The sequence below is a fragment of the Rattus norvegicus genome, chromosome 17 (genome assembly GCF_021556685.1).
Source record: "Rattus norvegicus strain SHRSP/BbbUtx chromosome 17, alternate assembly SHRSP_T2T, whole genome shotgun sequence".
Classification (NCBI taxonomy): Eukaryota; Metazoa; Chordata; class Mammalia; order Rodentia; family Muridae; genus Rattus; species Rattus norvegicus.
The window spans coordinates 60,793,719-60,937,897 of NC_141550.1; the positions used below are offsets into that span (position 1 = coordinate 60,793,719).

The 144,179-nt window shown below is 42.6% G+C and overlaps 1 protein-coding gene across 5 annotated transcripts; it reads right to left on the reverse strand.

Annotated features, from left to right (window-relative positions):
• Positions 1-18,887: 18,887 nt before the first annotated feature.
• On the reverse strand, positions 18,888-110,890 carry Epc1 (enhancer of polycomb 1). 5 transcript variants are annotated; one of them, XM_087589628.1, is made up of 15 exons: positions 82,707-83,136; positions 48,699-48,858; positions 38,817-38,962; positions 37,799-38,005; positions 37,134-37,282; positions 35,939-36,098; positions 34,096-34,269; positions 33,926-34,015; positions 33,701-33,849; positions 32,515-32,867; positions 25,777-25,895; positions 25,628-25,696; positions 23,420-23,561; positions 22,955-23,318; positions 18,888-20,224 (listed from the first exon to the last, which is right to left on the reverse strand). In XM_087589628.1, exons 1-15 carry the CDS (start codon positions 82,857-82,859, stop codon positions 20,152-20,154), a joined length of 2,508 nt encoding a protein of 835 aa, XP_087445754.1. In that variant the 5' UTR covers positions 82,860-83,136; the 3' UTR covers positions 18,888-20,151.
• Between the last annotated feature and the right edge of the window lie 33,289 nt (positions 110,891-144,179).

A 144,179-nucleotide genomic window follows, 5' to 3' on the forward strand; every position in this document is an offset into this window, starting at 1 on the left:
TTCATAAAAAGCTAACTACTAGGATTATAGACATAGAAGAAATCCAACTCACTAATAATAGATTTTAATGCCCCACTTTCTCTAATTGGTCATCTGGAAAAAATAAAGAAACTTAATGACTAAATGGCATCATACATCACACACACACACATATGTGATATATATATAATGTATGTATATAGCATATCTAGAGAATATTTTACCTTAATACCAAGAATATATATTACTCAGAAGCCCCTCTAAAACAGACTATATTCTGGTAAATAAAATCTTGACTAATACAGAAAAAATAAAATTACTACCTATATCTTACTGGGATCACAAAGCTATAAAGCTTAGAATAAACAAGTGAATAACTAGTCATACAAAAATGCAGGACAATTTTGTACTGGCACACACCTTTAATCGCAGCCTCACAAGGTAGAGGCAGGTGAATCTCTTTGAGTTCGAGGCCAGCCTGGTCTACAAAGTGAGGTGCAGGACAGCCAGGGTGGTCACACAGAGCCTGTCTCAGGAAACACACAAACAATGCATTACTGAGTGATGAACAAACAAAAGAAGAAATTAAGACAATTTTTTAAGTTTCTAGAATCAAATGAAACCGAAATGCAACAATAGACCTGGAACCCATAAAAAGCAGTCCTAAAAGAGACATTTACAGCTCTGTACTTGTACATTAAAAAGCCTGAAACATCACGAATAAATGATTCAAGATTGCAATGCAAGAGGGGTGTGATGTCAAACAGAACAAACTTATATACAGAATATAGTGAGGAAAAATAAAAATTAGAGTGGAAATTGATAGAAATAAAACAATAAAAGAAATAATGAATATAAGATCTGGTTCTTTGACAAGATAAACAATATCAAAAGATTCTTGGCTCAACTCACCAGAGATGACCCAGATTATCAGAATTAGAGTTCACATCAAGCACCAAACAAATTCATACTATAAAGGAATCCTTTTAAATGTGTACTTCTTTCAGATAGAAAATCTGTAAGGAGTGAATGAATTTCTGGATTCATTCACGCTACCTAAGTTAAACCAAAAGATGAAAACCTAAACAGACCATAATAAATAAGAAAATTAAACCAATAAATCTCTAGTATAAAAAGAGCCCTGTTGGGCTAGAGAGATGGCTCAATGGTTAAGAGCAGTTATTGCTCTTCCAGAGGTCCTGAGATCAATCCCAGCAACCACATGGTGGCTCACAACCATTTGTAATGGGATCCAATGCCCTCTTCTGGTGTGTCTGAAGACATCTACAGTGTATTCATATACATAAAATAAATTTTTAGAAAAGAGCCCTGTATAGAAAGAATCTGTTACAATCATCACCTGTCAATAAAAATGCCTTTGCCAATGAGCTGAGACAGGACCTAGAAGATGAGACAATGGCAGGAAGAGAGAGAAATCTGGGAATTAGGAGACATATAAAGGAGAGATTCAAGCTAGATGCTGCAAAGCTAGATGCTGAGGAAGAAGTGGCCAGGACTAAAGGAAAGGTAAACTAACCATGTAGAATAGTTTAAATGGATTAAGTAAGTCAAAACTTTGACAGGGATGAGGCAAAGCTTATGTGTGGAAAGCCGTAATAGCTTCCACCGTTACAAGATGGCGCTGGCTTCCGTTGCAGCAGCCCGGCTCCTCCCTGTAAACAAACTGTGTGCGCATGCGCAGGGGTGTGTTCGCGCCAAGTCTTTGCCCACCCCGGGGCGTGCCAGTGAGATCATGGGTAAGCGACCAATCAGGCGTGGACGAGCCATGCTAGGGTTTTATAAGCAGCGCCTTTCTGGGCCCCAGGTGTCTCCTCTTCAAGATGCAATAAACGCTTTGCTGCAGAAGGATCCTGGTGTCCGCGTGCGTTCTTGCTGGCGAGACGATAGCGTGGGATATTTGGTGCCGAAACCCGGAACAAACGCCTCACCATCGCCGGCGCCGAGGAGACCCTCCACTCGAAGTTTGACTGTCATTTCCTACATATGAACGCACGATGGTGTGGTCTCCAATACCTCAACAAAGAGACATTGTCCTAAATTCTTTTAGAAGCCTGGTTTCTAGGATAAGAGTTCCATAGGGGCTGGGGATTTAGCTCAGTGGTAGAGCGCTTACCTAGGAAGCGCAAGGCCCTGGGTTCGGTCCCCAGCTCCAAAAAAAAGAACCAAAAAAAAAAAAAAAAAAGAGTTCCATAAAAATATTGTCTCAATTTAGACCTGTTTCCCTAGGTTGGCTCATGCCACATGTTGTCTAGAATGACTTCATACAAATTACCAGCTTTATGTCAACTTTCTGTTACCAATATTATACTTTTTTAACCATATCCAATAACTTAAAAGCCAATAGTCCATAACCAAGGCATGTAGAGCATATTTATACATTTAAAACCAATGAGAAACAAAATTGAAGTGGCTATACATATCTTTAATATTTAGATCAAGCACCATTTTTACTTTTCTAGCTATGATTTTAAGAGAAGCACCTTGTCACCTGCTAAGTCTAATAATAAGTCAGGGATTTTTCTAAGAGAAACAGCCATCAGCTCCTGTACCAAAGAAGCTGAGGAGCTGCTGGCACCTTTAAGATCAGCTCGTGCAGATGCTCAGCCCCCCGGGCAGCTTCTCCAGCTGACCTAGACTCCTGGCTACAGGTACAGGGCTCCAAGGACTGATTGAAACTGCTTTTTATTCATTTGTTCCTTTTTTGAAACGAGTTAAAACCAAATCAAGGTGTGAACGACTGGCAGATAATGTTTTTACCATTTTTTTCTTTTGAACATGAAACATAAAACATTCAAGCAACAAGAAACAAAAACCACAGACATAAACTAACAGACATGGACAGCTTGGTGCACCAAGGACAGACAATAGACATAGAGGGAAAAAACTAGATGGTGTCCCACCGAAGGGACCCAGATTCCAATAGGAGTCAGCAGAGAGGTAGGATTTCCCCTTTCCCACCACTTCCACGGTGACCATCCACTCGAGTGGAGTTGATATGGACGATGGATTGTCTCAATTCCTGGACTAGTCCATCAACGTGTTGAAACCAAATTCCTGTAAGATACTGAGATATATTACGGGATATCTGAGCAGCACGACTGATATTCACAAATGGTATGGAAGTGAAACACAGTCCTGAATATTTCCACTCACAACCCAATTACATTAACTCCATCAAGCTGTACATGGGCATTGAGATGTCCTTGGGGGTAGGGGGTAGGAAAAATGAAACTAATGCTGTAGCTGATGTGTTCTGACTGGTCCCAGCTAAAAGTCCTTGAGACCAGGAATCCAAGTAGGCACACTCTGTAAAATATGACTCTGAAGACAAAAGTTTAGAATTGAGATATCGTTTTGTTTGATTCTCCTGAATAAATGTTTCAGGCGGTCTACCTCTATCAAATCTGATCAGTATGACTCTGTGAAGTTTTCAGAGCCTAATCACACCTTTTACAAGCACAAAGACAACATTTTTTCTTTCAAAATACTGTGTTCCTTTTATCTCCTCCTTGTTTCTCTCCCAGGGCGTCCTTTCCCTGATCTCTCGCTTCCTCGGATCCAAGGTCCTTGGAAGGGCCTCTTTTCTTAGGTGCACCTTTCCTTCTTAAAGCTTCTAATCTTTCACCTCGCTGTTTCTGACAGGCTTTTATAGTAAGATCTGATGATTTTTTGAATTTCCTCTGATTCTGTAGTTATGTCTCCCTTTTCATTTCTGATTTTGTTAATTTGGAAACACTCTCTGTGTCCTCTCGTTAGTCTGGCTAAGGGTTTATCTATCTTGTTGATTTTCTCAAAGAACCAACTTTTGGTTCTGTTGATTCTTTCTATGGTCCTTTTTGTTTCTACTTGGCTGATTTCAGCTCTGAGTTTGATTATTTCCTGCCTTCTACTCCTCCTGGGTGTATTTGCTTCTTTTCCTTCTAGAGCTTTTAGGTGTGTTGTCAAGCTGCTGACATATGTTCTCTCCTGTTTCTTTCTGCAGGCACTAAGAGCTATGAATTTTCCTCTTAGCACAGCTTTCATTGTGTCCCATAAGTTTGGGTATGTTGTACCTTCATTTTCATTAAATTCTAAGAAATCTTTAATTTTTTCTTTATTTCTTCCTTGACCAGGTTATCGCTGAGTAGAGCATTGTTCAACTTCCACGTATATGTGGGCATTCTTCCCTTATTGTTATTGAAGACCAGCTTTAGGCCATGGTGGTCTGATAGCACGCATGGGATTATTTCTATCTTTCTGTACCTGTTGAGGCCCGTTTTTTTTTTTTTTCCTTTTCTTTTTTTCGGAGCTGGGGACCGAACCCAGGGCCTTGCGCTTGCTAGGCAAGCGCTCTACCACTGAGCTAAATCCCCAACCCCGAGGCCCGTTTTTTGACCAATTATATGGTCAATTTTGGAGAAAGTACCATGAGGAGCTGAGAAGAATGTATATCCTTTTGCTTTAGGATAGAATGTTCTGTAAATATCTGTTAAGTCCATTTGGTTCATGACTTCTCTTAGTCTGTCTACATCTCTGTTTAATTTCTGTTTCCATGATCTGTCCATTGATGAGAGTGGGGTGTTGAAATCTCCTACTATTATTGTGTGAGGTGCAATGTGTGTTTTGAGCTTTAGTAAGGTTTCTTTTACGGATGTAGGTGCCCTTGTATTTGGGGCATAGATATTTAGGATTGAGAGTTCATCTTGGTGGATTTTTCCTTTGATGAATATGAAATGTCCTTCCTTATCTTTTTTCATGACTTTTAGTTGAAAATTGATTTTATTTGATATTAGAATGGTTACTCCAGCTTGTTTCTTCCGACCATTTGCTTGGAAAGTTGTTTTCCAGCCTTTTACTCTGAGGTAGTGTCTGTCTTTGTCTCTGAGGTGTGTTTCCTGTAGGCAGCAGAATGCAGGGTCCTCATTGCGTATCCAGTTTGTTAATCTATGTCTTTTTATTGGGGAGTTGAGGCCATTGATGTTGAGAGATATTAAGGAATAGTGATTATTGCTTCCTGTTATATTCATATTTGGATGTGAGGTTATGTTTGTGTGCTTTTCTTCTCTTTGTTTTGTTGCCAAGACGATTAGTTTCTTGCTTTTTCTAGAGTGTAGCTTGCCTCCTTATGTTGGGCTTTACCATTTATTATCCTTTGTAGTGCTGTATTTGTAGAAAGATATTGTGTAAATTTGGTTTTGTCATGGAATATCTTGGTTTCTGCATCTATGTTAATTGAGAGTTTTGCAGGATACAGTAACCTGGGCTGGCATTTGTGTGCTCTTAGGGTCTGTATGACATCTGTCCAGGATCTTCTGGCTTTCATAGTCTCTGGCGAAAAGTCTGGTGTGATTCTGATAGGTCTGCCTTTATATGTTACTTGACCTTTTTCCCTTACTGCTTTTAATATTCTTTTTTATTTTGTGCATTTGGTGTTTTGACTATTATGTGACAGGAGGAGTTTCTTTTCTGGTCCAATCTATTTGGAGTTCTGTAGGCTTCTTGTATGCTTATGGGTATCTCTTTCTTTAGTTTAGGGAAGTTTTCTTCTATGATTTTGTTGAAGATATTTACTGGTCCTTTGAGCTGGGAGTCTTCACTCTCTTCTATACCTATTATCCTTAGGTTTGATCTCCTCATTGAGTCCTGGATTTCCTGTATGTTTTGGACCAGTAACTTTTTCCTCTTTACATTATCTTTGACACTTGAGTTGATGATTTCTATGGAATCTTCTGCTCCAGAGATTCTCTCTTCTATCTCTTGTATTCTGTTGGTGAACCTTGTATCTTCGGCTCCTTGTCTCTTCTTTTGGTTTTCTATATCCAGGGTTGTTTCCATGTGTTCTTTCTTGATTGCTTCTATTTCCATTTTTAATTCCTTCAACTGTTTGATTGTGTTTTCCTGGAATTCTTTCAGGGATTTTTGTGATTCCTCTCTGTAGGCTTCTACTTGCTTATTTATGTTTTCCTGTGTTTCTCTAAGGGAGTTCGTCATGTCTTTCTTGAAGTCCTCCAGCATCATGATCAAATATGATTTTGAAACTAGATCTTGCTTTTCTTGTGTGTTTGGATATTCAGTGTTTGCTTTGGTGGGAGAATTGGGCTCCGATGATGCCACGTAGTCTTGGTTTCTGTTGCTTGGATTCCTGCGTTTGCCTCTTGCCATCTGATTATCTCTAGTGTTACTAGAGGACAGTGGCTAGACTGTCCTGTAAGCCTGTGTGTCAGGGGTGCTGTAGACCTGTTTACCTGCTTTATTTCAGCCAGTTATGGGAACAGAGTGTTCTGCTTTCGGGCGTGTAGTTTTTCCTATCTACAGGTCTTCAGCTGTAACACAGTTCCTGTGGGCCTGTGTCCTGAGTTCACTAGGCAGGTCGCTTGGAATAGGAAGGTTTGTCTTACCTGTGGTCCCGAGGCTCAAGTTTGCTCGTGGGGTGTTGCTTACGAGCTCTCCGCGGCGGCAGCAACCAGGAAGATCTGCGCTGCCCTTTCCGGGAGCTTCCGTGCACCAGGGTTCCAGATGGCATTTGCTGTTTTCCTCTGGAGTCAGAGATGTGGGCAGAGTGCAGTCTCTTCTGGTTTCCCAGGCGTGTCTGCCTCTCTGAAGGTTTAGCTCTCCCTCCCACGGGATTTGGGTGCATAGAACTGTTTATCCGGTCGGTCCCTTCAGGTTCAGGCGGTGTCTCAGACGCAGCGGACCTGCTGCTCCTGGGCCCTCCTCTATGGGAACCCAGAGGCCGTATACCGTCCTCATTTTTAATAGCTGAGTAGTATTCCATTGTGTAAATGAACCACATTTTCTGTATCCATTCTTCTGTTGTGGGACATCTGTGTTGTTTCCAGCTTCTGGTTATCATAAATAAGGCCGCTATGAACATTGTGGAACATATGATCCTGTGGCATCTTTGTGGGAATCTTTAGTGTATATTCCCAAGAGTGGTATTTCTGGATCTTTAGGTAGGTCTATTTCCAATTTCCTGTTGTACCAGTTACCACCAGCAATGGAGGAGTGTTCCTCTTTCTCCACATCCTTGCCAACATGTGTTGTCACCTGAGGTTTTGATCTTAGCCATTCTGACTGGTGTAAGGTGGATCTCAGGGTCGTTTTGATTTGCATTTCTCTGATCCATAAGGAGTGTGAACATTTCTTTAGGTGCTTCTCAGCCATTCCAGATTCCTCTATTGTGAATTCTTGGTTTAGTTCTATATCCTATTTCTTGATTTTTTTTTTGTTTTGTTTTTTTGTTTTTTGTTTTTGTTTTGTTTTTTGGTGGTAAGCTTCTTGAGTTCTTTATATATTTTGGATATTAGTCATCTATCAGATGTGGGGTTAGTGAGGGTTTTTCCAAATCTATAGGATGCTGATTTGTCTTATTGGCTATCTCCTTTTCCTATATCCTTTGCCAATTCTTGATCTTAGAGCCTGAGCCATTGGAGTTCTGTTTAGGAAATTTCTGCCTGTGACAATGAGTTCAAGGATCTTTCCCACTTTCTCTTACTAAGAAATAGTTTTAAAGTGTTTAAAATTCTTAGCAATTAGGGGAGTGAAAATTGAAACTACTTTAAGATTTTATCCTACTCAGGTCAGAATATCAAAAATGAATAAAACAACTATTGGGGCTGGAGAGATGGTGTAGTGCTTAAGATTAATAGCTGCTCTTCCAGATGGTCTCTGCTTGATTCCCAGCTACCATATGCTGGTCCACAATGGAGCAACTCTAGTTCCAGGGCATTGGAGAATGTCTTACGGCCTGCTCTGGCTATCATACAGGGATGTGGCATCTGGACCTATATGTAGGCTGAAAACCCTTACACACAAAGTAACAAACAACATTGTAAAGTAATAAGCACCTCTTTCTTTTCTGGCTACCATGATAAAATGATTATATTAGAAAAATAGTATCTTCTTGAGTTTGTTTCAGGGCAATTACTTCCCAAAATATTAAATAAAATACTTACAATATCAGTATTAAAGTGTTAGATTTGACACTGTGTACCACTCCGAGCTTTTGAAAAATTTAACTGCACAAACTAAGGTTGAAAATTTACACTTATTTTATCTTTAAAAATCCAAAAGTCAGCCTTCTGCTGGGGCAGATCACCAGCTTGTCTGCTTCCCCAAGGACACCACAGCCTGAAGGCATCCCAGGAGTTCTGCTGCATGCGGGGTAACTGAACGACTGACACTACAGTCTGAAGACCTCCTACACAAGCAAGGTAACTGACCCAAAAGTTTGAAAGCCTCCCTGGAGTTCTGATGCACACAGGTCAACAGACCCCACAGTCCACAGGCTTCCCAAGAGAATAGCTACACAGAGGACAACAGCTGGACTGCTCCTCTGATGGTTAAATAGTCTGAAGGCCTCCCAAGAGGTCTGCAGCTAGGGTAAGATATCAGCAATTATTCTGCCCCTCTGAAGGCCACACAGTTTGAAAGCCTTTCAGAAAGTCTCCCAGAAGAAACACTGAGGCCAGGGCAACAGGTCACCAGTGTACATGCCCCTCTGAAGACCCCACAATCTGGTGGCCCTACACAAAGTCTGATACTTCCAGGGCCACAGGCCTACTAGAAGACCTGACGCAACCCAAAGTCATAAGAGGCAAGCTCTAGACAGAGATACCCAGAGCAGAAAACACAGGGATAAGCAGATGGCAAGAGGCAAGCACAAGACCATAGGAAACAGAAGCCAATATACTTCGACATCATTAGAACCCCGTTCTTCAACCACAGCAAGCCCTGGATACACCAACACACCTGAAAATCAGGAAGATGACCTAAACTCTTATCTCACGAAGATAATAGAGTCCTTCAAAGAGGATATAAGTAACTCAGTGAGATAAATACAGGAAAACATATGTAAACAGGTAGAAGCTCTTAAAGAGGATACAAATAAATCCCTTAAAGAAATAAAGGAAATTGCAGACAGGTGAAGGAATTGAACCAAGCAGTCTAAGACCTAAAATTGGAAGTACACCTAATACAGAAAACAAAAATGGAGGCAACCGTTGAAATAGAAAACCTAGGAAAGAGGGCAGGAATTACAGATGTAAGCATCACCAACAGAATACAAGAGATAGAAGATGTTCTCTCTTTTTACTCTCCAGCTTATTGTTTTGAAACAAGGTCTGTCACTGAACAGGAAGCTGGCAAGCCAACAACCTCTTGAAATCCATTCACCTCTCCCCTCTGATGCTGGGTTTAGATGAAGCCATGCTCAGCCTTTTGCATGGTACTGAGAATTCATACTCAGTCCTTCATGTTTACAGAGCAAGAGTTCTTACCAAGTCACCTCCCAGCTATGAGGTTTTCCTAATAAAAGAAAGAAATGACGTTAGTCCACAAGAGTCTGACCAGTGGCTAGGTAAGACCCTCAGCCTGAGTAAGCTATGCTTCCTGATACTGGAAGAGATTGTAAAATACGCTCACTCTGAGAGGAGTAAAGAGCAGTAGCTATGGAAACCGAGTATTGGAAGGTCAGTTTGTAGCATGCCACTAAGGAGGTTGTTTAATACATAACCTGGAGCTGTTCCACATCCGGAAAGTGACCCTAAACATTTCTCTTCTAAACATTTCTTCTCTAAATATTGTCATGGCTGGATGTTTACACTCAGCCCTCCGGTTTCAAGAATGTGTCCACCAGTCGGGGAGCACCTGGGCCTCCAAAGAAAGTCCCCCTAGATATCAGATTCTCCTAACCCCTCCTAAGAACTTTGGACAGACGATTTCTGTTTCTGACGTTTTGAATAAAGTTCTTGCCGACAGACCTGGATTCCGATGACACTCTGTGTATTTTTAATTAGCATAGGACACGTGGAAACAGAAACTAGATAATAGTTTTTGTTGTTGTTGTCGCTGTCGCTGTTGTTGTTGTTGTTTTGCTTTGGTGTTTTTGGGTTTGTTGTTTGTTTTTTAAGTCAGCACAGAGGGCAATGTGTTGAGAAAATTCTAGGATGCTAGGAGCATGGTACCAATAGAGGGCGCTCGTTCCAGAAGGACTGGATTGACACTGGCAATGAACCCTCCCACCTCCAATAGCCCTGGTGAGCAATTAGTTCAAATTTCATTCTCTGCAGGGGGCCCAGAGGCCAGAAAACCCCCGGGCAAAGCCGGGACTGTAGGCCTCAGCTTACTAATGTGGGGCTCATCCATTTTGGAAGGTCGGAGTGATGCAGAGCCCACCGCCAAACGTGAATGGTCACAGCAGGGCTGTTTATGCAGCTGGAGCCCAGGCCAGCTTGAGTGCTGCAGTGTGGCGGAGTTGCCTGTGGGCAGATGCCGTCTTTGAAAGGCAGAGGATAGCCTGGAACACTCTTTCTGCTCCTTCATTCTCCATCCGTTTCCCACTTTAAAGGCCTTGCTTGCGGCAGCACTCTCAAACAGTCTCTTGTTGGACGTGGTGCTGGTGCAACCCTTTGCTTGAGGTATTTCCTGTTTACCTGAGTCCCGCTTTCCCCGAGAAACCAGCAATAGCTAGGAAATTAATTTCTATCTGGTTAGCTGTATATATGGCTTTTGTGTAATTTTTTTACTGACAATTCTTACATTCACCGGACCTAGAGACACCTGTGTAGTGTTTTTTACAGAGGTTCTACTGAGTAGATATGGACATTAAGTCATTGGCCATTGGTGACTGACACCAGTCTCCTCCCTTAAGGTCTGGAGCTGGACTGGAAATTCCACTGCTTAACCACACGGTTAGTAACTAGTCTTGTTTGTGTTTGCTGCTACAGTGAATTTGTTAAAACTTCTTGCTGGTGCACAGACACACAAGAGCTGATATTTATGGCCCCACTGTTCTGTCATTTCTTTTTCTTTTTTGTTTGTTTGCTTTCTTGTTTGTTTGAGACAACATCTCTGTATTGTATAGCCCTGGATATCCTGGAACTCATTAACTAGAGCAGGCTGACCTCTAACTCAGACATCCAGCTCTCTCTGCCTCCTGAGTGTTGATTAAAGGCATGAGCGCCACATCCAATGGTTTCTTTTCTTCTCTTTGTTTCTTTTCATATTGTTTTGCTTGGTTCAGCATCTTGAGATGTTGTCCAGATTGGCTTTGAACTCAGCATCCTTTTGCCTCCTGCCCTCAAGTACTGGGATTATGAGTATACAACACCGCCTAGGTAACCCTTCCTTCCTTCTTTCCCGCCTTCCTTTCTTTCTTTTGTGTGGGTGACCAGGAGACATGTGGAGGTCCAAGGACAGCCTTGGGTGTCTGTCCCCTTCTACCACCTTGTCTGAGGCAGGGGCTCTTGTCTGGCCAGTGCACGTGCCCAGCTAGATGCTCCCAAAGCTTGCTGAGATTCTCCTGTCTGGAATGTGGAAGTGTTACCATATCATGTGGGGACTGAGGATCTGAACTCAGGGTTTCAAACTCTTGTGCCAAGCACTTTATCCACACAGCCATCTCCCTAGTTTGCACCTAGCACTTAAAAAAAAAAAATCTTGTTACTTCAGCAAAGAATTGATTTCTTCTGGAAATAGTTCTGTCAATTTGTGTCTTTGAAGGAATCTTGTCATTTAAACTGTGTGATTTATTAGGGAAAGTTTTTAATATTTTTCTTGTCACTTAAATTTCAGTGACATTTGTCCTCTAATTCCCCCAATGCTGCTAAATTGTGTTTTCCTTTTCAGTCTGGCTATAGCTTTATCAAACTTCTGATCTACTTAAAGAAGTAACTTTTAGTCTCTGTTTCTCATGGTTTCTGTATCAGGCTCTGCTTCCAGGCTCCTGCCTTTTCTTGCTCCGACTTCAGTGATGGGCTATAAACTGTAAGGTGAAATAACCCCCTTCCTCTCCCATGTTTTTATCATGATTTTTTTTTAAAGATTTATTTTATTTATTATATATAAGTACACTGTAGCTGTCTCCAGATACACCAGAAGGGGGCATCAGATCTCTTTACAGATGGTTGTGAGCCACCATGTGGCTGCTGGGAATTGAACTCATGACCTCTGGAAGAGCAGTCGGGTGCTCTTAACCGCTGAGCCATCTCTCCAGCCCTTTATCATGATTTTTATCCCAGCAACAGAAGATAAACTGGAACAGTCCTCATGATGAGTCCATATGTGCTGGCTAGTTTCGTGTCAACTTGACACAAGCTAGACTCATGCCAGAGGAGGGAACCATGCCTCTGTAAGATCTGGCTGGAGTCAAGTCTGTGGGACATTTTCTTAGTGAATGATGGTGTAGGGCCCAGCCCACTATAGGTGGTGCCATCCCTGGGCTGGAAGTCCTGGGTTCTAAGAAAGCAGTTGTTTTCAACATCAAAAACAAACCAGTAGGCAGTGCCCTCCATGACCTCTGCATCAGCTCCTGCGCTAAGGCCCTGCCCTGCTTGAGCTCCTGTCCTGACTTCCTTCAATGATGGAGAGGGGTGTGGAAGTGTAAGCCAGATCAACCCTTTCCAAGCTAATTTGATTTTTGGTCCTGGTGTTTTATCACAGGAATAGATCCCCTGACTAAGACAAGTTGGTAGCAGGATAGTGAGATACTGCTGTTTGGGGAGGATTGTAGGACTTTGAAACTTTGGGTTAGAAAAGCTATTGAGTGTTCAGAGCTCAGTGGGCTGCTCTGTAGCAGCTTGGAAGACGAAGACGTTGAGAGCAGTGCAGATGATGGAGTTCTGACTTGTGAAGTTTTAGACTCTACCGGGTTCTTGTGTGAAGAATCTGTGGCCAGCTGGAGCTGAAGAATCAGCTGTGATTAACAAGAGGCCAGCACTTCTAAACTAAAACCTTCACTTTGGTGGGACAATGGGTGCTGGTTAGCTGGGGCTGAGGAAACAGCTGTGACTAAGAAGAGACTCCTGTTGTTGAGGTGAAATCTTCTGGACAGTGTCTCCTCGGGGTCAGCATAGAGAAGCAGTGTTGCAAGGTTGTACCTCACGCATGCAGCAAAGATGCTCGAGTCTCACAGGTGGTGGCTTTGAAGGCACAGAGGGTCACGGAGAGTAGCTGAGGTTTGGCATCATGAATGGAGCCCAGGACAGGCTATGGATGAAAGTACAGCCCAGTCGCAGCAGAAGACCCTAGCATGTCAGGGGTGCCAGCACCATGGGCTAACCACCTACAACAGCAGCAGCTGTGGAAGAGTTAGTGGAGCCCTCTTCAGCCTAGAAATCACAGTGTGTGCTGCAGAGCGCAGAGCCAGAGGAGTGACCCAAGGCCCTTGGAGGAACTCAGATAATAAGTGGACTTGAGAAATTGGACATTGCATTTTGTACACTGCTGGAGTGCTTATGCCTTGATCTGCGACTGTGCCCCAAGTCAGTCAGTCAGTCAGTCAGTCAGTCAGTCTGTCTGTCTGTCTGTCTGTCTGTCTGTCTATCTATCTACCTACCTACCTACCTACTTACTTTCGGATTTTTGGTTACATAGGGTTTCTCTATGTAGCCCTGGCTGTCTGGAACTTGCTCTGTAGACCAGCCTGACTTTGAACTCAAAGATCCACCTGCCTCTGCCTTCTGAGTGCTGGGCCCTGCTACTTGATATTCTAAAGGGACTGAAGTTGAAATGTATTTTAATTTGTAAAGTCTGTGGGTACTTTTAAAGTTATTGTGTTTTTAATGTGAGGTCTTGGGGATGAATGAGAAGAAAGGATGTGACTTAATGGTGATGTGTTTGTAGGTCAGGCTGACAAGGGGTCAATTGTACTGGTTAATTATACGTCTGTCAACTTGACACAAGGTAAGTCATCTGAGAGGAGGAAACCTCAATTAAGGAAAAGTCTCCGTAAGATCAGACTTCAAGCTCCAGAAATGCAAAAGCAAATTTTCTATAAAAATTGCCCAGTCTCAGGTATTTTTGGAATAGGAGCACTAAATGGACCAGGACAGCCATCTCCATGCTGAGACATCAGGCTGGCACAGGGGCAGTTGTGCTGACGAGTTTCATGTCAACTTGACACAAGCTAAAGTCAACAAGTCTGGAATACAGGAAGCATTAGTATTAGACAAAGTAAGGAACATTGCTTGGGAGAGAGAACAGTTCATAGCAGCAAAAGATGGTTTCATCGTGGAGATCGTCTTAGTTCGCTTTCTATTGCTATAAACTGTGGAGAAAATTTCTTGTGAACTATATGGAAGCGTCTTCTGTCAAAGCTTATGGCTAATGGGCTGAGGCAGAAACCAGGAGGTAGGAGCTCCAGGAGAAGGGGGCGGGGAGGGGGAGACAGAGACAGAGGCGGGGGGAGGAGGGAAGAGAGAAGAGAATGGGGAGAGAGAGAAAAGAGAGGAGAAGAGATGGAGGGAGGGAGGGAGAGAGGAGAGAGGAGAGAGAAGGGGGAAAAGAGAGAGGAAGAAAGAGGAGGAGGAGGATGAAGAGGAGGAGGAGGAAGAGGAAGAAGAAGAAGCAGAAGAAGAAGAAGAAGAAGAAGAAGAAGAAGAAGAAGGAGAAAGAGAGAGAGAGAGAGAGAGAGAGAGAGAGAGAGAGAGAGAGAGAGAGAGAGAGAGAGAGATATCTGGGAAAATCAGGTATGGGAGATTTGCCCTGAAGTATGGAGGAGACCGTTGCATAAACTTGAGAGGTAACTAGCTGTGTGGAAGAGATAAAATAGAATAAATGGGTTAAATAGGTTCCTAGTTAGTTGAGGAACAAGGCCAAGTTCATGGCCTAAGCATTTATTCAGACATAATTAAATCTCAGAGTCGTTATTTCTGGGAACAAAGAGGCTGGGTGGAAGAGCTCATGGTGACAATAAACACAGGACAAAAACAAGTTTAGCAGAGGAAGGGTTTATTCAGCTTACACGCCACATTGCAGTCCATCACTGAAAGAAGGCAGGACAGAAACTCAAACAGGGCAGGAATCTGGAAGCAGGAGCTGATGATACAGAGGCCATGGAGGGGTTCTGTTTACTGGTTTTCTCCTCATGGCTTGCTTGTGCATGTGTGTGGTGCGGGGTGAATGTGGGATGTGTGTGTGAGGACAGGATCTGTTGAAGTCCAATCCCCTGGAGGTAGAGTTACAGGTGGTTGTGAGACACCTGACATGGCTGCTGGGAACTGAGCAGGGTTCGCTTGTAAGAGCAGCCAACAGTCTTAACCACTGAGCCATCTCTCGAGCCCCTAATTGAATCTGATCTTTTACATCATAAACGTATAATTTTACGAGTAGGAAAGCACTAACATGAAGTAGATTTACCTCCAATATTGGAGTCCTAGATATAAATGCTCTCAATAAATTTTTATCATGTTGGGCCTGTGAGCCAGCTCAGCAGGCACAGTGCCTGCTGCCAAGGTTGCTGGCCTAAGTCACCCACCTCGTAGACACTTGTCTTCTGACTTCCACACCCATGCTGTAGTTTGCAAGTCACATAAGCACAAATACAAATTTGTATTGTTTTACTGTTAAAAAGTTTGAAAATAACAGGGATGAACAAACAGCATATGCAGCATTACTAGGTCATTAGTATTGTGCTACGTTTTCCGTGTGTGCCACTCATGTAGGGGTGAGCAGCCTATCACTGTAGGCAGAGTCTTGATCATGAGAATTTTGAGAGACGTCATGCAGATCATTGACTATGCTTTCCAGGTGCTCAGTAAACAGCATTTGACAGGGCTGGGGTTGAGAAGTAGGAGTGGTTGGTGGGGTAGGGGTGTGTGTGTGTGTGTGTGTGTGTGTGTGTGCGTGCGTGCATGCGCGCGCACACACACATGTGCATGTGTTTTATAGGAGAAACTAGGCAGTGGGAGCTTTGAGACTAGAGAAGGCGATCAATGGAAAGACAGAGAATGCCAGCCAGCCAGTGGCATCTGAAAAAGAAATGAGACAGTCTGTCCTTAGCTCCCAAAGCCTGGATTTCAACTCAGTGAAATAAGTGTATTCTAAATTCAGGACTTCTCCTGGGAGAGAGAAACATGTTTGCCTGGTATGCCCAACCTTTGACATCCTGACATAAAGTTGCCATTCACAAAGCTCATACACATGGTGCAACCAAGTTACCAAAACTTTTTTTTACTGTTTTGTGTTGTGTTGTATTCATAGCTGTCCTTGGATGTGGTGGGCTGGACAATCCTGGAGCTATCAAACATGTAATATTATTGTGATTGGGAACTAATAAATCATATGTGGTAAAAAATAAAGTCAGTAGCTAGATGGTCCAGTCTGTAAAGTGCCGGTCACGAAAACATGAGTTTGACTCCCCAGCACTTGCATAAAATCCGGTGTGGTGGCGTAAGATGTCTAATGCCAGAGGGGCAGAGACAGGATCCTGGAGTTCACCAGCCTAGCCAATCCATTAATTTTTGGTTCAATGAGAAATCCTGTCTGCAAGTTGTTCTCTGATCTTCACACATGCTATGGTACACACACTCAAACATAGTAAATGATAAAATGATGATACTGGACAGATTAAATCCTGGCCTCCACATACATGTGCTCATTGCTACATACCTAACCTCACACACTGGCACACCATACCCACCCCACACAAATGCACACACACCCACATATACACTCCCATACACATACCTACGGTCATGTACACCCAGCATGTAAACCCACACACAAAAGCAAGGAAACAAGCCTTCTGTAACACCAAAGTTCTGTGATGCTAGTGTTCCTACTCTTTTACAGAATTATCAATGTAGACCATTCTCCACTCTTTAGACTTTTGTATGTATTCAGAATATTCTGGAATTATCTGTTTTATTCAGTTGCGTAGTCTGTAATTTCAAAGGCTAGTGTTTAATTTACTTGAAGAATATTAAGTTAATGTCTTATTCTGATTTCAGGCTAGTAGCTTTAGTATGATTGTGCACTACTTAGCCTCACCTAGTCCGTCTGTCTTTCAATGCAGAGCCTATGAGGAGGTAAGCAGCAGAGGCTGGGCTCTGCTTGCTCGACCACCATCTACTGTAGCACATTTCTTAGTCTAATGGGCTGCTTGTCTATTCCTGCAATGCTGTCATTTTCAAGCTAAAATCCAAAACCAAAACCCAACCAACCAACCATACACCAAATCCACAATCCTTATAATTTAGAGTTCAAAAGAGAACTTTTTTTTTTTTTAAATCTGGGTAAAAAGATAGTGTTTGTAGGGTACCTGGGGGTTTTGTTCATGAATTGTACCAAAGCTTAGAGCTATAGTGACCTCTAAGGTTACCCTGGGAACCATGAGGATGGTTACCAAGGAAACTGTGTGCACTGGTCTAACCACACACAGTTGTAGACAAACACTGCCATCTTTGGAGTCTGGCAGGTGTGACTTTAAGGCTGTCACACCTGTGCCCTTTCTTCACTTTCCCCAGGCCTTCTTGTTTAAGCTGTTTGTATCGTGTCCTTTATTTCATGGTACTGCAGCACAGTAGCAAGAGCATGGGAGACACAGTTTAGGAGTCCTCCAAACTACAGTACCCCTTTAAAAAATATGTATATTCCTTTGCACATCTCCTGAATCCCTGTTGTGAGGCACCCAAAAAGATGCTGCAAGGATCACGACCAGCACAGCTACCTCCCAACCTCAGCCGGGGTCACTTCCTATTTATGGATCTGCCTGCGGACAGAGCAAGCTTCGGAGGACACCGGCCCCATCCCGCCTGCAGTGTGCCCTTCGGAAGCGCTGACCCTGATCTGCGGTTTAAGTTTTCAGTCCTACTGACTACACACTGGGATGGGAAGACAAACCTCGTGCTCTCCCCTTGCAATGTGAGTGGGAATTAGTTCTTCACATTAGCTGTCTACTTCTTTGAGACAGATAAAACTAACTCAAGCTCACCTTGCTGTCAGCGCTGCATTACTCTCCTATCCCTTGCTTTGTAACCTCCTATCGCCAACCGCCCCCCAATTCCCACATGCTTGCTTCTATTCTATCCCCTTCATCTTGACATGGGTATTTAATGAGTGATCTTAAACCACCCCAATTCCCCACACCCACTTCTCCCACAGTGCTTTCAACTGTCTGTGGTCGGCTGAATCTGCTCAGGTAAGACATTTTGAATTAAGTTTTGTCTGTACATGTGGAGGTCAGAGAGCACCATCATGGTGTCCCTTAGAAGGGGCCCACCTTGGCTTTTCAGTCTCTCATTGCTTGCAGTGTTCAGAGCAGGCTAGTCTGGCTGACCAGTGAGCCCAGGGTCCACACTACCATCTACCTTTCCGTCAGTCCTGCGATGACAAGCATGTCGCCACTTGGCTTTTACTGAGTTCTGGGAATTGAACTCTGGTCCTCACTGCTCCTTTGGAGCTTTCTTAACCCTTTCTTCTCATGTGCCTTACTAAACAGATGCATTAACTTCTTTCTTTTTTAGAAACAGGGTTTCTGTACATATCCTGGGCTGTCCTAGAACTCACTGTAGACCAGGCTGGCCTTCAACTCAGAGATCCACCTGCCTCTGCTGGGATTACTGCCACCAGGCCTGGCCTGTAAGCAACTTCTAATGGCTTCTAAACAGAGACAGAGCCAAATACTTCACACTACCCTGGGGTCACTGGGGTCATCTACTACTGGGAGTTGCCCCTGAAGACTAGTCTGGATACTGAGGCAGAGTGGGACTCTTCTGCTCCAAGTTCCGTTCTGTACAGAAAGTCAGAGTCCTCTGTGCCATACTCTGCTGTCGTCCCTATATTCTACTCCCTGGTCCCTGCGTCAATGCTCCTCTCTGCCTGACTGCTTCTGCTGCTCAAGTCTCTGACCCAGTCTGACTGGGAACATCCTTGGCTCTCTACACTCGTTCACCGAGCCTGACTTTCCCTTCCCATTAGTCACACTACATTTTACATCTCATTTACTCTCACCTCCATGAGATTATTAATCAAGCGAGGGATTTCTTTCACTGCTGAAGACAGACACATCAAAATAATCACTGAAAACATGAAGTTCTCCCTTCCCATTTCTAACCAAGCCCCTTACTCAAACAACAAAGTCACACAAAGTTCTGGGGTTGAAAACAAAAGGCAGAGACCACTGCACGTTAGTTTGTCAACATGTAATGCCCTGGGTTTATTTTGTGAGAATTCTATCACAATGTTTCCAGGTGGGATTAAAAACCTTAAGGATAACATATGTCTGCCATTGGACTGGGCATTCAGACTTCGGTACTAACAAAGCAGTAGTAGTCTGGTAAGTACCATTCTCTTCACAGAAGAGAGGTCAAATATTTCCAAAGGAAGGCACCCGATATTTGTGGTTCTGGCCTCGCAGCCTTCTGGAGAATCTTAAAAGGAAAAAGCTGGCTGGCTGTTTTACAAACTGGAATGACGATACACGGACAGCATTCTTCTCCCCTATATCCTTTCTGTAAGAACAAGTAAAGAATGAAGTCTTTAAACAATTCCACAATATAAAAGTACATCTTTTTGTGCTAAAAAAAGGGCAAGACAACATAAACTCCAGTTGTAAGGACTCCGTTTGTGTACTTGATTTAACACTTTTTGGTGTGGAAGGAAATGGGACGACTGGGCTGTTTGTAGGGCAGCAACATAACATTAGTGCTTTAAGTACCAGGGCTGCCCAAGCTTGCAGGCAGGCGGGGATGGGAGAATTCAAGAGACTTCATTTTTAGCTTGTTGCGCATCCTAATGCTAGTAGACCAGGAAGATCCCCATTGAACAGTACATTCCCCGTTTTAAAAAACTGATGCCTTTTTTTTTTTGTAAAATTCTGTATGTATGTCACCATTTTTTTTTTCACATGATACACAGAAAACTCAAGGACCCAGAGGGAACCAAGTTATGTTATACCATTTACAAAATACCAAGGAGTCCACAGCTACCTAACACATTTACTACAGCACAGGAACCAATGAGGGTACAGTGTACAAAACCTGTAAACACGGCACAATAAATAGAGACAGCAGGTTCCGCACCATGCACATGATGTGATGACACCAGCTACACAATCTCACAGCTCACACTCTTGTTGCAGTTACCCCCCACCCCCCGCCCCCAAGTGCAAAGCATCACAAATGAACAGTTCTGTATTCAAGTAACATATATACAAGGGTATTACAAATATGCAGTACTGTACAGATAATTGCTGTATTCTTAATTTACAGATGTTGATTTTTTTCCTATTAACAATAAGAAAAGAAAGGTTGAAGCACGAGAGGTGCGCAGTGCTGCCGAGTCCCCACAGCTGCCACGGAACCGCCTACGCACTCCATCCTCCCTGCGTTCCAACGCTCTGATGCATAGCACCTGACCATGTCCCCAGGATGCAGTCCTGCTCCCAGGAAGCTACGTCACCTCCATTGCTACTGTGTTGTCTGCTATGTTGTTCAGTGCTGGCTTTTCTGATTCATGATTTTCCCTGTTGGGATAAAAGTTCCGTTAGTCAATGGTCATGTACGAGCTGAGCCAGTGAAGGCCGTCCTTCCTTTAAAAGCCTTAGTTATCTTTAACAGCAGGAAGAAAGGTCACTTATGGGGCAAGGGGACGAAGGATTAGGAATTTTCGTAATTATGAAAAACAGGCAAGTAGAAATCAAGTATATCAGGGGTCAACAGTCAACTCTATGCCAAAACACTGTCCAAGAACTCAAGTGACCCAAAGATACAGACACACTCAACACCGAAACGTCTCAAGCTCTGACAGTTACAGCAGCTCCCTTCCACAGCCGACTTCCCTTCTTACGCTTATCTACTTACTTAGTACATATGTGCATACACACATGTGCTCACTCGAGTATCTCAGCTCAACTTTTGGGAGTCAGTTCTTTTCTTCCACCACATAGGTTCTGGGATCAAGCGTAGCTTGATGGGTTTGATGGCAAGGGCCTTTACCCATGGAGCCATCATGTTAGCCCCAAACCTTTATCATCGTTTTGGGATGTGTGTGAGTGTGTACACACATGTGCGTGCACATGGAGGCCACAAGTGGATGGCGAGTGTCACTTCTATCCGTCTTCACCTTAATTTCTGAGAGAAGCTGAAGTTCATGGAGTTGATCCCTTCCTTTCCTGTAACCCCCACAATGTAGGGTCATGCACTCAACACGTGAAGCTTCTTTAAAAATGTGGATTATGAACTCAGCTGCTCCTGCGTGTACTGGCAAGCACTGAGTAGTTCTCTTTGGCCCTGAACTCTTTTTCGGCCTTTACACAATTACGTTGTGTAGTCAGAGGCAAGCTGCAGGACTGCTTCTCTTCTTCCACCACACGATACAACGGACCAACGCGGGCTGTCAGGCTTGACGGCAAGCGCCTCTGCCCACGGAGGAGCTCCTCCTCCCAACCCAAAGCTTTTCTTAACAATCATCCAGCACAGACACAAATATCTCCACAATTCTTAACAATCCAGCACAGACACAAATATGTCCAAAATTCTTAACAATCATCCAGCACAGACACAAATATCTCCAAAATTCTTAACAATCATCCAGCACAGACACAAATATGTCCAAAATTCTTAACAATCATCCAGCACAGACACAAATATCTCCAAAATTCTTAACAATCATCCAGCACAGACACAAATATGTCCAAAATTCTTAACAATCATCCAGCACAGACACAAATATCTCCAAAATTCTTAACAATCATCCAGCACAGACACAAATATCTCCAAAATTCTTAACAATCATCCAGCACAGACACAAATATCTCCAAAATTCTTAACAATCATCCAGCACAGACACAAATATCTCCAAAATTCTTAACAATCATCCAGCACAGACACAAATATCTCCAAAATTCTTAACAATCATCCAGCACAGACACAAATATCTCCAAAATTCTTAACAATCATCCAGCACAGACATAAATATGTCCAAAATTCTTAACAACCCAGCACAGACACAAATATGTCCAAAATTCACGATGGGACTTTAAATCTAGGTCTCAATCAACATCACTAAGTGAGACAGACACAGGACTGGAACACTGGGTAAAGACAGGGATATGAGAAGTCCCATCTACTGTAAATGTCCCCATATTTGTCATGTTCTACAGCAATGAAAGTCATGATTGGTGATGTGGAAGAGGAGAACTAGTCCACTGATCAGCCATGATCAGACCAACAATGCGTTCCTGGTACTGAACAGATAAATGTAGACAGGGCCTATGGGTGTGCAAAGTGAGCTCCTGCACAGCTGCTCTCCCGAACGCTCTCTGCTGAAGTCTCAGTGTTGGTCTAAGCATAGCACTGGCCTTCTAGGCAGCAATGTTAACCGCTAAGCACCATCTTCTCCAATTTTTATTTCTGCTTTGCCCACTCAAACTTATGATACACATTCTCTTCACCCAATCAAGTGGGGTCTGATATTTCATAGAACACACAATTCGGTTTTAAAACAAGAGCAACTGTCAATACAATGAACTGGGCAACACACGCTGATCTGAGACAAACCTAGAAGGGCTTCTGTCTATTACCTGCACTGTTTTAACACCCACATTCATGTTTTAAGCTTATTTCTTGCTAATCTGAATAATGCAGGTCTTTGTTTCTTTTCTCCTAGTACTTTGTAGCAATAGGATTTTAATTAGTTAATACAGAGTTAAATTAATAGTTATAGTTAAAATGGAACCTTGACAAAAACCTTAAACTCCTGAAATCAAGAAGGTCAGTGAGCAGAGAAAGCCACGGCTTATTAGATGTCAGCAGGCCTGCCAGCATTTCCACAATGAGTAGCGAGCAGACTGGCGAAGGAGGCTTTACCAAGTCTACCCCACAGTAAGCCACCGATGAGATCTATCAACAGCATGACAGCACCTAAAGAGGCCTCCCTCCACCAAAGCCACACAAGAGTGACGACACTCGAGGCTACTGCTCAATTAGGGGAGGTCCGGGCCCCAGAAGCAACACTGACTGTCCCAGTGAGTGGACTGGCCTGGTCTTAAGACTGAATTCAACCAACACTGAATTATTACATCCGCTTGCTTAGTTCTTGAGTAAGCGAAGGTTCATTCATGTATTCATATATATATATCCATATATATTCAATACACAAAAGGAAAAGAAGAGAAGACTTAGGTGGATAGCCACTTCAGGAGGCAAGTTAGGTGTTTACATTTCAGACATTTAATCTTCAAAGAACTACTCACCTTGGAACTGAATCTACAGAGGATGAGGAGGGGACCTTGGAAACTTGACAGTTTGCTGCAGCAGCCAGCTTTAAGGCAGATGGCGGAACAGCACTTAAAGTCCTAGGTATATGCCGTGCGTTTATTGGGGCGATAGAGTTGACAGTGGGGACAGATGAGGGGACAGTTAATCGGATGTTGTTCCCAAACAGAACCTGAGTTGTTGCAGAGTTGGCAGCAGTTACTTGGTGACTCAGTGCGCTGTGGGAACCCGAAGTCTGTGTAATATTTGAAGGCTGTAACAAGGTTGAACCTGCGGTCGAAGGACTCGTATGTACAAGCGCCGTTGGTGTAGTGCTGCTGAGGTGCAAGCCCTTGTATACTCCTAGGGAGAGGAAGAAAGCATGTAAACACTGCACTCTGCGGCTAAATCACAATGTGTACAAACATGTATGCATGTGAATATAACTGGGTCTTTCTCCTCACCTGAGGCGGGAAGGACGCCATTCACCCCAATCCCAAGCACCACATCATCCTTCATCTTGAATCCCATCAGCTGTTCTGACGTCATTAAAGCAGAAGCAGCGAACTGTGCACTGGCAGAATCCAACGTCTTAGAAACAAAACCCTGAAAGGAAAACACAAAAGTCATCAGTGTAATTGTCTTGAAGTATCAGTCAGTACCACAGGTGATCAAAGTCGGTCGGCCTCACTACACAGGTCACCAGAGTCAGTCAGCGTCACTACACAGGTCACCAGAGTCAGTCAGCGTCACTACACACAGGTCACCAGAGTCAGTCAGCGTCACTACACAGGTCACCGGAGTCAGTCAGTGTCACTACACAGGTCACCAGAGTCAGTCAGTGTCACTACACAGGTCACCAGAGTCAGTCAGCCTCACTACACAGGTCACCAGAGTCGGTCAGCATCACTGCACAGAGTCACTAGTCAGTCAGTGTCACTACACAGGTCACCAGAGTCAGTCAGCGTCACTACACAGGTCACCAGTCAGTCAGCCTCACTACACAGGTCACCAGAGTCGGTCAGCATCACTGCACAGAGTCACTAGTCAGTCAGTGTCACTACACAGCTCACCAGAGTCAGTCAATGTCACTACACAGGTCACCAGAGTCAGTCAGCATCACTACACAGGTCACCAGAGTCAGTCAGCGTCACTACACAGGTCACCAGAGTCAGTCAGTGTCACTACACAGGTCACCAGAGTCAGTCAATGTCACTACCCACGTCACCAGAGTCAGTCAGCGTCACTACACAGGTCACCAGAGTCGGTCAGCATCACTATACAGGTCACCAGAGTCAGTCAGCCTCACTACACAGGTCACCAGAGTCAGTCAGCCTCACTACACAGGTCACCAGAGTCAGTCAGCCTCACTACACAGGTCACCAGAGTCAGTCAGCGTCACTACACAGGTCACCAGAGTCAGTCAGCGTCACTACACAGGTCACCAGAGTCAGTCAGTGTCACTACACAGGTCACCGGAGTCAGTCAGTGTCACTACACAGGTCACCAGAGTCAGTCAGTGTCACTACACAGGTCACCAGAGTCAGTCAGCCTCACTACACAGGTCACCAGAGTCGGTCAGCATCACTGCACAGAGTCACTAGTCAGTCAGTGTCACTACACAGGTCACCAGAGTCAGTCAGTGTCACTACACAGGTCACCAGAGTCAGTCAGTGTCACTACACAGGTCACCAGAGTCAGTCAGCGTCACTACACAGGTCACCAGAGTCAGTCAGTGTCACTACACAGGTCACCAGAGTCAGTCAGCGTCACTACACAGGTCACCAGAGTCAGTCAGCCTCACTACACAGGTCACCAGAGTCGGTCAGCATCACTGCACAGAGTCACTAGTCAGTCAGTGTCACTACACAGGTCACCAGAGTCAGTCAGCGTCACTACACAGGTCACCAGAGTCAGTCAATGTCACTACACAGGTCACCAGAGTCAGTCAGTGTCACTACACAGGTCACCAGAGTCAGTCAGTGTCACTACACAGGTCACCGGAATCAGCTTCACAGCTCTAAAAGCAGCAAACCAATGAAATCTACTTCATTTTCATAGCTATAGTTAATTGTCTAACTTAAAGGTTTACACATTTTGATCTTCCTATGATAATACAGAATATATACAAAGCAATTACAAAAATAAGCCTATTAGTGCAGAATACAACAGCAGCAGAAAGTTTCAATTTTCTCAGGTAGTTCAGTCCTGGACAAATCCATTAAGGCAAATACGTAACTTCTTTCATTTAATCTCCAAACACCATTCTTCCTACCCACCCTCAGTGCTAATATCCACCCACTGTCCACCCAGAAGCACCTTTCAATAGTAAGACAACCATCCCTTAATTAAAAAAAGATCTGACATCATAATTTAAAAATGAAAAGGCCTCTCGCATCTTCAAAAATGAAATTTCCTTTAAATGCTTGGAAGGACTCAATTCTCAGCCGTTCAGCCCCAAGTTTATTTATACAGCAAGTATCTTTCCATACTTAAGAGCAGAACAGATGGTTTTGGGTTAACTCTGGAACTGGAACATCAGCTGCATGGGGCTTTGCGATGAGGACAGTACATTACAGACCCGTCAGAATGAAGCTACTTTACAACTTAGAGAGCTACGTTCTTAAGTTACTCTGTATAACAGCAGCAGAGGGAACGGCTTCCATACTCACCTGGAGTGTTCTTTCTAAACCCTGTACATTCAGGCCAGAGCCACGTGTCTGCTGGTTAGATGCAAGGTTCTATGACAACCCTTGGTAATGAGAGATGAACTCTGGTGGGAAACAATGAGGGATAATCATAAGACACACAAGCCCCTCACCTGTGGAGCGGCGGTGGAGGAACTGCTATTTGCTTGCTGCTGCTGAGTTTGTGCAAGCTGCTGCTGCTGCATGAGTGCCAGTTGCTGCTGGTGCTGCTGGTACTGCTCGGCTGTAAATGCTGAACATAAAACAAGGAGGCGGTTCACAAAGATGCAGATGCCACAGACACCTTACAACACTACAAAAGTCCAGCATAAGAAAAAGGTGTTTTTGTGCAAAGTGGAGGCATTTGGATAGAAATGATGCTGCTAGAGATCATTCCAGACAGAAACCAGCATCTTCTGCCACATCTAACCAAAGTGGCTTCAACTTCAAGAAAAACCACTGCTTTTCTCAGCTGTGTGTGACACTGTGCTGGACAGCACAGAAAGTGCTCTTGGGCTCTCAGTCCACGAGCTTGGAGATGCCCTTTGCACTGCACATGAGGTGAAACCTGGTAACCAGCATTCCGCTTCTATTTTGTCCAGATCGCCATGCCAAGGCTCAGGCCGTCCCAACAGCTGTGTACAAACACTAAAGTCTACATAGCTTCTTATTCCAGTCATTATAAAACTTTCCTCTACATAAAAAGTAAATCCAATAGTTTAATACTTAAACAGGAAAACTCATCTTTCAAGTTTAACAGGAAGAAAAGAAGTCCCAGGGTTAAGGTTAATGAACTTTCCCCACCCAGTTAACCCACCTGGACAAAATCCAGTCAATAAGAACGGAGTAATGCTGATTACTGTACAGAGTGAAGCCTGAGGACAGACACTGTGTTATGCTACTTATGTGTGTCTATGGAGAGCTCAGTTCTAAAAAAGACAAACAAAAAAATGTTCATTTATTACCCCCAAAAGTGTGTGCAACTTTAAAAAGGAAACCTGTTTCTTTATTCTTTTCCTTTGTCAATTTGAAAAGAAAGTGGGGAAGGGGAAGAAAAAAGAAAGCAATATCACAGCCACCTGACAGTGAAGGCTTCTTAAAGAGACCTTTCCTGTCTGAGTAAAAGTTACTTAAAAAGCAAGCAAGCAAACAAACGAAAAAACCAAAACCCCCAAACAAACAAAACCAAAAAACCACAACTCAAACAAACAAACAAAAAAACCCAACCCCCCCAAGCCCCAAACAAAAAAACCACCCCCCCCCCAAAAAAACCCCACAACTCAAAGCAACAACAGAGTTTAGCCGTACCCGGTACCAGAGCACCTATTACCAACACTCCTTGTGCTTCAGCCCGCCGTTCTCAAACATGCCCACCTGACTGCCTAGAAGTGCTCTGCTAGTTGAAATGTCATCACCCCATCAAGTCTTCTGAATTTCACTTGTAACTTGGGAGGGGCTTTACTAACCTCCAGGGTCCCACTTCTGCCTGGTACCACTCACTAGACAGCAGCACTTCTACCACACACTGTATGTGCCCAGAAGACCGTTAGGCTATCGGCACCTTCACACGTTCTTGAACTGAACTAAGTTCATGGCCCACATGGGCAAAAAAGTACTTCTCCCTGAAAAAATACTCCTACCGATTCTCTTACTTTTTGTGTTACAGCTCCATTTAATTGGTATCTAACTTGTAAGTCTTTCCTACCATTTGTAATCTAAAGATCTAATTCTGTGGGGAGACTTATTGGTATTAGGCAGGCAATATTTGGTAATTAATTTTTTTTTTCTGGAAGGGTCAGGGCATTTCATACCTAGGAAAATGATGACTCAGCCATTGCTGATGACCTCTCATGAGTGAAGGTAAACAGATGCTCATAGATAGCAATGTTATTTCCCTGCAAAATTTCTTTTGTAAGTATTTGATGTATGTGCACTTCAGTTAAACATTTAGTGGTAAGTAAACTGGGACTCAACTGTGAATAGACTTTCAAATACTTCTGCCCTAGTTAAACTTTCCCCCAGTTTCTGCCAATCCCCCTTTTTAAAAAATAGATTTACTTATTTTATGGTTATGAGTACACTGTAGCTATCTTTAGACACACCAGAAGAGGGCATCAGATCCCATTACAGATGGTTGTGAGACACCAGGTGGTTGCTGGGAATTGAACTCAGGGCCTCTGGAAGAGCAGTCAGTGCTCTTAACCACTGAGCCATGTCTTTGGCTCAGCCAACCTACTTTTTATCATCTGTCTCTTGCCAGTGCAGGTGCAGAGATAAACAACACTTAACCCCCGAGCCAGTCAGCTCAGCATCTCATCACTGCGTTTTAGATGCTGCTGCTCTATCTAGAGTCTACTTGTAACATCTGGCCTGGATGTTTCTGGTAAATGATCTGTATTTAAAACAGCAACAGAGCTGGCAGTGAGAAATAAAAGCACAGCACAACAGCGTCCTCAGAAGAGCGTGCCACCTGCTGTGGTTCAGCATCTCCATGCCAATGTGACAGGACTCAATTTAGGTGGCTGCCAAGTCCTCTCAGCTCCTTCTCAGAAATAAAACTGCAATCTGTATGAAGGTACATGTGGATAATGAAATGGGAGCTGGATCTTATATTCCTATTTTGTCATAGAGACTGCAGAAGCATTCAAGGTCCCTGATCCAGTCTAACTCTAAGGTCCAACCAAATGTTCCATGAGATAAATGAAAGCGACACTTTCTCAAATGTCTACTAACAACTGGGGCATCAAGGCAGGAGTCTTCAGCTATACATCTGCTTCAGATAAAATGGAAGTCAAATTTAACTCAGAAACAGTGGGGAGAACCAACTAAAGCAAATCTAGGATCACAACTGCTTTGCGGAACCAAAAGAGCAGCGGTGGTCAACGAGACCATCACACCTGATGCTGTCCTGTAACCTCACACTGGACATGAGGCTGAGGGCCTGGGGAAAAACACGGAAGGTGAACAAGCACCACCAGTAGTGAGACTTCACAGTTAGAACAGAAAGGCAAGAGCATTGAACTGGGGAAGAAAACGAGGCTATCTCTGGTGAACAGTTTGACTCGATCCCACGAGAAAACAACTGAGCTGCAGGAGGCTGCTTGTGGTAGTGTATAGATAAGCTCTCTGAGCAAGCTCCTTCAATGCAGAATAATTTGATCAATTCCATTTCCTCCCATCAGAAATAGATTATGATGAAACTACCAGGTTTTTAGGAGTCTCTAACTAACTCTGGGGTAAGACTCTGTAAAGCAAACCAACTCCAAGAATGGGGAAATGCTGTCTTCCAGTACCTGGAATTGTCTAAGGCCCTATAGGCACACCCCTGACACTGCAGCAAGCTACCTAAGTGGGAAGGGAGACACGAATCAGCAAGAAATGAACCATTTATATTTCATTAAAAACAAACAAAACCCACAAACTTGTTTTAAAACAACTCCGAATCAGTAGTTTCTAATTCTAAGAGGCTGACCCAAAAGGTAATGAAAACAAGAGCTGGGGATATGGCTCAGTGGTACAGCACTTACCTAGCGTGCAGGAGACCCTAGCTAGATCCAATCCTCAGCCACTCAAAACCAAATAAAAAGCCCAAACAAAATAACTACGATGTGAAATGGTCTGGTTACTAAAGTAGGATCTCTGCAGTAGAGAACTGAAATCAAAAAGCTTCCCAGTCTCTATCAACCAACAAAAACCCAACTTGAAAACCAAGGTGTGTTGTAATTCAACTGACAGCAAGCCGTGTCACAGCTGAGTGTGCCTTGCTAAGACTTCAATGTGACATTTCACTATCGCAGTGCTACTCTGGACGTGACGCTCCTGCAACATTTACATCCACCTGCTGAACTCACAGTGCACCACACACAAGGTGCCGTGTGTGTGTGTATGTGTGTGTGTGTGTGTGGGGGGGGGAACCACCTTGAGGTAAGCTTAGGGTCCCATAGACTGACACAAGTAACAAGAACCACTGCACAAGACTGCAGGCCTGCCTTTCCATGCAAGATCAAGCCAAACACACGGATTCTGCCGGTAGAGCTTCTGTTGCTTACAAACACAAAGCAGGCTGGAGCAGACAGAGTTTAGAAAAACAACTTACAATGATGCTGATTTCAATTTCACTGGACGCTAAGAGGCTTTTACTGTTGTAGGAGTTTTAGTCTTTCTGAATCATCTACACACTCATACATATATCCTTTCCCCTGTCTGTCTGTCTGTCTGTCTGTCTCTGTGTGTGTGTCTCTCTTGCTCTCTGAGAGAGACAGAGTGAGTGTGCATCAGGAGGACAAAGAACAACTTATGGGAATGGAGTCTTTCCTTCCACCTGAGGGTTCTGGGGACAGAACTGGGGCAGCAGGCTTGATGGTTCATAGCCTTCACCTACTGAGTCACTGCTAGACCCTTGTCTAGCAATTTGATATCACTCCAATTTCAAATGCACAAAATAGACGGATGCTCAACCACTGACCAAATAGTAAGAAGGTGCTAGTACAGCTTGATAAAAGCCTAGAAAAGTATTGAAAACAGTCCAAATCATGCATTAACTGATGATCACTAAAAACAATGTATCCTATCCCGAAGCAGACCTAGCCCTAGAAATTCTAAACCCCTATCACCAAGTCTTCCCAAGAGCTCCCTCTGATACACAGCATTCATGGCACGTCCTCGGAGGCTACCCAACACCCTATTCAGGACATGCTCCATGGGTGCACAGCTGTGAAATGGCCAATGAACAGCAAGCTGAAGGGACCCTGAGCTGTACAACTGCGTACTCTTCAAAGAAATGAGTACACTCCTGGTATACACTTCAGTTGGAATTCTCTATTCAAAATGTGGATATAGCTCACTAAGAGCTACTTAGAAAAGAGCCTGGTGGGGCAGTGTATCACTTGTATCAATTTCAATATCTGAGTCAGTAATTGAATAATCAGAAGTGGTTAAATTTGAGGCCCTATATTTGGCCTACACTATGGGCCAAACTGACACCTATCCATCTGATGGGATGGCTGAATCAGCACGGCTAAGGTCTAGCCTGCAGATGCTTGCGGAGAGGACGTGGCTGACACTCATGAGACCCTCAGCAGACCTAGAATAATTGGATTGTCTTTTCTGTCTTCAGGGGCTGTTAGCAGAACTCACTTAGGTTAAATTCACACATGACATAATTTAGAGAGCCTCATGACCTCATGAATATTCCCAAGCATGAAAACAGCATAACTCTACTGTTAGCTCTTATTTTCTAAGTATATGTGAAAATAAAGACAGCATTTAAAAAGGTCTGATTGTCAAAAAAAATGATTAAGAAGAAAAGTTACATAATTATGAAAGGCTTTTTTCAGCTAACTTTTGCTAATGTCTACCTTTTAATGATGTTGGAGAAACAAAACAGCAAAGTTTGCAACTGGCACCGACATGCCTCTGTAAGTCACGCCAGCACACCATGTTACGTAAACTGAAATGAAATCTGGAGGTCTGTCCTGGTCTATAGTGTTTCCACTTTAGGAGTGACAGGATGTGGTTGATAGAACATGGCTACTTTCTCCATAAAAATCTCAAAAAACCCTCATATATCTCCAAAAATATTTGGGGGGAACCGATTAGGAGTCTCCACTTTTGAATTCCCCACACCCGTGCATAGCTAACTAAGGCTCCAATCAGCCAGCTTGTCAGCCTGGCTTTCAGGACAGAAAAAAGGTTAGTAAAACTAGTGGAATTACAATCACTAAAGTCCCAGAAACTACAGATTTTTTTGACAACTGATTGTCAAGTTTGGTCAGATCACAGAACTACTTTTATTTGTAACTAACAAGTAAATTAGTTTATGGAGCATTTCCTCTGAAGATGTCAGCAAATTCTTATGTGTAGAAAACACTTTAATTGTAACTTAAGGTAATTAGGGAAACAATCCTCTTCTTAATCTGTATTAAAATCATCCTAAAAGAACTTTAATGAAATGATTTAAAAACATTTCAAGCATAAGCCAGACATGGTGGTACATGTATGTCTTTAGTCTCTGCACTCGGGAGGTCGAGCAGGCAGATCTCCACGAGTACAAGGCCAGCCTGGCCTACAAATTGGCCAGGACAGCCAGAACTACAGTGAAACCCTGTTTCAGAATAATCACCAAAACAACTACCACCAACAAAAAAATCTCAAAAATATCTCTTCACTTATTGTATGTATTGACTGTGTACATGCACACAGGCCACAGCACACGCACTGAGGCCAGAAACAGACTGAAGGAGTGGGATCCTTCCCTTCTACTGTGTGGGTCTGGGGACTGAGCTCAGGCTGTGAGGCTGAGCCATGTTGACAGTGAGCTTTTATAATTTATACAACTCAGATAATGTGGACTACCTAAGTGTTCTAAAAAAGAAAGTCACGGGACATTGCATTGTTCCCAGTGTTTTATTCACACTATACAACAAAGTAGGGATTATCTTTAAAATATCTACAAACTATTAGAAGTCAGCTTCTCTGGTATTTATTCTGAACGACTGCCAATGTAAGTTTATGTCTAACTACTGACTAGTGGCCTCTAAATTTAAACAGATCACAGTAGATGATGTTCAAGTACATACCAATAACAACTTGGGGTCCCTTTTATTTTATTACTTGAAAATTAATGAATCTTGTGGTTCATGGGCTACCTCAAGATAACAAGTTAAACATTAAATATATAGTGACAAACATACCACCTCTCTTTGGCTGTGGTTAAGGAAAGATGCACGTACACACAAACCCACACAGCAACAGCACTACTGAGCAGAACTCAAAGAAGTACGTGAGGACCTCACTACGGGAATAATATACCACATCCTCAACGAGATGGGAGACCCCACCCTTATAGCAATGGGTACCACAAAAGGACATACCACAGTGTGTCGAGCCACTGCTACTTCTGCTCTGTGTGGAGGCGCTGCACGTGTGGGCCCCAGGCTGCGCTGGTCCTGCTCGACTTATACTTCTGTGTAACTTTCTACTGGAGAGCTCACCACTGTCACTGTCAGGAAGGGATGGTGTCCGGGGCCTAAAGTGCCGCCATCTACATGATTTGATATCGACTAGTATCTGACTGAGGTCTTTAGAGGAAGGTCTGTCCGAGGTATTGGTTTCTGAGGTATTGGCAAACTGATTGACTGGAGAAGGTTGTGGTGAGGAAAGCATGTCCAGATCCAGGTGGTGAAACATACTGTCATAGTCTGAATGCGCTCTGTCCAGCAAGACCCTGCACAAGGAGCAGACACCAGAGATTACATCACAGACTTTCCTTTCTCTCCCGAACGCTTTCCCCCAAGCTGAGCAACAGTACACTGGACATTTAAAGTGAGCAAGTTCATCACTGCAGCGTTTGACTCTCACACTGTATGCGCACAGCACACGGAGCAGAGCACGGCGTGCACGCAGCAGCCACAGGACAATTCCCAAGAGTTGCTTCTCTCCTTCCACCAGGTGAGTCCTGGGGACAGAACTCAGGCTGTCACCTTGGTGGCAACCGCTTCTTCCCACTGAGTCATCTTGTTGGCTCTGGTTCTTTTAGCCTCAAAGCTCAATGTTGGACAAAGTTCTTTTTTTCAAATTGTCTTTCAACCAAAACTTTTCTGTGCTTTGCAGTTCCTTCTCTCCTCCACTCCATGTATGAAATATTCTATTTCAGACCCCAGAACCACATCCTGACAAACTGAGGCCATGAGCAGCAAAGTTAAGTGGTCACTGCAGTAGTTAACGTAAGGTTTTCCCCAGAACTCAGCGACTTTGGTTGTAGTCTCCTGAACCAATCCTGAGTGTGTACACACAAGTATACTTGTCCTTTCTTGGGATTCTACTCTGTGATAACTCAGGTGCTAAGAAGCTTGGGGAGATAAGAACCCACACGGGCCTGTAGGGACTACGCAGTGTAGTGTGTGAGGACGTTGGGAGTGCAAAGGGAACATGTAGACAGCTCTGCTAAGCATAGCAAGCTGGAGCTTCTAGACTCTGTTCACAAGAAGGGCCTCAGTTTAAACTCTGACTCCAATGTCTAAAAAGCATGCTGGTGCAAGGAAAGCAGAAGCGCGTTACCTTCCACCGCGCCCGACCCGTCTTCGTGCAAATCCAAGACACCTCTGGGGTATGGTGAGAGTAGTTAAGCAATATCTATATCGCACATCCCCCAGGCCTCCATCTTTAGGGCTAGTCCAGGGCCAGTTGCCAGTTTGGTCTAAATGAGGCTAAAAAAAAAATCCAAATTATTGTATTTTGTCAGTCTGTCTGCTGTTTGTTGTTTACAGAAAGTCTGACACTTACAGCATAGTACTGACAGCCTGCTTTCCTACGGAAAGCGAAAGGGCCATCAGGGTCATTCTCTTCCTCAGCTTCTGAAGAGCCAGACAAAACCTTGAAATAAAGCAACAAGAGGTCAAACATGCGGGTTCTATGTTCCTCTTCTGTGTGCAGAGAGCTGGTCTTCTGTTTACCTGTGACAGAGGCTCTTCATCTGAGCTGGGGAAGTCGTACTGGTTTAAGTCTTTAGCACTGAAGCCTGGCAGTGCAGCAGGACTTGGCTGCTGGGGTGCGGCAGCAGACGACGGTAAGACTTTGGGCTTCTTTTCATATTTGCGCTTCGGCCGAATAAGATCAGCCTTATCTTGCTGCAACACAGACACGAGTCGGTCACACAGCGAAAGCACACCCCACAACTGCAACCTCTTAACAGCTTGAGTTAATTATTACTTGGGGAGCCAAGTGCTTGAACTATTAAAAGAGGCTCAGGCAACCCTCTGGTGGCCCCCCTACCCTCAGAGGGTCAGTCTCAGTTTCCCCTAATAATCTACATTTGCTCTGTTCAAAACAAACATTTGCTTAAAAGACTTAAAAGTGTATGTGTATGTGCAGGTGTCTTCAAAAGCCAGAGACTGTCAGACCCCCTGGAACTGGAATTACAGAACTGTATGCCATCTCACGTAGGTGCTGGCAACTCAACTGCACCCAGGTCCTCTGCAGGAACAATGGGCACTCCTAACTGCTCACCCAGCTCTCCAGCCAGACAACAAAACAGTTTGAATGAAAATTTAAATAAGAAAATGTTCAAAACAGCAGGCCTATTCCACTAATGACTCTGTCTTGACTTAGAAGGATTTAAGGTAAACCAGAACCACATGCATGGCTCATGTCTCTGGAACATACAGACGAACAATGAATGTTGTACAATTAGAATCCGAGTTAAATCCCAAAATATAAAAATCAAAGTAACACCTTTGAAGTGATTTGTAAGGCCATATATTTCAGACAGGTGGACAATAGACTTCAATATAAAAACAAGGAAAACAGTACTATGCAGGACTGGAAATTATGAGCACACAAGTATTTGGAACATGGCCTTTAGCATTTTTTTTTTTTTTTTTTTGGCAGAGGTAATTGGATAGAGGTGTTTCACTGAGTAGCCTTGGCTAGCCTGAAACTCACTATGTAGACCAGGCTGTGTCTCAACCTCAAGAGATCTGCCAGGCACAGCTTCTGCTGGGATTAATAGCCACCATTTGTGATTACCAAAGAGAATACTTCTATTTATCTGTTCAACAGTTCAATACTTCAAAACCAACATGTTTGAAATAGTCTTGGTCAGTGCTCTGATAGGGAAAAAGTCTATGCTGCAGAAACCACCATTCCAAATGGTACGGTAAATTATACACCAAATTATTAAAAAAAAAAAAATCACAGACACAAAATATTAAACAGAACAGGTTAGATAATAAATGATTAGCAGATCACATTATTTCCTCAATTGAAATGGAATGCTAAGTCTGAGTTAAATGATACATGTTAGGTCACAAGTATATGAAAACCTTCCCTGCTAAGGTGCATTTATCAGAAAGGCACACTGCCGGCTCTCTCTTATTCCCCTGGTTTTCTCCTTACTAATTTTATTTCCCCCTCACCAATTTTACTCTTCACAAATTAGGACATATCAACTTGTCAAAGTATTTCCACTTCTGCCCACGTTACCAGCCGTTGACAAGACCCGCCTGACACTGACACACAGATGTGGCCCAGAACGTTACACTGGGTGGAAGGCTTCATGCTCTCTCCAGGCCTCCATACCACTAACCACACCAACATCTCATACCCCCTCTCAGCAAACCCCTCTTTTTATCAGACAGAGAGCAAAGCCTTCCCTTGTAAGGAAGCAAGGGAAATTAAATTGTCGTGAAAAGCTCCCCATTTTTAGTGTCCCTTATTTTCAGTGTTCAGAAATCCCTTGCGGTAGGAATTCATGGTTTTCCCTGTTTACTGGATCTACTGTTACAAAGCTCTAATAACCTTGTTAACTTTGAACTCCTTCGCATCCGTGACGTCCTGGTGTTTGAACTGGCTGCTGTTAGTAATCGGGATGATGGGGATGGCATAGGTAGGCTTCACTGGCTGTCTCTGTGCCATGACCTCAGACATGATCTCTCCACTGTAGTCACCTAAATTATACCTGAAATTACAAAGGGAACTTTAAGCTATACACAGAGTACAATGAGATGCTTCCATACACACTGTGAAATGATCTACAGTCCAACTAACTAACTCACTCACTCACTCAACAGCCACCTCCTCGGGTACCGTGTGTGCCTGCTGTAGGTGGGGTAACATACGACTTTCAACGCACGTGCTACTCAACAGTGGCCCTAAATGCATATGGGTACGTTGCCGACTTGTATGTCTGTGCACCATGTGTGTGCCATGCCCATGTGGCCAGAGAGGATACTGGACCCCTGGACCTAAGCTTAACAGAAAGTCGTTAGATGTCACAGGGTACTGAGCATCAAACCAGGTTCTTTGCAAGAGAACCTCTGAAGCACCTCCTGCAGGCACGAGCCACCATGCCTGGCTCACCTGGCTCAAACCCAGAGCTGCATGCTTGACAGGCGCACTCTACTGATGGGGCTAACGCCTGAGCCGTCCAGTCTTAGCTCGGCTCAGGGCTGAAATGCCTCAAGCAGTGCCAAAAACACCTTGCCAATTAGGACTGTCTGTGCTACAAAAGTACTTTCTTTTTTATGAAAGAATCATAAGAAATTTAAGTGTGTTTTTTTTTGGGGGGGGGGGGAGGAGCTGAGAAGCAGGGCCTTGAGAACGAGCTTTTATGTACATGTCATGTGCATGGCACTAAGTGGTCATCTGAGTATCATGGTGCTGAGGGAGCTCAGGGAAATGTTTGCCTGGGTTGTGCAGGGCCCTGGGTTTTGTCTCTAGTACTAAAAATCCCCCACAAACCCACAAAACACTACAAATAAACTACTAGCAGTCACACACACTCTCATACAGCCACACAACTCAAAAATAATAAAATATCTCTCAATAGAAACACCTGATGTGCTGTTAGTGAGCCCAATCACCTTGCAAGAAAATTAAGACAGAATTGTGTATAAAATTTCACAGTTTAACCCACAGTCTCTATTAAAGAAAATGTTTCTGAAACTTCGGATTAGGAAAACATGATGGTCCTGGCACTGAGAACTTGCTTCACCTCTTCTCCATAATCTCCAGTGTCAGGTGCAGCAGCTCCCGTTTACTTTTCTCACGTCTCTTGATCATCTCCAGGATGGTGACAGCCCGGCTGAGATCCCGGCGCAGCTTAAGCATTTTCTCATAGGAGGCTTCATCGTTTTTGCGATTCTGGAAATATAAAGCTACTTGCTTAACATCAGGAAGCACTTCTCATTCTTGGCACATAAAAGTGTATGGATCTGTAGGGCTACAGCTTAAAGACACCGGAGAGGAACACAGACCACCAAGATACCAATTCCAGACCTGGTTTTTAAGTGAATCAGTATTAATATATATTAAGACCTCCATTAAAAACTCTAAAGGTCAACTACTTTTACTAATTTCTCGTGTAATTAAAAAAGTTAGTGTGTGTGTGTGTGTGTGTGTGTGTGTGTGTGTGTACAAGTGCCCCCAGGTCCAAAGTGGGGCACTAGAATCTTTGGAGCAGGAGGAGTCACGAGTGCTTATGAGCTGCCTGATATGGGTACAGGAATTGCAATACTGTCCTCTGATAGAGAAACAAAAGCTCAGAACCACTGAGCAACCCCTCTAGTATAATTTTAAGGAATATTATGTAAAAGCACAGAATTAAGTCACAAAATTAAGGTATTAATAATTTTTCATAAAATTAAAAAATTTACTTACTTTTCGAGTTTGCATTTTCTCAGTTCGTCTTCTAAAAGCCACATAAGGATCATTTGTGCTAGAACCATCTCGTTTTTCCTGTTTTACCGACGGGATAAGTGATGGCCCCCGGCAGGTTTTCCTCTTTTTAATCCAGTATTCATAAACTTCTCTAATTAACTCATCATCTTCTTTTAGAAGTAGTTTGGCTTCCTGCAGACTGACTGGCTAAATGTAAAACCATTTCGTCACTTTCATAAAACACATACGCGAGAACTCAACACCATTCATCACTGCTTCATTTTCTGAGAACAATCAGGCCAACAGCAGTATTGACAGTTCATTTTCTTAAACAGGGTCTCCCGCATCCCGGGTGAGTCTGGAACTTGCTGCACAGCTGAGGATGAGCTTGAACGTCTGACCATCCTGTCTTAAATACCAGGACCCGGGCAGGTGTAACTACCACACCCGCCTTTGCTGGGTGTTGGGGAGCATGTGCAACACGCGTGCTATGCAGGCACTGTGACTAAGCAACACCTCCAGCCCGTCTGTGCTCAGTCTTTACAATAATCTCACACCAACTCCTAGGTCACACAGCTTGCTGTGTTTCATGACTTTAGGACTTGGTATTAGTCACTTTCTATTGGTCACCAAATACATAAATGCCAGGTAAAGAGAGTTTTTTTGCTTTGACATAGGGTCTTACTATGTAGCCTTGGCTGGCCTGGAACTTACAATGTAGAGGAGGCTGGTCTTTAACTCACAGAGATCCATCCATCTGCCTCTGCCTTCCAAGTTCTGGGATTAAAGGTGTGTGACACCATATCCTTCCAGTTTATTATTTTTATCTCTATATACAGCTAGGATAAGTGAGGCACAAAAAATTTAAACATAATGCTCAAAATTATACAGGTGATGACTAGGCAGATGTGAGTCTACGCTTTAACTGCAGAGTGCTACCTCAGCCCTCCTCCATACTACTGTACTGTTCACATAACACAGCAGTCCAGAGAACACGCAAACATACATGAAGTTGTACCTGCTGACCGCTGCCTTTTTCTAACCGGTCAATCATCTCCTCAAACTGCACTGGGCAGATGTCCATTTTCTTCTTCAGTTTATTCACAAAGACTTCATCCTCAGAATCCAGGTCGTAATCAGGCTGCTCAGCGTCCAAGCTGAAAGCTGATGGAGGAACCACAAGCAATCATTTACCATGACTCCACCAGCAGAGGCCGCACAGAAGGCAGCGTACAGCAAGCCAGCCGGGGCTTCGTAAAGAATGAAGGCACCACCAGAGTCACACAGACTCCAGCTTAGTGCTGGGTCTTCCACACAGAACGGAAAGTAGATAAAAGCTATACAAACAACGACAGGACTCCCCACCCACTCTTCAGGTAAGTTATTTGTCTAGATTATTTAAGTTCTATTTTATAAATCATTTAGCTATTTTTCCAAAAGATTAAGGAAGCCATTATCAGTAACCGTAACAGTTCCAATGGTTCAAGTCAAGAGACTCTTGTGTCACTGTGTCAGACATGTGTAGCTTGGTACTTGCACACGTAGGTGAGAAGTCCAGTCTACAGCATCAAAACTCATTCAGTGGTTTACAAAAACCACTGAAGGGAGCAGATATTAAAGAAAATTAAATATTCTGATAGCAAAACCCTTCTATTTCTTTCCTTTGGGTTATTAGTTTCTAACTCTGGAAAACGAATGTCTAGAATGGCAAGGCCTTTTTAATTCATCTTTCTGACCCAGTCTCCCTAAGGCCAGAAGCATATCAAGTCTATTATCATATGGCATGCTGTAGTTTATGACTTCAGGCCTTTCTTTGTATTACGTACATTTTGTCTAAGCAGGTACATTCCAATTTAATCTTTTCAAACTCTAGATGATGTCGCTCCTTCAAAGTCCTCTGCCTATCAGTCACCCAAGTAAGTGGTTCCTAAGCTCTTCAGCCTCAGAAACTAAGTCCTCAACAGAAAAATGGGCTGAGAAGATATACAACATTCTGCATAAATTAGAGGCATTTCAAGCAATCACAAAATCGCAAGGTACATAGCTTAAAAACAAAAACCCTATCCCAATCATTCTCTCCTCTCTTCCCACTGCTGTTTCTGTGTTGTTTGACACTTTAGTTATTAACCCTCTAGTGAGATGAGATTGATCCTCAAGGGAGGCTTATGTCTTGTCTTTGTATCTCTAAGTGTTTTGAGAAAGAGGAACCTGTCCCTTCTGTGCCACCCCTGTCTGAAGCAGTCAACTGAGAAGTATTTTAGCATTATGTAAATCTACTTAAGCCAGAGGGAAAGAACCACACAACTAGTCATTTGTGACATATGGGGACACTCAGTGGGTGGCCAGTAACTGTTACCCTTGCTATAGAGGACGCCTTAAGTACCTGCAGAATTAAATGTATTACTCTGCTGTCTATCTTCTTCATTGACTTATTTAATTAAAAGTGTGCTGAGAGTGCTAACTGGATGTCTAGACTTGAGTGACTATAGAGTGACTATAGAGGTCTCTCAACCCAGACTTTGCAGCAATCTGTTCTTCCCTTGAGAATCCACTTCCCATCACCGTTACAGAAGCAAGACTTTGAGAAAGTCTTATATGGTGGAACAGAGGCAGAGAACACTGGATTCTGCTTCTAACCAAATTAATCCAGATCTATGTTTGTTCCCTAGCTATTTTGATTAAATTTATACTAAGCAAGCAAAATTTAAAATTCAGTCTCTGCCACATTAGCTGCATTCCAAGTGCTAACAACTGACATGTGCCTGATGGTAAGCGCTATCTAGAAAAGTACCAATTAGAAAACACATCTATTGCTCTAGATGGTTCCATTAAACACGGCTGACTCAAATCACCCAGAAAGCCATACTGACAGGGACCAGACTGATGTTCTACCTTCTGAGGTTTTTTAATGCATTTTTAGGATCTTATCTGTACAACACTTCCCAGAAAGCTCTACTGTGAACTGTGGCTTTTCTTTAGAGCAAACCCCAAGGGAAATCATCATCATCACAATGCTTAATCATTCCTAAGAACCAAACCAGGTTGCCCCACATCACCTTTCTATCAATGCTCTCCACATGCTGCTGGTACATACTCAAATCATCTTTAAGCCTCCAGGGAACTACGGAGGGACTAGACAGGAAGACTGTCTTCATTTCACCAGAGAGAACAGTACCATTCCCAGCCCCCTACCCAAGGGTCCTTTTGATAGTGCCAACACAGGTCCCACTGAACAGTTAGTTCAGCTGCCCTAGAACCTGTGGCTCCTACTTTTCACCTCCAGAGTGTTAGTTGGGATTACAGGTGTGTCATGGCTTCTCTAATGGATTCCATCAGCCACACAAGCTTGGTGGCACATACCTGTGATCCCAGGATCCCAATACCCAGGAGGCCAAACCAGTGTGCTCCAAGTTTGAGGTCAGCTTGATCTATACAGTAAGCACTAGCAGCAGCAACAACAACAATAACAACGTTCTGTCAATTAGAATGAGATCCAGCTGTCAACTGCTCCTAAATAACTACCACACTGGATTTAATTCCTTTAAAAAGGTCAACCAGACACGTGCACAATCAAGGCCATTCACAACTTAATTCTGGGAGATCGACAATCTCCTTTTGGCCTCTGTGGGCACCAGCAATGCATACTACGCACCATACATATATACATGCAGATGAAACACTCGTACATGTAAAACCAAGTAAACAAATCTTTCAAAAAACAAAACAACGCACACCATCACCATGCTGTGGGCATAGTTCAGTGGTCCAATCTTTGCCTTACATGTGTAAAGAAAGACATGGGTTTGATCTTTAAAACCGCAAAAACTAAACCAGAAAGATCAACCCTTAGTATTGTATGTTACATACAGGAATACTGCTACAACATGAATCCAAGTGCATGGAGCACAATCCCACATAAAAGCTGACTTTACTTTAAAAGAGAAATAGAAAGTAATATGAGACAGTAGTTTCCTCCCGTTTACTGGGGCTCGGTCTCCAGAGGGTGCGAAGCCACAGTTTGCAGCCTGATTATTTAGTGTCATCTCCACTCATCCTCACACACCATTCTTACTACACTTCCGCACCTTAAAACTCAAAGACTGGTATCTAGAATGTCCCACATAATCCTTCAGAGCTCAGCTGATCACAGACGAGTGAGAACAAGATAAGGACAATTTCTGTACTTACTGCAGAGATGAAATACATATAAATGCTTACAGTAACAAAGTTAATAATTAACAAAATTATTGTGCTCAAACTAACTGGGCACAAGCAGGCTTGCCGGCAACAGTGCTGTGTGACATAAGGAGAAAAGCACACTTTCGGGGTCAAGGAGACATTTCTCACTCTGGTTCTAATATAAGCACTAACTTTCAATAAATTATCTCCTAAAACAACTCTGAGTGAGTGTCAAGGAAAATGTGTTGTGCTATTCGCTGTGGGCAGTGGGATTAGCAACTCTTGCCTTAGGTCTCGGGCAACGCCGTCACTGGATGCTTCAGCCTCCTCACGGTGAAGACCTTGGTTCTTAGAGTCACTTTCAAATGTACTCAAGTAGCGCAGACAGAGAATCCTACATCTGAAATCGCGTACAGCTCTGAGGTTGATGCTATGGGCTTTATCTGTCACAAAGCGGAGCCCTGGACCATGTCTTGGGTAGACATGGAGACAAAGAAATGCTATGCTGTGCATTCTTTCAGTAACTGGGCACAAAGGCAGAGCACTGGCTCCGGGAAGCAATGACACAAAGTCTGATTGTGTTTTAGGGTCTACTGGGGGAAACACAACCTTTTATATTTACTTCTTGTGTTTGTGCACTGAGGTCAGAGGAACTTTTGGGGTACAGTGTTCTTTCACCATGTGAGTCCTCGGGGTCAAACACAGGTTGTGAGGTTAGAGACAGGTGTCTTAATTCAGTAGGCCATCTTGCTAGCCCACCACCTACCTTCTTATTTTTAAAGACAGGATTTCATTCTGTAACGCAGTATGCAGCCCAGGCTGACAATCTTCCTGCCTTAACCTCCCAAATGCTAAGACAAGGGGTATGAGCTATCATGCCCATGAAAACTCGAATCCCACCCCCACCCAGACCAAAACCCTTTTTCCTTTGAAAGTCAAAACTACTGCAAATTGCAAAATAAGAACACCTACAGGATACCCGAGTGCCTCTATCGCCTGCAGCAGGCAAGCTACTGCCACACATTTGTTTCTTTACTTTCTACGTCACCACAGACAGTAAGTGACAATAATGGCTCTGGCCACACTCCTGGCTGGACTGGGGATGCAGCTCAGTGGCAGAAGCACTTGCTTCAGTGTGGAAGGGGCTGGGTTCAAACCCTGCTGTAATAAAACGGAACACAACAAACTACATTCTTCACTTTTTAAACACTGCTTGGCTCCTCTGTCATAATTTGACTGTATGTGTTCTTGACTAGAATAAGATAGGACTATTTCAGTCTTCAGAATATCATACCTGGAAGCACACAATACTTACCTGTTCCTCATAACAGGGATTTTATTACACACACACACACCATACTCACACCGCTCATAACACACACACACACACACACACACACACACACACACACACACACACACACACACACACACGAATGCAGGCGCAGTACACATATGGAGGTCAGAGAACAACTTTCAGGAGTTAATTCTCTCTTTTCACAACTTGGGCCTAGGGAATGAACTCAGCATGGTGGCAGGTGACTTTCCCAGCTGAGCTGCCTCTTGGGCTCCGTCTGGTAATTTTGACTTAGGAAGTCAAGATACTGTCCAATGACTCTAGTCTAATGCTGATTTCTTTCCCCTTTGGATACAATAAGCAGTATAGGGAAGAGGTTAAATTTCTCACATATCCTGTTTCTCATCAAACTCTCTCACATTCAGTAGATACTGGTGAGCTCTATGCTGTCACCTTGATCATGGTAACTGTCCACAAGGTGTCACACAGTTCTGACACTCGCTGAGGGAACACAAGATGCCCTCATCAGCATGCTGAGTCCCCAACAGTTTACTATTCATTACTACGCTCAAGATGTTTCTGGGTCACCATGTCCCTCTCGTATTTACACCTGGGATCAGCCATTTCCTGATGACACAGGTCCTTGGTGTACTCACTGCTCTGAGAATTATCATTGCTTTTTGAATCCCTTGGATCAGGAGAAATTGAACAATGCTAAGTGAAATAGTTTAGACACATCAGAGAATGGAGCTGGAGATAGTAATGGCTTTAATGTTTCTTTTTGCAGAATTCTGACATGACTAAAGAGAAAATACTGACTTTGTTCCTAAGCCAAGACCAAAACCAATAGAGGTGGAATTTCCCATTTGATGAGATGAAATAATATTCAGTGATAAATTTACGAAAAGACTGCAATACACAGTAGTAGCATTCACTACCATTTAGGGGGCAGGGAGAGGCATACATTCTCAAACACATTTGATCACAGCTTTAAGGGCACATTAATTTTATCCTAAAAAACACCAAATAGTCAAAGCACCAGCACCCCTTGCCACAGCGAATGGAGGACTGAGGCACGGGCACGCAAACAGACCTATAGATCAATGCCATAGAACTGAGCATACACAACTAAAGCCATGTGTGAGAACAGGACTTTAAAAGACTCCTCAGGGGCTGGGGATTTAGCTCAGTGGTAGAGCGCTTACCTAGGAAGCGCAAGGCCCTGGGTTCGGTCCCCAGCTCCGAAAAAAAAAGAAAAAAAAAAAAAAAAAGACTCCTCAGTTACACACTGATGGAAAGACATTCACCATGTAAAAACATATTCCAAAGGATTTAAAGGCCTTAAATAGGCCCGATACTCTGAAACTGCTAGAGGAAAACACCCCACAGTACAGCACAAAGATTCTCTCAACAGGACTCTAGCTGTAGTGGTCATTCTTAGTTGCCAACTTGACTACATCTGGAATTAGCTAAAACTCAAAAGGCTGTGAACATCAATGAGGGATTTTTTCCCCTCAATTAAGTTCCATGAAGTGGGAAGAGTGGATCTTTGAAGTGGGAAAATCTTTAGTCATGTTTAATCTGAGCTACACCTCCTGCTGGCAGCCTACATGAAGGACTCTGAAGAAGGAAACTCTGTCCTTGCCCGATTGCTCGCAAATGCAAGTCCCCTCACTGTCATTAGAGCCTGTACTGCACACCAGTGTTTACTCACAACAGCCAAACTAGGCATCCAGCAGCAGAGGGATAGACACAGTGGGACCTTACAGGCATAAAGTACAACAAAGCTAGGGGTTTTGTGGTAAAATGGACTCCACTGCAGATGATGGCATGAAGCAAACTCAGCCAGTTGAGAATGGTGAATGCTCTTCTTTTCTCATTCATGGGCGCTAGCCTTTAGACATATAAAATTATGTATTTACAGATGGCATCACAGCAAAAGCAAGATGGCTAGGGAAAAAGGGAACAAGAAGAAGGGTAAGAAAAGGGAGGGAACAGGATGGGGAGGGTAATATGCTTAAAACACATTTTATTCACATGAAAATGTCTTCATAAAATGTCCTCATATAACCCTGCATAATAAAACTAAAAGAGAAATTCCAGAGAAAAATTAGTGTAATTTAGGAGCTTTAAAATTATCTTATCACTGTATATTTGTATGATGTGTGCACAAGTATGGGTTATTATGTCACTTACCAGAGTTAGGAGTTCACTTTTCACTTGAAAACTATTATACTGCGTGTTATGGCTACTCTCAGTTGCCAGCTTGACTACACGTGGAATTATCTAAAACTCAAGCAGCTCAGTACTCCTGTGAGGGTTTCTTTTAAATAAGATCATTTGAAGTAGGAAGACCCACCTTTAATCTGGGCCACACCTTCTGCTGGCAGGCTACATAAAGGGCATGGAGGAAGGAAGCTCAGTTTTTCCCCCACTTGCCCTCAACTCTTGCTGGCAAGTTCATCCCTTCACTGGCCTATTCCTCAGGATTTTGGTGCACACCGTAGACCAGCTGAGACACCCAGCCTCAGGGACTGAACAACTATTTGAATCTTAAACTTTCCATTGGTAGACAACTATTGTTGGACTTGCTAGACTATAGCCTATAAGCCACTCTAAGAAATTACACACATTCATTCTCATTCATATTCTCTCTCTCTCTCCTCTCTCCTCCCCCCCCCCCCTCTCTCAGATCAGTCTATCAGTTCTGTTCCTTTAGAGAACCTTAGAGAACCCTGACAAACGTGTGTGTGTGTGTGTGTGTGTGTGTGTGTGTGTGTGTGTGTGTGTAAAACAATTAGGTCTTCTTCATTTATACTAAAATTCTTTAAGAATTATTATCAATGTTATTCAATCTCTTCCACAAAGCAGAAAAAGTTGGAACATTCCCTAACATGCTTTACCACACCAATACTAATGATGTGTAAATCAGGGAAGACAGATGACTTACTAATGCCACTCATGAACCTAGAAGCCAAAGTCCTTCATAAATTCTTAGAGCAAACATCTCCATCTCACCTAACAATGTGCTGAAAGGCACACTACACCATAGTCAAGTGAGGTATAAGGCTGTAAGGCTAGTAGTATCTGAAAGTCCGCCAGAATAACCAACCATTATCAGCAGGCTATATTGGTTAGATGTTTTTCTGGTTGGATCTGGGAAGAAGAATCAATTGAAAAAATACTTTTATCATACTGGCGAGATGGCAGATTTGTTGGCTATTTTTTGATTAATGATTGATGTGGGAGGGTTCAGACAACTGTGTGTGGTGTCACTCCTGAACAGGCAGGATTGGGTGCTGTAAGAAAGCAGGCCCCTATTGGCTTGATCACCAAAGTTTGCTAAGCCTGTTTTCTTTTCATCCAAGACTTATTCCCAGACATTAAGGGTTATATTTAGCTACAATATGCAAGACAGTGGTGTTCTACTGAAATAAATACAAAGATCAAGGGACAGAATTGAGAATCCAAGAACAGACCCAGCAGGTCAAGGTGGTACATGCCCTGTAATCCCAGCACACACAAGACCAATGTAGGAGAGGGCCAAGTCCGAGGCCACTCTGATACAGAGACTGCCACAAACAAAGCAGCACCCACAAAATGTGTTCAATTAGTTTTGACCATGAAGCAAAAGGTAACCTAGTGGGAGGGAGCTCCTGTAATAATGGCAGCAGAGTGACCGGGGCTACAAAGGGAAAATCAACGACTATGATTCTCATAAAAACTAACTCAAAATGGATCACAGAATTACATATCAAACTGCTAAATTTCCACAACACAATAAAGAATGATCTGGAAGCCAAGGGTGACAACTCATGTCACTCAAGGCTACAAAATAATAAGGCCCTGTCTCAGAACATCAGCCGTGTAAGAGGAATATCAATAACTTGGATCTAATCCATATTAAGAACTTCTACTGTGGGAAATGAAGAGACATATGACAAAAGTGAAAGAAAATATTGCATCATGCACCTAATACAGTCTTAAGCCTAGAATGTCTTTATTACCTCTCAGAGTCAACAATAAACAATCCATTAGAAAAATGGGTAAAAGACATATGACCAGTCCCTTAAAACAACACAAAGAGAAGGCAAATAAAGCCACGGAATGATTCCTTATTTAGTCTCTCCAGGAAGCACACAATAGAAGATGAGCTCATGCTATACACAATACACACAATAACTACAATACGAAGCAGTGACCCTGGCCAGATGCTGCAGAGCACAAACCCAGACTGCATATGCATCAACAGTGACCTGGGAAGCAGCCTGGCAACTGTCATCCAAACTAAAACTGGATGGCTCACGCCAGTCAACCTGAATACTGAACCTAGAGAGATTAAAAATAGAGTTCATACAACAACATGCACATGGATGTTCTAGTGGACCTATTTATACTAGTCTTAAGCTACAAGCTTCCCACATGTCCTCCAATGGGTTAACGAAGACAGCATGTGGTACATAGGCACTGTGGTTGGCTTTACTTTCAGAGGCTTTCCTAAGGGACTATCTATAGACTTTTGTCAGCGTAGTATAAACCTGTCTGACTCTTTCATGATCTTGTACAAAACTGAGAAACTGGCTGTAACCAACCCCTAACTCACTACCTGGTTTCTGGCTTACTTAATTTTTCCAACTATTTGTTTTTAAGCTGCCAACCACCTGAGGCCAGGGAAGCAGACTTTAGTAACAAGACACACACCATCTTACGTCTGTTAGTCATTCTGAGCAATCATTTCTCGTTTACCATCCAGTGGAATAACTTTCAAATGAGAACATTGACATTTAAAATACCAGTGTCAGAGACTGACAAACCACACCCCACAAAACAACTCTGGCTTGCTATGTGATATCATCATTAAAATGTAGCTGCCTTTATACTACACAACACCAAAGACGAGTATTTGTAACAGAGAATGACTTACAAACTTAAAACCTTTCCCAGGAAAAGCTGACTTTCTTACATTAAGTTCTTTGAGGCTGGTAATATTATTAATTCCAAAAAATAAAAAATGAAAACTGCTTTTCTTTTGAGGCACATTAAGATTTTGCTTATCTGAAGCAGCATACAATGGAACTATAAGACTATACAGACAGATGCCATCTTTTTATAAGACAGGTATCTTAAACACCATTTTCTGTGCGACAGAATCCATGATGACCTGAAACTCACAATATAGCTGAGTACAATCTGAGTTGCTATCCCTTCAATGTGCACCACTGTGACCGGTTCATGCAATGTATGGCTTTGTGGCACACAAGGTACTTCATCAGATGACATACATCCCTGGACCCTCAAACACTGTGTTAAAAGTGGAAAACAGGCCCTACTAACTTAGGCCATGGTGCTCAAGGACACAGATTTTTCCAAGTTACATAGGAAGACAGACTCGGAGAAAGAAACAACAATCACAAGAGCACTCACGCTGTATGTGAATGAGCTGCTTTGGCATCTTGAACTCCCCAGGGTATATGGACTCATAGTAAGCGATGTTACTTTCTGCTTCAGGAACTGGAATAACCATGTTATCCCGCTTCTCGCCGTACACCTGCTGTGCAGAGATAGCCCGCTGAAGATGGTGTTCCTAAAAACAAGGAAAATGCCAAGTGTAAGCTTTAAGATGTACTTATCAGTATGTACAGTAGAATATATATAGCAATATGCATACAGAAGTTTCTGCCCATTTGTTTTCGAATGAAGGAACTCTGGTAGACCCAACAGACCAGCTAGCCTAAGGGCTTTTTTGACATAGGTGCTCATTATATAGACCAGGCTGGCCTCAAACTCCCAAATATCCATCTGCCTATGTGCTGGGATCGAAGGCGCACATGTAAGAATACTTCTAGGTACAGATACTAACTACTTCCTCGAAAGGTAGTATCTGTCAAATGTCAGAATCTGACTATCAGAATCAAAATTTCATTTACAGATGAAGAGTTATTTTTTAAAATTTAACTCTATTTGTTCACATTTAAGGATAATATGGAGAACGGATCAACTAGGAAGAACACCAGCATAAAAATGTTAATGGCATTTTGTTTATAGGGAAAAATCAGAAAATGAATGAGTAGGGAATCATTCTAGGTCCACCTCAGAGTAGCCAAGTCACACAATTTCAGCACTCAGATTATCTAATTAAGCACTACCCACTAATCTAAAGCGAAAAGACAACCCAAAGCTTCTGTTTGGTGTAAGAACCGAGAGGTGACTTGTTTCACAGTAACTTTGCAATTCTCTTTCATGTGGTGACTGAAATTCCTGAATGCAACTAACCAGCCATATTTTACTAATACACCCCTCTGGCTGAACTAGGGACAAAACTTTAACACAGACCTGATGCTTAGGATTTGGGAATGACAGCAGTTAAGGGTGGTTTGGCTTTTATTCTAGGTGCTTTATTCTAGATGTTGAAGCATATGAAGTGAAGGCAGTTACACTTTAGTGAGAATCACGACAGTCTTTTGCAACCTACATGTACAGCATAATGTGTACATGAATGACACTGTTGGCTGAGGCACTTTACACAGTCACATAAGTAAACAACACAGGCAGTTATCCTATAGACGTACCACACAAAAGCTTTGTGGAGCTAAGAGAATGGCCAGCAATGTGTTTCATCTGGGAGAAAGGTGACTGGCTCTCACCCACAGCTAAGCCCACACCAGCTGTCCTAATTACATGCCAACAGCACCAAAACAAATGTTTCTAGGAAAGCCAGTACATCTTTTGAAAACTGTCACTCACATCTGTAAAACCAGAAGAAGACTACAACTATTAGGAAAGCTGCAGACAACAGACTGTAGGAGCGCCAGTCCTGAAAGAGAAAAGGTCTCTAGGTATGCTCCCCTAACTCTGTGAAAGAATCACATGGGTAACAGAAATGCTGAGGAACCCTGGAGGGTTCACCCACACTGCACTACGAACGGAACCTAAGTCTCTGGTTAGAAGTGACCCCTCGGCTTTTCATGTTGGGCACCATCTTTTTAATGACATGAAAAAAGTAGGCAGGGCTGCGATGGCAACAACGGTCCCCGATGTTGATTGCATCTTCAATCTGACAGGCAGGGCTGCAATGGCAACAACAGTCCCCAATGCTGATTGCATCTTCAATCTGACGAACTTCAAGGGTTCTGTCTGACTTCATAGGTGTTACGCTCAGAGAAGCCCATCTCTGGCAGCAGAGTTTCCTCTCACTGTTGATGTTATTTTCCTAAAACCAACCGCCAGTCTGTGCACCTCTAGTATGGATCTACGCCAAAGCCCTGAACAAAGTTTTCACCATGGATTTGCAGCACTTGCTTCCCAGATCTCAGACTAACCAGTAAGGTCCAGTTCTTCCATCCTGAAGGACAAAGGACTCCAGGAATCCATTGCTAATTTACTGTTCTATGAATCCTGTGACAGATGATACACCATGCAAGAAGCTCTTGCTACTAAGCCCTGAGCAGGTGCTCCAAAGACAATAGGCATACCTGCACGGTTTCTTCATTTAAAGTCAATTCCTTAAACTAAATGGAGAGAAACTTGAAGTAATCCCACTAAAATCAGGGACTAGACAAGGTTGTCCAATCTCTCCCTGCTTATTCAATACAATTCAAAGTCCTAGCCAGAGCAATCAGACGGCGAAAGGAGGTCAAAGGGAAACAAGTTGGAAAGGAAGAAGTCAAAATATCACTATTTGCAGATGATATGATAGTATATTTAAGGGACCCCAAAAGTTCCACCAGAGAACTAGTAAGCCTGATAAACAATTTCACCAAAGTGGCTGGGTATAAAATTAACTCAAACAAATCATTAGTTTTTCTCTATTCAAAGGATTAACAGGCTGATAAAGAAATTAGAGAAATGACACCCTTCCCAATAGTCCCAAATAATATAAAATACCTTGGTGTGACTTTAACCAAACAAGAGAAAGATCTGTATGGCAAGAACTTCAAGTCTCTGAAGAAAGAAATTGAGGAAGATCTCAGAAGATGGAGAGATCTCCCATGCTCATGGATTGGCAGGATTAATATAGTAAAAATGGCCATTTTGCCAAAAGCAATCTACAGATTCAATGCAATCCCCATCAAAATTCCAACTCAATTCTTCATAGAGTTAGACAGAACAATTTGCAAGTTCATTTGGAATAACAAAAAACTCAGGATAGCGAAAAGTATACTCAACAATAAAAGAACTTCTGGGGAATCACCATCCCTGACCTCAAGCACTATTACAGAGCAATAGTGATAAAAACTGTATGGTATTGGTACAGAGACAGGCAGATAGACCAGTAGAATAGAACTGAAGACCCAGAAATGAACCCACATATCTATGGTCATTTGATTTTTGACAAAGGAGCTAAAACCATTCAATGGAAAAAAGATACAATTTTCAACAAATGGTGCTGGTTCAACGGGAGGTCAGCATGTAGAAGAATTCAAATCGATCCATTGTTATCACCCTGTACAAAGCTTAAGTCCAAATGGATCAAGGGACTCCGCATAAAATCAGATATACTCAAACTAATAGAAGAAAAAGTGGGGAAGATCCTTGAATACATGGGCTCCTGAACAAAACACCAATGGCTTATGCTCTAAGATCAAGAATCAACAAATGGGACCTCATAAAACTGCAAAGCTTCTGTAAGGCAAAGGACTCTATCATTAGGACAAAATGGCAACCAACATCCTGGGAAAAGATCTTTACCAATTCTACAACTGATAGAGGGCTAATATCCAAAATATACAAAGAACTCAAGAAGTTAGATTCCAGAGAGCCAAATAACCCTATCAAAAAATGGGGTACAGAGCTAAACAAAGAATTCTCAGCTGAGGAATATCGAATGGCTAAGAAGTACCTAAAGAAATGCTCAACATTCTTAGTCATCAGGAAAATGCAAATCAAAAGAACCCTGAGATTCTACCTCATACCAGTCAGAATGGCTAGGTCAAAAACTCAGTTGACAATCATTGTTGGTGGGATTGCAAGCTGGTACAACCATTCTGGAAATCAGTCTGGAGGTTCTTCAGAAAACTGGGCATTGCACTACCTAAGGACCCAGCTATACCTCTCCTGGCATATACCCAAAAAATGCTCCAACATACAACAAAGACACATGCTCCACTCTGTTCCTAGCAGCCTTATTTATAATAGCCACCTATTATAGTTGGTGGAACCCAGATGCCCTTCAACAGAGGAACGGATTCAGAAAATGTACATCTACACAATGTACTCAGCTATCAAAAACAAGGACTTCATGAAATTCATAGGCAAATGGATGGAACTAGAAAATATCATCCAGAGTGAGTTAACCCAATCACAGAAAAACACATATGATATGCACTCACTGATAAGTGAATATTAGCCCAAAAGCTCAGATTACCCAAGATACAATCCACAGACCACATGAAGCTCAAGAAGAAGGATGACCAAAGTGCAGATGCTTCACTCCTTCTTAAAAGGGGGAACAGGGGCTGGGGATTTAGCTCAGTGGTAGAGCGCTTACCTAGGAAGCGCAAGACCCTGGGTTCGGTCCCCAGCTCCGAAAAAACAGAACCAAAAAAAAAAAAAAAAGGGGGGGGGGAACAAAACTATTCAAAGGAGGAGAAATGGAGGCAAAGTTTGGAGCAGTGACTGAAGGAATGGGCCATTCAGAGCCTGGCCCACAATGTAGCCTATACATATATATATATACAGCCACCAAAACTAGGTAAGATTGATGAAGCTAAGAAGTGCATGCTGACAGGAGCCTGATACAGCTGTCTCCTGAGAGGCACAGCCAGAGTCTGCCAAATACAGAGACGAATGCTGGTACCAAACCATTGAACTGAGAAGAGGATTCCCATTGGAGGAATTAGAGAAAGGATTGAAAGAGCTGAAGGGGTTTGCAACCTCATAAGAACAATACCAACCAACCAGAGCTCCCAGGGACTAAACTACTACCCAAAGACTATACACTATACATGGACTGACCCATGGCTCCAACTCCATATGTAACAAAGGATGGCCTTGCTGGGCACCAATGGAAGGAGAAGCCCTTGGTCCTACAAAGGCTGGAACCCCCACTGTAGTGGAATGCTATGGGGTTGGGTGTTGGGGGAGGGTATAGAAGAAGGGGAGGGGAATGGGATAGGGGGCTTATGTCCGGGAAACCGGGAAAGGGAATAACATTTGAAATATAAATAAAAATATATCCAGTAAAAGAAGAAAAAAATAAAGTCACTTCCACATATTGAGGGAGAGCTGCAGACATAGTTTAGAACAGATATTTCTATCTAGAACAACTGGAGCAGAAGCTTCTGTCAAAACTGCTTGGCAGAAGACAGTGTGAGCCTAAATTACTTTATCTACCTCAAATCTTCAAGTGATGGATAGAGAGATGTCATTGCAGGTGTTTTCTGAACTACAGGACTACACACTATTTCCACCTGCTACTGGTATGACTTCAGAGACCCAGGATGGAATCAGGGCTCCACCTACCATATATGAAGACAGCAGACTATGTAAAAAAAAAATTTTATGATTTAAATATCCTGTTCAAATCATTTTATGAACTTAAAAGGCTTTCATGAAAACCAACTAGAGGATCATTTCACAGAAAAGCAGGAATTAACTTCTTCATAATGAACATATACTAAAAAGCCCAACCCTTGGTCTCAAGTAATAACTTTTCTCCTGAATTTCCAAAGCTCTTTCTGGACGCACAGTACAAACAGGGCTGGAAGCATGTGCCCTGGACTCAGGCTATCTGGATTACAGCCAACTCCAACAAGACAGTTTGTGATTCCTGGCAAGTCTTCCAGTTGGCTGGGGGAGGTGTAGGGGAACACCAAGAGCGCCTTTACAAGACTGGTTAGAATTTAAGATAAACATGAGGCTGAAAGGTTTGGTATAACAGGCATGCAAAAGAAGCTGTGGTTTAGTTATTACCCAGAAGGCTTTTACCAGTCTAAGAGAATACCAGCCGCTATACAAGTATTGCAAATGCGTGTGTGAGCATGTACACACACACTCCCCGCCCCCCTCCACAAGTGGACAGCACTCTACTTGTATGAAAAGCTCATTAGGAATGTATATTCTCTCAAATACTTTTCTGTACATATAAATACAGCCAGGAATATAATATAAAGTAAGAAACAGAGAGCTTTATTGTACAACAGAGTTCTATTACGTGCTTTGGGTCACTTGATATATGAAAAGCTTTCTACACTGAGACTTTACTCTTCAATACTCTAGGCTTTGTTGTATACGCTCCACAACACACACTGACAGTGGAGAACAAATAGACCATGTAGTAATAACCTAAACGCAGACACAAGTCGTCTCCTTAACCGATTCAAACCAAGTCATCGCCTTGTACTATGTAGAAGATATATTTTTGGACACAGGAAAGGATCTGCAGACAATAACAATATGTTCAAACACTCTTAACATCTATTCCAACATCCCCTGGAATAATAGCATTCAGTCACCACAGCCCTTTTCAATTTTTTTTTGTTTTTGTTTTTGTTTTTGTTTTTTGAGACAGCATCTCACTATGTAGCCCAAACTGACCTTGAGCTCACAATGAAACCCAGGAGATCTCAAACTCAAAGGACTGCTCCTGCCTCAGACTTCCAAGTACTACACACTCACACGGGGTTGGGGATTTGGCTCAGAGGTAGAGCGCTTGCCTAGCAACCGCAAGGCCCTGGGTTCGGTCCCCAGCTCCGAAACAAAACAAAACACACTCACACGAGCACACACACTTGCGCTCTCCTCCCCACCTCATTTTTATTATTTTTCTCACAAGGTACCAGTAGGTTCCCTAGCTGTTGCTTTTCTTTGCCCAGCTCAGAAAGGACCAGTTTCCCTTTTTTACATTAAAGGAATGTGTCTCCTGGAATAATCTTACAAACTTTTGCTATCTAGACTTTTCTATGTATAGAAAGTACTTACAGGCCACTTTACAGGTCACCCTTGATCCCAGAGAAGTTGCATAGTTAAAAACTATGGTGTAAAAACAAATGCTTTGTTTATAAAGTTTGTGTTAAAATTTTCGGACTCCTACTAGGTTAAGAGAGGTGGTAGAAACTGTCTGAAGGGTGGGAAGGAGGTGAGGAGGTGCTGAGCCCTAGCCCGTCTGTCCTCTTCCCTGAGCCCAGAGACAGACTGCTTTGGGGAGCCACTCAGCTGGGAAGGCAGGCGCATGCACACACCCCTGCTCTCAGATACCCTCAATGTCAGGATGGGCGAACCAGGGGTACTATCCTCAGTTTGCACTCTTATTCGGTGCTTAGATGCACTGTGAGGTGTAGTTTATCCTCCTATAAATCCATCCTGCACAGAGTCACATTTGAAATGCAGTGTTGTGAGCACAGCTGTGATTCCAGTGTCCCTACAGTGAGACTGGGGGTGGTGGGAGACCCCAGAAGCCCCACCAGCTTGTATACACAGCAGGACACGATGAGATCGTGTCTCACACAGCTGTAAGGGGAGGAAGGATTGACATCCACAACTGTTCTGACTCCCACACTCTGCTGTGTCTGCGACTAAGCTCGGCCTCCTGACTCAAGTAAGAGCTGCCTGAGAGCACCGTACCTACCCCCAAAGGCTCTAAACAGAGCACACCAATACCAGTAATTTTTGAGAAGTCAGAAAATACCTCTAAAAAGGCTTTGTCAACGTCATGAGCTCACATCCTGAGCTCACATCATGGGGTGCAGCTTTTGCTCCACTTACTCTAGACCTTCATCCACCAGGACACCCTACTTGTTCTGCACATTCCTCCTCATGTAAGCAAAACTGTCCCCTCGAGCATGGGCCTACAGAAGCACGTCTTACACTTAGGAGAGATAGCAGGTCGTAATTATGTACATACATTCCTCAAGTTTAAGTTCTTTCAGAGTAGGTGTCTAAATTACCTTTTAAACTTTTTCTTGATAAGATGTATTCTCACATGGTGTATGAGGATTAGACATTGTAGCCTTGAGGACTAGAGGAGACTGTCTTTGCAAGTACCGAGATTCTGGCTTGGCAATCTGGCTTACTGTGTAGTGTTGTATAAGCTGTCACTGAGGCAAGCTGGAAAGGGCAACCTTAAGGAAGCATGAGGAAACATTTCTTCTGGCTTTATAACAGACGGGGATAAACGCCACAAACCAAACAGACAGATATGCTTACCTTTTTGTAGTCTATTCTAACTGAATTAGAGGCAGTTTGTTCTAAGGAGCAACGATATATAAAATTCCTTTCTGGGCAAATAAGTGATGGCTGATTTTGTTAAAAGCCCCCTAAAGGTTAATTCAGCTTATTACACCAGAGTCCTTGCTGTTGGTCAAACTTCCAGTAACACTCCTTCCACATCTTCACATTCTGTTCTGATCCTTTTAGCCAGATCATTGCTCATGGGCTCCTCTACTATATTTTCACTAGAATAGCTAAAACTGAAAAGGTCACCATCAAAAGGTGGCAAAGATCTAGAATGACAGAGTTTATATCCTGTCACTAAGAAAAAAGTCAGCAGTTTTTAAAACCCAACATTCACAGTCCATATTGCCTAGCAATCTTCTTATAAGTGTTGATTCAAGAGAAACTGGAGAGGAGTGGCCAAGATCTAGAATGACAGAGTTTATATCCTGTCACTAAGAAAAAAGTCAGCAGTTTTTAAAACCCAACATTCACAGTCCATATTGCCTAGCAATATTCTTATAAGTGTTGATTCAAAAGAAACTGGAGAGGAGCTCACAAAAGACCTGAGTAAGAATGTTGAAACCATTGTAACAATAAAGGCTTCAAACTGACACACCCATTATCCACAGGGAGGCGTGCTACACTATCAGCTCAGCTAAAGCATATGAACAGCATGAGAATCTGGTTTTGACCCCCATTATTGAAACAACCAGTCTCCCTGTGCCCCAAATAGGGCAAACACAGCACAGTAAAAAAGTAGACTATCAGTGACAAAGGGAACTAGTTACTCATACACACAATGTCACAGCAACTTTCAAACCAGTTTCACCCATTCGAGCACACACTGCAGTCCACCTCTGCTTGGTTCTTAAACAAGTTCTCTTGGGAGGAAGGAGTATGAAGGACAATGGTGGTGTTCTGTATTTTGCTGTGGGGTTAGGTAATGTGAATATATGAACACTAAAATTCAACTATGACACACTATTTGTCAATTTTACCTCAAAATGAGAAAAAAGGTGAAATACAAACAAACTGGCCCCTCGTCGATGCTCTGTGAGCTGATGGACAAAGTGAACAGGCATTTGAAACTAAAACGTCCTTTAAACATATGGGGGTGAGCTCAGTGCAAAGTCCTTTCCTAGATGGCATTTGTGAGCCCGGAATGCCATCCCTAAAGCTTCCAAACAAATAAGGTAGCCAGGTGTGAGAGATGGAAAACAAAGTGTTAACTGTAAGACCTGAGTAGTAAATGTCACGAATGTGCTTCAATTTACTCAGTGTTTGAGAATTTCCATACAATCTGAGTGGTAAAAAGCCAGGGTTTATTTCAGTGGTAGAACACACGCCTAACACGGTAAGTCCTAGGGTGTGGCTGTCCAGGAGCACACAAAACCAATCCTGTTCCCACTCCTCTGCAGCCTCAGACACTACAGCCGCATCTGCTGTGAGCTCCTCCTTAGCAGAGTGTGGCTTCAATGCATAAGAGTGTTTTTCTGCTTTGTTTTGCTCAAGGCAGAGAATCAGACCTAACACATTATAACTATTCAATAAACATATTTTAATAATTGCATTTCAAAGAGACTTCATAAAAACAAAAAAATTTCATGAAAGCAAAAAAAAATTAAGTATATTTTGTTTTGACATTCAAATGTTCAAGGGAAATAGTTAAAAATTGTTTAAGGACAGACAATGTTGTAAGATAAGATATCACGCTATATTATAAATTTATATCAACACTGCATTAGAAATTTAATATTTATAATTTCCAAAAGAAATAAACAGAAAGGATTATTTCCCACTATACTCAAAGTAAAATTCTAAAGTTCTATTTCCACAATTTTAAATTGTAAAGGAAGTTTTGCCATTTCAAAGCATGAAGTATTTGCTGATTACTAAAACTGAGCACTGGGCATGTTCTGATGGCCTGAGAGTCTGCGGGCAGAGAAGGATGTTTCACAGCCATGGCCAGAGTCGAAGATCCTAGATGGGAGACGCAGTACCACAAGCCTGCCAACAGCAGGCAGCTCCACAAGGGCAGCTCTCAGAGCCGACAGTGAGCCACGGGGCCAGCAACTCTCCGAGGTACAAGAGAGACTTGCAGGACACCTTAAGACAATGACATCAGGATGAAACACACCTGCCCCTCAGTCTGGGAACACCCCTGTCCACCTACACGACAGACATAGAGGACACACTCTCACTGAGCTGTCTTTTGTTGTCTTGCTCCCAAAACATCCGTCTTTTGACTTAACTGGCAAATGGTTTTTCCCAACACATCCGGGGCTTAAGTTTAATTCTGATCCTTTCCCCCTTAGATGCGGCTTGTTTGTGCTTCACGTCTTAAGCCCTACACACCCAATGTGATGCTCAGAAGTGAGGATAAGGCTAAAATCACAGTTCCTTGCAGAAGAATCTAATGGGGGCAAGCCCCGTGTCTCTGCTTTTCTGGTTAGAGTGATGGACACCAGCAGCTGCGGCATTAGGTAAAGCACCGTGGCTCACTTCCTGTTCATACTCGGCTTCACTACTGAAGCTTCACTACTTCCAGGCTGGGGGTTAGTCTGCATGTTACCTGCCACTCAGATTTCCAAAGAGCTCCAGATGTACCTCTGGCCACGTGTGTTACCTGTCTATCCAGGACAAAGCTTCCCGTCTCTCCTCCTCTCCAAATCACACCCAATTCTTAAGAGATGTTTTTGATGTTGCTTTTTTTTTAATCTAGAAGCCATTTATTTTCTACCTCAAAGTTGGACCTTGTCAGCCAGCAGAACACACTGTGTCCCCTTCTCTTCTGGAGCTAGGGCCAGTGGTCTTTCTGAGGAGGCTGATATCTGTGGACGCTGCTGCAAGCTCCCTGTGACGTGTAGCCCACAACACCCCTGCACTTCCTACCCTTCGTCAGCATCTTACAGAACATTCTAGCAATACTAGAATGTGACGGTTCCCTGTGTCTAGCCCACAGCTACCCCTCTCCACTTTACATGACTGCAATAGGACACCAGTCTGGGCAACTACTGAAATCTTTATGAAGTGGAATACTGAGTAAGGAGAATCAGGAGAAAACTCCCTGATAATGCATTGATGCTCCCAAACTACGTGCATCACACACGTCAGAAGGGACAGGGCAAAACAAGCAAGAAGAATGGTGAGCGCCCGTGATGCCACCACTTCCAGGAAGTAGAATAGGAAGATCACTCGAGACCCTGACTCTGATACACACACACACACGCATGCACGCACGCACACTCACGATGCCAAAAAAAAAAAAAAAAGCAAAAACAAAGTAACAATAATAAAAACCAAGAGAGGACTGAAATGCTTAAAAGCAAAGTGCCGTGATGTAGTTAATTACTACCTGGTTTGTGAAGATGAAGGGAGGAAAAGAGGGCAGCAGAGAAGACAAAAAAGCACGTGAACAAATACAACGATCAGGTCTGTTTCCAAGCACAGAGTTCTGTGCACTGCTTCTCTGTGTGACGCATGCACGCATGTGCACGTGTGCGTGCCCAGTGAGCTCTTAGGCCGGGTTTCCTGATTATTTCCCACCTTGTTCTTTTGAGACAAGGCTACTTACTAAACATGGATCTCACAAGCTTGGCTAGATTGGCTAGACAGCAAGCCTCCTGCCTCTGCGCCCTCAGTGCTGTGTTAAAAGGAGCGCTGGCACACTGGCTTTTTACATGGATGTTGGAGATCTGCTAGCAGCAAGCCCCAGTGCTTCTATCTCCTCAGTGCTGGGTTACAGACCTGGGCCAGCACTCGTGGCTTTTTCCTTTCTATGTGAATTCTTGGAATTGGAGGCAGGGCCTCACAATCACTTTACTGATTGAGCTGCTGTACTATCCCCTTTCTAAAAACTAAACCCCTTTCTGTAACTGAAATAGTCTCCTAGTAGGAAAGGATATTCACCTCTTTCCTTCTCAGCAGGACAGTTTGTGAACACTTTTCTTGCCAGCCGACTTTGTGTACGTAACTTACAGGGAAGCGAACACAGCAGAACAGTAGAGCATAGTTTTGAACAGAGGAAGAAAACTTCATGGTTGACAAAATTACTTAGTCATTGAGTACACTCGTTGCTCTGACCCACATAGAATAGTGATCTTAAACAGTTCTCTGGGAGAGGGGAGGTTCTAAAGTGACATTCACCACAGGATTCCTGTGCACCTCCAATCCCAGTAAATGCAGAGTCTGGGGAAAAGGAGAGAGTCCTCACAGGTGCTATGCTCTGACCAAACATAATACGCTCAGCCTGTAAGCGCCTAACATGTCTTCCTTATTTATGTGATTATTGTTAGTTCGATGTACTGAAGTTTGATGAGGCCCAATTCACAGGAGTAAATGTACAAGCTACAAAAACAAAAAGTAATGCTTAGCTGTGATATACTGAAGTCACTCTCTTCTACCACAGATACACCTGTTTGAGGGAACTCCTGCAGTTCCTTCCACTGCTGCATTTTAAATGAGCTATTTTCCACAAAGTTTATCTTCTTGGTTTTATTTTTAAAGGGGGCTCTTTATATTGACTATAGATGCTCTAAGCTTGAATGGTTTTAATGGGAAAAAAATTAGAGGTTAGCAAGCTACAGTTGGGGGCAGGGGAACAAGTCTAGCCCTCCCCCAAGCACAGATTGCCCAGGCTGCTTTTGCTTCACAGCAGGCTAAGTAGTTCTGAAGGACTGGAAGGCCTGCAAAGCCAAGCCTTTACTGTCCAATTCTTTACATACAGGTAGGTTCCAGACCGTTGACACGCATCTGAATTTTGATATATAGTGGTTTGTAACAGGAAGACCTCTTATTACACAGTAGAAATGACGGAAAAGCAAATCACAGCTCATTAAGTAAAAGTGTTGTCTCTGGACCACATAATACATACTTCATCTTTACTTCTCAGTCTGTTACAATGTACACCCATTTTACAGGAAAGGTGATGCTCAGTAAGACTCTGTCCCTTCCCTCAGGGGGAGAAGGGGGTCTGGGTTATAGTCTGGCTCCACAACCCCAATCTTTGAGGAGTAATTCCTCCATATCTCTTTCTCTTTCCCCAGCAATAGCTGAGTACAGGACGGTTGTTAATATTAAGATTAGCCACAAAATCTTGAAGAAGCTGAAGAGTAACACTGGCTACAAGGATCCTAGAATGCTATAATCAACTTAGGTAAGCATCAAATTTCCTACCTTCATTTATTTGCCTGGAAAGCCGTCAATGTGTATCTACAATTCCAGATGACTAACTACCCTATCTCAATTCTGAAGTACTCAACATGGTGAGGGAAACCACACTTCAATAAGCACTGTTTTATCTTGTTAAGTCTAAGGACACAATTATTAATACTTACTAGCCCTCCAGCACTTCTTTTATAAACTCTGGCACTCTACTTACCAAGAGCTGGCATGTGGGAATAATGTAGTTCCTTTTGTGTTTTGGGTGGTCAGGAGTCAACACTGAGTGAGTGGCTTCCTCCATGGGTGCCGCGCCCCCCCAGTCTTTCAATTAAACCCCGGCTCAGAGACTGGGCTAGATTGGCTGGCTACTGAGACTTGGAACCTGTCTCCAGATCCCCAGTGCTGGAAGCACGCATGTATGCACCATGATACCTAACGTATATGATCGCTGGGGATCTGAACTCCTCCTCATGCTTGCACAGCAAGCCCTTTACCAACTGAGCCGTCTCATCAGCCTCTGACTTATTATTTATGGAAAGTACTCATGAATAGGAATTTCCTTATAGGAAGAAAATCAGCTTTTAATTAAAAGGAAATTATGAAGAAATTCACTTGCCTTTAATAAGTATAAAATCAATTTTACTGTTATAAAAGAAACAAATTATTCACCATTCAGAGAAAAGACTTATGAACAAATCTGGTTGAAACAAAATGTCAGGTTGGATTAAATTTGACCTATAAAAGTAGGTTTTATGTATTTTGTTTTCCAGCTGGTTAATGTTACAAACAGTATTCAGCTATTGTTCCTGTGTGCATGAATCCCCAAACTGACAACTAAGGAACCTGGGACAGTGTGACAGCCTGGGTGAGAAAGTGACAGTTCTGTGGAGTTATCATTTTTTCAGACTAAAAATAATAACAACAACAATAATAATAATAGCATATAATTTTCTTCCGTAAATGGTACTGATTCCCTTGGGTTCAGCAAAACCAAAACCCCTCAGCACCTCCCCTGATATCTGTGAACAGCATCTTCCCATAGCACTTTTAAAAGTCTGAGTGTCTCAAAAATCCTGTTTTCCTCATTTGCTCCTCTTCCTTTATTCATTCTAATTACACACAGAAGAACATAAATGTCTGATAATTTCAAATTACAAATTAGCTTAATGTGATATGACAAATTGTTTTTGTTTATAATGGAGTTTGAAAATTATTTCTGATTCTACTAGAATTTTTTTTCAAAAGTCAAGAAGGTCATGTAAAAGGCGACATCAGAAATGTGGGCTGAAATTCCAGTTCACCATTTTCTAATTTTGCGTGGCATTCTTTAAGCCTTACTTTCCATGTGTCTGTGGATATAGAGCATGTGAACATATGATGGGGGGGGGTGTCTCCCTTCCCCTATGGTTTTCTGCCTTATTTCTTGAGATACAGTACCTCATTCAATGAGAAGCTTGCCAATCAGCTAGACTGGCCTATCAGCGAGGTCCCAGCATCTGACCATCTTGACCCTATAACTTGGGTTACAAGATGCACAGTTAGGCTTGGCTTTTGATGTAGGCACTCTGGACTCAGGTCTCCATGTGGACAGAGTACACTCCTTTCCAGAGAGTGATCACCCTCATCCTTTAGTTACCTTTAAAAAATATATTAAGTATTTCTATTATAAGGGCAAAAATGAAATAGAAGATATAAACCTCTTAGTATAATACCTAGCACTTCAAAAATCAATTTTATGTTTGTTTTCTTACTTGAAAAGGGCTGAAAATAATACCTAACTTACAGGGAATAATAATAATAATAATTATTAAGAATCAAAGTTGTATCTATAAGCCTTGCTCTGTATATTATTCTAATAGTCAGGTTATAACGTACACTGGACTGAAATACTCACAGAAATGCTTTCTGTATAAGTGAAGCACACATAGTGTTAGGCTCAATAGCCAGTACTATAGTAATAAAAATATACAGCCCTCCCAAACAAACAGTAAAACAAAACTCAGCAACTTCTACATGCTTTAAAGATGGATTTATTCTAGTTCACTGTTTCCACTTCATTTCTATTGGCTGACTGTCACTGTCATCAGTTAACCTCTGAAATCATCAAATCTCACTGACAGATTAAGGGCTTTATATGGAAACTTCAGATACTGTAAACCACAGACTCCAGTTAGCCAAGTCAGCTTTTCCAAAACAATGAGGCCTCTACACTTTGGAACACAAAAGGGAAAAGTAGTCAATGGGGTTCTCTCCTCAGCTTCCAATCAAAATCACAACTGCAATTCATTCCAAATACTACTTACTTAAGTCACACACAATGTACATGAAAACTCATGGGAATGTTTTCCAACTTAGAATGCTACCTGAAACGACTCTAGTCAAGTCCTTCCGTGAAAACAGACAAACTGTGCCAGCCACCTTCATGTGGGGAGGAAGGGGAGAGCTGCAACCCTAACACAACTGCAGTGCTTCCAGGCCCACCTAACTCACTGCACCACCTCCTTAGTCAAGTGACAGCCACCGGTGACACACTTTCTCTCGTAAGTCTCTGCTTCACTAAACACAGCTCAGACAGCATTTACCTCTTATAAAGACATTAAGTAAACCATGCTAAATTTGGAATGTAGGAATTCCATTAAATTTGTTGAGAATGATAGCCTGATTCTATTTTTTAAAGACAACAGAAAAGTAGCCACGATCTCATTGCAAGGACAAACTGTAACAGCTGGTGCCAGTCGGTCTTTTTATTTCCTCAAGTCTATAATGCTGTTAACACTGCAGTAACAGATGCTGGCACAGGACCAGTGTCGAAACATTTGTTCAATTAGGGAGTTTCTTCACTCTATAATTTTCAATCACAAAACATCTTCAAGTAAGTGAATGACATTCTCTGTTTTAAAATCTAATCAAATCATGGTCAGAATGCAAACTCTCTTTTTCACAGAAGGGAGGCTAGATTAATAACTATAAAGAGCTACAAAATACAGCCATGTTAAGGTACACCTCTCATCTGCTAAGCTGGGTGTGGTTGTACACACTATTAATCTCTGTGAGTTCGAGGTCAGCCTGGTTGACACATGACTTCCAGGACAGTCGAGAACACACAGAGAGACCAGACCCTGTTTCAAAATAAAACAAACAAAAGGTTCTCTGAAAACAGGAAGCAGTTAGCAGATACCTCAAAGGCAAGGTGATGGTGGGCACATTTCATCTTCTCCAGCCAATTAAACAGGGAAAACTCAAAGTGTCTTTCCTCAGATTACTTCTAGGAGGACTAAACTTTCTGGCAGTAAATTCTTAGTCAAAGTGACCTCTGTCTGGACCACAGCACAAGCACTCTTTCCACCAACACCATGTTTGAAATAATGATTACTGTAGCAACCTGGATCCCCAGCTGACCTATGGTGATACAAAATGTAACAAGAGCCATAAATAAACTTCTGATATTACATGCCTGACCTATGCCTATTCTAACATATATATGGAGGAAGGGGTGGCACAAACAAAATCTGAAATACGGAAGAAAACTAAAACAGATGCCAAGCGAGAACAATGACAACCTGCATGTGTGGGAAAGTAACTTGTAATGACCTGGAAAGACCGACAACGTACTGTGACCAAACCTGCAGCCCCAGCCAAGGTTTTCAAAGCTGAGAAAGGGGGTTGGGGATTTAGCTCAGTGGTAGAGCGATTGCCTAGCAAGCGCAAGGCCCTGGGTTCGGTCCTCAGCTCCGGGGGGGGGGGGGGGGGGGGACACAACAAAAAAACAAGGTAACAAAAGCTGAGAAAGAAAAGAATATATTGGTTGTTCTTCTATTTGGCATTACATAAGATAGGACACAGACACACACTCACACACAGTGGGGAGAAACAATGGGCAGCTAGACACAAACAAAGCTAGTAGGAAGCAGTTTTAGAAGAGACACATCTGGACAGAAACACTGGCTGGCATAGTGAGCAGAAAGGAAACACAGTGGAAGCCAACCAAGAGGCAGAACAGCACAAAGCTTAAGTGCCAACAAAGGCACGAACAGACATCAACAGCAGACAGTTGGAGGCATGCTGTCTCTGCCTTGCCATAGGCAGAAAGGTGGCTGTGAATTATTCCAACTCTCAAAGGGCACATATCAGATGAAGAAGAGAAAAGAAAAAAGGAAAGCTGTCAGTCAACACAGAAGCACAAAGGCTTATGGAGCAGGGAGCCTCTTTCTTGCTGTGGCAGACCTGTGCCTGACGAACAGGCATGTCCTATGAGTTTCTGCAGCACTTCTCCCAACCTTCCTTCATCTATATGGAGGTTTATCTTAGTCATCCTGTCTCTGTTACTCCCACTGACTCTCAGATGGGGAGGGAGAGGAGGAGAGGGTGTTGTGTGGCAGTTTTTATTTACATCCGGGGCAAGAGGCAACGCATCCAGACCTATACAGTCCTAGGAAGAATTATATGCTATTATCTGAAAATCCAAAGACCTTAATTTACATTTGATGCTGTAGTTAACTGGGACTTTAAGGTAGGCTTCACTGTGGAGATGAATTCATTTTGTCAAAAAGGAGCCAAACTTTTAGTTAGCCGAAAGTGAAGATTATCTCCCAAATATTTACACTTAAGACTATAATTATTGGTTCCTCTATGGCTAGGTTTGGTACATTATTTTTACTGGTCAAATTCTGACCACAGCTGATTGATCTTCTAAGCCCTTTCTTCCACTAAAGTCACATTTGGGATTGAGGCCACTCTGCCACAGTCTACATCCTGGAATGAAGTTACAAAGAACTGAAGCCTCAAGTCAAGCAAAAAAGCAATGTGGTGATAGAAAGAACTCTTTGCTGCAAAGCCACGAGGATGGAGCCAGGTTCTATGCTCACAGTCCGACCCGTGTCTTCCCTGTCCTGTCTGATAATAGAAACAAATGGTTATGCCAGTCATACTTATGGATCTGCACTGTAAGTGACAGGAGTGTAGTGATGAAGCCTAGTCGTTAAGAAACTTGTCTCATAGCAATCACATGGCAAAACCAGCATCTTGATAGAACTTGGAAGTGCAATAGGAACAAACACAGCCTTGGGCTAGACTGGCTAGCAATGCATGAATAAGTTAACCAACCTAGTCAGAAATAATAGACATTAAAATCCACTGCTAATGGTAGCTGGAGCTCAGACTCCTGTAGTAAAAGACTGTAGCAACCAATTTATATAAAACAGAAGCGTCAGCAGCAATTGTGGCAGCCTGTGACTCTCAGTCGCATAATGTACAACCAAGGAAGGGACCATTAGTAAACTCAGCAGGGGAATGGTCGAGAAATGCTTTAACAATGGAAATAAAGAAGACCCTGAAGCCTTCAGAAGTACAGAGAAACAGGCCAGATGACAAAAGCCCAGAGCATCTGTCCTCGTTAGCATTTCTCTGCTGTGATGAAACACCAGAAGCAAGTTGGGGAGCAGAGAGTTTCTTTGGCGTATACTTTCCCATCATAGAGTCTATCGCTGAAGAAAGTCAGGACGGGGCATGTGGAAGCAAAAGCTGATGCACGACAGAGTGCTGCTTATTGGCTTACTCCTCATGGCTGGCTCAGTCTGCTTCCTTTTTTTGAAAAAATAAGAAAGACAAACCCCAGGACCACCAGCTCACGAACAGTCCCATCCACAGTGGTCTGGGTCCTCTCCTACTAATAAAGTGCCTTACAGCTAGATCTTAAGGAAGCATTTTCTCAACTGAGGTCCCTCCTTTCAGATATCTCTAGCTTGTGTCAAGTTGACATAAAACTAGCCAGCACAGCATCACACATCACTTCAAAACCAGCAGCAACAGTTTTCCTGTCTTCAAAGAACTGACTTCTGAATAGAGGAGGCAGCAACTAGAATTTTGGAAAGCTTAGTTAGGAACTTTACAGCTGAGTGAGACGTAGTCTCTTAAACTAGGGAAGTGGCATAGCAGTGGGAATGACAATAACCATTTTTAAAAGTGTATTAGCATTCTTTGTATGATGTGTGTGTACGTGGGTGGCTCCTTCCATTTTCCTATGGGTTTCCTATGGGCGATTGCATGCAGGTCATCAGGCACTCGTGGCAAGCACTTGTGCCTGCTAGAACATTAGGAATTTTTAGGAAGTTCCTTTAGACACATGGTATTGGCAATGTTTGTTAGCCTGGCAGACTCGTCCAATTAAATCCTCGACTTCTTGCCAGACTAACCTTTCCACTGGGACTTACCAAAGCTGAACATGTACACTCAGTGAAAGGGTGGTTTAACACCAGTCTGTTTAGCTGAGTAAGAAAGAGCTCATGTCAAGACATCTCTAATAAAGTCTAGTAATTCTCTTTATAAAACTGTGCCATGTGCCTATAACTCCAGCACTGAGGACGGTAAGGCTGGGAAGACCAGAGAGTTCATGGCCCGCCAGGGTTACAAAGTTTGACCATGTACAAACAGAACCAAACAAAGGCTACGGGACAAACACATCAAATGAAAGTGTATTTACAAAGCTGATTCTTTAATATTTCCTGATATACAGGAGAAAAAAAACCTTTTATTTTAGTGCAAATGTATTACAAGGAAAACTTCACAAAAGTCAGGAAACTTAAACAAATTTCTCAGTGTGTGTCCCACTGCCAGGTGGCAGATGGGAGCGTTACTGCAGGTAGCAAAAGCATTTGCCATCAATCTTTATTTCCAGATCAAAGAGATAAAAATGGATGCAAAAATTTTTAATTCAAGTAGGAAATTAATTTTGAGAATTAGAGCAACGTGACTTTTCAGGAACTTCAACTTGGCTTATTTTCATTATGGAAGGAACATAACTGCTGTAAACTAAAATAATTACTTCTCATCTTTAAAACTGGGAGTTTAAGAACAGACCTCTATGTAATTTATCACCTGAGTTTTAAGCACTATGAGGGATAAGCCATGTGTGCAGACAGCATAGTATCAGCATCGCATTCTGAGAACACATTTTCAAAAGTGCAAGTTGGCACACTGAACACAGGACTTCACAGGTTATACTTCAAGAGAGTTCATGACACTCTCATGTCCTCCATATAACCCATATCTTATATTTTTGGTTGTGAGCCTAGCCTTTAACGGCTGAGCCATCTCTCCAGCCCATAACCCATATCTTAAAGTCTACTTTTAGTTTTACTCTCAAAACGCCAATGATAGGTGTCATTTAGAATATGATGTTGGTGAATGCTTAAGTTCCCCAGAACTTTTTTTGTTTGTTTTTGTTTTTGAGATAGGGTTGAAACCCTATGTGGCTTTGGTTGCCCCAGAACTCACTTTGTAAAAGAGGTTGGTCTTGAACTCACAGAACTCCACCTGCCTCTGCCTCCTGAGTGCTGGGACTAGAGGTATGAGCTACCACACCTGGCTCCCAAAACTATTTAAACATTCATTTAAGAAACATTTGTTACCTTAATATTAAGTTCTTTCTTTTTTTTTTTTTTCGGAGCAGAGGACAGAACCCAGGGCCTTGCGCTTGCCTAGTAAGCGCTCTACCACTGAGCTAAATCCCTAACCCAATATTAAGTTCTTAAAGACGATGCTTTCTGCCTGGGTAAAGGGAAAAGGGCCTGTGGCAGCTAACCTTCAAGACTAATCTGAGACGCACTTCCTTCCTGGTATTCAGAATCCTGGCAAATGTGTGAGCACCAAGGCAAAGGTGACCCAATGGCAAGGTGACATTATAAATGGCTTTATAGGATTAGGTAACCAAAGAGCAGGCTTTGGGTGTGTTCTTCGTATTTCTTGGGCCCTATGCTATGGGGGAAGCCAGATGCTAAACCAATTCATGTAGGTATAGAGAGGCCTGGGTGATGATGAACCTCTAGAAGCCATGGGCTGAGAATATGAGTCTGGAAGCAGTTGGCAAGCAAGCAGTGTTGACAACCCTAAATTACTGTTCTTAAACTGCAGTCAGAACTGCCAGTAACGTGGCTCCTGGACCTTCTGGAACCATTAGATTTTAACTGGTTGAGGTTTTGAGCTGCTAACTTTTTGGGGTAATTACATGGTAACAGATAACACACATGTTGATACTGATTCTTTGCTGCTCTAACGAAAAACTAAAATAGAGTAGCTTTGGAACTAGTCCATTGACCAAAGAGGTCACTGATGATGCCTGGCAGTGTGTCACATGGCTGTGCAGGTGAGGGCACACAAGCAGAGGGTAAGATACTAGACACTGGAAAAGGCAGGAAGTTTATGCTTTTGCCTTTAGATAGATGAAAAGTAGAAAACTTACCTAGTGAACTAGTTGCTGGAACTAGGGACTAGGGAGATGTTCTGAATCAAAGTTAGAAATGCTTTTTCCCCACTATATATACTAATAAATAATTAAATCAAGGGCCAGTTGATGGTCTTGAAAACAGTGCAGTTTCTCTTTACAAATGGAGCATATATTTGGAAATGGATGCTGAGTCAAAACCAAACTCCAGGCACTGCCAGAAATCATGATCCAAATGGCTTGCTGAAAAAGTCAATCACGTCTTTCTTGTGACATGGTCTCACTATGCAGCCCAAGCTGGCCTCAGTTGGGACCATCCTTCCTTAGGCCCCACACATTGGGATTACAGTGGAATTACAGGTGAGTACTGAGATTACAGGCTTAGGCCTCAGCTCACTCTGTCAAATCTCTCGGACCACAGAAAAGCTACTGAGAGTCCTGTCTCTCACAGGTGAGCTCATAGACCTTCTCAGAAATTTAAGAGTGCTGTCTCTTAGTAGGACCAATTAAGGGCTAATCTCGAGGTTATTCTCACACGCTAGGTGTTAGGTATAGGTAGGTCATGCTTGTGAGATCAGCACTTGGCTGATGGAAGAAGGACTGGGAATCCAAGTTCAAGGCCAGACTGGGCTAAAAGACACTACCTATGTGTTTTTATATGTAAATACACACACACACACACACACACACACACACACACTAATTAAACAAGAACTTTCAACTAACAGAACTCAATACAATTTGAAGAAAACTCAAAACGTTTTTAAAAGAATTATACGTGTAAGAACACTGGTCTCTTGCACTGTATGAGACAAGAGATAGTAGAAAACAGACCCTTAGAAGCCCAAATGCTGGCAGAAAGCAAACAATGGTACTTGGCTGAAAACATGACTCAACATTACCATGTTGGAGGTTATTTTTAGCTTCCCAGGTCAAGAAGAATTATGCTCATGAAACTGAACACCAAAACTATACTCAGCAACTGTCAACTGTACTCAAATTAGGTAAGAACCTGGTTCTGAGTTCAAGCAGTAGTTGGTGAGCCTGGGGGGCTTTGGGCCGAGTAAGGAAGGATAATCTGCATATGGAAGGTATGTGAAGATGATTGCCACGTCTCTCAGTCCCGGCCACCTGTAAACCTCTTACCTTTTGCCTAGGTAGATCTATGCGACCAACGCATGTTAACAGTATATAAACTCTGAAATCAGATTACAGAAGACTATGGCCCTTCTCCCACACTTTTACTCTGGAGGAAGAGAGGTGCTATGCTGGAAGGACTGCTATTCTAAGGCTCCAGACAGCATAATGAAGATTAACTACCTCTAAATCCTCAGCCCTCAGTACCAACAAATACTGGTTCAAGCTGCCAAACTTGGGAATCATCTGTTGTGGAGCAGGAAACTGCTAGTACAGATTTAAAGGGTTTTCCCCATGGAGCCCCTCACACTCTTAAGAGTTCTTTCTCATATTTCGCTAATAAATCTAGTCTTGCTCTAAAACAAAATAAAACAAAACAAAACAACAACAGAAAAGAAAGGCAGGGAAGGCAAAGGAGCCAAGTGAACGATGACAAGTGGAATCACCAGCCAGAGACCACGTCGGGCTCCCGTTTATCATAAAAGGGGTTCCTGCATCTTCTATGAGAAAAAGTGATTATAAACATTCCTAAGACAATGTTCTAACCTTTGTACAGAGATTCTTAGATTTAAATGTATCAAGTGGCAGAGCAACTATGAGAGCTTACAAAGTATCTAGCTGGTCATGGTAACTCACACCTTCAATCCCAGCATCTGGGAGGCAGAGATGGGTAATCTCTGCAAATTGGAAGCTAGACCAGTCTACATAGTGAATTCAACACCAGTCAAAGCTGAAGAGGAAGACCTTGTCTCAAAACAAAACAAAAAGCATGAAAAGTCACAAAACTTAAAAAGGCAAAGATCCCCTCCCCGCCCCCATCGTCTCAACGTGTTCTAGACAGCTAATAACTCTGCTGTCTGAGCTATCCCACAGGAAACAACTGGTCTGAACTGACTCTCTTGTCCAGTAAGCAATGCTTCTGAATACATTATGTCACAATAAATCATAAATAAAACTAGACCCCACTGACAAAGCACTCCACAGCCAATAATATACCCTTTGTAACACCTCTGTCCTTCTGAGCAAATATAAGAATTATATATTATATAGCACTTTACATATTAGCTGTCATTTCTGGAAAAGGCAGTTGTGTCTCAAAACTAACAACACACGCACATACAGTAGGGGGAGAGAAAGATGGATAGACAAACTTCACAGAGAAACATGGAATCAGGACCCAGATGTAGATAATTCACATACACATTTTATCTAATGCAATGTTCTCTGGGACTATTTTTATATTGTGAAATGTATACAGGCCACCTGTTAATAACTGCAATGATATCCTAATAACTGTCAATTAAAAAGCCTCCAAAACTTCCAGAAAATCTCATAGTAGGAAATTAATTAAGCCTCTGTTAAGGACCAATGTAGAGGATGACGGAGAGGTCTCAGATATTCCATAACAACCCATTAAGTCCACTTCCTGAGTATTAAAACATCTGTAATCACAACACTTGGGAAGCAGTGGCAAGAGGCAAAATACAGCAAGACCCGGAGTCCTCCCTTCTCTCAAGAGAATATTTATCTATGAGGAGTGAGAAGAGCTCTCCTAGCTCAGGGGTTTAGGAACTTGTACAGTGGAGCAGTCCTTCTGCAAGCTCCCACCATCTCTGATGACAGCACGGTTAGCCCTTAGAGCTCAGCCTCTAGTGGGGATTTGTAAACATTATTAAAGAGCGTGAAAACAACTGTTTCTCTGGCTTTTCCCTGCGCTCTGATTTCAACTGCAACTGTGACCCAATTCCTCCACTTTTCCTGAACGTACCAGTTTATATTTCCAGTTTCTACGCCTTGCTCTAACTGGTTCTGCGTATCCCCCAAGCAGTGCCTGAGTAGCTATTCGTTTCCTCATCACACATACCAACCACCTTCCCTTGGTTTCCACAGCTAGCCCAACCATGCTTTTTCTTGGCCTTTCTTTCCTACTCTCATGCTTTTCTGGAAGCCATGGTGTGCTTTGGTCTGTCCGCTAGAGCTCAGCTCATCCCCAATATTGCATTGGGGTCATTCCTAAGAGTATGCACACCTGGAATAACCTGACATCAGGACTCTCACAGCCACTTCTAACACCGTCCTGAGGTTCTATCCCAGAGAGCTTGATTTCACCACAGTTGTACCTCTAAAACCTAAACTCAAGCATCCTTCTCTTTCCTCTCCTGACTCAGTTCCTTTCCCTACCCATGCACTCCTATTCTTGAAACAATCAACCCCACAAAGCCTTTCACTCCAGTGAGCCCCATATCAACTTTCTCTATTCATTAGACCCCCTGCATCTTTGTTCTTTGCTTACAGTTCAAACCCCATGGCTGAGATCATAACCTGTTTCACAAACACTCATGATTTCATTACCCCTCTCATTTTCTGTACCTCCTGGGCAAATGTCAACCTTGGATGAACCCCCCACTGTCTACATTTTCACTGAGTTGTCCAAATGATCACTTTAGAATAATCACAACCCCGGCTTCCAGCAAATCCATCATTCCAATCACATTTTCACAGTAAGTTTAATCATCCAGGTTCCCTCCTCACAGAGAGTGATGATCTCATCTCATGGGTCACAGAGAAACACAGGTTTATGTCAGTTCATCCTCATTACCAACTCTACTAACTACCCCCAACCCCCACATAGCTTGCCTTCCCTTCCTCAAGAGAGGGGGTATTCCTTCTCTAGCTAGTAACCAACTCCCCAGTCAAATGGATCCTGGGGAGACAGGGAAGGGCTAATCAAGAGCAGAGCTACCAAGTTCGAGAAGATGGGATCATCTCGTCTTTTTAAATGAAATCATTTTCATTAACTGGAGTAACTTACTGTTATTTATACCTTTAAATGCTTTATCTACTTTTGTGATTACCAATTGGGACACATTTTTTCTGCTCTTTGAATGGTAATTTCTTTGTTTCCTTTCTGAAACAGGGCTATGGTATGGGGCCATAGTGGCCTAAACTATATAGTTCAGGCTAATCTCAAACTCAAAGCAATCCTCCTGACTCAGCTTCAGCGTTACCATTACAGGTGTGCCTGATGCATAGCCTCATCTTGGTGATTTGAAGTGCCAGATGCTGAGTTTTGTGCTGCAGGATTAGTTTCCAACACAGGTTGTTTTAATCTCAGAATTGTTTGAGCCTTGTGTTCAATCTTTCAATCCTAGAACAGTCATTAGCTTAGAACAAACTGGTGATAACTTTCCAGAGTGTTTTCTAGATTGATGTCTCTTCTGGCCAGGATGGGTAACGTTCCAAGCTCTGTGTTTCTAGACCCATCCCTCCTCCCACAGACATGAAGTTTCTGTCAGCTCAGCGCAGCTTCAGGAAGCACAACAGGGCCCCTGGCACTCTTTCTATGCAGCTTTTGTATCAGTATCCCTCAAAGTCTAAATTCTGTCTCTAACACACTGTGCTGCCAGCCTGTACTTGGGATTTCTTTCTTGTGCTTCGACCAGAATCCTCAAAACAACCCGAGGCTCAGCTTTCTTAATCTCCCTTGTCTGGATTAGGACTTTGAAACAGTTTTAGACATCATCTGCAGACCCCAGTCCCTTCCAGTTTCCACTCTGATTGTTTCTGCCAACCTCCTTAAATGTTTCCATTCTTGGATGGCACCTCTTACACAACAGTTCTTCCCGAGTTGCTAAAGTCTATAGCATAAGTCATAAGCTAAAGTCAAACAATACTACTCAAATGAAACAGCACTACTTGTTATAATTCCATTGCTTTTACAACACATGAAACAAATGCAACTTCAGAGTGGAAAGGCTCATTTTGCCTCACAGTTTAAGAGGATGTAGACTACCATGGGAGTGAGGTATCTAGAGGGTCTTGCCACAGTTGCTTGTTATAAGATGCTGACCAATAAAGACATATCCACTGAAGTGAGACAGGAAGGGCTATTTCAAGACTGGATTCCCAGTGACTCACTTCCTTCAGCTAGGTCCTATCTCCTAAAGGCTCCATAAACCCCCCAAAACAGCTTTATCCACTGGAATTCCAGAGTCTAAATACGTAAACCCGCAGGGACACTTCCCACCCATCCTATAACAAGTAGTGAGCCATGGCTTTCAAACGATTCACACTCTCGGTTGCTGGCTGTACTATATTCTCCTATACTGAATCACACTTGGATTAAGAGGCTTTCCAAAGTCTTTGGTTTCTATGTTTTCCTCCCTAATTTCCCCCATCCCAGTTTAGTGTCCCCATCACCTATCCAGCCGCTCAAGTAAAACCTGGGCTTGGGCTGATTCAATCATCAAGTCCTATTGGTTCCACCTCAAAATGTATCTCAAATCCAGAGTTCTCTTCATTTCCAAACAAATAAACTCACGTCCACTCTTGCCCAAAAAACTTATTCCCCACATGGTATTTCAGAATGATATTAGAAAAAAAATGGGTAAAATATGTTCTTCTTTATATAAAACCTATTTCAAAGCACTTGCAACTACTCACCCTGAGCACCCAACGGCCTCCCTGTGTTCTGGTCACATAGGTCTTCTTTTGGTTCCATCCTTGGGCTTTCTCTCTGGAAGGTTCTCTACCTCAAAATTCTTCAAAGGGCTGGCTCATTCTCAGCACTCAAGTCTCAGGTACTTAAATGTGTCTCGACCACTACTTAAAGAAAACTGCCTCCTCTCTGGAATTCTGTATTTTTATCTTACTGCCATATAAGACTCATGTTAAAGTTTACTTTTTCATACTCCCCCTTCTCATCAAGTCATTCAATCTTGAATACTGACACTACATACTAGACACTATTTCAGACTCTAGAAACACATCCATGTGCAACTGAAGCACACACAATTCCCATCATCACAAAGCCAATAGGCTAGAGTATGAGACCCACAGAACATCCTTGTGCGGTCACTGCTGCACCCATGGGACTTACTTGCTTCCCAGAAAATGCAACATTTGCTACATAAGCATATAAACCTTGGCTGTTTACTGTTTACACAATGCCTCTCACCTCAAGGATCTCTGAAACAATGACGTGCTTTACACGTCAGTATTAGTACATTTATACTGTTTTAACCTCAGACCGCTTTTATCAATAAAACATAATTTGAAGCTGATTACAGAATTCTGGCTCTAATCCCAAGTTCTTACAACAATCAAAGTACTCTGACTATTTCATCCATTTATTTCCTAGATATCCTTTAGAACTGGGCTTTAAATTTGAGCCTGTCAAGACTAGACCAGAACCAATTACCCATGAACCGTAACTACCTTCTTTGTAAATGATAGGCAAAGGATGACATTAATTCCAGATCTAAGGCACACCGCCTTTTTTAAAACAGGAAACCAGTATAGGTCAGTACCTTGTCTTTCTCAGCTAAGATAGCCTTGTGTACACCCACTCAAGCAACATCACAGGTTAGACTAGTCTTAGATCTAACTAATATTCAGTTTTAATAATCACCTAAACTTAAAGACAGTTTAGACCACTGTACTGTGGAACTCTCTAGGGAAGAGAATACATTTTACACCAGATAATCAAAAATTTCGGATTACATAAATGTTAAATCACTTTTGAGTACCAATAAAAAAGGTCATTCTAAAACCTAACTAGTATGTGGCACAGCACGTGTGTGCTCACTGTTCTTACATGCTGCTTCTTACGCCTCGGAGTCACCCTGTAAGGCAGGACCAGACTAAGGTCCATCCAGTAAGGTGAAGTGACTTGTCAAAGGACTCAGTCCAGGTGCACTGTCTTAGTGTATATAAGTGTTATTTGGGGTTCTAAATTATTAACATAATTCTAAAAAGACTGAACTGAAAAAAAAATCATCACTTGCATGACATTTTAAATTATGCCTCTATACTTGGTAATACTGAGGGGAATCTGTTGCCAAATTCAGTAAGCTATGTCACAACGCATATCCAAGGGTGAAGAGCTAAGCTTTTTAAAGAGCTGACTTCTGCACTCCTTAAGGCTGTAACCCAGAGCCTTCTCAAAGCCAGCAAGTTTGCTATTTATGTACAACACAGCAACAGGTTGCCAATTGTTAGATGAAATTTACTTACTGCAGTTAAAGATGCAGAGCTGGGCACCCACGAAGTTTAAATTACTCCAACAGCCTAGTTTCTTATCACCATGAGCATTTAGAGGGTTCGCAAAGACTCCAGTCAATGAGCATGCAGAAGGCATGAGGAACCTACTGACAATGGCCCTATGAAAGCAGTTAGACAGTGGCTTCCTATCTCACAGAAAGTCACTGCCACTTTTTATTTGTGACAGGGTCTTCCTCTTCACCACAAAGGTAGCTTCTACTCTGTCCCCACCCTAAGCAAAACTGAAGGCATGAACCACCATGCCTAGCTTTAGCAGTAACATTTTAAAGGTCCAAGCCTTACTTCAGAAGTTAAATACATTTTCCTGTCTCTAAACGTTCTATTATACTTTCCTTTCACTTGTGTACCCAGAAACAACTTATTTTTACTAGTTAACTATAATATAGAATCTCATTTCCTTGTGTGTTATCTAACTGTAAGAAGTGGAGTCATAGATGGAGTTGGAACAAGTATTTTCCTATGTGTATGAAGAATACTTACTAAGAAGTGCTTAAGAAAAACACCTAGCAACAAGCGCTTAAACTGCCAGGCAGATGTGCTGGGGGCCCCTTTGATCCCAGAAGCAGAGACAGGCCTACCCCTGAGTTCGAGGCCAGCATGCCTCTAAAAATAAAAACAAACAAACTTTAAAAAATAGTCCACTGAAAAGAGGCAGCCAAGGCTGTTATAGAGAGAAATAAAAAACAAAAGAACAAAACAAAACAAACCCAAACCATAAAAAGGAACAAACAAAACAAAACAAAATACAACCAAATAAAGCCCATTCTGTTTTTAATAGAACACTGTCTGGTATAATGTTTAATCCTGAGACTTACAAGCTTTTAGAAAGTCTTCTATCCTGTGTTTTTTCTTTATTTAAATAGTGCTTTTAATTAAATTCTAGTAATAAAAAGAAAATATAATTTGGTAAAAAAAATTGTTAATCACAACCTACAGAAATTCTTTTAGATACATAAGCCATCCGTCTTGTAATTTCGTAACAAAATGAGGTTGAACTATACACTAATCCCAAATATCTGGCTGCATAGGTATAGTAAAAGGGAGTTTAACTCAGACCCAGACACCACAGCCTCATTGCCTCGGGGCTGAGGTCAGTGGGAACTTTCCATAGGTCCCTCTGTAGTTTCTTCCTTCAGTCTCTCCCTGGATTGCCTATTCATGTTTTCAATTATTATCCCTTCATTATACTTATTTTAAAAATACTTGCCACATGGAAACAAAGAGTCTCCATTTGACATTTTAAGGTTTGAGCCTTCTTCTTTCAAAAAAAAAAAAAAAGAAAAAAAACTTCCCAAAACTTAATATGCTTACGGAGGGAATTCCAACTTCTAGAAGGTGTGTAATCTCTGAATCCCAGCGTCTACGACTCAGGTGTGATACCACAGCCCTAAAATACCAGTAGATTCAAAGTAAGCAGCAACCTGACGGCCTATCTCAAGTAATCTGAAATCATCAATAACAAAACTTTTACTGAAAATTAAACTTTATTTTCTCAAATATCTTTGTGCCCAAATCCTTTACCATCTAATGCAGAATCTTCCAATTTCTTTCTTTTTTTTTTTTTTCTCAATTTCTTCCTAATCCAAACTCCCTTAAGTTTCTTAATTCTGCTTCTGTGACAACGAATAGTTTACTTCACTTGCAGGACTATTCACAGAATGGAAAAATGGGCCAAATTTTGCAGCTTTAGACATAAGAAATAGATTTGGCTTAACATATTAAAGGGGGGGGGGAAGCTTGCTTTCAAAAGAAAATCAGTTTTAAGCTTATCACTGAAACTGTCAAATTTATTTCTATGAATCCAAACTAGATCTCTTAAAAATGTTAGATGTAGGGGTTGGGGATTTAGCTCAGTGGTAGAGCGTTTGCCTAGTAAGCGCAAGGCCCTGGGTTCGGTCCCCAGCTCCGAAAAAAAGAAAAAAGAAAAAGAAAAAAAAAAGTTAGATGTAGAGCTTTTTATTTGGGAATGTGTGCATATTTCCAATTTTTCCTCCCCTAAAATTTTCTTTTAGAAGAAAACTAACACCGTTTATAAATCCTTCACTTGCGTGTGGTAACCCCAGAATGGAGGTGAGACAAGGCAGGACTACAAGACTGCTGTGTCTAATTAGAATTCCTTAAATCTAGAGCTGAATTAATCAGTTTTAAGAGACTGCATGGCTAATACCAATGTGTTATCATTTATAATCCAATCACTTCAAATAGCCCAGCCAATCCCTGTAAATGGCAGCCTGTTCCCTATGTCCCACCATAGAAAAGTAGCTCCAATTTGCCAAAGGGCACTTTAAACACTAGTAAAAGATCTGCAAATGTTTCCATACATGAAAACTGTAAGGTCCCAACTATAATCACTTGGTCAGCTGTAACAAACCCATCATCCAATGGGCTCATCTCTTTGGAGAGGTACCCAGCCGGCCTCAGTGTAAGTAAAACTGTGGCAGCACTGTTCAGTTCTAATAATGACATTACCTATTTACGAGATGCTAAGTGATAATGGGGCACTCACCCCTCACTGGTTTTCTTTTTTATTCCCCCCCAGCCCTAAAGCACTCGGGGTGTTTTTTTTTTCTTTGTAGTTTTTTTTTTTTTTTTGGTTTTTTTTTTTTGTAGTTTTTCAGCTTTAAAATTTACATGTGACTCTAAATAAAAAAAAAACTTTCTAGCCTTACTCTTTGACTTAGCTAGTTACTTACTACACTTTAATTGAAACACTGAATCCCTAATTCTTACAGTCAGTTCGAGCACTACAATCCAGTTTTCAGTTCTACAGTAAAAGTTTTTAAACACAAGAACAATTTGCTTTTTAACCCCCAAAAAGGGGAGGGATGTGTTTGTGTGTCATCCTTTATTTAAACTTGTTAAAAAATTAAGCGTGCCTAATTAGGCCAATATCATCATCTTTTCTAAGGTGCCGGGAATGGCCAGATGCTCCATCACTAAAGTGGGTCTATCCTTTGCTTGTGGCTTCACTCTCACAGGCTTGATACATTTATTTCCTGGGCTGGCGTCAGCCTTCTGAATACAGATTGGTGCTACCAGCTTTGTTCAGTTGTTACTACTATGACTGGCAGAACAGGAATACATTGAGAAGTTATCATCCCGGTACTACAAGGTTTCTAAGCTGGCTATGGTGGCTTAGACCTAATGCCAGTACCCAGGAGGCTAAGGCGGGCAGGGGTGGGAGTGTATTTGAGATAAGCCAAGGCTACACAACCTAGATTTCTTTAACCACACAAATTACAATAAAGGCGACAATTATATTCATTGGTAGCTTTACATGCCATACATTTTTTTAAATTATGAAACGCTTCCTTATAAAGCAGTGGATAAGAAACTATCTTCATCTTAATCTGTTTTGTCTAATTAGAATCCTATAAACCCATAAAGTTGGATTATGATAACTAGATCCTATTTCTAACCCTTTCAAGATTGAGACTAAATTAGGATGCTATCTTTTTTCTGAAACTAGACAATCAATTCAGGTCCCAGGTTACAGGACCTGGCAGGAGGCATAGCCTATGTGTCCATGGGTGAGCTTCACTGTAACTCTTCTTTTAGTAAAAAGATTAACTCCAAATTATATTACATTTAGTACTTTTCAACATTGTACAATATACTTTCACTGCCCTGACTCCCAGAGCCTGTCACTAGTGTGGCCTGACACACAAGATTGTGGAGCAGTTTATTTCCTGAGGATTTTAATTTCTTCTATTAAGAAACTTATGGCTCACAATACAGTTTTGGCTGGTTGTGACTTGAATTCTAAACAGATGATTGAAAAAACTAATCCCATACCTAATAAAAGTTGGAACTTCACCTACTAAAACCTGTGACAACTACTGCACAATACCAAAATTGTTTCAGTGAACAAAAATTATTTGTAAATGTTAATATGCAGGGACAGAGCCTTCCGTAGAGCTCAGCATTTATTTTAGGTTGTAGCTCTCAGGACTGTCCAAAAGGCTCAAAAAGCAAGACTTAACTCAGTTTCTAAAGTGTACTGTTGGGAGTCTTGCTTAATGATTTCCATCTTAGATGCATAAGATGCAACAAATTCCTCAAGCAGGGAAAGACCAGCACCCCAACTTGAAAGTAGTATCCATATACTTACATAGAGAAACAAAAATAAAACAAAAAGACAAGATTCTGCAATCACAAGTACTTTAATTAAAAAAAAACAAATCACTTATTTTAAAAATGTCACCATTCTACTCTAAGTTGATACAAGTCAACATAAAGAGCACTGCTCTCACAGACAGTAAGCTGCTAGAAGTCAGTACACTACCCCACACATCTCATCTACACTTAGCACTCAGCTGTGAAGTGAGACTCCAGACCCTCCACCCCAAAGTAACATTTGACTGTCAAAACTATTTTACTTTAAAAGGTTAAATAACCCAAGCAGTTTAAAGAGTTTTATTTTGAAAAACATTACAGAGAATAGAAATTCTTACAGGACCAGCAGAAGTATTACAGTACAATTTCCACAACAAAATTGGAGCACACAGTCCACGGGAATCCCCGACTTCCTTCAACTGTCAACACAGTGCACCTGTATATGTGGCTGTACCTGGAAACCAATGTACGCAAGTCCTTAGAATTAGAAGTCATCCAAGTTATAATGTTAACATCTGGGGGAAATGTGCAGAAGAGTCTATTATCTCTGTGTTCCGACCCACCTCCTACAGCAAAGTAAAGGCCACAGCAATAGTAAACACCTATTAGCTGTAGAAACAGTAATGTAACTACTGCAGCCCACCCAGTTTGAATAGCTTAATGTCAGGATGTCTGTGAAGAATTCACTCAACTTTAGCTACGCTATTGATACAAAAGGACCTTAGAGCTTTAACTTTCATTGAAACGTTTATTCTCTATCTTTTCCTCTAAAAACAGGCGAACCTAAATTTAATTTACAAAGAACTAAAAAGTTGCAGACTTTAGAACAGAGTTACGTACTGTAAACAAATCTGCAACACTGTCTCAAAGATCAAAAAGTAGGAGACAGGTTTTTTTTTTTTTTTCTTCCCGCCAGCACTGCGGGTGGAAGCAAGACTGTACCGGGAGTTTCATCTTCAATAAATTTAATGGTGTCTGGGCAGACCCGGAGCACCTTCGCCACTTCACTTTAGGAAGGGGAGAGAAATCAGCCTGAGCCCTGAAGTCAGCATGACAGGCCCCCTCGGAGGCTCCACGTGGGGACTGCACCGAGCCCTCTGGCAAGTGCGCTCAGAGCCGGCGCCCGCAGCCTTTGCCAGGCCCCGACGGCCCCAGAGCGCCACCTAGCGGCCCTGCGAGGGGCCCGCAGGCGCGGCCCACTCCCGGCTCGCTGCACCCCCACCGCCGCCCAGCCCGCTTCCCTCTCCGGATATGCACAAGGCCCAACCCAAGAACTGAGACCACAAAATGGCTGCCGGCGGCTTCGTCACGTGACCCCTTTGTGCCTTTCGGGCCCCCGAACTCCGCGGGACCCGGGTACCAGTGGCCGAGGACGGCGGGAGGCCTTCGAGGGTGCTCCGCCGGGCCTCAGCGGCCCGGGACCGAGCACCCGGGGAGGCGGGGGACCGGCCCGGCCGGCGACCGAGAGTCGGCGGCGGAGAGAAGATGGCGGCCATTTTGTGTGGGTCTGCTGCTCCGCCGCCGCCGCGGGCAGCGGAGGGCGCGGGCCTGGCGGCGGGTCGGACAGGGGAGTTAACACGTACCGACTCCTCTTCCTTCTCCATTCCGGTGGGCATCTGCGGCACGGCCCGGTTTATCGAGGCGTATTCGTGCAGGTCGGGCAGATCCTCACAGCGGAAGACCGGCAGCGGCTTCGAGGCGTCCAGCGCCCGCGCCCGAAACGACAGTTTACTCATCTCAGGCGCAGCAGATACCTCTCCGCTCTGGGGAAACGGCCCCGGCCAGCGGGATCATGGAGAACCGGAGTTTCGGTCTCCACTCGCCTGCCGCTGCCGGGGACTTGGGGGCGGAGCGCAAAGCCCGCCGTCCGGGCCCTGACACCAGCCGGGAGGGTGGGAGGCTGTGCCGCTCCGCGCCTCGCTCACTCGCTCTCTTCAATACGCCATGACCAACATGGCGGACATTAAAACTCCACTGTGCGCTCTTCAGCCAACCCCAGCCATTCCCCACACTGCATCGCGCAGCGGCGCGGGCACGCGCGGGGGGAGCGCGGGCTCGAGCGGGCGCCGGCGCGGCGCGGCAAGGAGCGCGCGTCCCGCCAACCCCCGGCCCGCCGGCCGCCTGCCTCGCCCGCTCCGCCCGGCCGCCTCGCGCCCGCCCTGCGTGGTGCTCGAGCGAAGGAGCGACGAGCTTGGCGCCCGCGCGGGCCCTGGAAAGGCCGGCGCGTAGAGCGGCCGGGATGTTCGGGCCTGCGTCCCGGGCGCGGGCACCTGTCACCGCCGGGCCGCGCAGGGCGAGCGCAGCGCAGTGCGGGAGATCCAGGGACTTAGAAATAAAGACGCACGCGAAATCATAGGCTAACTCTCAGTCGAACGAAACTTTTGATGTTGATTCTTAACAGGTTCAGCATCAAGTCAGGGATCGGTCTCCAACCCCGGGCTCTCTCTAACCACTACTTATATATTCAGCTCCTAAGTAGTTTTTTCCCCTCAATCCTACATTTTATTCATCCCTTTTAGTATAATTGAAGCAAGCAGAATAATTACCGCAAATTGTAACAATCTTAAGTGAAACATTTCAGACACAGTTTCCAAATCCCAGAGTAAGTAGTGCTAGCTAGCTAGCTCATGAATTTCTGTTGTATTTAGAAGAAACGCTATTTCTACATAGAGGTTCACACTTTTGCCATCTGTTCTCTGGAAAACTTTCTAAAATCAAATCAAAGACCTGTGGTGGTTCTGTGATCACATCAGAAATAGACGGTTAAACATTAATTTATTAAAACTTAGATGTTGATAAGACTGCTAATATCTGGCTTGTATTATACATGAAAATAAGTACCCAAATATATCTTTTCAATAAAGTATTTTATAAACCGGGAAGATCGTTAGGATGGATTTTAAAAGTTTGGTGGCAAAAATTCAAACGTTCAAGATTTTAAAAACGTGTTGTAAGTCTGATTTCCTCGAGGGCTACCAGGTAAAAATAATCACTACTCTTAAATACAGGGCTTGATAGAAATCTTTAGAGTGCACAGACAAACTATCTCTTAGGTTTGTTCTATGTAACATTAATTATGTATGACCTTTGTCTCACAAGAGCACACTTTGCTTCACTAGACCAGGTAGGTCTAGGAAGAGAGCAGACAAGCAGGATACAGACTGCAGTTCTTCAGGATTGTGCTAAAACTCCAATACTGGCAGCTAGCTCCTCTGGAAGGGAGTGGGACTTTCACCTGCCTCTCCTCCAGCTTCTGGGTTCACTAACTGCCTCTTGCAAGGAGGTAGGATGAAAGCTAGTGCATACTGTTGGCAGAAGTGGCGAGACTCCACTGTAGTCACAAAAGTTTTGGGAGAGGATATCCGAGTGAGATTATGCAGATAAGCATGGGTTACAGAAGGGAAGGAGAAAGAGGGGAGGGAGAGAGGGATAGACAAATCTCCGGGGCATGGAAGACTAGATCACATTCCAGGAATCGGAAAAACTGTCAGATCCACCATGGAACATGACTCATATCTAGCCAGGTTCAACCGTTAGGGGAACATTGGCTGTTCAGTGTAACAGTAGCAATCCCTCAGCCTGTAATATGAGGTTACTGAAAATCCTAGAAGGAGAATTTATGGTTAGAGAACCGAAGATTTTAGAGGACGAAATAGTGTCAACAGTCAATGAATGAGCTGAGAAAATAACTTATTTTTATCTTCATTGGAGCAACAGCCTAAGGGCTCCCAGGCAGGGGACCAGTAGCATGCACAAAGTCCTGGGCGCCAATTCCAGCAGTACAAAGCAGACTGACAAACAGCAGCCTATGGGTATATGTTTCTCCATCCTACAGCAGCAGTGATCGAGTCTGCAGCCTATGGATGTGTTTCTCTACCCCACAGCAGCAGGGACCAACTCCGCAGCCTGCGGACAGATTTCTACATTCTACAGTAGCAGTAATGACATTGCAGAAATAAACTGTGTTTTCTAGAAATGTCTAAATCGTCACGACATACAGATCTGCATGCACATCAGTGGTCCCTTTTACATACAACATGCCTGATAAGAAGCACGTTTTCTAGTCAAGTTCTCCATTCATGTCCTTGTACCCTGGAATCCAACTCTCAGGCCCTTCTAGGCTTCTTAGGACCCAAAGGAGTTCCACTCCTCTGCCACAGTCACTTCATAGCACTTCATTCTGGAGGCAGAATTAAGTAATGAAAGCTCAGTTCTAATTTTTCTTGGTTCTCCTACTCAAAGATTCCTTAGGAAAAAGCACTAGCCCTGCACTGTCTTTAACTTTCTCATCGCTCTACTTAAACCTCCCCAACAGAAGCTACGGAAAATTCTCAATGTCGCCAAAATGTGTGCTAGCATGGTATGTGGAATACACTTAACTTTTTCTCAAACAGAAACATGTTTGGGAAAAGATTTGTAGCTAAAAATGGCTATAAGTCACAAACACATGTTAAGAGAGGTGATAATGGGCTATCTCTGTAGGGGACACAAATGAGAAAGTATGAACCACACATGGCAGCCCTGGGAAATGCTGGAGAGAGCAGTCAGGGAAGGATGGGGATGCAGATCTGGGATCCCAGCAATCAGGAGGCTGAAGGAGGAGAGCAGGGCTATAGCCATATTGGACTTTAAGGAAGCACCTGCCCTAAGAAACCAAGAAAGCAATATATACTCATACACACATATATGCTCACACACACATATGCTCAAATATGCACATCCCACACATTCATAGTCTCACTTATACACTATCACACTCACATATATACATACACTCATACAGTCTCACACTCACACATACACACACACATATATACTCACACATTCTGTCTCACACACACATACAGTCTCACACACTCATACACACATACACACACACACATACACAGTCTCACACACTCATACACACATACACACACATACACAGTCTCACACACTCATACACACATACACACACACATACACACATACACTCAGTCTCACACATACTCATACACAGTTTCATACACACTCATACGCACATATAGACACACTCACAAACTTACAGTTTCACGCACTCATACACACATATACACAAACATAAGCATATACACACATACTAAAAGTCTCACAGATTCATACACACATATGCACAGTCTCACACACACCAATATATACCTATACACACACCATTATACTTACAGTCTCACACACACTCACATTGTCATATTCTCTCTCTCTCTCTCACGCACGCACGCACGCACGCACGCACACAGCTGTGGCAGCAGACAAGTTGACCAAACATTATATGATGGTAGCACAGGTGTGGTTCTGAAAGATGCCGCACTGACTGGTTTTGTGTGTCAACTTGACAGAAGCTGGAGTTATCACAGAGAAAGGAGCCTCCCTTGAGGAAATGCCTCCATGACATCCAGCTGCAAGGCGTTTTCTCAATTAGTGATCAAGGGGGCAGGGCCCAGACCATTGTGGGAGGTGCCGTCCCTGGGCTGGTAGTCCTGGGTTCTATAAGAAAGCGAGCTGAGCAAGCCAGGGAAGCAAGTCAGTAAGTAACATCTCTCCATGGCCTCTGCATCAACTCCTGCTTCCTGATCTGCCTGAGTTCTAGTCCTGACTTCCTTTGGTGATGAACAGCAATGTGGAAGTGTAAGCTGAATAAACCCTTTCCTCCCCAACTTGCTTCTTGATCATGATGTTTGTGCAGGAATAGAAACCCTGAATAAGACAGATGCCAAGGGGACATGAAGCAGTATCAGAAAGACAGGTACTTGTAGAGGAGCTGAGCTACAGGAACAAGCCAGAGTGAAGAGCGGCTGCCAGGTATGCACAAAATGGAGAATTGTTCAGCCAGGGGATAGCAGGACACTCCTGCAACAATCCTGCTACAAAACTATCCAGTAGAAGTGGTGGGAATTTGAATGGACAGTGTACAGGAGAAAGTAAAAAGATGCGAGTCTCTTTGGAGTGGATTAGAGGTGCTTTTGCTGTTTGTTCTGAGACAGGGTCTTGATATATAGCCTAGACTGGTCTGGAACTCACAAATTGTCTCCACCCCCTGAGATACAAGTGTTGGGTCACTATCCTTTTGTATCCTGTCAGTCCTCCCTTCCTCAGCCTCCCCCCATCACCCCAGGAGGTGCAAGGTTCAATCAATGGAAATAATAATTACTTATAATGTTGTCATCCTGATATAATGAGCACAATTTAGGGTGCGCCTTTAGTGGGGCTTCATAGTACATGCCACAGGTCAATTTTCCTGAAACCCATGTTTCTTTACTCAACCAATATGTCCATAATTGTTCTGTATTTTGCCCATGAGGGAAGCTAAAGTTGGCTTTGATATGGGAGTTAAGGCCTTCTGTAATGCTAACATATAATTTCCAAAGCTGAGCACTCCAATGGGACAGATCAGTCTTGTCAACTCCAGGAGACAGCACAGCTCTCTTGCTTCCAGTGTCTGATCCATGCTTTTCTACCTTCCTGTTCGGCTCCAGACTGTCTTCTGAAAGCCTCTTACAAGAACGTCTTGCGGACTGAATGGAAGGACCCATGAAAAGCACTGATGATGTGCCCTGGCCCACCCAGAACAGTTCACAGACGCAAATGCACTCTCATGGCACTGAGGATGGAACTGGGCCTCACACTCTAGGTCCAGTTCTGCACTCACTTTCATAGATCACCGCCCTTGCCCCTGGTTTTTGAGATACCTGTTCCCTGTGTACCTCAGGCTGCTGTGGACTCCCCATCCTTCTGTCTCTGCCTCCCAAGTGCTAGGTATCCCCCACAAGATCAATCTAAGATAAATTCTACTATCCTTCAAAATCCAACTCAGTATCAACTCCTCTGTGAAACTTAATTCATCTAAATGCACTTTTACAATCCGAAAAACAAACAATTAGGTGAGCTCAACCGTCCTTAAGCCTACCTGAACTGTGCTTTCACTGAAGTCAACTCCACTTTCAAACAGCAAGAATAATGCCTGTCACATACTCCATGCTCACTCCACCGCTTCCACGACAGTCCCATTTGATGTGTCTGTCAGGTTAGAGAAGCTGGTGAGAATATGGAGGTTAGAACAGAATCTCTGCGTCTGATTTTAAAGTCTCAGAAGATTAAATGGAGAAGAGAGGACATGAAATGGGGAAGGAGGGATGGCAGAGAGGAGCGAGATGGGTCAAGGGTTTTGTTCTTTGGAAAGGTGGGGGAGATTTGGACATGTTTATACTAAAAGCCAAAAATGGCAGAAGGGTTTAACCTCAGGACAATCGTCTTACTCACAAGAAGGAAGACATAAGGCCGAGCATGAAGAGTAACACAAAGAGTTAAATTCCTTGATAAAACAGCAGAATTATAAATATCATAATATCAGTTTAGTTAGCAGATGTCCAGCTTCCTCATTCCCAAAAGCATTTAATAAATATTTACTAATAGTTTATTCAGAGCTAGGGTGAAGCAGTCTGTGCGAGAGAAATGAGAAAACACAATACATATGACCTCTCAGGGGCAGATGCTGTTACTGTATACATTGGGGAAATACAAAATTAGCTTTTTTTTTCCTTTGAGACAGGGTTTCTTGTGTAGCTTTGGCTGTCTTGAAATTTGCTCTGTAGACCAGGCTGGCCTCAAACTGGGAGATCTGCCTCCTGAGTACTGACATAAAGGGCATGTGCTACCACTGCCCAGCTGGAAAATAACATCTTTAAATATGAATGGCCTAAACGAGAATGCTGATGCTGAGCACAGTGCAAAAGCAGCAGTACTGAATGAACATGCTTTTGCTTAAGGCAACGATTCCCCTTGTTGGTCCTTTCATTTTCATTCTAAGCCACCTAAGAAATGGCAGTAAATAATTCTTCCAACATAACACTTAAAATACAGACTGGGAACCCTATAAGATGTTGTTGCTGTTGTTTTTAACCTAGAAAATGCTAGAAAGGAAATATGACAGTTTGTATTGCTCCCAGAAATCATAATTACATGCCGAATTCTCAAAATTGTGACTTATGCCTACAATTTAAAAATGTCATGAAGTCATACCCAATATGAACATTAAAAAAAAAAACAACAACAACAAAAAACTCAGCCAGGTAGTGGTGGCACACACCTCTAATCCTGGAACTCAAGAGGCAGAGAGGCAAGGGATCTCTGTGAGTTCAAGGCTATCCTGGTCCAGGACAGCCAGGACTACACAGGGAACTCTGTCTCAAACAAACAACAATAACAACAATAAAACTCCTTTAGGATATCTTACCGTGTAAAGTTATATACTATATATTCTAAAGTTATACAAACTTTACTTACTACCACACAGATTTTTGTCAAAATTGAGAATTTCTATCCCACTACGAGTGGCTGAATAAGTTTAAGATGTGTCCCTTCAGCTCCTATAAGCCATGGGGTGTTTGCTCACCCTGTAGGCAGGCAGTGAAGACTCGGATGGCATTTTGACGTGGAGTTTGCTCATCACAGCTGGAGAAGTGGTGGAAACCCTGAGTTGGAAACCACTGAAACTTGAGTTCAAATAGTAGTGACTTAGTATTTAACAGAGACCAGAATTCTGTTCTAAGTCATGGCTATGTCATGAACAACTAGGTGTCTAGAATAATAAAATTCCATATTGGAAAGTTGTAAAAAGATGTAAGAATTAAACTGTCTGTGTTCAAAATAGTTGGCAGAGTGTATCTCAAATGAGTCGTGTGAAGTATTGCTGATCCATTCAGCCTGCTCAGGCGCTCACATGAGGTGTGGTCTCCAGGAAGGATGAAGGCAGAGCAGGAAAAAGAACCTGAGCTCCAAAGGACCAGCTTCTGCTGGACACCTTCCGATCCTGAGAAGATGAGACCCACAGCCTGTACACCATGTCCCAAGGCGCGCGCGTGAACACTCAGACACACTCAGACACACCGACCACACACACACACACACACACACACACACACACACACACACACACACACACACACACGCCCGAGTCAGGAAGGTAGGTAGGTATGCGTGGCCCAGAAGGGAGTAAAATCTCAAGGAACAAAAGGGCTGCCAGGGAGCAATGACCAAAGCAACGACCAATCAGGTGGACTGCTGGGAGCTGAGCCAGCCCTTGAGAAGGCGGGGTTACAGTGAATTGCTACTGCTTCTACAACAGAATGGGAAGTTTTCTGGCGTCTTTCTATCCCCGGGTACAGAATTACCTTTCTTGTCATCAAGTGCGCTAACTGTAGTGAAATGGAGTGTTGCTTGTCGCCGGTTTCACTGATTTTTTTTTTTTTTTAATTTGAGGACCGACACCTGCATATGCACTCTGCATCCAGTTCCCGGTCCTGTCCACAGGGGGGAAGAGAAAGTGATGATTCCAAACGCACGGAGTGAGACTGCAGGTGTCAGAAGTGAGTCATGGAGAGACAGGACAGGAGAAGAGCAAAGAGGACAGAGGCCCAGGGAGCATCAGGAGTCCAGACAGCAGAGCCAGAAGAGCCAGGGGTGGGCGAAGTTGAGCTCACTAGAACTAAGGGAGGAGAAGATAACCAGGGAGCACAGAATCCTTCCTATAGGGTGCTTTGTGCAAACAGGCTGGTGGGTTGACAGGAGAGCTGGAGGAAGGACCGGCTGTGGTACCTGGACGCTGTAAGTCTTGCATCTGGAAGGCCAAAGCCAAGCAAGATTTCAAGCCATTTCCAAGTGCCCTCCCATATGATTTTCTTAAATGTTTATTTCTTTATTATTGGCAGGGAGGCAATGCCACGGACCTGGGCTAAGGCAGTGTGGTGCTATTTTGGGAAACTGTAGAACCTTTAGACATGGGGTTGAGCTGGCAAACATAAGGCCTTAGGGCTAGGCACTGAGGATTCAACACTAGCCTGGCTCCCATTGGGGCTCCCTGCTTCCCGAAGAGTACCAAAGCTCCCACTACCATAAACTCATCTACCACCATCAAATTGCCACCAAGACTGACCTTTCCCCTTTAATCATTCCTCCCCTAAGTGCTTCTGTCTGCTATTTTGTCATAGCAACAAGAAGAGTTATTAATTCACCCGCCAAAAGGAATAACACCACCTTGGAGCTCAGGTGAGGCTCTAGCCTGAGGCGCCCAGTCTTCATCCTCATGATGCACCTCACATTACAAGGGTGCTTTCCACACATGCACACCTTCTCAGTCCACCCTTTTTCTGGTTCGAAGATGTACACGCTACCACACCATAGGCCTGTCGGCCTTCAGGAGTTACTGAGAGGTAGGATTCACATCCAGATCTGATTTTGAGTTTCGCAAACATGAGACTCATAAGCTCAAACCCAGGACAAGTAGTGCTGAGCTGGCAGCCTGAGATGTCCCAATAGGTTTGTTTAATTGATCTATTCTCAAGGTTAACATCTTTTGCTTTCATGTCACCCAATCGTTTAGGGCTGGCTTTGTTCATTTTTGGTTTGACTTTTTCTTTGCTTGTCTTACAGTGACACACTCCGTATTGCTACTGAGGACATTACCTCTATCTTTTCATGGCCATTGTATCTCCGTAGAATTTGGGCTTGCTCCCTTATCTCTAAATATTCTTTTAAAAATGTCTGATTGTTTTTCAGACAAGGTCTCACTGTGTAGCCTAAGCTGGCCTCGAACTTGCTACCTTCTGCCTCTGTATCCTATGCACAGCCTAACAGTATGTACCTAGCTTTTTAAAGCATTGTCCTCTTAAAGGACTCTTTATGTACACCGACTTTTGTTTATTATAAAGAACTTTTGTTTATTATGTAAGACCAGGTGTGGGGGTGCATGCCACTAATCTCAGCACTTAGGAAGCAGAAGCAGGAGGATCTTTGTGAGTCTGAGGTCAGCCTGGGCTACATAAAGAGTATCAGAACAGCCATGACTATATTGAGAGACTCTGTCTCAACAAACAAACAGAAAGACATATCCAATCTTAATAGAACACCTATGATAGAAAATGATTTAAACTGCCATAGTTCAAGACAGAAGAGATTAAATGTCTATAGTTCTCCGAATAAAAATGATTCTATGTCTATAAAAATTAAAGTGGACAAACTATTCTTTATCTGAGTAGTCTTGAAAAACTCGATCTTAAATAGTATCATTTCTTTCCATATATTAATTTGACATTTTCCAAAAGTTTGTTTTATAACACATGATACTGAGGTAAGAGCCATATAGGTATATAAAATACCAGTAGGAACTGGATGTGTGAACACTTTTCTAGCATGCTAAAGTTCCTGGGTTCCAGCCTTTGGGCTGAAGAAATAAGTGACTACATAAGCTAATAAGCCTGGAAAATACTACAAATTATTTCTTGCCCTTTGAAAACACTGTGGGTCCCTGATGGATAAGCTCATAGGCATCCTGCAGAAAGAAATGGGGTACTTAATACAATGTATCTCAAGTGTGTCTGAATGTCTATAGCACACTTTGGCAAATTCTAGTCATGACAGCTCAAAGAAATGGAACATCTTATTGCTCTAAGATGCCTGACACACAAACCGAAAAGGCTTGAGAATCCACATCGCTCTAGAGTACTGTTGTTACCATTGGTTGTAGGTATGAGCATGAGTACACAGGCACCTGAAGGTTTGAGGCATCTGTAGACCCCCTAAAGTTGGGGTTAGAGATAGTTATGACCCACTAAACATGGGGGATGGGAACTGAATTGGGGTCTGCTAAAGGAGTAGCAGGTATTCATAACCGTTGAGCACCTCTCTAGTACCTGATAAAGATTTTTATCCTGATAATAAAAAATGCTAACCAAGCCATTTAAAGAATCGGTCAGAATTCCTATAGAAACTAGAGCTGAGCAGACTGAAATGCTCCGTAATATTTTTATCCTTAAAACCCTGTATCTAAAGAAAGTTCAGCTGTATTTAATCCTCAAACTTCTCAAGTGAACTCTGGAAACTGCTTTGCCCTTGGAACTGTTCCTTCCCATCTCAAAATCTAAGAATCATAAACCTATCGGTGAGGCTCTCCAAGGATTTGATGAAATACTTCATGGAAAAAGAATGCCCAAGCCAGCCAGTGCACCTACCCATCTCCCCTCCCCTCAACCCCCCCAGGACAAGGTCTCACTATGTAGATCAGGCTAGCCTAGAACTCTCTAGCTCAGGCTGGCTTCCAACTTGTGGTCTTCATCCTCATATTTCTGAGATTATGAGTGTGCGTCATAGTGCCCACCTTCACAGGACCCATTTTTAAAGGACATCGGTATTGTAATAATTTTACTTCCCACGCTTTATTCCTTGTTACTGCCAGGGTACTGAACCTGGGCCTCACACATGCCGGGCAAGCGTCCAATCACCACGGCTCACACTCACACACACTCACAGCTTACTTTCATAGTTTACTTTCTGTATGCTTGGCATGAAAGAGAATAGTGTCTGTAAGGGACTCAACTGCTTTTAAGTAGAGAAACAAGAAAGTCCTCCAACCAAACACCTACATGATATTTATAGAACCAGCCTATGGAAGCATAGTCTACAGGGGTTGGGGTTTTTGATTTCCTTCCATTTAGCAGTCAGGGAGGCAAGGCTTGCTGAGGAGCACCCCTTGTTCTTTTCACCTCACTGCCAGGTAATCAACCATCAAAGATAATCCGATGACCACTCAAGCTCCCTACCCAAAGCTTCCAGAGTTACTGGGGTAAAACTCCCCAGGCTACCAGCTTCCTGACATGGCAGGCTGCTGTTTGCCTCAGGGACAGTATGGTAAGTAATCATTTGCATCTAAAACACCAATGGGCACAGGAAGGAACAGTAGCCTCCTGGGTTGAAGATCCGGATCCCAATCTATTATCTATATTTACCACGACTCTCCCAGTCTCAACCGTAAATGTTCCCGAAAAGCTTCTGGGTGGACACCTCAGTCCCCAAGACGACAGCATTCAGACGAGAGTGCTGGAATAAGGGTCTGACCTCACTGACTAATAATACATTAATGGGTTTGTGAGCAAAGGGGATTTATTGTAAAAGCGAATTCCTTCTTTCCCTCTGCTTCCTGACAGCCGTAAATGAGCAGCTGAACTCCATCACACGCACAACCACGATGCACAATGCATGGTGCACAGTGCACAGACCTGGCACCGACTGAGGCAAGCTACCATGGGCTGCCACCTCGAGAATGTCTTTCCTGTTGACTTCCACAGGTGATCTGTTCTGGCCCTCATTCGACTAACACAACTGCTCTCCAGAAGTGATTAATTTCTGAGCAGTATGACCTCACACAAACGGTGGACGGAATGAATACTCAGTCTCTCTCCTTTTAGATGATTAGCCAGAACAAATGAGACAGTACAGTGCGAACAATCTCTACAAGTCCCAAAGTGCCACACTGATATAAGGAAGGGTAGTCTATTCCAACATAGCGGCTGGGAAGGAAGGGTAGGCCGGCCTTAGAGGAACACGGGTGAGCACTTATGTACAAATGCGCCTGGCGTAATATCTTCTCTACAGTCCAAGGACGAACACGGCAAGATAAATTCAAAAGGGGCATGGGGAGTCTTAAAATTAGTAAAATTGTTTAAAAGATTCCCTATGAAAGGAAAGTGGACGAAGGCGCCTTCTCTAGCCACTAAGTCTTCCGTAATTAGCTTCAATCGTGAGAGAACACAGCATTCCTGCTCAGCTGTGGTACTCGGAGGGCTGCGCACCCTTCCTTCCCAGCTGCGATGACCACTGACACAAGCTCCACCCTCAATACCCATGAGGGCTGGAGACCACCAATCAAGGGGTCTGATGCTCTCTTCTCGTCTCTGTAATTACGGCATTCATGTGGTACACAGGCACGCGCTGACAAAACATACATACAAATACAAGTAAAGATAAAAATATAAGAGAGCATTTCATAGTGCTGCCGCCTCCTGTTGTGTTTCAAGAACTCAGTCTAAAAAAGCAAAAAGCATTTTCAGCCACATTACATTTTTAGAACTGACTCATGATAAGCTAAAATTTAATCCATAATGAGCCAGCTTTCTTGTATCAAATGGTTACTCATGAGCGTCTTATTTTAAAGGAGCTGAGCTCCAGTACTCTGCTGACAGCCAGCATGCGTGATCTCCTTCCTCCCTCTCCCTGCGCTGCTGGGAACCAAACCAGAAGCCTTGTTCACACCACACTAACGCTCTGAGCTACAACCAGCCCAGGCTGCTTCTGACCTCCACCTCCTGGGTTCTCATATCCTCAGCTCTGAAAAGGATGAGTTCTTGATGCTGCTTCTTCAATTTTATGATTGTCTCTAGTCTCCCACACTTGACAGAAAAAAATGATAGATGAAAAAACTTTAAGTATAGAACAAGCTAAGCAAAGTTGACTATTCTCTGAGAAGCCATGCCCACGTTCTCAAATATGCCTGACTTTCTTTGAGTACATTTTTCTTCTAACCCTGTGTTTGTACCTGTGTTAAAATACTTTAATAAAATATTTAACTCTGGTTTGTTTAAGAAACAAAAAAACAAACAAAAAAAAAGGTAACCAGAGATGTTTAGGGGCTAGGCAGTGCTGGCACATGCCTTTAATCCCAGCACTCGGGAGGCAGAGGCAGGTAGCTCTCTGTGAGTTCAAGGTCAACCTAGTGTAGAGTGAGTCCCAGGACAGGCAAGGCTACACATTGAATCGATGTCTCAACCCCTGGCTCGTGCCCCCACCCAAAGATGCCAGTGAGGTACCCAGTGAGTAGCGTTTGCCACGGGAGCCTACTGCCCTGAGCTTTACCCTGGGAATAAAGGTGAAGGAGAGAACAAACCCACAAGGTTGTTCTTTGACCTCTGCATATGGGTCAGGCTATATGCGCACGCACACACACACACACACACACACACACACACACTAATTATGAGTAAAAGAATTATAAAGTTTTTGAGATATGTGATTTGTAATGAAGCTATGTCTTCTGTATTTCCTGATAGTATGTATATCTACATACTAGACAAAGACTAGTCAGAATCTCAAGAATAAATAAATCCCAGAATGCTCAATGCTCCCTTGGCATTGAGTCGAGGGAGTGGTGCTCTGCTAGGGACTTCTAACACTTGGCAGGAAGTGAAAGGGTTTCCCTTTTCTGTTTTTCTTCAGCACTGCGGTCAGAACCAGGGTCTCTTGCAAGCCAATACTCACTGCGCCATAAAAGGCTCCTGTAGTCTACCTAGACGAAGCTTTGTGCTAAGTGTGACCACATGTGAATTGAGGAACCCAAGCACCTTGCAAACATACCTTGACACTAGAGAAGAAGGATTAACATGAAGAGAGACAGACTACGTAACAAAGGCCTACACTGAAATTGTCTGGGGGAGGGCAAAATCTGCAACTGTGTGATACGTTTTCTGAAAGGGGATGGAGACCGTCACTGTAGTAGGTTTAGAAAATAATTAACACAGGAGTATAGTCTAGCAACCAACAATGACAGGGATACCTCAACCAGTTTAGCTATTTGACGTGTTATATGTATAAAGAATCTATTCAAGTCTGCACAGAGAGCCTGGTTATGGTTTATATAACTGGTTTTATATAACTAAGTTTTCATGAGCTGATTTTGTTTTCCAAGCCCCTACCCCATGCCAGCTTTGTATTATGATTCGTGAGAGAGGACAAAGAAAAACATGTATTTGACCTTGGCCAAAGCAGGCTACATTAAGCCTATTTTGAAAGGCTTAGCTTGTTATCTTTATGCTTCCAGATTACAGAATTATTTGTTGAAATAAAACATATGGATAATAGTTCAAAAATATACAAAGTAATCTACTTATAGCAACTTAGCCCAAAAATGGATTTATTCTTCCTGGTTTTCTTTAATGAAGACAGAAGTCAATATTCAGCAGTCATAGAATAGTCAGGCACTATTGTTTTGGTCTTTTAAAGAGATAAATGTGAGGCACATCGATGCACATGGGAAGCAGTATACACAATAAGGTAAATATGAAAACAAGGTATAGAATGTGAAGGCAAGCAGACAGTGATTACAGACTCCAAACATGGGCAGGGCACTAGGAATCAGGAAGAAAGAGGAGGGGAGAAACAGAAAATAGCAGAGAGGGGTGGGTGGAGGTGGGGAGAGAGGGAACTGAAGATTCAAGTGTGCTAACTTAATGCTGTGTTGGGCTACAAAGAGAGACTCTGTATGAAACAGACAAAAATGACTTCAAAAACTCGGCTAGCTACAAATTTGGGATTTAAAAATTCTATGTATTTGGTATGTAAAATAATAAGTACATTCAAATTTAAAATCGAATGATTTGTTTTGAGACAGAATCTCACATAATTGAAGCTGGCCTCGGGCCTCCGGTTACCACGTCTCTCTGCTGGAATTAGTTACGTCATCCAGCTCAGTTCACTGTTTGTCTGCAGTTTCGCATTCCAGTGCCACCACGCCCACTCACTGCCTTTTAACAGCACAGCTGAGTATTGGAAAATAAAAGACCTGGGGCTGGAGAGATGGCTCAGCAGCTAAGAGAGGACACTGCCCTTCAGGAAGATCTGATTTACAGTCCCTGGCACCCACATCAGGAAGTTCACAAGCCCCTGGAACTCCAGCTCCAGGGCACTGATGAGCTCTTCTTGCCTGAGAAGATTTGTATTCGCATGTGCATGCCATGAAATCCATTTAAAAAGGCAAAATCTTAGTATTGTGTGTGTGTGTGTGTGTGTGTGTGTGTGTGTGTGTGTGTGTGTGCCTGCTTTCCAGTTGAAACTGTTGTGTGAAGCTCTGGCCTCCTATAGATTTGAGAGGAAATGATTCACAGAGCGGTTTCTGTCCTCTAAGATAAACAGCAATGCTGCTAGCCTATCACAGGCAAGCTGTTCTTTCACTGCCTGTTAATTTCTACTCATTCTGGGGAAAGAATACTGGTATTAATATAAGTTGTTAGAAATGTACTCGCGGTTGGCAGAAAATGCTATGGAAACAACCTACAAATTCTACCAACCTTTCAGTGCCCTGCTGCTCCTTGCTGCCCTGTGCCCACATTCACTGAAACCTGTCTCAAACCCTCCGACCTCTTTGCTCTCCCACCAAAACTGATGGGGGGTGGAAGCTGCTGAAGCTCTCCTTTCCCTAGCCAGGGGTGAGCAAATTAACAGACGCAGGCCGTTCCTTCCTCTGCCTCTACCATGTCGTGGGTTAACCTTCTCACTGTCCTGGGGGCACTGAGAGATTCCAAGAGCCAGTCCCACCATGTTCTAGCTCTTCCCAAAGGCCTTGTTCTGCCTTACCTATGTCCACGTGGTGTCTTTACCTGGCATGTCTGTCCTCTTGGCAACTTCTTCAGGAGCAAAGTCCACCCACAACACAGGGGTCCATGCAAAAGTTGCCTTCTCTGCAAAGTCGGCCCATTCCCAACCCTGCCTTTTTTGCTTTCTCTGTAATCCTCAGCAGGTTTTTTTGTTTTTGTTTTGTTTTTAATGTGAGAGATACACCGAAGTCTACACAGGTGAGCAGCCAAGCGTACTCATGCAGAGGCTAGAACAATATGTTGGGTGTCTTCCTCTCTAACTCTCCATCCCATTGATCTAAGACAGGGTTTCTGAATGAACACGAAACTTGTCATTGAGCTAGGCTGGATGGCTGGAATGCCTCTCAGGAACCACTTGTTTCCAGCCCCCAACACTGTGGTTATAGGTATGTTGGCTTTTTTTATATATGAGTGGTGGGGATTCGAACCCAGTCCTGGTGCTTGCAGAGTACATGTTCTTACTCACTGAGCCATCTTCCCAGTCCACCACTGTAAAGCAACTGGAGAAGACAGCACTCCACCCCAGGAGCTCTTACAATACTGATATCCCATGTGTTTGAATGAGGCAATGTGAGTGAGGGTGGGGACTGGGCTTGAACTCAAGCCCTCACACAAGGTAGGCAAGTTCTCAGACATGGGGTGATCTTCTAATGCCCACCTTATCTCCTGGAGCTCAGGTTTCCTAGTTATTAAACCTTTGGTCTAATGGTGGTGCGATGGGTACCTGATGAAGCTTTTGGGAGGTCGGATCAGGTGGGAAGATTTAGATCTCAGCAGGCAGTCTCATGAGGTAGGCCCATTCCCTAATTCTCTTTTGCTTCCTGGTTGTGAAGTGAGTGGATCTGCTCTGTCCCAAGATCCTCACTGTCACTCCTGGCACCTCAGCAGTGACAGGTCTCCAGTCACAGACCAGAGCTTCTAAAACCTGGAGTCAATAGCTCTCGTATATCTTTATAAGCTAATTGTCTCCGATAATCTGTTACAGTGACTATGGAGAATGTGGGGAGGTGTTTTTGACTTTGCCATTAAAGAGCTGAGAGCAGGTACCACATGGTAATGTGAGGTTGGCAATAGCACCTGTCTCAGGAAACTGAGGCTCTCGGTGATGACCTAACCTAATCCAGGTGTAAAGGGTGCAGTTCAGAACTCAGGAGAGGGGGTTAGGGATTTAGCTCAGTGGTAGAGCGCTTGCCTAGCAAGCACAAGGCCCTGGGTTCGGTCCCCAGCTCCGAGAAAAAAAAAAAAAAAACTAGGGAGAGAAGTTCGAAGGAGATGCTCATTTGCATGGGAGGGGTCTGGTCAGTTTTTTTCTTTATTACCTTATTGTACTGGCTGGTTTTGTGTGTCAACTTGACACAAGCTGGAGTTACCACAGAGAAAGGAGCCTCTCTTGAGGAAATGCCTCCATGAGACCCAGCTATAAGGCATTTTCTCAATTAGTGATCAAGGATGGAGAGGCATAGCCCATTGTGGGTATTGCCAGCCCTGGGCTGGTAGTCTTGGGTTCTCTAAGAAAACAAGCCAGTAAGTAACATCCCTCCATGGCCTCTGCATCAGCTCCTGCTTCCTGACCTGCTTGAGTTTCTGTCCTGACTTCCTTTGGTGATGAACAGCAATGTGGAAGTGTAAGCTGAATAAACCCTTTCCTTCCCAGCTTGCTCCTTGGTCCTGATGTTTGTGCAGAAATAGAAACCCTGACTAAGACAGTTGTTAACAGAGGAACTCTGAAAATATGGCCATATGGTCAGACAAAGCCCCACGAGACGTCCAGAGACCGCCAAGTATGTGTCACATCTGCAAGGCCTGACTGTTTACAAGACAAAGGGTAAAGCCATATGGCTTCCTGCCATGTTTAAAGGTCTTTGAGGCTTAGCTATAAGACTGCTGTGTATTTCTAAAGATTAAGAAATTCGAGCAGAAGAGATGGCTCAGAGGTTAAGAGCACTGACTGCTCTTCCAAAGATCCTGAGTTCAATTCCCAGCAACCACATGGTGGCTCATGTAATGGGATCCGATGCCCTCTTCTGAATCCGATGCCCTCTTCTGATGTGTCTGAAGACAGAGACTGTGTACACACACATATAAAATAAATGTATCTTTTTAAAAAGTCACCATTGGGGCTGGAGAGATGGCTCAGTGGTTAAGAGCACTGACTGCTCTTCCAGAGGTCCTGAGTTCAGATCCCAGCAACCACATGGTGGCTCACAACCATCTGTAATGGGATCCGATGCCCTCTTCTGGTGTGTCTGAAGACAGCTACAAGTGTAACTTATATAATAAATAAATCTTTAAAAAAAAATAAAATAAAATAAAATAAAAAGTCACCGTTGAAAAAGAAAAGAAAGAAATGCAAAACCCAAATATCTGTTAATTGATCAGAGTTACTTGTGGGAGGAGCATAAAAATTCTAATCCAAGTCAAATGTGGTGGCACATGGCTGAGGCAGGAACTTGAGAGCTTTGAGGTCAGCCCAAGCCAAGCTTTGAGACAGTGAGAATGTCTCAAACAGTCAAAATAAAATTTAAGAGCGATTTTAATCTTCTTTAAAAACAGGTAAAGGCAGGTCAATATTTAACTCATAAAGGCTCCTGGATTGTCTTTTAAATTTAAAAACACAGTGGGAACTGGGAAGACTCAGCATGGCCATGAAAGCCCCAGACAAGGATATAGCTGTCTTGTAACTAAAATTTCAAACCCCAGAAAGCTTGGAAGTCATGGCGGAAGCACCTTCCAGGGCTGTACATAAGGCTGTAACTGTTTCTGTGCGTGCCGCAAACCAGGAAGACCAAATGCATACATGAAGCACAGTAAGCACTTCACCTTTTGAAACAGGATCTGATATGTCCCGCCTTTCCCTCACTACAAAGATGAGGTAGTCCTTGAACACCTGATCCCCCTGTTTCCACCTCCCACGTGCTAGGATTAGAGGTGCCTGCCCCACAACTGGCTCCTAGGTACTTGCATCGAAAGGACTTGGACTGGCTGACAGGGGACTGGGTGGTCCGCTCACTGCACTTTTAAGCAGAATATCTGCTAAGTTTATAAGTAGCACTGACATATTAAGGGGAACTGGAGACTCGCCCTATTTATAAGTTACATTTCTTAAGTATGTAAGGCTCTCTTAAGAATCCAAACGTGCTTCCTGGATAGAAAGGATGAATATCAATGTGTTCTCTTCCCTAGTTTACTGCTTCCCTTGACACACTGTGCAGTTATAATCTATTTACTTTAGATACCCTTCAGCTCCTAGGATTCGAGCTTTTGGGAAATGGGGTAAGGGCAGCAATACTAGTCCACCCCCAGCCCTCCAGAGTTCCGGATCCATGGCTGGCTTCACTAGCACTTTGGGTTGTTTTGTTGTTTTGCTCTCTCTGTGTCCTCGGCTGTCCTGGAATTCACTTGTGTAGACCAGGCTGGCCTTGACTCATGAAGACCCACCTGCATCTGCTTCACAAATGCTGGGAATTAAAAGTGTGCCCTCACCCTCCTTCAGTAGCTAACTTGCTGATCTAACTCGGAGATCCTCAGCTTTGGATTAGGGATCTGGAATAGCTGAGGAAGACCCTATGCCCAGTCCAGTGCAGATCAATTAACTCAGAATTTCCTAGGTGAAGCCATGTGTAGACAGAGGCTGGTGTAGTCCACATGTAAAGTGCCTGCTTAGCAAGCATGAGGAGGCTCTGGCCTCCGTCTTCAACACCACAGCACATACGTGGATAAACACATGCACATACACAGGCAGTGCTGAGAGGCTCTAGGATAAGAGGATAATAAGCCTGCCATGTAGTTTGGAGGATCTAGGTATATTCTGGACCAGGGTTACCTGATAGAATCTTCTAGAACATCAGAAATGTTCAGTCTGTGCTGCCCAAAATAGAAGCTACTAATAAGTAGACCACTTGCTATGCAGATAGTCTGATTGAGAAATTAGAATTTTCAAGTTTAATTACTTCAAATTTAAGTGTACATAGGTGCCGTGTGGTGATCGGACTAGCTCACTGGAGCGCACAGCATGTAAATTTTATACCATTTTAGATGAGCTGAGTCTGTGACTAAATGGTACTGAACGAATCTTTCTTTATATATGAAGATTTTTTTTATATAATTTGATACATATATCAAATATCATTATATATTTTATATATCATATATCAAATATCATATATATATGAAGATTATATATATATAATTTGCACATTTGTGTATGTGTATCTGTATCAGTAGGCGCCATGTCCTGCATGTGGAGGTCAGAGGAGAATTTGGGGGAGTTGGTTTTCTCTTCTATTACGTAGGTCCCAGAAATTGGCCTCAGATCATGAGACTTAGCACCTACCTAGCTGCTGAACTGTCTTACTCTTCTGAGGCCTCACTAGTCACACCTCTTTGAGGTTCTTCACACCATTTTCCTAACAAGTCCTCTGGATGAATGGAAGGATAGACAAAGGTTATACTGGCTTCTGAGGAAGGTAAGGACTTTGAATTAGCTTTTCCCTCCTCCCTTCAGGTAAAAAAAAAGAAGCAAAGATCTTTAGAACTAAATGTTCTTGTACATAATAATGGAGAAGCGAGCTGATGAAACTCCAGGGAAAGTCCTCCTCAATCTTTGGCATAATACAGGGCTTTCCAACTGTGCTCTGTGACCTCTGCCTTGGAAGATGAGAGTTTCCAGTGATCTGTGGTGACAGTCTGAGTCCCAGGGCTAAATATAGGTCACTGGCAATGACAGCGTCCCTTTCTTGGGCACTTGGAAACCGAGTCCTACCCATGAATGGGGTTATTCATGGTTGGTGGGATACAAGACTGAGAACAGCCAGAAGCATGGCCCAGATAGGAGAGTCTGTCCACTGCAACTTCCTACTGAAGAAAACCCAACTGTGTTTACCTGATTTCCAAATGATTTGTAAATGGTGGGTAGCTTTTGGAAAATTCTAAAAATTTCACGTTTAATTTAACAAAGTTTGAAAGAACAAGAATGAATTTCTAAAACTTAGTATCAACCTAGACCAGGATATTTCCCCATGGCCACATTTTCAAACACTGGCCACACAGCAGATGAATCACCATCAAATTTGACTGTGGAATTTACACCCCTCCACCCAAGTCCTTGTTGAGTGTTTCAGTGAGGCCATTCACTGTGTCTGCCAGTTTTGAATGACGGTTTGTGAGTCAGCTTTTGAGGCCCAATGAAGCATCATGGCTTATAGCCTGACTGACCTGGGCAGTGTTCTCCAAGGGTGTAACCCCTACAGAGAGCATTCTGGTCATGTGGACGTGGCTTAAAGACCATATTCTCATAGGACACCCCCGGACTTCCTGCAGCCAGAACCCAGGGGATACTCAGCACTCTGGGTTCTAACAAAGCCACCCAGTGATTCTGGTGCAAAATCTGATACCTACTGACCTAAAGTATTCTAAACCCTCCTGAAAATGTCCCCCAAGGAAACGCCCTGAGGCTGAAAATGACTAAAACATCTGTTCATTTTTCTTTTCTTTGTATATGCTGTTATGATGATGAAAATAATGATGATGGTGATGATGATGGTGGTGGTGACGAGTGTACCCAGCACAGGGAGTGCGTACAAGGGGAGGGCAGAGGACAGTTTTCGGGAGTTGATTTTCTTCTTCCACCATGAAGGTTCTGGGGCTGGAACTCAAGTCATCCGGTTTGTGCATCAAGTAGCTTTATGAGATGAGCCATCTTAGAACCTAATCAGGCCTTGTTATAAAGTTATAAAGTAGAAACCACTACTCTGTGTGCACTTAACTTTGTAAGTAGTGAATTCCCTACTTCAACAAGGTTTCTTTGCTTTCGGAATGTAATTCAATTTCATAAGTTTCATAAATTTGTAAAAATCAACTTCTGATAGAATCTCGTCACATACGCCTGATAGTGAGGGTACTTTAGGCAAACTCGACATGGAAAACTTCAGAAGTAGGGCTGCTGAGGTCACGCTGCATGTAAGAGGCCTGGGCCGTAAGCCTGAAGACTGAATCTGATTCCTGAACCCCAGTGGACAGAGAGACCCCATCCCAAAAGCTGTCTGACTTCTGCGTACAAAGTAGCAACCACACATGTACACAATAACAGCAATAAGTAAATATATAGTTTTTTTTTTCTTTTTTCTTTTTTTTTCGGAGCTGGGGACCGAACCCAGGGCCTTGTGCTTCCTAGGTAAGTGCTCTACCACTGAGCTAAATCCCCAGCCAATAAATAGATAGTTTTAAAGAAAAATTCAGATGTATATCACTGCTAAATGAAGATCACTCCTCCCATGAAATGACTATCAATTATAAAATAATGAATAAATCCAGTACAGAATTATGTAGTTATACTATACAATGCATTTAAAATAGGTCAATTCACAAAATGTAAATTTTCAGATGATCTAATGTGGCAGGAGTGAAGAGGGGAGTCTATAATGTAAGCTCTGATCTCAAACTTACAAGCTCTGGCTCTACTCTGACTTACTAGGTAATGTGCGTCATGTCAAAGGAGTGCCAGTTTCTCTTTTTCCTCCATAAAAATGAGTTTAAGTTCTCTACTTCGTGTGAAGATTCAGAGAAAGTACTGGTTGTAGAACAGCACAAGCCTGACTTGAGAGCTACATTGTTATTGCCTTCTTAAAATAACTGTGTATTTATTTATTTGTGTGTGTGCGCGCGCGTCTGCATGTCTAAACATTAATTGTGAATTTATTTGTGTGTGTCTGCATGTGTTTACATGTACCACAGATGTGCGGGTGACCATGGAAGCCAAAAGAGGGCATCAAATTTCCTGCAATGGGAGTCACAGTGGTTGTGAACTGCTATGTATGTGCTATGGGCTGGGAATCAGATGTGGCTCCTCTAGAAAAGCAGGAAGCACTCCTAACTGCTGAGCCACCTCTGCAGTCCCGGTTGTCCCTTTTGAAAGTAGCTGGCCTGTGACCAGTCTGGTCACCATGAAGACAGATAACGTGAACACTTCATCACTCTAGAATGTGCACAGAGTTTACTAAGCAACCCAAACTCATAACACTGAGTTCTGGACACGTAGTGAGTGCTCGCCCTTCTAAGCATTTGTGTCTAGCCACAACCACAGTGATCATTCAAACCTCCCAAGTGACTGAGTGAAGTAAGGTACGTCCAGCGTTTCTGCGAAAGGCCGTCTCCCTTTGTGAAAACAGTCTTCTCGTTTTGAAAACTGTTTCTAGACTCTGACATGTGTGTCTCTGATATGTGCAGCCATCTTGAAAACACCCACAGTGTCAAAGGAGAGAAAGCCCCAAGAGAGTTCATAAAAACCAATTAGCTAGTAAGTCAAACCTAGAGCTTCCCTTCTGATTACTTAAATAATAAATACTGTTAGTTTTAACGTCGTTATCGGCAGAGTTCTATGTTAACACAAAACAAATTGGATGATGGACACGCCCAGTCAGCACGAGTTAACAGGTTCTACAACAAAACAACTCATCACAGCAATCGTCTGTGTAGAAATAACGCTAATTTGACTTTCTGGCTTAATACTCGCTTATACATTAAGCATTAGCTAGATGCGTAATGTATTAACTTCATAAAATATTTGTTTTGCTTTTATAATTTTCTGTTTTATAGCATTAGAAATATCTGCAGACGATTTAAAAATAAGAATGTATGTTAAAAGGAGCGTAAGGGCAAGTCCTCAGATAGATGACTGGCGCACTGTGACAAGCCAGGCTTGGCACCATGTGCCTGTAATCTCAGCCATGGGAGGAGGGGGCAGGGACAGGTGCATCCCCGGGGCTTTCTTGCCAGCCAGCCTAGCACAGCTGGTGAACCCCAGATCCCAATGAGAGACCTAGATCCACAATTTTAAGCTGCTTCCAATAGTCTTCAGTTGCTCATTTTATTGGTCTGTATTACTATAAAGGTTGATACTGAACATGGTGACGTTTAAATTAGAGCTATGTGAGTAAAATGGACAAAGCTAATTAAAAAAAAAAACATCATATATTATCTTTTTTTTTGCTGTTGTCTTTGTTTTGTCTTTTCTTTCTTTTCTTCTTTAGGCAGAATCTCCTGTAGCCCAGGCTGGCCTTGAGGTCTTGAGTCTTTGTGTTGCCACAGCTTAACTTTTTTTTTTAAAGCAAACATGTAGGGGCTAGGGAGCTGGAGAGAAGGCTCGGCAGTTAAGAGCACTGACTGCTCTTCTGGGGGAATCTGGGTTCAATTCCTAGCACCCACATGGTGGCCCACAGCTCTCTAGTTCCAGGGATCCTCCGCCCTCCCACAGACATGTGTGGAGGCAAAACACCAATGCACATAAAAAATTATATTAAAAAGTAAGCATTTAGGACTCGAGGTTGAATTCTAATGATCAATACAAGCAAGCAAGCACATAAACAAACTAACAAACAGAGCTCAGAGACACGCCCCAAACTCATCCTACAGGATGCCCTCTCAAGTGCTTTCCTACAGACATCAGCCGAAGTTGCATTTCTCGCTTTGTCATGGGAACCAGCATCAGGTGGCTCTCTGGTTATGTACCATCTGTCTGTATTAGAGCTGCAACACGAAGGCCAGCCACCCCTTCCCCAAGCTGGCTGTGAGTATTCAGTGTCCCAACTATGGTCCTTTAATAAAAAGACAACTGCCAGAGCCATATTAACAGGTTGAAATTTAAACATTTTTTTCTTCCTCCAGAGATTACACATGGCCAATGGCTCCAAATGGTAACATTCCACACCTAAGGCCTCAGATTTAAAACACCGTTAGAACATGGAGCCATGCTGGACTTTCAGGTAGACAAGAGAAGGATTCTTTCATTCTCACTACCATGACCCAGCGTCTTGTACTACTGATGGAGACAGGGAGACCTTGAACAACGAGAACCCCGGGTAAAATGGGCCCTGTACAACCAGCATAAAGCATGGGTGTATCTGTCCAGGGATGGGATCCTTATCTCTGCCTTACTCTCTGTTTGGAGTCTTCATTTCAGGGTCATAGTGGAAAGATGAAAAAAAAAAAAGTCAGAACACAATACACCCATTTTGTGTATTATTTTCCTTCCTTGGTAAAATCATGCCAGGAACAATGAGTTACATTTGTGGAATATCTGCAGCGTGTCCAAGAAACACCAGACAAGTGGCAGGAACTATGTGTAGGAAGGACAAAACTGCACCATTTAAAACATCCAGCTTCAGATCTGTATTGAAGTGGCATTCAGAGTATAGATATTCTTCCCTTTGAAGAAGTTTATCCCAAGTTAAGAGAGCCTGGCCCCGAGTGAGTCCGGCATCTTGTGTCTGTGCCTCTAAATGCCTCTTCCCTTTGCTGCCTCCCCCTACCATTACCTACTGCCTAGTGGGTTTGGCTAATCTGAAATGTTCTCAATACTCAGGAATACCAATGACATCATAGCAATGATTTAGGAAACTATACTGGTTCAGTACATTAGTCTGAATGTAATTTTCAGTTTATTCGTATTATTGAGGATTCAAAGTTCATTTTTCTGAGGTATATTGTTTAGAATCTGACTTGCAGACTATCCCTGTCTTCTATGTCCTTCCTCCTACAACCTGTTTCTTGGTTGTATCATTCATTAACCTCTCCCTCCACAAGAGGGATGGGTGGTACGTGCGCGCGCACACACACACACACACACACACACACACACACACACACACGGCATTTTAATGAAGTCAATTTTGCTACTTGCCACTACTCCCTCTGACACAATGATATGCAAAAAAGTGTCAATTTGAAATGACACAGCAAAATTGTGAAAGACTAATTTTTGATTGTCCATGATCTAGCAATTGCTGCCATGAAAAAAAAGAATTAGTTTTCTATATATTACATTTTTAAAGGATTTTTAATGATAAAAAAATTGGCTTTATAATTCTGAGTGTAACCACACCAAACTCATGCACTAAATCATAAAATGCTGTCAATTAAAAAGAAATAATTCCCAAAGAATCAAGAGCTATGAGGAAGCAGCGGGTACATGTGAAAATGGAGACTAATATAAACTAGGGAATTATCTTCGCCTCATAGATTTAAACCTCTTTACTTCCACAGTGATGGCAAGGTCACATCTAGAAGAGTATGTGTGATAGAAATGTCTGAGTGATTTTCAGAAGTAACGATTGAACTCTAATGGTTACTTCATAATCAATGATGTAATAGTCAGGAGGAGAACAAAGAGGACTGCATAGCCACAGATGGACTTCCCAGCTGGGTTTGCTCTTAAAAGGGGTGACATTAAACAACCATAGCTAGTTTCAGAAATTAAATAAAATGAAAATCACTACATTATGGAGGACAGAATATTTTAGCAATAAACGTGCCGGAAGGAATATTTTATTCAGATGATCAACTTCAGAGAGCTAAAGCCTCCAGCATCACCAGGTTAGACAATATTTACACCTGCAGTATTTCATTCCATACATAATCTATACTGTCAGAAGCCACACTTGAAGCTGCATTTAGACTTCACAAAGAAAGAGAGAATGAACTACGCTAGTGAATACTTCCAAACCTTTTGAGCATGCTACAAACAAAATCTAAGGCGTTGGGCTTGTTTCTTCTGAAGTTGAAGGAAGGAGATAAACAGATTCTAGGAAATACTATTTCTACTCCTGTTCACACATTCTCTACTCCAGACTGTTAAAGGATCAGTGGAAAGGGCATTTACAGATGTCAAAGTAAATAAAGACTCTTGACTCCTGACACGACAGTCACTCTCTCAAGACATAACCTGTTAGTCAGATAATCCAAATGCTGTTTCAGTTTTCACTTTACTTGGTAAACAATGCATTTCAAGGTAAATTACAGATCCCTCCTACTTTCTTTTTGAACTGAAGACATCTTCACAAACAACTAAAATGTTTACAGAGACCAGTAAAGCCGATGTCATATTGTGACATATTTTTGTTTTTGGCAGGCTTTGGGCCTAAATCCCTTAGTCTCTAATCAGATAACTCTCAAGAACAAAGATATAACACCTCCTTAGAAATGTATATGTCAGTATTTTTAAGTAAAAAAATATGTGTGCAATATTCTTAAAAAATTATCTTGTTCCAACAACAAAAAACATTTGCTCATTTTAAAACAAGGCTGTCTATAAATTCAATCCAAGGGGGGCAGCTCAAAATAAAACAGACATGACACCCTACCAGATCACTCTCAAGACAGATTCAGAATACATATTTGAGAAATCCCTTGATTCAAAAATGAAATTCAACTTTTACAATGTCCAAAGAACTAATACACAAACGTTTTGTTATACTGAAACGGCGCTAATGGGCATGGTTTTGTAAGACAAGAAAAGCATCCATGGAGGAGAGGGCAAAGGACAGCTTATTATTAAAGAATCCGATAGAGATAATAAATGAGATGAGATGGAACATAACTGCCAACTGAATGCTTGTCCATAATGTCCCCTGGATTGGCTGTGACGACATTGTCTGTTCTCACCATGGTGCACAGTCCACAGCAAACACTTAAATAACACTGCTGACCAAATTGAACTTTCTCTACGAAAATTAAAGGATAATAGATAAAATCTTGCCCCACCTTTTTTCTTCCTTTTTTCTTTTAGTAAAACTGACAAATTGTTGAGGAGCACTACAGCGCCACCAACACAGATCAGTGCAGAACAAAAAAAAAAAAAAAAAAAAAAAAAAAATCTCCCACCGTGTGCAAAAAGAAGAAAACTAGAAAAATGCCAAAAATTACAAAATGTCTCCCAAATGTAGCTTTCCGGAGAAAAAATAAGATAGATCTGCAGAGACGAATCGACAAAGAGCTTTAAGGAAATCACATCCTAGACCACAAGTTAGGTCTGCTCAGCAATAAAAGAGCCACTATTTAGCAACAGCCATAACTTAAACCCGGTTAGTCAATCTCCGCCTTCATTATACCAGAGCTCCTTTCTGAAGTATTCCATCAAGGGAATCACAATAGATCTATTTTAAAAAACCAAAACAAAACTACAACGGTAGTTTGCTTGTTGGTAATTTACTCTGGACAAATTAGGCAATAGATAATTTTTATAAAGAGGATACGTACATATTTGGCACTACCAACATTCCTGGCACACAAAAAAAAGTCCATCTTGAAACATCTGAGTTCCCCTTTAGTTCACAGCAATTAAAGTATAATTTTCATTATACATGTTTATCTTTAACAATGGAGAGGAAAACTATTTTTTCCCCTTTTGGGAAAAAAAAAATTATCCAGACAAAATTAGGTGGAACGTGCAGAGATCGAAGCTAAAGAAAAATACAAAGATTGGTTTTGTGAGAAGAAACACAATGAAAACCTCTCTTATCTGGTGCTCCTTTCGAGGATGTAATGCCAAGAATGTTTAAAATTATAAACTTACCATCGGTGTAGGCAAAGCAGCAGCTAGCTCTCAAAAAAAAATTGTAACAATATAGGCTGAGGTCTGGGCTGTCCAGAAAAAACAGCCTCCGGGCAGCGTACGGGTCTTCAAACATCCTGAAAATATTTGGTAAATCAAAAGTGAGACTTTCGTCCATGGAGGGCGCGGAGCGGGGCGGGCAGCCGCAGGATCCGAGGGCGTCGGGGGGAATGGAGCAAGCTGGAGGCTGCGGAGCGGGCGGCGGCGGCAGGCGCGGGGTTAACAACTCTGCGCTGGCGGGCGAGAGGGCGGGCGCGCGCGCCCATTGGCTGGCGGCTTCCGGGCTCCGCCCTCGCTCCCGCCTCCCGCTGCTCGGAAAGAATGCGCGACTGTGCCATTTTAAACCGGCTCGGGAGAGCGCTGCTCCCCAGACTTTGCTCGGGGATCGGGAGTAAGTGACTAGCACAACAATGGCAGCAGCCGTGTCCTCCGAGCATCTGGGCACGCCCTTGCGCGCGGCTCGTTGGGGCTCCACTCGAGACGTCCGTGTGGGATGTGGATGCGGCCGCGGCCGCTGGGAAAGATGCCTATCCGTGGGTTCTCGGTGTGACGTTCCCGAGGGCCTCCTGAGGCCGCGAGCACCACGCGGCTCGAGTGTCCCTGCATTAGCCTCGAGTGAATCCTGACATAAGTTGAAACCATATTCAGCTCCCCCACCCCCTCCCATTTCAACGCTGCTCTCAAACCCCTTCCTGGCCGGCCCAGTTCTACCGCTCCGCCCTACAAACAAAATGGCTGAGGTGCCCAGTATTTTGGATCCTTCCACCCGGCCTCCAGGAAGTGGTAGAAATTCAAAATAAATTAAGCCCTAAAGTACACCCTTGAGTGTGAACTCCTTACCAACCTTTGCTGCTGGTGCTAGCGGGAATGCCCTCTTTTTTGTTCTTTTTTTTCTTCTTCTTCTTTTGTTTTGAAAAGAACATCAATCATTAGGGATTTACTTGATTGTAATTTGAACCTCCTGTTTTACATATTTATAAGGTCTTTCACCTAACTTGGCAGGCTTTCAGATTAAGTGGGCTGGGAAACACGATTCTTTCTAGTTGGGCGCTGAGTAGGGCTGTTTCAAACAGGCTTTTCTAATACAGTCTGAAAATTAAACGTAAAAATGTTAAAGGAATCCAACACTTGTAATTGCAAATGTAAAGTCCCCAAAGTCGGCTAATATCAAAGTGTTTCCATAACTTAAATGTGTGAACTAAATGTATCCACTGTGCAATTAATTCCTTGCCAGAAAATTTCTAATGGGCCAACGATGAAAGAAAATACCAAAGGATGAAAAAAAAAAAAAAAAGATAGAGAATAGTCCACATTCTTCAAGACACTTCCCTCCCACACCCACTCAACTCACCCCACACGGAGGTCTGATATACTGAATATTTAATAGGCACCTTTAAAACTATACCTAGGGTTATTATCATACTCACTGTCTACAACAAGACGCGGGGGGGTGGGGTGTGCTGTTAATTACAGGACGATTAAAATAAACAGGGCTTGCCTCCAGTAAACCAGAGGGCTGACAAAACCAGAATTCTATGAGACAGGTAGTGACCCACAGGCTTGGGGTTAACTTCAGTAGACTGAGCCAGAGTCTCCATCCAGCATCTATATTTTGCACCTGATCTGAAGTAGATAACTGGGGTAGACCTGGATTCACAAATATTTACCGAGTAGCTATGATTAAAAACAAAAATCTGGACAGGAATAGACTCTCATGTAAGTGTACAGATAGGTCCTTTTTTATTACCTATAGGCTAGACTGTTCTGAGCAGTTTGTAAGTTATTCATATTCTTAACCATATACTTTCTGATGAAATAGTTGGTTTTCCAGCTCTTGAAGTCATATTCATGGTATACATGAACAGGTTTTTGTTTTTTTTCTCTGTGTTTGAAGGCAAAATGGAGGTACGGTGTAGAAAAGTTCTCCAGTAAGTTGGGGGTTGTTTAGCACAGTTCTTGAGAACTTAGCATTGCTATGCCCAGCAGTTGCTGCTCATAGGTAATAATAAGCAGTGGTTTATCTCCTACCTCACGGACACAGACAAGTAGCAAGTCAACAAGTCAACAAGCACGTGATTGAAAGTGTCGGAGAGTGCTCTCTCTGAAGTAGTGCACAGGACAGAGAGTACCAGAAGCTGCCCCTTAGCAGATGACATCATTGACACTAGACCTGGGAACCAGCAACGACGTACACTAAGGCACTCCGGTGGATTCCAGAGGCACATTCTAGAAGTGCCATGGAGGCCAGGATGCCCACAACACACCCAGAGGAAAGGAAATGGCAACAGTTGTTCAGAGGTGCAGGTAGGAGTGACGAGGTATGTAAGCAGGATTGAAGCCGAGAGACCCCGGATCCACCATGGCACTCCATAGGTAAGCTGTGAGTTACACAGTGACTCAGACGATGGACTCAGAGATTTAATGGTCATGAACTGCAGAGAGATGGAAATGGAGAGCAAATCCCACAATGAGAATTTTGAATTCACATGGCTACATCATGGAGTTTTGCTTTTCGTCCACATGTCATAGCCAGGGATGATGGTCAAATTAGTTATAAATATGAAAAAGCAAGACATAAGCAAACCACATTGTGAAGTACTAGTAAAAGATTATCAATACACACAACTAATCATCTTAATTTTTCACATCTCTTTAGCTGTGCTCGTTTGCACTTTGTTTTCCTAGGTAAAGTCTCACTGATAGCTGTGGCCTAGTTGGCTTTAGTACTTTGACTTTTACTTAAGATTCTTACTTTTTTTTTAAAGGCTGGTGTGGGGGTGCAAGCCTTTATTCCCAGAACCAGGAGGCAGAGGCAGGTGGATCTCTGTGAGTTCGAGGCCAACCTGGCCTACAGAGTAAGTTCAAGAACAGTAAGGGTTGGACAGAGAAATTTTGTCTGGAAAACAAAATAAAAACAAACAAAAAATTCTTACACTTTTTTAATCAGTTGAGAAGTTTGAGTATCTTCTATTGTTATAAGGGATGCAGCGCTTTGCCGAATCTAGAAATTAGAAAAGCTAATTAGAAGAAAAAGTAATGTTTTTTTTCCAACTTGATATCTGTGTGACTTTTGCAAGTCAAAATTCCACCTGTACATGAGCAGAACCAGCATATTCAGCGGCTTAAATCTAAAGTCGTAGAGCATTCATTGTCCCATCGAATCAGTGACACAATCCCTCAAGTGCACCTAGGAAGCACAACCATCAGAGACTTCAAATCATGAGTGGGTTGGTGCATTAATCAAATCCTGACCTCACAGAACTGAGACGTAAAGGAAGTCTGTTTTGAGTGCAATCTTTTGGTCGTTCATTACCATTTGTGCAGTCAAATGCATGCGCCGATTGCGGGAAGAGGGATAAATGCGACAAGCAGTGTGGAGAACCTCAGCTCAGTTTTCCCTCTAATACCGGACTGCAGTCGGCAACTGAGTTTTTTCAGAAGTTCCCACCTTCGCAACTGTGGAGAAGGATTGTGCATCTGTAGATCTGAGTCTCTCTCAGGTAATTCAGGAAGAAAACAACAAAAACAAAAACAAACCATTCTTAGCTGAAGTCAGCATTTGCAACCCTAACAAGCATGGAAACATTTGAAAATACCCCCAAATGGACAATATGGCACCCAGGGAACAATGATATTAAATTTGTATATTCTTGGGAAAATTCCAATATCACACCCCCTATGATTTCCATGATTCTGCCTTAAGAATGGCAAACTCATACTTCCTGTAAACTTATGTTCAAGCAACACTTGACTAGCTTGTTTTCTAAGTGTTCTGGTGACTTCAGCTGACATTTAACAGTGTTGGCTTTAGAATGTTTTGTCTGTTGTGGGTTTTAGATATGTTTGTTCATTGATGATTTGCTCATCGTTAAGTTTAGTCATTGCAAAGAACGAGGAATTTCCAAGGATCATCTTTCTTGGAGCAGTTTGTGAACATGGGTGTAGCCAAGATTAGTTTCTGACTGATTTATATCTTTCCTGTTCATAGAATTCAACTTTATTTTGGGCTCATTACCAAAACCAAGCACATTTTCACTAAAGGGATGTAGCTGAAATTGGTTGGTAGGACTCACAAGTCAGTTAAAGAGGGCTGACTGGAGACTCTGAGGCTCCTGGGCTATACGTGACACCCACAGTGGCTTCCCTCTGCAGGGGTGACCAGTACTCAAGAGGCCTTGAAAGTACGCAGGCTCTAGTCTCTCCTCTCCTCAGTGCTGTGACTGCTTCTGACATGCCAATGCACTTGAGAGGCATCCCTCAGCTCAAACAGCCATTTCGGGGCTGACATCAGCAGTCTTCTATGCCAGTGTGCAGAATGCAAGGATTAGGTGAGGCCCTGGATGCATGGCCTCAGCTCTATTGAACATTTGTTGCCAGCCTGAGATGACTCAGTAACAAAGTAAACCAAAAGGAAGTCCAAAAGTAGAGCTGAGGCCCTTCATACACGCCTGTGAGAATTCCAGGGGTGCAGAGCAAGCTGCCGCACCACTCCATTTTTGCCTTTTTATTTCTTGGATGGCTCAGGGTGTTTTCTTCTCAAACATTTAGAAGAATTTTTACTTTATTACATTTAAAGTTCTGATGCTTTATCTATTATCTACCCCGCCCCCATCCCTCACTCATCCAATTGTGTCCAAGCAGTTTTCTTCTTTCTAGGACAACGGTTTTTCAGTTTTTCAGTTTTTCATTTTCCTCTTTGCCTTTATAACCTCGTCCTTCATACACACACACTTTAGTAGTGTCTGTGTGTGTGTGTTATTCTAAATTTGTAAAACCCGTTTTCTCCTCTGAGCTCTTGCTCTCTTCTCTCCTCCATAGCATTCTTCTCTGCCCATCTCTCCTTCCTCCTTCGTCTGCTTAACATTCCCTTCTCTCCTTTCCTATGCTCTTATTTCATTTACTGTTTACACAATTATCCTAGAAGAAGGTTAACATCATAGCACATTCCACACTGCTCTCCGCATTTTCAGATTTTTGATATTGGTGGTGGATTCATGGGTTGTAATTGCTTTTAAGTATATTTCTGTATCTTGTAGGGTTTGCCATTGCTCCTTGCCAAGTGGTATTGGGGATTGAGGCTTCACAACTAGGTTGCTCAATAAGAAATTACTCCACCCCCAACACACACACATACACACATACACGCACACATACACACACATATACATACACACACATACACACACATACACACACATACACACATGCACACACATAACACACACATACACACACATACACACACATATACATACACACACATACACACACATACACACACATACACACACATACACACACATACACACACATACACACACAGATACACACACATACACACACATACACACACACATACATATACACACACATACACACATACATACACACATACACACACACATACACACACATACACACACATACACACACATATACACACACATACACACACAGATACACACACATACACACACATACACACACAGATACACACACACATACACACATACATACACACATACACACACACATACACACACATACACACACATACACACACATACACACACATACACACACACACAGATACACACACATACACACACACACAGACCACACACACACACACACACACACACACACACACACACACACACACGGAATGACTCTTTGAGAAATGCCTGCAGCTTCCTCTACAAATTAAACTTTTACCCAATCTGTAACTCATAATGTTTTTGAGATCATTTATAACTATGCTCTCATTCTATTCACATTCTGTATACTTAGTCTGTTTAGAATTAACTGACCTTCTACCAGGATTGGTGGAGACACACCTTTAATCCCAACACTCAGAAGGCAAAAGCAAGAGGATCTACTTGAGTTGAAGGCCAGCTTAGTGTATCTTCATAGCAAGTTTCAGGACAGCTGAGCCTAAATAGAAAGACCCTGTCTCAAAAAACCAAAAACAGTCTGAAGAGATGGCTTAGCAGTCTGCAGAAATGGCTTAGTGGTCAAAACAAAAAAACAAAAAACAAAAACAAAGAATTAACTGACCTTGAGAAAAACAATATAATTAATCTTACTATGCACTGGACTTCCCAATCGACCATGTTTCCTTTTTCTCTTTCATAACCCATCATGTCCCTGACTCAGAACAATGTGTGTGTCATAAGATATTGTCCAAGACTAAGATCATTTGCTGAAAGCAGCAAGGCATTGAAAGCCACAGTCCCCACAAAGAATATTGACAGCAACATGTGGGCATAAATAAGATTTGATGGCCTTGTGGGCTGCTCTTAGTCAATAGGGTAAAGAGAAAACATTTCCCTTTGGGAGATTCCTGCAACAGACTGATTAAGACAAAAGTTCCTTGCCATTTTCAGTATCATATGTGCGTGCTGCTCAATAAATAGAGAGAACAGCCCCTTTGGAACAACAAAATCAGAACTCTTCAGAACAAATCAGGCTTCCTCTTGGGTGAACAACATAACAAGTCTATGCTGTTAAAATGAAAGGAGTCTTTTCAGGGAAATCTATAGCTTTAAACACGTAAACTAAGAATTGAAAGAGGCCAGACACAGAGGCATATGCTTTAATCCCAGCACTCGTCAGAGACAGGTGGATCTCTGAGAGTTGGAGGTCAGCCTGGTCTACATAGAGAGATTCAGGATAGCCAGGGCTATATAGTGAGACCCTATCATGAAATAAAGAATTAAAGAAAGAAAGAAAGAAAGAAAGAAAGAAAGAAAGAAAGGAAGGAAGGAAGGAAGGAAAGACAGACAGACAGACAGACAGACAGGATCAGATAGATCTCAAACAAACAACCTAATGATACACACCAAGACCCTGGAAAATGAAGACCCAATCAAAACCAAATCAATAGACAGGAAGAGAAGTAAGATCAGGACAGGAATTAATGAAATGGAAAGAAACAAAGAACAAAAACAATTAGAGGAATCACTGAAACAAAGAGTTGATCTTTGAAAAGTTAAACAAGATTGGTAAAGCATTAGTTATCTACACAGAAGAAGAGAGAGAAGACCTAAATAAATAAAATTAGCATTGAGAAAGAAGCCATTACAACAGCTATCAATTCAGAAAAATCTCTTAAAGGTCTTGCCTTTAAATTGAGAAATCTAAAAGAAATTGATGAATTTCTAGATGCATATGAGCTATCAAATTAAAACAAGATGAGACACACATTAGTTAAATAGAGCTATAACAAAGGTGAAGTTGAAGCAGTAATTTTAAAATCTCCCAGTTAAGAAAAAAGCTCAGGGGGTTGGGGATTTAGCTCAGTGGTAGAGCGCTTGCCTAGAAAGTGCAAGGCCCTGGGTTCGGTCCCCAGCTCTGAAAAAAAAAAAAAAAAAAAAAAAAGAAGAAGAAAAAAAAAAAAGAAAAAGTTCAGGCCCAGATAAAATCACCAGTAGATTTTACTACAACTTTAAAGAAAAATTAACACCAAAGATTCTCAAGTATTCCATACACTAGAAAATTAGGAAGTGTTATCAAACTCTGTTTACAAAGCTAGCATTACCCTGATACCAAAATCAGGGGGAAAAAAATCACAAAAAAACAGTATTACAAAGTAATTTTCCTGATGAACAGATTCAAAAATTTTCAGCAAATACTTGCAAACTGAATTTAATAATACAACAAAAACATCATTCATCATGACATGGTTGACTTTATACCATCAAGGCAAAAATAACTTAATGTACATAATTAAAAACAGTTATAAATTACATAAATGGACACAAGGAATGAAATCACATAATTATTTTTGATAGGTGAAAAACAAGCTTTTGACAAAAAACTGTTCATGCTAAAGTCCTGGAGAAATGTGGATGAGACAGAGCATACGTCAACATGATAAAGTCTGTATATGACAAACCTACATCCAACATATTGGATGGGGAAGAACAGCTTTTTCACTAAAATCACAAACAAGATGTGGGTGTTTACTTTGTCCATTTTTATTCAATATAGAACTGGAAGTCTTAGAAGTCTTAGCTAGAGCAATAAGGCAGGAGAAAGGGTACAAATCAGATAGGAACATAATGATATTATTCTCATCTAAGAGCCTGTAAAGAGTCCATCAGAAAATCTTTGTAGTTGATAAACACTTTTAGCAGAGTGGAAAAAATACAAAAATCAACATACAAAATCAGTGTCCTTCCTATATACCAATGACAAACATGTGTGAAAAAGAAACCAGGGAAATAATTCCATTCACGATTGCCTCAAAAATAAGTCTTGACCTAAAGTTAAGCAAGGATGTGGAAGAGTTCTATAATGAAAACTTTCAAACACTGAAGAAAGAAACCAAGGGAGACACCAACAAGAAAATGGAAACACCTCCCGTACTCATGTATCCTAAGACTTCAAAATGACAAAATTTAAAATCTCTATGACCTGTCAAAAGCAATCTCCAGATTCAATAAAATCTTAATAAAAATGTCAGTGATATTCTTCATAAATACAAAAAACCTTAAAATTCATATGAAATTGATAGCCAGAGAAATCTTGAGCAAAAAGGAAGCATCACCAAGTTCAAATTATACTGCAGAACCACAGTGGTGAAACCTGCACATGGTTGGCATAAGTGCAGAAATATGGACCAATGAAATGGAATAGAGAAACAGAGAGATAAAGGAAGAAAGAAAGAAAGAAAGAAAGAAAGAAAGAAAGAAAGAAAGAGCGAAAGAAAGAGCGAAAGAAAGAAGGAAGGAAGGGGAGAGAGAGAGAGAGAGAGAGAGAGAGAGAGAGAGAGAGAGAGAGAGAGCCATGCAACTGCAGCTATATAATTTTTTATAGCAAGGCACACTGGGTAAAAAAGCATCTTCGGTATGCTGAGAGAACTGGACAGCTGTGTTAGAAGAATAAGACCAGATCCTCATCTCTCGCTCAGCACTCCTCATCAAAAGGAGATTTGCACATGGATGGAGAATGATGACTTAAGATTTGAAACACTGAAGCCGCTAGAATGAGAAGCAGGCAGAACACCTGAAGACAGGGACACTTAGTTCAACAGTGAAAGGATGGGAGCTCGTGACATTAAAGGAATTTTTATAGCAAAGGAAATTGAAGAGGGAGAGGCAAACCTACAGAATAGTTGAAAATGTTGCTAACTATACATCTGACGTAAGATTGGTAGTATTTACAAAGAACTCAGGGAACTAAATTTCCAGAAAACTAAATCAAAAAGTGGACTATATTGACATGAACAGAGAGAGTTCTCAAAAGGAGAAATATAAATGACTAATAAATATTTTTAAAGGTATTTAACATTGTTAGCCATCAGAAAAAGCCAAACTAAAACTACATTGAAGTCCCATCTCATTCCAGTCAGAATGGGTATCATCAAGAATACAAATGACAATGAATGCTGCCAGGCATGTGCAGAAAAGGAGAAGCCATATCTACTGATAGTGACACTAGAAATTGATGTAGTTTCTGAGGAAGCCATGCCTACTGGAGGTGGCACTAGAAACTGGCATAGTTCCTGAGGAAGTCATTCTGGATGTTTCTTAAAAAGTTAAAACCACATGCCCAGCTTTAACACCCATGGACACGTAACCAGAGAGCTCCATGTTCTCCTTCAGAGACATGTCTATATTCATTGTTGGTCTGTTCACAGCAGCTAGGAGATGGAATCCACTCTGATGTCTATCAATTGATGAACAGTAAGAAAAGTGTGGGGCATGTACACATGGAATTTTACTAGGCTGAAAGAAAAAGTGAAATCATAAAATTTTTAGGAAAACTTTGAAACTGGAAAACATTATACTGTTTTGAGGTAGCCCAGGCCCCAAAAGACAAACACACATTCTCTTTCATATGTAGAGCTCAGCTTCCAGTTTTTCTGTTTAGGTTTTAAATTTGGAATGTCTGTAGAGATCAGGAAAGGAATCATGAGGGGGAGGGGAACTAAATAAGCAGGAGAGGGGTAGTGGGACTCATGAGGTTGAAAGTTCAGGGTGGGAATACTAGGGTTAAAACTTTAAACTGGAATGAGGTGTAGGTCAAACAAATCTAAGAATGTATGAAGAAGCCTTACAGAGCTAAGTGGGAGGTGGTGGTGCACACTGTAGTCCCAGCACTCGGGAGGCAGAGGCAGGCAGGCGAATTTCTGAGTTTGAAGCTACCATGGTCTACAGACTGAGTTCCAGGACAGGAATTTTCCCCACTGAAATTTCTTGGCTAGGGTACACTGAGAAACCCTGTCTTGAAACATACAAACAAACAAACAAACAAATGAACAAAACAAGATGCCTTATAGAAACCTACCAGACTTTGTGTGTGTGTGTGTTTCAAAGCGTTTGAATATAGGTATGTGTATGTATAGGCAATATCCTAGGAGACACAAGACAATTAATGAAAGTGCTAAGCTCAAAATACTGTTGTTTGAAAACACACCATACTTTGGTTATAGGACATTGAGAAATCAAGTGGAAACTAATTTGCAAACTTCCTCTTGGCTGCCTACCTTTAAATATCCCAGAAAGTGCTATGTAAATTGTTAGAGTAGAAAAGTCATGATAGGAGAGTCACCGAGATCAAGAGGAAATAACATAGAATCGATCAAACAGGAAGTCAGCTCACTGAAAATAAGATTAACAACCCCTACCAAAACCAAGCAAAAGAAGAAAAGACCAAATTAATACAGTTTCAGATAAAAAGAGGAGATAGCTATCAACTCTAGTGAAATCCAGAGAATCATCAGGGGGTACTTTGAAAAGTTATATTCCCCCCCCCAAAAAAAAAAACAAAAAAAAAAACAAAAAAAAACTAGAAAACAGAAGAAATGGAAAAATTCCTAGACATATATGACTTACCAAAATTAAGTCAAGAAAAAATGAACAACTTAGATTTGTTACTATCAGTGACTTTGAAGTTTGAAGTGTTAACCAAGAGAAGTCCAGGGCTAGACAGTCTCACTGATGAGCAGCCTAAACATTAAAAAGAGCTCACACCAATGCTACGCAAACCTCCATGTACTGACAGGGAAGGGACACAACCAAGCTCATTCTATGAAGCCAAGAGCAACCTAGTCCCAAAACCAAAGGCTCACTCGAACAGCAATCACTGTAGGTTTCCCTAAACAGTGACACAAAACTTCCCAATAAAATTCTTGCAAATCAAATTCAAGTATGTATTTATATCACACAGCGTGACCAAATTAGTTTCATTCCAGAGTTCAAGATAGTTTAATATCATTGTGATTCTAAGCATAGATAGACTTAAGGACAAAAATGACATGACCATCTCAATTGATGCAGAAAAGGCCTCTGTCAAAGGTCAACATTCCTTCATGATAAAAGCCCTGAAGAAATTAGGAACAAAAAAGAATGTACTTTAACATAGTAAAGGCTATAGATGGCAAAGTTACAGCAAACATAATATGTAAGAGAAAGAGAGAGTCTCTTAATTTTTACTCCATTTGGTGCTTAAAAGTCTTAGGTCCATGTGGCAGTTTAAATAGAAATGGCTCCCATAGACTCATGTGTTTGACTGCTTGGCTCATGGAGTGGCACTATTAGGAGGTGTGGACTTATTGGAGGAGATGTGGTTTGTTAGAGAAAGTGTGTCACTGTGGAGATGGGGCTTTGAGGTCTGATATATGCTCAAGTTCTGTTCAGTGCGAAGCATAGTAGACTCCTCCTGGCCATCTTTGGATGAAGATGTAGAACTCTTGGCTCCTCTTGCACCAAGTCCTATATAAGAGTTGGCTGGTCATAGTGTCTTTCACAGCAATGAAACCCTAATGAAGACAGAAGTTGGCACTAGGGTCTAGGGTATTGCTGCCATAGGTCTGACCATGTTTGGAAGAGTGTGGACTTTGGGACTTTGGATTTGGAAAGCACTGAAATGCTTTAAGTGGGGCTTAATGGGCCATCCTAGTAGGAATATGGAAGACATTGGGGTCTTTGAACTCTGAGGGTCCGGCTCACGAGGTTCAAGAGGAGGAGAATTTTAGTATGTTGCATGGAGATCATTCTTATGGTGTTTTGGGGAAGAATGTGACTGCTTTATGCCCTTTTCTGGGAAGTCTGCCTGAGGCTAAGAAGAAGATGTTTACATTGGTTGTAATGAGGAAGGAGGACTTAAAATAGCTTAGCATAGACTTTGCTTCACTCTCATGAAGAGCATTTTAATCAAGTGTAGTGAACTGAGAAAGGAAAAATGCAAAATATATGGTTCAAAGATTAAAGGGGCACCAGGAAGTGAAATGGAGCTAAATCCTGGGTTCAAGCATAAAATGAAATTAAGGCAGTGCCTCAGGGCAAGATTCCAACAAACTAAGCTTATTTTTTATTTGTTCGTAGTTGGACGTTATAGTTATATTATGTTAGGTGTTACTATCGTCTGGTTATTATTTTCATTTGGACATAAGGGGATGTGATTATGTGTCAAACTGATAGATTGTGATGACTATTCTCGGTTGTCCACTGACTGTATCCGGAAACTCCAATCTATAACTTATAAAATTCTTATGAAAACAGCAAGAAAGGCAAAGGTCCAATCATGATGGTGCACACCTTTAATCCTAGCACTCAGGAGAGAGAAACATGCAGATCTCCGAGTTCAAGGTTGATCTACGGAGCAAGTTTCTGGTCATCCAGGCTTAAGCAGTGAACGAAACCATTGAAGACAGAAAGCTGGCGAAGATTTAATAGAACAAGGGGCCATGTTCTGCTGGGGGCTAGCCCTGGCAGGGTGTTTGTTGTTGGTTCTTCTTGAGGCAGTGGAGGGGGAAGAGCATGGGTAGAGGGTAAGACTTGATCTTCTGAGATATTTTGGGTTAGTGTATAATAATAAAAAGTTTACTTATCTAAATCTAAGTCACTTTGCTAGTGTAGTTGACCTGCCTTCTGTGTTCCTCTGAGGCAAGAAACTGAAGTCTCGGGCACTTAGCACCTCATCCTAAAAACAGCAGGAGATAAAGTAAAGGATTAATTGCTAGAGCCTTTTCTCTTTTGTAAGAGGCCTGTGCCTCTTACTTGTCAGGCTAGGGGGAAGTTTGGAGCAATAAACTTCTATTGAACCAGGAGAAGAGAATAACTCTCACAGGAGGAAACACTTTTACATAAGCAAATATGCATAAACACATAAGTTCATGAACAGATTCTCACAAGTGTACACACGCGCGTGCACACACACACACACACACTTCCATTCAAACCAGTTGGGTTATGTTTGCATACATTTTCATAGCTACATACTTACACACACACACACACACACACACACACACACACACACACACACACACACACAAAACCATACTCACATCTGTGTTTGGAGTAAAAGACCAAGCACTAGTGCAAAAAGAACTCACTCATTCTGGATGAAAAATGAGCTCCAACCTTTATTGCATAGAGAAAGAAAAACCTTCTACCTTTAGTGCTAAGTGAATTAAACCCAAGTTTGTAAGAAGAAAGTTTTGTTCCTTTAATAAGATTAAGTCTGCCTTGTTATTAAGAAAAGACCTGTTCCCATGGTAAGGAGAAGCCTGTCTGCTCCTTCTGTTCTATTAAGATAGATCTATTCAGATCTGACTATAAAGTGTTCTGTCTAAAAAGTTTTCCTCAGCTCAGCCCTGACTCTTTTCTTTGTCCTCAGCACTTATACATCTTTCAGAATACATGATCACATGGTAAAAGTTCGTCACAGGTTCATATATAAAATTCAAAACATAAATTGAATAAGAAGTTTACAACAGTGAATGAATGTTTACATGCAGATCCAGTAGGAGTAATTATCTGGCTAAACATTCATCACCTGTCACAGCTCTACAGGTTCATTGAAAATTAAAAACCATAACTAAGTTATTAGTGAAGTTTTGGATAGATAAACGCAGTCAATATTTTATCTTCTGTCCTAGCACCTATAATAAATCACTAGTTCCCTTTTTATGACCTTTGGTTAATTGTTTTACAACCTCTTGGAATGTGCTCTGAGTAGAAGAAAGTCTGGTTACTAATTAGAAGCAATTAACTAGTGACACATGGGAGTCTGACAGAGTTCTCATTGCAGTTTTGACTATCAGAAAAGGATCTAAAAGAGCTTAATACATACTGATATAATTTTAGGAATTCTTATAGGATCATCATTAAGAATTGAGAATTGATCTATTTGTCTGTACAGTTTCACTATGAGACAGTACATCTTCTTAGATCTGCAGAGATCTGCTTAAAAGGGGTGAGTTAATACTTAATGATTGTTATATATGTTTAATAATAACAGGAAAAGCAAACTAATAGCAGGAATCTTTCCTAAAATGATTTTAGAGTTCTGTCGTAGATCTTACTCTAAAGCGGTCATCTCAGAAAGATCACCTGCTAGTTATTAGCTTGTCCTATGATGGCTCCTGACAATGTTCCAGCCCCAGCAAGCAGCAGAACTTGGAAGATTTGGCCATGTGGCTCTGGCTTTAGAACCAAGAATAGAAGGTACTACTGGAACAACTGATGCTGGTTAGCTGGAACTAAGAAATTAGCGGTGATTAAGAAGAGATGGGCATCTCTGTGGTGAAATCTTCTGGAGAGTGTTTTATGAGAGCAGAAAGAAGCTGTGTTCCAGGGGCAGCCAAGCTTCTACCTGGTGGAGGTAGCCAGTCTTGGTAATGAATAAGAGTCACTCAGGTGATACTTGTTTGGAAGGTATGAAGGGGTCATGGAGAGTAGCTGAGGCTTGGCATGGTGAGAGGTGAGAAAAGGTCATTGGAAGTTGAAGGCCCAGGACTGAAGTGGTCATGCGAAGAAGTTAAGGTTTGGTGTTATGAAGAGAGCCTAGGAGAGGCTATGGTGAAGTCTAGTTGCAGCAGAAGACCCCAACACATTGCAGATGCCAGTACTCTGGGATGCCCACCAAGAACAGCAGCAGCAGTGGAGTGGAGTCAGCCAGAGCTTAGAGCGCTACAGAGGGCAGACCTGGAGAACTGGCACTGGCCCTTTTGGAGGAGCCCAGAAGATCATGCGTGGATCCCAGACACTGGAACAAGAAACTGTGAAGTTGACGTTGCCTTGAATACCCCAAATATTAGGGATGGCCGAGCTGTGGGATACCTGCTGAGGAAAGGTGCTAATAGGGAGTGGAACCAGTCCGAGAGAGAGAAGTGTGTTGCAGTCAACAAAGGTGAAAGGAATTGGGGATCGGAAGAGCATTTTGACATCAGATGTAGACATATATAGTTTGAAGCTTGCCCGGCTGGTTTTTGGTCTTGCTTTTGTCTAGTATTTCATCACTATGCTCCATTCCCTGCTTTGAAACAGTAACGTATATCTTGTGCCACGATATGTTGGGAGTATGTGATCTGCTTTTTTATTTTGATTTTATATGGGATTACAGTTAAGCGATTGCATAGATCTCAAAGAGACTTTGAACTTTGGAGGTTTAGACATTGTTGAAATTGTGTTAGTCATCTGCATGACTGTTTGGAAGTTGGGCTAAATACATTATGTTATAGCTATATGCCTATAGGGGCCTGTGGATGGAATGTGGTGGTTTGAATGAGTATAGCTCCATAGCCTCATGTGTTTGAGTGTTTGGCCCATCGGAGTGGCACTTTTAGGAGGTGTGGCCTTATTCAAGGTGGTGCGGCTTTTTAGAGGAAGTGTGTCACTGTAGAGGTGGGGCTTTGAGGTGATACATATGTTCAAGCTCTGGCCAGTGTGAAACACAGTAGCCTCCTCCTGGCTGCCTTTGGATCAAGATGTAGAACTCTCAGTTCCTCCAGCACCAAGTCAGCCTGCATGATGCCATGCTTTCTACCATGATGATAATGGACTGAACTCTGACACTGTAAGTCAACCCCATTACATGTTTGCCTTTATAAGAAAGAGTTGCCTTGGTCATGGTGTCTCTTCACGGCAATGGAAACCTTAACTAAAACAGTCCAAGAATAGGTAATAGAGAGAAATTAAAAGAGTACAAATAGAAAAGGTATTCAAACCATTGCCATTTGTAGATCACATGATCTTATGATTAAAAAAAATCCTAAAAATTTCAGCAATGTGGTAGGATACAAAATCAACATATGCTCAGTATTTTTCTATATAATAATAAATGAACTCACCAGGGGGAAATGTTATTTACAATGGCTTCATGAAAGCAAAAGAAAGGTCAGGTGATAGTGTTGCATGCCTTTAATACTAGCACTCTGGAAGCAGATGCAGGCAGATCTCAGATCTACACAGTGAGTTCCAAGACAGCCAGTACTAAACAGACAAACCCTGTCTTGAAAAACCAAAAACCAAACAACCAAACCAAACCAAACAAAAACAAAAAATCAAATGAAAGAATGAAAGAAAGAAAGAAAGGGAAAGGCCTACACATAAAGCTAACCAAAGAAGTTAAAGACCTCTACAGTGAATGCTTTAGGACACATAGGAGAACAATTGCTGGAGATCCCAGATGGAAAGACCTTCTTTGTCCACACACAGGCAGAGGCAAGGCTGTAAAAAAGGCTGTGTTAGCAAGAGCTTCAGACCTACTGCAGTCCCTATCAAGAGTCCATGCCATTCAGCAGAGAACTGGAAGAACAATGCTGACAAGCATGACAGGCCAGCACGGGCAGCCAGCCTTAGTTGAAAGAGTACAATGATGGGGCTGCAACACCCAACTTAGGGATACATAATAAAGATCTAGTGAAAGCAGCATAGAAATGGTGCAAACCCACATGTATAGCTCAATGGAACAGGGAAAGAGACCCAGAAGTACATTTATATAGGTACAGCTGCCTAATTTTAGACAAAACTGTCATAAAATACATTGAATGAATTAACAAATTCTTTAGCAAACTCTTTAGCAAACAGTGCTAGGAAAACTGGGTACTGTAGAAGAATGAACAATTATCTTTTTTGTTTGTTTGTTTGTTAACTATGTGCAATACTCAATTAAAAATGGACCAGAAACTTTAACATAATGCCTGAAACTTTAAACTTACTAGAGGAAAATATAAAGGAAATAGTTCAGAGATAGGCATTGACAAGGACTTTTGAAACAGGACCCCAATAGCACAGGGAACAAGCCTGAGATTAACAAAGCCTGTTAACCACTTTAGTTGGTGGTGGGGCCTGTGAGAATGGATCTAATAAATGAGGCAGACTGAACGCTCATGCGTTAGCCGACTTTATACAGAGTATCTGACAACTTATACTCTGAGGGTCAAGAGGAGTCACAAAAGTGTCTAACCACAATGGCAAAAACATGCTTTGCACAGAGGCATGTACACAAACAGTAGCCAGATGGAATGAATTATCTGAAGTAAGCTCACTGCTGTCTGTCACACCTGGGAGAGGCATGAAAAGAAGTCCAAAAACAATTTTGTGGTTTTGAAGAAACTGAAGTCACAAGACCTTGTCTTGGTTTCTTGGGAGTTTCTTTACAAGCACTCAGAACTTTCTTCACACAACTCCACTCTTGGACTATATTCCTTCCTACAAAGGGGTATTATGTGAAATTAAAGCATGTCTGCACAGCACAGGAAGCAATCACAGGGCAGAGACAGCCGAAGAACAGGAAAAGCTGTCGTGCTGACCATATTCACACAGGAGATGAATAGCCACGATATACCAAGAACTACAAACCCACACGTCTTCCAGTTACACATGAAGCGAACAGACAGTGTTCCATGAAAACAAAGCACATGGTCAATACATACGTGGAAAAAAAAGTTTGGCGTTCTTAGGAATCAGAAAAAGGCAAATAAAATTTTCTTTGCGATTCCATTGAACACCAGGATGTCGGAAGTAAGGAATCTTACTGACTCCTGGTGGGAATGTCAACTGGTATGGCCACTGTGGAAATCAGTGTGCAGGCTCCAGAACAACTGAAAATGTAACTGGTGTATGACCCACCGATGCTACTGCCTGAAGCAGTCTAAATGAAGTCAACACAGAAATGCTAGGACAGCCATGTTTATAGCTGAACTGTGCACACTAGCCAGGGGACAAAACCAGCCTAGATGAGTGCATGAAAAAAGTACATATGAGACACACAATGACATTTAATATAGCCATAAAGAGAAATAAGATCTTGTCTCTCAGATTTATTTGAGCTACTGAGACCAAACCATCTCTCCCAGGAAGAAGGGTACTCCTGTATGGATACACTTCCCTGTTGGGTTACTGACACGTATTGCTGGCATATGGCCACGTAGGACTGTGTGTCACATTATTGTTCGTCCTCTCACAATGTCCCCTAGTATTCTTATTTTACAGCCATATGTCTTTCTCAGTGGCAGCCACTTCAAAATGTGAGCTCTGAATCTGGAGTGACCTTGGCTGTCACTCAAATTTGTCACTCATGCCTGCTTCTTATAGAATATTGGATATTGACCTAAAGTGATTAAAACACAAACCCCTAAGTACGTGTGTGTGTGTGTGTGTGTGTGTGTGTGTGTGTGTGTGTTTTAGTAGAACACAGAAAGTAAAAGTGACTCAAGGAGAGGTGCTTCAGCTAGGATACACAGAAAAGGGATTTATTAAGAAAGCAGCAAACTATAAACTCCTGGCCCTGCCACCTGCCTCCTTGCTGAACTCCTGTGGGGTCTGGGGAAGATAAACAGAAAACCCACAGACAGACTTCATTGCTCCAAATTCAGCAGGAATCCCTTAAGTCAGAGAAGAATTAGAACAGCCGCAGCAATGGAAACACAGTGGGCAGACACTTCCTCGAAGTGTGACCTTGGAGCAAGGACAGGAGGGAGCTGAGATGCCCTGCAAGATATGGCACTGTTTCTCTTTATGGAATAGACTTCACACTAGAACAAAATGGGGGTCAGTGAGCGCTTCAAGCCTCAGGTGAAAAGGAGGAGGTTAGCATTTTCATGTCATAACACAGCTAGGGCTTCCTATCTTTCCTTAGTGACAACAGACACGGGCTGTCTGCTGTATTATAAATATTTAGACAGTTGTTTTTAATCAGCCCTATTTTTTTCCTGCCTCATTCTTTCTTTTGGTGTTAAATTTTGGTAAGGTATCTTACTGGTTGGTTTTGTGTGTCAACTTTTTGACACAGGCTAGAGTCATCAGAGAGGAAGGAGCCTCAGTTGAGGAAATGCTTCCATGAGATCCAGCTATAAAGCATTTTCTTAATTAGTGATCAATGTGGGAGGGCCCTTGGTTGGTGGTGCTGTCCCTGAGCTGCAAGTCCTGGATTCTAAAAGATAGCAGACTGAGTAAGTCACACATACCTCTCTCTTTCTCTCTCTCTCTCACACACACACATACACAAACACACACATAACAGAAGTACATACACAAATACATACATTGCATACATGCACAAATACACACATACACATATATACACAATACACACATGCACACATACTACACATGTACACATACCACACATATACATACAACACACACACATACACACACACTCATGAGCACTCAGATAACACACATACACACATACCACACATATACATACAACACACACATACACACACACTCATGAGCACTCAGATAACACACATACACACATACCACACATATACATACAACACACACACATTCACACATTCACATACACACAAACATACACATAAAAGAGGTACATACACAAATACATATATTACATACATGCACAAATACACACATACACACAATACACACATACACATATTCTATACATATACACATACCACACATATACATACAACACACACATACACACACACTCATGAGCACTCAGATACACACATACATTCATACACATATCACACATACACACATATCACACATATACATACAACACACACACATACACACATTCACACACACACACACACACACACACTCTCCAGCTGAGGTACTTACTACAGTTCTGAAGGAGAAGGAGGATCACAGAAGCATACTTTCTCAGAACAAGCATTTTTACCAGGTTCCCTGTTTTCCTGGGAGAACTGACAGGGCTGCGTCCTGGGTAGCATGGAGCCTCCATGTTACCTGCAAGAAGTTCAAGTGAAGTTGTCACTCCTGAACGTCTGTATCACCTGAGTCATGTCAGACTTAATCACTGGGGGAAAAGCATTATTAAATGTACATATAACATAGGAATTAATTAATAACCAGCTACTATCTAATATCGAACCTAGCTTTCCGATTTTCTCATTGATAAAATAATTGCAATCTCAAGCACCCTTCTGAAAATCAATCTCACTTATTAGATTCATTTTCTTCCAGTGATAAACACAGCATGAAGCACTTAGGAGACAGAAATGTGTAACAACAAGCATGCCAACTGTTTACAGTCCCGTCCCCAGCTCCTCCCCCACTGTCTTCCCCTCAACTTCTTTTTGTGTTGGCAAACTTTCAGAATAAGGATGCCAAGTCAGTGATCGCTATTACATAACTGAGTGAGTGTATGTAATAGCAGCCACAAAAATAACCCAGACGGGATGATTACATAATTAACACAATTGCACTTCACTTTGATAAGGATTGTTTTGATAGGGATTTTGCATTTGAAAACCGTCCTCACAGTTCTGGATTACTTGTGAAGTCACACGTGGGTGCTGATATCACTGGTCAGATTGCTTGCTCGCTTGCTGATCATTTGGATGAGCATTGATGAGGGCACGAAGAGGAAATGACTGTGGAACATGGGCCTCTCGAAACACCTGGAAAGGACGCTCCACAGAGGAAGAGCTAGGCTCCTGGGGAGTGAAGGTGAGGGATCAGAGAGGAGGTGGGGTGCCAAAATAATGCAGGGTGACCCCATGGAGAGAGTGACCAGAGGATGTACCGGAAAATCCAGGGCACTTGGAGGACATCACTCTTAACTCTTGCATTGGTCCCAGATGTAGTTCAATAGTTCAGCACCTGCCTAGCATGCACGGGGCTCAGGCCCTGATCCCAGCACCTCCCAAAGGGGAAACAACTCTCAGAACGCCTTAGTAACTATTCTGGCAGAGCGGGTTGAGAAATCAAGGAACTGAGTCATTTTTATATTTATAGATCTCTTTAAGAACGGAAAACCAGGAAATCTGGTCACTTTAGAGAAACATTCTAAACACAGGTCTGGAAAGGAGCCAGTTGGGTTCACATGTGTGATAATACATGGAGCACCTACTCTGTGTAGACACATTCCCATGTATGTGCATTTCATCTACAGGCTGAGTAAAGCTTCCAAGACTCCCAGTCTTCCATTTTAACATGGGTGTCATCTAGCCCACTATGTATCTTGACAGGTGGGAGATGTGAGACATTAGAGGTGGTATCACCTGGCCTCTACCTATGAATTCTGCTGTTCTTGTGAGGACTGTGACTAAGTAATGAAGCAGGTGGGTTTGGTGTCACGGGAAAGGGTGTCTGTCTCAAATGGAAATATTTGAGATGGTGACTGAGCAACCCATTTTCACTAGAGGACTGAGATGTTGGGCTTCTCTTGCAAAAGAAAGGAAACAGCATTGTATTTGTGTGTGGGAGGGTGCAGGGTGAATCTTGGGACCCAAAAGGTAGAAGGGAGCCTGGAAATGCTGAGCCCTGGATCTCTGTGAAAATCCAACTTCATCCTAGCCCATGCCAGGCAGGTTTGCCCAGTTATCCCTCAGAGAGACTGGAGAGGGTATGTGTGGAGCTCCTTGCTCACATGGACCTCATACCTCTGCTCACTTACCCATGTGCATATGGGAATGCCTAAGAATGGGAGTGCCCAAGGCTGAGTCCATTGGAGGACTGTGAAAGGAAATGCAGGCCCACAGTCCTATCTGTGTTTTCCTGGAGACTTGGCTAAATGAGAACCCGGAGAATTTTTGCCAGTTCTTAGGGCTGTCTGTTTCTAAACATGAGGTGCACATATCTGTCAGTCCATGACTACATGCTCCTGACCCAGTTAGAGGACCAGAGGCCTCTAAAGACCAGAAGCCTTCACTAACCAGAGGCCAAATGTCAAGGAGTCTCAGAGTATAGGTGCTGGAGACCCTCTGAGAAGGGTTCTGTACTAGGAATACTAGGGGAAGACTCTAAAAAGCTCCTGTTTGCAAGAGCTGTCACTGGACCCTGGTTTGGGCAGATGTTCATTTGTCTGGGATTTCTGGCAGATGTGGGACTCCTCTATCTTTGGAAAAAATGAGAACCTGGGCATCTTGTCACTTTCTGAACCTCCACCCCTACTTTCTCTACTGGAGGAAGTAGAGAAGGGCTACAAAGGGCTAAAGTTAACCTGTAAGCTCCCACTTGTTCAAGAACAGATACCTTTCTCTGGAATTCTGGGGGCTGTGATTCATGTAAAATAGCAAGGCATGCATTTTTGCTTCAATAAACAAGGTTGGTTACCCCGCAACTGCACAGGATGTGCTTGATCCCACATAGGTAGGGGATATGGAGGCAGGAAGTATGTCAGGATGTATGCTTGTCCCTGATTGGACACACAGGAAATACCATAGCCTCGTGAGTTTTGCCTTTATGAGCATCTGACTAACCTAATTCAGCAACTTTCTCTGATAATACCCCATTATGGGCCTGGCCACTGTCCGTCTTCTTGACGAGTATTTGATGAAGCTTGCTTTAGTTGATAATCACTGCAGCAGTGGTGGTGGTGGGTGTCTTTCTGCTTCCAGGTTTCAGGTTTAACAGTACCTGAATCAGCAGCACACTTGTCTTTATCCTTAGATTTGGGATTAGAGGAATGCCAGGGCAGTGAGGCAGGAGTAGGTGGGTGTGTGGAGGAGCACCCTCATAGAAGCAGGGTAAGGGGCAATGGGATTTGCAGAGGGGAAACTGGGAAAGGGGATAACATTTGAAATGTAAATAAATAAAATATCCAATTTAAAAAAATAAAAAGAGAACGATGCCTGTCATTCTGTAGACCAGCACGAGGAATTCGTGGACGCTGGTGAACAAGCAAGATGACACTGTAATCGGAATAGCAGTAAAAGAACATATCTCATGTTTGCATGCTAACAGTGAGACAGTTAAAAAACAGTGCCAAGAACACCAAACTTCAAATGTCAGCAATAAAATGTACATTAGAGTAAGTTTGAATAATTAGCAAAACTTAGAGAAAATTTTAAGACTTTTTCAAAGAAATAAAGGGAGATCTAAGAAGTGTAAAAAGATGTCAGTCTCACTAGTTGAAAAGGTTAAATGCTAACGTTACATGACTCAGTCTACACATTCAGTGAACATTGTTTCCAAACAACGTTCCAAGCTCAAGCTTCCCCATCGTTCCTCTTCGTCAGTGGTCCCGGATCAAGGTAGGAGAGAGAGCTGGACGCTGTCACACCGTATCTTCAGCTGGTTACTTACAATTCAAGGGTATAGGTCATCTTGGCAGACCAGCCAAGGTAGCAGGCTACTAAAAGCCTCTGATCACACAGCATGAATGTTTCTGCTCAGCCGCCTCTCTCCTTTTAACACCATCGAGGACCCAAGCACCACCTAGTGCTGCCAAGCACCTTCAGTATGGTTTTCCAAACCCAATTAAGGTAGTTAACATGATCCCTCGAAGGCATTTCCAGAGGCTAGGTAACCCACCACAGTGTGCCTAGAGGTTTGCCTGTAGGGATTCCACCTGTAGGTGACTCCAGATCCAATAGAGTTGATGATAAGCACAGGCTGATTGTATGGTGGTTTGCACTCCACAGTCTCTCGACCATGGCTCTTATCTGTAATCCAAACAGTTTTCGTCTTCCCATTCACTCCTTGTTCCACTTTCTGTTCATGCCTCACTTCACTACTTAAACATTGATAGCCGTAGCTATTTAAAACAACAACAACAACAGAACAACAACAACAGCAGCAACAACAATCCAACCTATAAATTACATCCTGCACCAGTACCTGAGGACCACAATCTTTGAGCCTTATTGAAGGTAAAAGTAAAGTGTACAGGTGTCAATTGCAGTAAGCTCACAATGGGACTGCTATTCGTCAATATATCTAATATTATTACACTTAACCCTTAAAGAGAAATAGCAAACATAAAACCAGGACTCAAAGCAGAGTGGGAAAAAGGCATGGCGTATGAGAGGACACACTCTCCTCACAAATGTACAAAACAAAGAAATGCAGGAAACCTGGGACTGTAACCTGTTGCTTACCTTTCCACTATCTCACAGTTCTCAACACAAGGAACCAAACACAATGAGAGAGTGGAAAGGCAGAAAAGAAGTTCAATCTTACTCTTAAAAAGGAGCCCCAATTAAGTAGCTGAATTGGGACTGAGAACTGGCTTGGGAGAACTGGGAGGACATGCTGGTCTTACAGAGGATCCGAGCTTGGTTTCCAGCATCTAAATTGGGGGAATAATAACTCCCTGTACTTCCAGCTCCAAGAAATCTAACATCTTCTTTTAGCCTCCACTGGCACTGAAGTGGCAGACACAACACACACATACACACGTACACACATGCACACACACATATACACACGCAAAGAGAGATGCATACATATATACATACATATGTATATATACATACACACAGAGATACATACATACATACATACATACATACATACATACATGCATACGTACATATACACACACATACACAGAGAAGTGGAACACATAAAAGAAAACAAAAGCAGATGAATTAAGTAAGGAATCATCAATTCATTACCTACATTATAAAATATCACAGTGGGAGAACTTGTCAGTAATTTGGAAGAGAAATCCAAAAACATGTAGGAGAATTTCTGAATGGAAATTGAGATTCTGAAAAGAAACAAAAGTTCTGGAAATGAAAAAAAATTTTTTTTTTACAAATCCTGTAGAAAGCATCACGAATAAACAAGATGTAACAGAAAAATGAATTTCAGGGGTAGAAGACAAAGTTGAGCCAAAAACACTATAAGGGTCCACGATTTGCTGAAGAATGATACCGTGACTCAAATAGTATGCAAAACAAAGAATGTTCTATGCTGCAGAAGTCCAGAATGTTGGGGCTTGGGCAAACATCCATTTACCAAGATGGAGATGCCCAAGTGGCTCGAAGGTCCGATTTAAAGCATATCAGGGGAATTCTAGAGAGGGGTAGGTGACCTTTATCTTAATTGGTTGGCTCTATATCTAGGGTCATTCCAGATCCATTGCTGGGGGTGTGGGGGTGGGTTGGGATGCTGGAAACTATTGCTGGGGAAGCCTGGAAACTTTGCTGCTCCATTGCCCTTGCCTCAGGTTATGTGGTTTTGGTGGTGGGGCAATTTCTGATTGGCTGCCCAAGGCCTGGGGCTTTTCTAATAATTGACTTGCCTGGATTTGCCCAGTTCTTGGAAACAGAGATCTAGGCCTAGTCTCCTGAACTGCCTATTTGAAGCCTGTCATGGAGTCAGACTCTCTCAGTCCTTTCTTTCCTCCCTTGAGAAATTGGCCATCTAACATTCTTGAGATATTTCTATGGGCAGGTATTGCTTTTTGAGAATCATCAATTGAATGATGGAAATCCATTCCTTATTGAATTACGCCATGACCATAAGTCAAGGCCAGCATCAGTAGGATAAGAGGATGCTCCAGTCAGGGTGGAGACAGGGGTGGTCAGCCAAGGAGACCAACTGAAGAAGGACTCACAACCCTGAGACTATTCTCTTTCTATTCTTCTGTCTTGTAGTCTCTTTCTGACTAAGGCCATGGATTCTTTGACCACCCCTGAGTGGTTAACATAGAAACAGCATTCCTCGCCTAAGGCCACACGGATTCCTCCCTGCTGGAGGAACAGCAAGTCTAGGCCTGTTATGTTCTATAAGACTACTTCTGCCACGGAGGATAGGGAACCCTGTAGGAATGCACGGACTTTTCCATCTCCTGTACATCTGCATCTGTAGGGCCTTGTGTATTTTATCTTGGAGAATCAGGGCTGAGGTCCCTACGCTAGCAGCTCTGGCTAGCCCTGTGCCAAGGAAAGAACCTAGTAACACAGTAGAAACGGCCATCCTTTTAGCACAGTTGTTTGGAGGTGCTAGCTGGTTGAAGATATCCTTCCAAGAGTAATGAATCACTCTATGTACAAGCTGTACTAGAACAAAAAACGCTCAGTTGTATTTACAACCGGCTCATAAATGCATGGAGTAAGTCCTGAGATACAAGCCCAGCAAGCATAATCTGGGCACAGCAAGTATCCTGCAACAGTAGCGGTTACAGTGCAGCTGCCGAGGTGGGACCAGGCTGAGGCTACCTTATTTCCAATGCAGAGTCCCTGTCTCATAACCCAAAACCAGCAGTTCTGTGTTAAGTCTGGGAGGGAGGAGTTAGCAACATGGAAAGTGGAAGCAGTTGGTTTGACGAACTGGGACCTTGCTGGGGTAAAAGGGTGTTGAGTCCCAATGAGGGGGCAATGATGGGCTGAGGCAGAGGTTGGGTGGGGGGAGTTGTTTGGGCCTTGTTGGGGTCTAAGGGAACCATGGGTTTCCATAGGCTAAATTGAAGCAGTCGGACAGTACATAGGAGTCCCAGATCAGAGCCAGAGATGTAAAGTCTTAGTCCCCATGTCTTTTTCCTTCCTCCATCTTTATTAAATTGGGTATTTCTTATTTACATTTCAAGTGTTATTCCCTTTCCCGGTTTCCAGGCCAACATCCCCCTAACCCCTCCTCCTCTCCTTCTATATGGGTGTTCCCCTCCACATCCTCCCCCCATTACCGCCCTCCCCCCAACAATCACGTTCACTGGGGGTTCAGTCTTGGCAGGATCAAGGGCTTCCCCTTCCACTGGTGCCCTTACTAGGCTATTCATTGCTACCTATGCAGCTGGAGCCCAGGGTCAGTCCAAGTGTCTCTCCTAGGAGACTGGGTGTCCTTTCTTCTGCAGGAACCAGCCCGAGTGTCTGTGTCTTCCCAAACAGGGTCACAGTGATGAGGTCATCTTTGATGGCAGTGGGGATAGTGGTTGGTGTGGCAAAGTATAGAGTAGCAAGCAAGCAGGACCAGGAGCGCTGGAGTCGCAGTTTCAGCGGATCAACAGGGTGTGGGGTGACCTTCAATCGTTCCTGTGGTAGTTCACCTGGAAGTCTCTTCCTTGGATCTCAGCTGCTGGATGTTTCTCCTGGCAGGCTTAACATGGGAGAGGTGTATCCATGTCCTGATCCCCTCCAACCTAACACACATAGGTGCGGTCAGGATCACAGTGTGAAGCCCTTTCCAGTGAGGTTCCAGAGTCTTGTGGTTATGTCTCTTAATCCAGACTTGTCACCTGGTTCAAAGCAATGGAGGTTAGGGGGAGGAACAGACTCATAAACCTGGCAGATGGCAGTCAGTGTTGCTTCTGGACCTTATGTAAGGCTTGCAAGGGTTTTAAAAACTTATGTTGGTCATGTTCAGCTAAGATATCAGACTGGAGGTTAGGCAGCATGGGATGGGGCCTCCCATATAGGATCTCAAAAAAAGGCACACAGGCTATCATTGACCAGGTGATTCTGGTATTATCAGAAGCATGCCAGAACAGATTGGTGAGAAGTAAACAAGAACGTTTTCTTTTAATGAAACTTTGCCAGAGCTCCTTTTTAAAAAAGGCAGAAAAACTAGAAGAAATGAATGAATTGGACCAAGAAGATAGAAACAACTTAGATTGAAGCAGGAAGATTGGTCTGGGGGAGATGAATCGGCAGTTAAGAGCACTTGCTGCTCTTGCAGAGGACCGACATCTCGTTCTAGCACCCACATGATGGTTCACAGCCATCAGATGCCCTCCTCTGACCTCAGAGGGCACCCAGACCACACATAGTGCACAAGTATACATGCAGGCAAAACACATAAAATAAACCAATCTCATTCTACAAAGGAAGACGACTGAAGCAGTTAATCAAGAATCTTCTTACAAAGAAAGACCAAGTGGATTTCCTGCTGAATTCTTCCCATTGTTTAAGAAAAACCACATTAACAATTTTCTATTGTCCCACAAAGTAGTAAGGGAAGCCACATTGCCAGTTAGTTAGGAATAAAACAAAAAGGAAACTGTAGATTAATTTCTGCAGTGAACACAGGAACAAAAATTCTCTATAGAGGTCTTGTAAATGAAATTAAAACACATTAAGGAGATCTCATATCATGATTAATTTGGTTTTAGCCTAAGGGTGAAAGAGTTGTTCAATACACAAATGACTAAATGTACTATGTAAGTAGACTTAAGGAAGGGAATGACATGAACATCTCAGTAGACATAGGCAGTTGCAGAACATGACACAATTTTACGCTAAAATATAAGAAACATATCTCAACATTTAGTAAAGGCTGTATATGAAAAAGTCTATATAGCTAATATAGTGATAAATGGGGGAAATTTTGAGATCATTTTGTCTAAAATCTGTAATGAGACGAGGAAGCTCAATTTCTTCAGTCCAGCTCAGTATCTCAAATCTTATCTAGAATTATACAACAAGGAAAGATAAATAAAAGATATGCCAGTAATAAAGGCAAAAATAAAATTATCCCTATTTTCAGATGTCACAACCCTATACTTAAAATACAGATACTATCAGAAAACTCAAATTAGATAAGTGCTTTTTAGCAAAGTTATAGACTACAAAGCCAACATACAAAAATACAGTAGCTTTTCTACATATTATTAATGACTTTGATTAGAAAAAATTGGAATAATATTACATTCGCATCTTTGAAAAACACCTGGGAATAAAGTGCTGGAGTCATGGCTCAGTGGTTAAAAGCATATGCTGTTCTTTTAGAGGACCTGAGTTCAGCTCCCAGCACCCATGTTGGGCAACTCACAACCACACGGAACTCCAGCCTAAGCAGATGTGGTAGCCTTTTCTCTTTCTACAGACACCTGCACAAATATGGCACCTATGGGTGTACACAGTCATGTGAATTTACATATGAAAAACTTAAGCTATACCAGGAATAAACCTGATCTAAGTAAAAGATTGATAGAGTAGATGATGGAACGGATTCTCATGCTCACGGATTGGTAAATTTGTGGAAAAGTCTGTTACTAAAACTGGCCCACAGATCCTATGCCATCGCTTTCAAAATTTCAACGACACTCACCACAGAGCTAGAATAAATAATCCTGAAATTCTTTTGGAGGCACTAAAAACCCTGACAGCTACAGAAATCCCAAGCCAAAAGATAAAGCAGAAGATAATCCAAAGCATGAGCTCAAATTATGCTTAAAAGCCACAGTGACAAAGATACCACTGCTCTGGCACCAAAAGGGGCAGCATGTACACTAGGGTCCTACAGACGCTCAAACAGTGTAGATTGTCACTGTTACCCAGCACAGCTTGATGCTGTGACCCTGTTACTGAAGACGCAGCACACTTTGGACACAGGATGTGGAAAAATCAAGGTGGAGCTGACTGGATGCCGCTTCCTGTTGGCTTGCTTTCATAGTATTGGAGATGCTGGGGAGAAACATGAACAGGCTTTATCCAGCTGTGAATCTTGTAGCTATTACAATAACTGTAAGTCTGGCAAGCTGTGCAGACGAGTACAGAAGCAGTATGTACGTTTATAGAAGGATTCTTCTACGCTCTGGGTCTAAGAACTGTTCTATATGGTGAATCTAGCCAAGCACCCATGGCTTGGAAACTCATAGACCCTAAGAGAGAACTTATTAGTATTATTTCAGTAAATGGACACAACATCAAATTGCCTTCTTAATAATAAGTCTAACTTCTCAGCCCTCATAAGAGAAGTGTTTCTGTGCAGTAAAATGAAGTTAACACAGAAACCTACAGCTGGTCCAAGCACAGAGAGCAAGTGTGGCGTGCTCAGACATAAATGGGACACGTCTGTCACACCTCTCCACATTTAGCTCAGGGAACATCTCAGAAGACAGGAGGTGGAAAGAGTGTAAGAGCTAGATGCTTATTTTATTTATTTCTCTTAAAAATAAAAGGGTGAAAATTAAAAAAAAACAATTTTGAAACCGGGTAATCAATGAAGACAAACAACAGACATGTGGAGCAATGGAACAGAAGGGAGGACACAGGCGTATAGATTCACACAGTTACAGCCACCTGGTTTTGACAAAGGTGTCAAGTGCGGAATGGAGAACATCTTCACCAAGTGGTACAGGAAAAACTGCATTCCACACCTAGAAGGATGGAATTAGATCCATATTTCTCACCTAGAAGAGAAAAAAAAATCAATTCAAACTAAAGCAAAGACTTTAAAATAAAACCTGAAATGCTTAAACACTTGGAAAACACTTCAGGGCTCAGGTACAGGCAAGAACTTTGTGAAAAGGAGTTCAACAGCATGGGAAATAACGCTGAGAACTGATGCATGGGGCTGCAGGGAAGGAAAACGACTGCAGATGTAGACGGCCTACTGTGTGGGGACAGTCTTTGCTGGCTTTTTTTGACTGACAGTTAATAGCAACAATATGCAAATAACCTCAAATTTAAGTTTTCCCTACAAATTTAGAATTTTTTTCCTCTCAATGTGAAGAATGGTACTGGAATTTTTATTGAGGTCACACCAAATTTATAAGTGCCTTCGATTGGAGGGCTGTCCTTTATAATATTTATTCTTCTGATTCAGGACCATGGGAAGTTTGCCATGTTCTGGTATCTCCCTCAGCTCCTTTTTTGTTTTTAAATCAGTTTCTTAAAGTGGACTTTCTTTTCTTAGTTAGATTTACCATATATATATATATATGTATATATATATATATATATATATATATCTATATCTCAATTGGGACCATCTTCCTGACCTCCCTCTCATTAAGGCTACTGTGCTCATACTACCATTATGCTGAAAGTATATGGGTTTCTGTTACATAGATCATATCCTGCAAACAGGGATGCTTCTACATTTTCCTGTGGTTTTTAAAATTCTCCTATTTCCTTTTCTTGTCTTATTGTTCTAGCTCAGACTTCAAACACTATACTGAAGGGGAGTGGAGAGAGCAGACTCCTGGTCTTGTCCTTAGTGAGACGCTGTCAATTCTCTGGTTAGTGGTGGCTATAAATTTCTTTCTTTTCTTTTCTCTTCTCTTCTTTTTTTTATAGATTTATTTATTATATATAAGTATACTGTAGCTGTCTTCAGACACACCAGAGGAGAGCATCAGATCCCATTATAGATGGTTGTGAGCCACCATGTGGTTGCTGGGAGTTGAACTCAGGACCTCTGGAAGAGCAGTCAGTGCTCTTAACCACTGAGCCATCTCTCCAGCCCCCTCTTCTCTTCTTTTCTTTTCTTTTCTTTTCTTTTCTTTTCTTTTCTTTTCTTTTCTTTTCTTTTCTCCCTTCCTTCCTTTCTTTGTCCTTTATTTTCTTTTTCAATTTATTTATTTATTTTATGTTTGTGAGTACACTGTTGCTGACCTGAGACACACCAGAAGGGAGCATTGGATCCCATTACAGATGGTTGTGAGCCACCATGTGGTTGCTGGTAATTGAATACAGGACCTCTGGAAGAGCAGTCAGTGTTCTTGATGGCTGAGCCATCTCTCTAGCCTTGGCTATAGCCTTGTATATGTTCTTTATTATTTTGTGATATAGTTTATTTTTATCTTCTTCATGGCTTTCATAATAAAGAGATTTAAATTTGTTGAAGGCCTTTTCTGAATCTAATGAGGTCATCATATGATATCTGTCTTTGAGTCTATTAATGGGGAATTACATTTTATTTATTTGTATATGTCAAGCCATTCCTTCATCTCTGGAATAAAACCAATGTGATATGGCCAATGATTTTTTATGTCACCTTTAATTGGTTTTGCAAGTAATTTTTGGTATATAATTTATTGTTCCTAGCACTTGAGGGTCCGAGGCATGTAGACCTCCATGAGATTGAGGCCAACTTGGTCTACATAGTGAACTCAAGGATGGCCAGGACTACATAGAGAGACCCTGTTTCAAAAGTACAAAATTTAAATTATGTATATGTATATGTGTGTGGAAGGGTATGTAAACATAAAATGCAGGTGCCTATGGAGCCACAAGAGGGTGTCAGATCCCTGGAACTGAATTGGGGTTGTTGGTAGTCATCAGACTTGAATATTGGGAACTGAACTCTAATCCTCCAGAAGACCTATGTGCATGTTTGACTGTGTAGAAGGCAGAGTGCTCACAGATAAACATTGAAGAAACCAGGAATGAGAATTGTTCAGGATTTTCTCTTTCATGGAGGAATTGAATATCTGTTTTCCACCCACAAGGCTGGGAGTGGATGTTGTTAATAACCTTCACTCTCTGTAGACCCAGGCCTCACACAAATCCCCACTAAAATTTAATCCCAGATTTCCCCTCTCTAGACTTTTAGTTTGAGCTTTGTCTTTCAGTCAATAGAACCCATCCTTAGGGGAGATGCCACATGTACTTTAGAAGCTGCTGACCTCTACACCATGTTTGTCAGGGACCACACCAGAACCAAGGCCCATCTACCATCCTCATGGTAGAGGTCACATGTACTTTTGAAAAGGAGTTTTGACGTCATCATGCCTAAAGCTTTATTGTGCACATGATATTGGAATAGTTGTTGCCAGGAAACTTTTTTCCAAAACTGTACTGGATCTAAATATGTTTAAAGTAAACTGGCTTGGTTGTCAGACCAAGTTTGTCCAGAAGTTTGAATTAATACCTATTAAGTCAGGCTAAACTGAATTTTCCTTCTTGTTTCTTGCAATTCACTTCTTTGCAGGCAACAAAGCTTGCAGGGACCTCTATATAACTGTTTGATCCACCCCCCTTCACCCATCTCCTCCACCCCCTCATACAAGATTTTCATAGATGTGTTCATGAAGTCTATAGTTTTCTTCTTTCCTCTTCTTCTTCCTCCTCCTCCTCTCCTTCTCCTCCTCTTCTTCCTCCTCCTCCTTTTCCTCTTCCTCCTCCCCTCCTCCTCTCCTCCTCTTCTTCTTTCCCCTCCTCCTCTCCTCCTCCTCCTCTCCTCCTCCTCTCCTCCTCCTTCTCTCTTCCTCCTCCTCTTCTTCCTCCTCCTCCTCCTCTCCTCCTCCCTCCTCCTCCTCTCCTCCTCCTCCTCCTCTCCTCCTCCTCCTCTCCTCCTCCTCTTCCTCCTCCCTCCTCCTCCTCTCCTCTTCCTCCTCCTCTCCTCCTCCTCCTCCTCTCCTCCTCCCTCCTCCTCCTCTCCTCCTCCTCCTCCTCTCCTCCTCCCTCCTCCTCTCCTCCTCCCTCCTCCTCCTCCTCTCCTCCTCCTCCTCCTCTCCTCCTCCCTCCTCCTCTCCTCCTCCCTCTTCCTCCTCCTCTCCTCCTCCTCCTCCTCCTCCTCCTCCTCCTCCTCCTCCTCCTCTCCTCCTCCTCTCCTCCTCCTCCTCCTCCTCCTCCTCCTTGGCTGTCTTATGTGTTTGTTAAAGCCTTGTTCCTGATAACTGTAATGGAAGGTGGCAGAGCATAGAAGAGGTGACAGGGCGGGAGATGAGGCTTCTTAAAGCGGAAGAAAGGACCGCATCCTCCTCTCTGCCTTTCCTTCAACCCTGAGGTGATAGACTCCCTCCTTCACAAGCTCTCCCAGTGGTCCACCTTTACTTCAGTGCAGCACTGGTCATGGGATGAGCCAACCACAACACGCCCTCTG

Bases quoted from the DNA above. Each gene is read 5' to 3' on its own strand.
- Epc1 (XM_087589628.1), bottom strand. From the start codon at position 82,859: ATGAGTAAACTGTCGTTTCGGGCGCGGGCGCTGGACGCCTCGAAGCCG. The intron at 48,859-82,706 runs GTACGTGTTAAC...CCTTGTTTTTAG, and splicing joins TGGAGAAGGAAGAGGAGTCG to GAACACCATCTTCAGCGGGC. The intron at 38,006-38,816 runs GTACAACTTCAT...TTTTACATTTAG, and splicing joins AAAAAGGCAGCGGTCAGCAG to CCAGTCAGTCTGCAGGAAGC.